This window comes from Micrasema longulum, unplaced genomic scaffold, assembly GCF_059751315.1.
Source record: "Micrasema longulum isolate JH-2025_06_02 unplaced genomic scaffold, ASM5975131v1 h1tg000013l, whole genome shotgun sequence".
NCBI lineage: Eukaryota > Metazoa > Arthropoda > Insecta > Trichoptera > Brachycentridae > Micrasema > Micrasema longulum.
Window position 1 is genome coordinate 533,313 of NW_028277221.1, and position 144,179 is coordinate 677,491.

General features: G+C 31.7%; 3 protein-coding genes and 1 long non-coding RNA gene across 4 annotated transcripts in view; 1 reads left to right on the forward strand and 3 right to left on the reverse strand.

Annotated features, from left to right (window-relative positions):
* Positions 1 to 4,256: 4,256 nt before the first annotated feature.
* Positions 4,257 to 23,118, reverse strand: LOC148285691 (very long chain fatty acid elongase 7-like). Its single transcript, XM_088237511.1, has 6 exons — positions 22,759 to 23,118; positions 13,880 to 14,070; positions 10,776 to 10,913; positions 10,138 to 10,243; positions 6,145 to 6,281; positions 4,257 to 4,770 (listed from the first exon to the last, which is right to left on the reverse strand). Exons 1-6 carry the CDS (start codon positions 22,817 to 22,819, stop codon positions 4,450 to 4,452), a joined length of 954 nt encoding a protein of 317 aa, XP_088093637.1. The 5' UTR covers positions 22,820 to 23,118; the 3' UTR covers positions 4,257 to 4,449.
* A 1,501-nt stretch (positions 23,119 to 24,619) lies between these two features.
* Positions 24,620 to 80,034, reverse strand: LOC148285692 (very long chain fatty acid elongase AAEL008004-like). The gene is made up of 7 exons (XM_088238673.1): positions 79,708 to 80,034; positions 66,748 to 66,815; positions 30,165 to 30,355; positions 29,123 to 29,203; positions 28,288 to 28,450; positions 27,632 to 27,768; positions 24,620 to 25,084 (listed from the first exon to the last, which is right to left on the reverse strand). Exons 2-7 carry the CDS (start codon positions 66,794 to 66,796, stop codon positions 24,740 to 24,742), a joined length of 966 nt encoding a protein of 321 aa, XP_088094799.1. The 5' UTR covers positions 66,797 to 66,815; positions 79,708 to 80,034; the 3' UTR covers positions 24,620 to 24,739.
* Positions 80,035 to 103,072: 23,038 nt separating this feature from the next.
* The window catches only part of LOC148285693 (uncharacterized), a 91,325-nt gene continuing 50,218 nt past the window's right edge, over positions 103,073 to 144,179 (forward strand). Inside the window, exon 1 of the mRNA XM_088238771.1 lies at positions 103,073 to 103,899. The gene's annotated coding sequence lies outside the window, so the exon portion shown is untranslated. The remainder of the gene's footprint in view (positions 103,900 to 144,179) is intronic.
* On the reverse strand, positions 121,158 to 123,473 carry LOC148285694 (uncharacterized). Its single transcript, XR_015824378.1, has 3 exons — positions 123,126 to 123,473; positions 122,635 to 122,725; positions 121,158 to 121,805 (listed from the first exon to the last, which is right to left on the reverse strand). It is a non-coding gene; the product is annotated as an uncharacterized LOC148285694 (long non-coding RNA).

The following is a 144,179-nucleotide window of genomic DNA, read 5'->3' on the forward strand; positions in this document are numbered from 1 at the left end:
CTGTTGCTATGGTTACATAAAAGCATTATGAAGTAAAGTTTTGTAAGTATATTTAATAATATTTAAATGTTAAGAGGAAACTAGGTCCGACTTTTCTCATACAAACGTATTCCAGTATTTTCTCCCTGGATTAGGGCACTAGAGAAATGATTTTTTTACACACTATGATATTTACCATTGGCGTGTCCCCATATTTTCATTTTCATGAAAATAGTTTATCATGGGAACTAGAACCATCCAAAAACCCGTAAAAAAGCGTAGTTTTATCTACTGTAAACAAATATAACTATTTTTGAAAAACGCAAAACATAAAGATGCAGAAAAAAATATTCTGATACTCTCTAAAAAATAGCAAAATCGGTTTAGTTTTGAGATGCAGAAAACGGGACAGTTTTCACTATTCTAACAAAAAAAAGGTCTGACATGCCGTTGTTTTTTTTGTACAGTATCGGGGAGGCATATGTTAGACAGTGACTAAAAACAATGTTCGAATACTTATTTATCGAAAATCTCCGTTCTCATAATTTATGTAGGTAAACCAAAACACAAAAATAATCAGGTATATGTGCGTATCGAATTTAAACTAAATACAATAATCGATTTTAAACATTCGATTATGTTCATTTAATCTATAACTCAAATCTAGCAACAGCAAAGCATTGCCAGTTTTAGCTTGTTTTTTAAAAAACAATGCTTACTTATTAAAAAAAATTAAATGATTGTCAATAGTACCGCAATGCTATATATGTACATATGTACCATTTTACGTTTAAATAAAACTGTTTTTTGAAAAATAGGTGAACTGTTTTTTTCTTCGTTTGTGCTCTTTTAAGTGGGCACAATTAAATTTACTTTATTTAATTTTCGGATGATTTTATAACACTATCCTACAGCCATCTACGTTCATTTATTGACATTATTTATAGAAGTGGTAAAATTGTTTATCTTATATCAAAGCATTTATTTAAACCATCTCTTGCACTGTGAAGTTTAATTTATTGCCGATAGATGTCTCTAATAAATTAAAAAAAGTATTATCTCTATATTCATCAAATGTTTATTCAAATTTATTTTTTTTTAAACTAGATCTCTAGCCAATTTTAGCGGGTTTTTGGTGGTGATAATGTGATCTAAATTTAAAAACATTGCACTTACAAATATAACTATTTGTAAGTGCAATGTTTTTAAATTTAACATTTGAAGATGTTTTTTAAATTGACCTAAATTTAAATTTACTGTCTTATATTTCACTTAAAGATTCTTCTCATCGTTTCTTTGAATCTCTTAAAATAAATATATGTTTATGTTTTTCCTTTTTAAAAAAAAAAAAAAAAAAATGTTATTACTATTTTATTTTATTTTTACATCTGAGTATTTTTTTCATTCTTTATTTCCATTCTTAATTCTTAATTACTCTTACAAGTTTTCTTCATTTTTAATATTATTTCCATTTGTAAATAGTCACTACAAACTACAAACCTTAAAATATTTTTTTTTTTCACTTAAATTTAAATATTTAAACAACTTTCATTTATGTTTTCTTTTTCTTTCTCTTTTTTATACTTTCATAATTAACATTAGATTTAATTGCTTTTTAATATGGAAACTTCACTGGTCCATTAGAATTAAGTCCAATTGTGTAAAATATTAAACTTTGTAACTGTACTGTATGTTTCCTGAATAAAAGAAAATAAAAAAATAAAAAATAACTAATATGACACTTACATTTTTCTAAATAAATAAACAACCTTAAAAACAAACTTATATACAGCTTCCTAGCTGGGTCATGAGTGTCCCTGGCAAGATTTGAATTTCGCGCAACCCAAAACTTATTTTCTAGGAATAGAAACTATAAAAAAAAGGCTGTCGGTCGGCAAAGTGCGCCCCCCGGCAGCCGCCCGCCTAGCCAGCCCCAAGCTACGACCCTGCCAATGTGCAGTACGTTGAAATGTTTCAACATATTTACATTATTAGTGAGTCCGTGCCTGTCGGTGAACCAAGTACACAAAATAAAATATTTGTGTTTGTGTTAGTACGCACATTCAAACATTTTTATTCTAAAAAAATGTTACGCACTCACAAACAAAGACCAGAAATGGATTGTTATCTTATTCGTATACCTACATAATATAAATTATTGATCAAGTTGTTACTTTTTTGTTTTGCTTTTGTTACGTGAGATGTTAAATTTGAGTTAATAAATTGAAAGTTCTAGGACACACTGATCAAGCAAAAAATAATTGCACAAAGCTTTAATAAAAATTATCTTAAGAGTCCTAATCAGAACTAGCTCCCTTGATATATTTGAAAAACTTAATGTTAAATCTATAAAACAACTTTATGTAAAAGCTTTGTTACTATACGCACGTAAACATTATTCTCTACCTTCCGTTATAAATACAAGAGTTACCAGATACTCCATCCAGATGCTGCAATTATTATTTTTTTAAATACAACCTTCGGTTAAAGAGGATTGGCCTACTACTCGGTTAAAGTGTACAATCTACTTCCATTATCCATAAGGACAATTAGTAAGTTCTCACAATATAAAATTGCTATTAAGAAATATATAGTGGAGGTGGGTTGCACACGGATCGATGAGTGGATCAAGCCAAATAGGTAAAAGTGTGTACTGTTTATGAAATTTGTTCTATAGTCTAAATACTCGTATATTGGTTTTGTTTTTTTATGATTATTTTAGTATTTTATTGTTTATTATGTTAATGATAATTAGGTTAGTTGGATTAATTTACGTTTTTTATTGTTATTATTGTGTTAACTCTGTTAAATAGTTAATCTAAGGCATGTTTCACATTTTGTAAAATGTTTCCCTCGGCACGGGACACTTCAGTGAGGGGACATTATTCTGTATGAAAAAAAAATAATATCTACAATTTAAAAGTATAAAAATATAAGTATATGTGTTCTACTATCATGCTTATTTATTTTTGTAAATAAATTATCATTATATGTCACGGGCGTGTTAATAGTTATGTTTGAGGGGAATTTTGAATTTACTGCTGTTAAATAAATTGTTTTAAAACAACGCAAAGCCACAGTAATCCACGAACTGGTAGAGTTGATGTTTTATACAGACGGCTTTTATTAATTATCTGTATGTACACCTCTGCTGGTACAATGTTCATTAGGTACTAAATAGTACTGTTTGTAGACCATGTATTTAAATTTTAACAAAAAGGTTTCAAACTTTTTACCAAGCTCTTTCTTGTACCATTTTTAATATATTTACAAGTTTTAAACAATTATTCTTTTATACTTACGCACCCACACACACGCACCCTCTCCCTCATTTATTTACGCATACACACATTCACATGCACATGAATACAAACGTCACACACATACACTTACGTAAACTCTTTTCTTATATATTATGTGTCATTAGATTTACAGTGGATTTTTTAAATTGGCTTAAGTATTGTTAATATTTTTCTACTTATTTTGTTTATGTAATAGCTGTAAAAATCCCAAATAAAATAAAATAAATAAATAAATAAATATTGGTTCTAGTTTAGTGCACTCACGACTTAATACCGTACATTTATTGATTTTACGAAGGAAAAATAAATATTTTTCTGAGTTCATTCAGGCAAAATAAAATAAAACTTATAAAAAGACAATGGTCTGAAATCGATCACCAAGTTTTCATATTTGAGAATCTCATTTGAAATTATAATCTCAACCACTAGTTCGCAATTACATGGGTAAGAAATATGATAAAAATCATTCTGAAGTAAGACTTGAGATTCTTAAGGGCTTTTATTGGAAATGGCTCGTGCGGTGGCATCAAATAAAATATAATATCTACTTACTTTCATTGACTTATAATTTGCCATAAAAGTTTCATTGTAAGAGTTTTACCTTAAATAGGAGTGTTAACATAAGTAGTGTCTGTTTTTGTTCAAATGAAGAAGACAAATAACCACAAATTAGTCAATAGTGTTTTCTCCTTAATTCTCTCGATTGAACGCGAACAAAGGTGTCGAAAATGCTCAATTTCGTCTACTTGACATTCCATTTTGAAGGCTTGTAATCTAATAAAATAATGTGTGTAACGTAAAAGCAAACAGAATATTTTAAAAAGCAGAAAATTTCCTTTAGAATGACGTATAACTTTTACCATTTTGATTTACTAGTAAATTTATATTATGCTCAAAAACTATTTTCATAATGTTTGCATCATTAAAAAAAATCATTAAAAAAAAATTAAATGACCAAAATAAAACATTAGTTCATTTCGATTTTTATTCTTCTTAAAAATGCATTAAAGTTACAGTTTTCCAATAAGCATTTTTGAGTAAGTACTGGAAATTTCCCAAAAATGTGTTTGTTAACAATTTTCTTATTTAGTATTTTAATAGCGTAATTTGAACATTTTATTAACAACGATGAAACACTTAAAATATACAAGTATATAAAATAACTCGATCACTGCTCCTTAACTTTATCATATTTTTTATGTTCTCTTTCACCGCCGTAAAATTTTGGGTTTTTTGTAGAGCTGCTGGCTTCTTGAAATAATGAGGGGTCAGAACTATTTAATTGCGCCTTCCCGTTACTTCTGCTACTTCCATTCCCGGTAGTTTCCTTCTTTGGTTTCCTCATGTAAGCCTTCCTGTAGAAGTCCCCGAAAAGCAGCAGCATGAAGAGGTTCTGTGGAACCACAACTGCTGCAACCCAGCGAGGATATTCGCAATCAGGTTTCACCACCAACACGGAAAAGTGAGCGACGAGAATGAAGAACTGAATCTAAATGATTAAAAAAGTAGAAAATAATATTAAAAGATAGAAGAGACAATATGCTAACACGAAGATTCTATCAATGTTCCTCAGCGGTGAGGAACGTGTTGTTTCAGGTTCTATACAGCTGTCGTGTAAATACAAGCAACCAATGTTAGGGATATTATCGTGTGCTACAACAATGGTTAGAGAACCCTACAAATTCTTTTCCGGCATAGTAACGCGAGTGGGATGTTTGCTGCTGCTAAACTTCCTTACTGAAATGGACTGCTGCTACACCGTATAGCAGATATCATAAAATAGCTGGAGAAAAACTCAAATACTATTATCAGCCAATTAGTGGAACACTGCTGAAAATCGAGGTTTGGACAGCATTGGAGCAAAACGCTAAAGTGACATAATTTTTAATTAATATTATTCTATTTTACTTTTAAGTTTTAGTATCTTTGAATGGTTTTTGTTTTTTTTAATAAATAAAAATTTCTGTTAAATTTAAATAAAAATATCGTTTTTCTTTATTTTCCCCTTATTACTATAAACTTTGTACTGGTTATTTGGCTGGTTGGCTTTTGCACTACCCGCCTAATCGAGACATAATAAAATACACTCGTGAGCAAAAAAAATGACTTAAGCTACACGCTTGCGTTCAAAAGTGATGAGTGAAAAATCTAAAGTTCATATTCTATTTTTGTTTTTGATATCTTAAAGATAAAAGTATTGGCTTTAAAAAAATGAGCAATATGGTGACAATACCTACACCCATAATCCCACAAAGTGTTGTGATTAGTAAACATCTCTTTTGAGCTTGTTTACAGTAGCGCTCATTAGCAGCTACTAATCCTTAAAAAAGCTTACCTTCCTGACCAAGCCTTATTAGTGTATCGTCAAACATCAACCGGTACCTTTCTCTCTTATCAACAAACAGAAATATTAACTGGAAATGGTTACAAACATTTTAAAGCTAACATCAAAAACTTTCAGATTCTACAAACTAATATATAATATGAGCTTTAGATTTTACCCTAATCACTTTTGAACGCAAGCGGGCGGCTTGAGTCGTCTCAGAAACACAAACACAATTATGACCGATAGCCAAAAAAACTTTCTAATATTTTACATCTATGTTGTTTCCCAGTTTCTCTTAGAAAAACGTATGGAAACTATATAATCACTGAGAAATACAAAAAAAAAATTGCATTTAAAGGTAATAACAGATAGAAATTAATATTATAAATGCTATTTGAAGCGGGTTGTGGTCCGGTAGTAGTGTCACTGACCCGTGGATCTGGGGTCCGAGTTTAGAACCCCACTCTACCACAGATTAAATATTTAACACTTATTGCATATAAACATTATATGAACATTTTTCCTATCGGTCCTTACCATTTGGAGTTGAGTTATGTGTTTCTTCCACCATATGGAATTCTTGTACTTGTCGTTGAGGAGGGTGACAAAATAATACGCATACATTACAACATGAACCATGGAGTTGATGACGCCAAGTAATGTCCCATGACCACCTGTAGAATAATAAAAATATATTAGTTGGGTAGAAACATCATTAAAATTCTTTGATTAACTTTAATACGCTACTTATGAGTAGTTTAGTCACCTTCTGTTTGATGCTCGTATGTGGTTTCTGGACTATTTTTAATTCTATGATTCTATACTTCTATATTCTCTTCTGAAAAATATTTTCTTCTCTGTTTCTACAAATTTAGATCGCAATAACGCCCTAGGGAGGAAATTGAGCCGGTTTCCAAACACTTAAACGTACTTGTGTAGGATTAAGGTTGTTGAGGGTTAAAGCTCCTACCCCAGTTTGAGATTGACAGAAGACACGAGGTCGCTGTCTAATGCGTATTTATTCAACATCATCACAAACATCAACAGATGAAAGAATTGAAGGAATATAGATGTGCAAATGACACACTGATCAAACAAATAACAATTGCAAAAAAGCTTTAATAAAAATTACTTTAAGAGTCCCAATCAGAACTAGCTCCCTCGGTATATTTGGAAATTTTAATGTCAAATCTATAAAACAACTTTATGTAAAAGCTCTCTCACTATACGCACGTAAACATTATTTTCTACCTTCCGTTACAAATACAAGACTTACTAAATATTCATTTATTATTATTTTTATTTGACACTTTACATACATATACAATAAATATACATATAAGGGCGGGTATTGGTTTAGTTTTACTTAGTTTAAATCAACCAACATGAGCTTTAGCATAAGTATGATTTTTTTTAAATGTAATTTTTTTATTTTTTTTGTTTTATTTACTGTATACATAAGAGGTAAAACAGAGTACTTAAAAAATAAAGGATAATTACATGGCAATGAAATACATAACAGTATAAATAGTAAACATAAAAATCCCACTAAGGCATGGCCTGTTCGTGGGTATACAAGAAATGTTTATGAATTGCTTGCTCCTATAATAAATAAACAGGTACATATAATATTTTTGTGTAACATAAGAAAGAGAAAAAAAATATTCTGTAAAAGATTGGAAGGTACTTTTTTATCTTATTTTATTTTGTTTTCGAAAAGGAAATAAAAAATATAAAAAGCATATAAATATTCTTTATTATTAAAGGGCAACAAAATACGAGTATATTATAGAAAAAAAGAGTTAATATCTTTAGTTTGAATCCAGGATTGTGCGTGTTTTTTAAAAGAAGGAACATTTTGAAAATTTGGGATGTTTTTGGAAATTTTTGGGCCTGTAAAATAAGGATACTGAGCGCAAAATATTACATATGTCAAGATTACAATATTTATTATGAAACATTACATTAAAGGAAATTGAAGGGGAAGATGATTTTGAGCTATTTATTTATTTATATACGGCATTTCTGCCATTTACATATATGTGTTAATTAATTACTTGAAATACATATATATATTTTAAAGAAATTGTACAATAACAAAATACATTAATCAATCAAATTATAACTATTCCAACCCAATCTTCTGAAGATGATTTGCTCTTTTTGATAAAAATATGTTGGTCACTTTATTTTTTAAGTTAGGCAGAGATAAACTAAATATATCAAAATGTGATGCATATTCACTCCCGGTATTCTGTAATCTAACAATAGGTGAGTTGAGAATGGAGTTGAGAGTTGAGAATGGAATAAACATTATTTCAATTTAGCAAGAGAAGATTTCGATCTTACCACTTTTTGATTATAGTTATACATTTATTGGCTTTTTTTAAAGTATTATCTCAGGTGTCACTTTGTACAATTATTCAAGTATCTGCATAAAAAACTAATTTACCACGGAAAGTTATATTACAAAGATCAAATATGTATTTTTTAAAATTTTTAAGCATCTTTAAGTCAGTCCAAATAAAACTTACCGAGGAGTTTTATTAATATTTTTTATGCAAATCATTACACATGGAGTTTGAGTTGAACATTAATTTTAAAAAAAGGGTTTAAAAATTACCGTTTTAAAAGTGTATCTACTATTTATAAGAAATAAAATAAAATTGCCGCAGCAACGTCAATATAATATGCATTATTTTTAAAAGTGCATAAAATAAATCGGCATTTACCAAAGAGCCGTCTTCACTAGGATTGCTTGTTCTAAGTTCTAAGGAAACGAGTGGAGGCGTAAAAAAATATAAAAAATAAGTTCTAAGGATACCAGTACCTATAGTGTTAATTTTTCTATTTTGTTCCAGTGTAACTCTATTATATCTTATTTTTTTAGCATCATCATATTAATGCATCGGCCGATTTCGATTTTATTTTTGAAAACTTATTTATTGTCTGTCAATTCTTCGTGAAAGCATATCAAACAATTTTGGAAAACAATAATCCATGCAACTTTGACCGAATGGAATTAAAGGGAGGAATATTTACATGGATAGAATTCCTTTCCCTTGTCATATAAACATATCCCAGTTCAGGAGGGCGACGATGTCTATCTCCAAATCTATTGGGCGAGATAATAATTGCATCCTTATCTTGATGTATCTCAGGCACGTTCTTATTCTAATTCTTAGTGGTGAGGGTTAGTTTTATTTCAGCTCCTGACGTCACTACGACCTGTGAAGATCCATTGTGACGGGTCCCCGTGAATAGTTTTCGGCTTCTATGCCCAGGTCTATAAAGAGCCTAGCTAATGTGTGGAAGGCGAGAGTTTACATTTTACTAAATCTCTCCCTCCAAGCCCAGATCCGTAAAGTATCGGGCTATTATATCGGTAGGGGGCGAGCTCTTTAACATTCTCAGGTTTAACCCGTGGTCCCCCGAGGATGAGGCTCCTTTTATGATGTAAAGCATCACATTCACATATAATGTGTAGTGTATCAGTGTTTTCTTATCTGCACTGCAGAACCGACATCTAGATGTTTCGAAAAGGTTCATTCTAGCAAGGTGTTCGTTCAATCTGCAGTGCCCTATAAAGGCTTTAGTGATAACCCTCACTTGATTTTTGCTGAATTTTATTAGGTCAAAAGCAAAACTTTGCGAATACCCTTTTATCAGTCCCTTCGCATGGTGCTGATCAGATACTTTTTGCCAGAGCATTACACTGCTTCCTGGCCTACGACCTAAGCTCATTACGAGGAGCATATTTAGGCACCCCACAGTAGGGTTAAGGGCCTATTGGGTCTGTCTCAGCTCTCTCTCTCAGCAGCCTTGCCAATTCATCAGTTGCATCGTAACCGTCGATGTTTGAGTGTCCAGGTACCCAAATTAATATCACACTGTTACACTGTGATTTTTTTATTGTTATCTTCAGACGAATAAAAGCCTTTAACTTTACATTATAAGTCGAATATTTTAAACCAAAAATGTTTTATCCTTTTTTGTCTTGTCGGCAAATAGGACATGTGGCAATATTTTTGAATAATTACTGAATTTTCGAGAAAAAATTAAATCTGCATTTATAACTTCAACTTTTAAACACACAAATTTAAAATGTTGGTTCCTCTATTTTTTTTATTGTGCATTTAAAAAGTTACTTTTGGAATTATATAAGTTACTTTTGGAATTATATATATATATATATATATATATATATATATGTATATATAACGTGGTGTAATGGTCGGCGCGTTAGCCTACGATGCAAGAGGTCTTGGCTTTGATTCCTGACATGATTGAAATGGAATATTTATTTAAAAGGGTGTTTTCACACTAGAATATTTCACGATCCCTGGACTGGTGCCAAAAAGGTAAGACTGATCATCTAACCATTATATAATAAAAATTATCAGTATACGCTGCGATTGGTGTACTAATGCAGTGTCCAATGCATCATTAAGTGCGAAAAGGGAATAGTGATGACGATGATATATACCAAACACCGAAGATGTATGGTCATGTAAAGAACAGTCAAGTTACCTGGTAAATATTTGGTTGAACTCCAAGCTAGAACTACCATTCCGGTGTGATGATAGACATGAAGAAATGATATTTGGTTATTTTTCTTTCGGAATACGAAGAACACCTAAACAAAAGAAAACATACATTTATTAAATATGTATTAATTGAACTTGGTTATACACAAAGCAGCCAGCCATACGAAAATGAAACTGAGATAATAGCACTTTTATGAAACGAGTGAATAATCAAATCTGTACAACCAGTTGGAATGTTTTTGACTATGACAAATGATAAACAATGAATACATTAGTTTTTTTAAATATTACAAACAAGAATCTAATTAAGTATTTGACCAGTTAAAATGATTTTTAAAGTACCGTCAGATTTTTCTAGTGCTGTGGGTGTTTTTTTCAAATTGAGAAATACCGTTTTTGCGATCGATACTATTTTCAGAAGGTGATTATAACTATTATTAAAGCGGTCTGGCAGTTTTAAGCAGAAACAAATATAATTGACCTTACTGCACCCGATAACACCAATATAACCATTTTCCAAAATTGTGGACTGGCTGCTATCTGCATAACTACGTTCAATTTATATTCGTCGCTTTTAATTATGCGTTAACTGTGTAATTAATCATATTTTTATACAAGTACCGTGTCTAGTAAATCTGAGATCTTGATCCACATGTACAAATAAACGCATTTCGCTATTTCGATTGCTCGTTCATCGTAAGAGAAATCGATAGGTTCGCATACGAGTCTATATGTCCCAGCCCACGCTAATTGCATTCCCTAGAAGAAAACATACATGTTTTATTTATGTGTGTATTATTTTTTTAATTTAAATCTTAAAGTAGGGCACACATATCATACATATTGTTATGTGTGTTCAAATAATAACATTGCAAATATATTTAATTTATAAATTGTTTATCACATATGTCTTGACCATTATTTTAAATTTTGATATGTTTTTTTCTTCATAAATATTTTTTCCATTTCGTAATACTTTTTAATTGCTTTAAATAAAATTGAATTTTGTGACTTTGCCTTTTTCCTAAATGGAAGTCTAATTTTGTTCTTTTCTCTAGTATTGTGATCGTGTTCATGCTGGTTCCGATCAATTTTTTTCCAAAATTCTGTTTTTTTATTAGAGTTTATAATTTTATGAACAAATATCATTGTCAACAATATTTTGAGTTTGTCCAAATTTTTGTAGACAAGAACTGGATTCAACTCCCTGGGGAGCTGTTTATATCAACATAATAAAGGTTTCAGCTCTTTAACTTGACAAACATCAACAGATGAAAGAATTGAAGGAATATAGATGTTCAAATATAGGCAGAATGGTGAATGTTACACAGTGTGTAAAGTGGCCACTTAAACCAGCCATTGACAGGTCATAAGCCCTGTAGATGCCTGGACTTCTATATTACCTACTCTTAAATCTTCTTCATCTCTGTTGTAATATGTTGAAATATCATTGTATTGTAAAATATTATTTGTTTATATGTTAATAATTTCATTTCATTTACCATCGACTTTACCCTCGTGTATCTGTTTTTTTTCAAAATGATTCTAAAGGCTTTATTTTGTAATACAGTTAGTTTATCTATGTTTTCTTTGTTTGATAAAAATAAAATGCTACTACAGTAGTTAACGTGTGGTTCAATAATTGCTTTGTAAATAGTTTTGCAAGAGTCCTTATCAATAAATCTTCTGATCCTTCCTATTATTTAATCAAATTAAAATGAAGCCCGAAATAATATAAAACGGAAACAAAAAACTAATCACCCAATTTTCCCCGAATGGTAAGAAATGGGTACAGAACGCCATATTTGTGCAGTTTTACACACATAAGGCATTTTTTAAAAATGTATCTCTTTCCATCACGGTGGGCTGATTACTCGGAACCGGCAGATAATATAGGACTTCGTTCTTTTACATTTTTCGATGCACAAGCTATGATTTCAAAGAAACGGTATGTTTAAATTATATCGTATCATTAGTTTGATTACCTTGGTGTTTTAAAAAAAATATTTATTGTCTAACTCAGCCATGGCCAACCCGCGGTCCGTGGTCGTGTGTAACGAATATTTTTTTTAGAACTAGTAAATTATGAGAAAGCATTTGAGATGTTCAGATCTCCATTTGGTTTTGATGTTTCCATTCTTTCAGAAACCTTACAAATGGAATTAATCGACCTAAAATGCAATATTAAACTAAAAAATATGTACCTTACGATTTCCAAAACATAATGTTGTAGTTAATACAGAACAACAACAAAATTTCCAATATTAGATGTTTTGCCCAAAAAAATATTTATTTATTTGGATCTACAAAAAAGAATCTTTTTTAAAAAATGAAACATAAAAAAAAAAAAAAATAGGGCGTCAGTAACAGATGTAAATCTAAAAAAACGGTTAAAGTGTGCAACTTTGACTATTAAAATAGATTTAGAAAAATTAAGTAAACAAGAAGAAATTCAAATCTCGCTCTGAAAGAAATAGTCATTGATAATTGGTTTTATTTCAAAAAAAATTGGCAATATTGTTTGATTTACGCGTCTTATTAATAATTTTTGTAGTTAATTTTTTTTTAATGTTTATCACTATACAAATACATTTTTCTGTTGGTTCAATGTGTTTTTTCTTACACATCTGGTTGTAGTATTGTTTTTTCACAAGTACCCTCATTGTACTTTCAGATTACCTCTGCATTAACTTTTTTTTATAATACGCACTAACAAAAAAATCAATAAGAATGAAATTCGTTAGAATAAAAAAATGAAATTATTTTTATACAATGTCTGTATGTGCGGCCCTCGGGAAAACTTTGGGTCGTCAATGCGGCCAGGCCTGGACTCTAACTCAATATCACGCAGTTTACCCGAAGACGTTGGCAGACATGAAAGAAAGCCATACTTTAACATTTTTATAATTAAAAGAGTTCACTGTCTGAATAAATATTACGCATTTTCCCCCATGACGTGGGTAGAGAAGATAGAACATCATACTCGTACATAAAGCATAAAATATATTTGAAAAAAAAAACTGGAGTAATAAAGAAGGATGGTAAATAACATATTTTTAAATGATATTTTTTGTTCATAAAAATGTAAGCGTGTGGCTCTCTGTCTACTCTTTAAAATAGTCTAGCTCAGTGTTTCCCACGGTGGGGCGTACGCCCCACCTTTAACCTGGAACTTTAAATATGTGATTGCACAGCAGGGTTATATGTTGCGAAACGTAAATATTTTGACATTTAATATTAGGCGTTCACGGATGTTCCATTGCGATTGCGAATATAATAAACATAAATGATTTTTGGAATACTGCTGTACGTGTTATTGGAGTTATTGGACACTCGGATTTTTTAACACAACTCGGATAAACTCTAAATGCGTTATCTTATGGATGAAACATGTGAAAAGGTACATGTCATATTATGTTTCTTCTCACGTTTCCTTTTTTCATGTTTTCAAATGCAATTTGATATTAATTATATGCACTTGTTTACCTAACAGAACTTTCGAATTATAAGAAATTAATAAATTTAAATGGAAATTTTGAAAATGTTAAAATGAATGAATTTTTACTGAGTATTTTTCCACCAATCCTTCCGTAGACTTTAAAGAGTGGAACTGCATACTTTTTTATTTTCTCAATGTACGTAACATGTACCCCGTACCTCTTTACATGCAAAAATGCCACATCTACGTGTCGCAGAATAATTAGAATCAATAAATTGATATTTACCTTGTATACAACATACGTGCAAATGATCACTTGACCAGCGTTATATAATAACATAACAGTTCGAAGCTTGAAAGGTTCTCTGTACAGCATGAGCTTCGGTCCAAGATTGTTCACAAAATACAAATAGGAAGCGAGAATTATAAATACGGGCACTGGCGATCCTATTAAAGGCCACGGTGCTGTTCTCGGATCTGTAAGTAGAAAAAAAATAAAAAATGTATACCAGAGATCTACACTATAGTATTTACAAAACTGAACTGATGTAAGTGACGCCATTTTAGTGCAATATAAGGATTGATTAAAATACTCCACCCTTGACCAATTCCAAAGTGGATGAGAAAAAAATTTGTACTCTATTTACCGAGGTCGTCCTTATGGGCTCAAATGCACTTCTTCCAGCAATGCTCCAACATTTCCTGTATCTTCCTTTCAAAACATTTTTCCGACCCCAGCTGACCACTCATTTACACAGCACATGACTTCATTGTCGCCTAAAAAAGCATATCCATGCAATATGTTCCTTGAATTTCGGGAATAGCTGGTAGTCACTGGGGCAAGATCAGGTGAATATGGAGGGTGTTTAACCAATACAAACCCAGCTCTGTGCATAGCAGCAATTGACGCCTTGTGTACTGGTCCAGCATTTTAGCACTGACCAGTATTTGACAGTAGCCATCGGCCGGTGGCGCCTAAACCATTGCAGGTTTCAACTTGTCACTCGGTATTTTACATGTAGACATATTAGTTTAAATAACGCATACATAACAACTCGACTGATCAACTCAAATCAAATGAGAGGTAGAGCATATCGATCCACCCTCATATCATACTCACGAGCTATTTACAAAATATTATGCACTTGGAACACCAAATATGTAACATGAATAAAAATCAGTCCCATAAACATTATTTATTAATTCATATTTTTTGCTTACAAACAATAATTAATAATAAAAATAATGTGACCTCACTGGGGTTTCCCGTGCCGAGGACACTTAACAATATACTTTTTTTAAATTACATTTGAGAATAAACAAAGAAAACTAACTTAAAAAAACGAAGATAATTAACAAATATTTAGACAGTTTAAAAAACAAGGTATTTATGTACATCTATATTATTTATATTACAAAACACACAATGAAAACAACAAAAACCTAACATAAGCTATACACTTGTGTAGCAGTTGATTCAATATTGGTTTGGGTGAATGAGACAATTCATTTTACTTCTACCTAGCTTCACTATCCATTTTGTATAGCCTTTTTAAACATTTTCTCGCTATTAATTATTTTAATAGATATTGGAAGTAGGTTATAGATTTTAATTGAATAATACTCAAAATCCTATATATGACTATCTGACTGAAGTCTCTATTTTCTTGATTATGCTCTGATGATTGTTCAAAACAGAAAAATAATACAAATTCTCAAGGGAAACATACACTATTCACGATGGAGACATTGGCCCATTTAATATGTATCGTCCAAACCACTTGGCACGGTAAAATTAGCAGACAAAAAAAACTAAATTAATAAGATAGAACATATCGTGGGTATTCTACGAAAAAGCACTCAAAGCAAATCAAAATTTTGCTGTTTTCACTTAATGATGAGGATATACTGTTGAAAAAATACTCTAGAATCTGCAAAAACGTACAAAAAAGTCCTATCTACACTACAAGTCGATATACTTTCTGTAATAAGTCAATACAACGGAAATCCGTTCAGGGGAAAAGCACCAAGGGACAAGGGACGTCGTACTGGTGGGCCATAGATAACAATATTCCGGATGTATTCAGCGCAGCTTATGGAGCAGTACTGACTTGAGAAAAGGTGAGATTGTTGGTCGGCGACACGATATCCTGGAGATGTCTAGGAAGTGACGTGGCAATTATTATTTTCTTTCTTTTCTCTTTTTACTGATTAATTATTATTTTACCTAATGTAATAGGTACTGTACATTAGATAAAATGATAACATAACTTTTTTAATCAAATTAAAAAAAACGTTTCTCACAAAATGACTATAGTAGGTACAATGTGACTTCAATTTGAATTCCTTACTGTGGTATTATGTACAGCGAAAATGCGCAACATGTCAATCAAGTATTATTTTGAAAAAAATGTTTTGAAAGTTCTGTTATTATTTATTAAACCATTGAATAAAATGTAGTAAATAGGTTTAATTTATAATTTTTTCAAGTTGGCTTTGTAATGTTTAATATAAAAAAGAAAGTTATTTCGTTACAAACTTTGAACTTTAATTATCTAAGAAGTAGTAATTTTGACTTAGTGCTTTTTCGCAGAATACCCACGATATAGCCAGTCCACCAATGATATATAATTTTAATCTGGTGACAAAAAATTCACTTTTCCATAAAAGCGAAATTTCCAATTTAGGAAATTTTATCAGCAACAATAAAAATACACTTTTTATCAATTTAAACAAATATTTTGAGTAATTTTAATATAGTGGTAGAACGTATCTATAAATTATAATTCATATTTAAATTATATTTGTTTATAAAATGCGAGCTTAAATATTATTAGATATTTTAAAATACGCAAAATCGTATATCCAGATGTCTTTTGAAGTTACTGTATTTTTTATCATTCGTTTGATTACTTTTCGGTTGGAAATTTCCTCATAAAATGTTGTTTTGCTTTTATTATTTCTAGGGAGCGGACATGAAAAAGGGATCTTAAGAGGAAATTGTTATAATAATTTTCTTCTTGGATTATGGCACTAGAGCAATGATTTCTTTACATACTATAGATTACCATTAGCATGTCATGTTTCGTTTTTTTGACAAATTGTTTATTATGAAAACAAGAACCATTAAAAAATTCTTAAAAGCGCCCTGTTATCTGGTGTCTTCAGACGTATGGTATATAAATACGTAAAAAACACATAAAATCGTATACAAATATGTAAAAAACACATACAATTGTTTACAAATACACGTATACAAATATGTGAAAAAACATAAAATTTCATTCTGATACTCTTCAATTTTGATCAACACAACAAAAACTATGGCTTGCATGCACCAATGTCCCGATTGTGTCGTATTGTAAACTCGAAACAAGATTTGGACTTTTTTGGTGTAAGTCTTTATAGTTTTAAAAATTCACTAAGATAGACCAGATCTTGTCGTGAGGTAGTATTTTTTTTTTGTCCTCGCTTTAATTTTATTAAGTGGTATTTTATTTTATTAGTGCCTGTATCTATTATAAGACATTGTATTTACCATCGTCAGAATAGACTGCATAAGTCCGTCAAATAAATAAATAAATTTAAGATGGCAGAAAATAGAACAACGAAACCTGAATTCGGTCGATTTTATTTAGACATAATCAGTCCAACGTGCATTTATCTTTTTCGCACAGTATCGGAGAGGCATTTGCGAGAGAGTGGCAAAAAAACAATGTTCAATTACTATCTATGAAAATACTCCTCATACGAAAAAAACATATAAAAACGAGCTATACAGGTACAATGAGTTTGCTCAACTATGATTTTTTTTACACCGCGCACACATGAATAACTAACATTATGTTAATTAAAGTCACAAGTTCAACATGTAAATGTTTTTAAACAGAATTTACAATTAACTATGTTTTTCCGTCAATTATAGGCAATAATTCTTTATCAAATTAAGTAATCGTGGTAAACAATGAACTCAAACGCTCTAAATATTTTTCTAACTAGAACGAGGATAGTCTTTATTGTAAAGTAATGTTCCATTATAGGTTACATGTCACATTTGAACCATTTATTTATTAAAGTACATAGAACAATATAATAATTGTATTTATAAGATTAAGATTTCATTAATACATTAACATGTTTTTTCGTTGGTTGTAGGAATGCTAGAACTATGCCAGAATAAATGGAAGTACAGATCTTCTGAGTATCTGCATCGAGAAATCAAACTAAGAACATTTTATATAGAACATTATATAGAGCATAACAAATAAATTATAAAAAAGCATATTATATTTTGGTTAAAAAAGTAATGGTAAGATTACATAGTTGTGTTGTGTTGTGTTGTGTTATGGAGTATTGTGGAGTGGTGTGGTGTGTTTAGGGGTTTTCTGTCGTTTTTATTGATCGTTGATCGTGTTTGCTTAGCTTGCTTTATGCTTGCGTATCTGTGAACAGCGACTCAATACATTAAGGAGACGTTTCTAGTAACATTTTTTTGTTGCGGAGAGTTGTATCGTGACTAGAAATACATTGCGGTAAAATTGTACCGGTAATATTTCAGCAAAATGCGGTATTTAACGGTAATTTTTGGTAAAAAACTAATATTTCGTACTAATTTATATTTTTGAAGACATACCAAATAGAACCTTAGTTTTAGTACATGTTATATGACACTGAAAACGAGGTTTGGATACGTCGAGTGGTTGCCAATATTTATTATAATTATGAGACGTTCAAGGTCATTCGTTTTGTACTTTTTTCACATTTTTTCATAAAAAAAGGTTAGGTTTTTTTATAAAAAAGGATAGTTGGAAACAGGGTCCTTAGTAAGACCTTAAGTGTGTGACATTGGACGACCACCGCTCATGCCGCGATTTTGAAAAAAGACGCTTAAAATGAGTTTTTTGTCTACAATTACGTCCTTGTAAATTTTAAGCAAAAAAGTTCTGAGCAAATAAACTTTACTTTAAAATCGTGAATATTTTTTTTTTCTTCGGACCAATACTTTCTAAGATACACGTTTGAACATCAAATAGATTTGATCAAAATAGCAGAAAAGCGGTATTTGCACTAACTTTTTACTAATTATCCGAAAGTTGACACTAACCTTAACTAGCTTTTTATAATAAAAATATATTTTTGTAGTGAGGCTAATGTGAAATTTTTGAAGTATTTGTAATACCTGTCGCATGCATATTTGTAAATGTCAATACTTGTATTAGAATACGCGACTACGATCCAAAAAGCTCTTTTTAAAAACCACTAGCAGAACTTTTATTTTAGATAGAAAGAATGAAAAAAGTCATAATGACATAAATAACAATATTTTACAGTTTGAGCTTGCTACTCGCATATCGCTATATGTTTTTAGATTATTAGATTAGGATGACATGCAAAGGGGAACAAATCGACACTATTTAAGGCTAATCGATATATCCAGCCCCCATATGGATATGCTAATAATGGTAACAAATATAATGTGATATGTATTTTTTAAGATCTAGACAGTAGTTCAAGGTCACAAACTTAAGATCTTACTTAAAAGTCTCACGATTTCTTAGTAATACTGATCACAATTAGTTTCCATAACAGATTTTCAAATTTCAATTTATTTATTAAATACGTTTACGTACATTACAAAAATATTATTCAAGGCATACATAACACGAAAAAAAATTACGATTCAATTTGAATATGAAACGGAATAATAAAAATACCCATTAATTAGAGTAAAATGAAGCTATTCTCTGTGAAATTTCTTTCAGTAACACGAAAGATGTCGATATCCGAAGAGATACGGTTGAGTAAAGACATTGCTCTCCCTCTGGCTTTACCATTGCCAGGCTGGTTCTGTAAGCTGGAAGATAAAACAGCATAAGCTGCCTATGTCTAAAGTGGTTATTAGGAACATGATTTTGATGTTGATTTTGTCATGATGTTGATCGAGATACGCTGCAGTTACTACCATCACGCCATTAGTAGGTAGGCAGAGAGAATGGACCGCCACACACGTCTATCCTGGCATACAATCCTAGCCTCTTCCACATTCATACATCTTGTCATACATGCCCTTCGGTTCTGTCTGCTTTTGACATGACCAGACTTAAGATTTTGGTTTATCTGATCATGTCGCGTTATCCTTGGTCGTCCTCGTCTAACGTTGCCGTTCATTTTCGCCATATATACTTGTTTTACCATTCTTTTGTCGTCCATTCGTTCTACGTGACCAAACCATCTCAGTTGCAGCTTATTTAACAATATAGGGCCTTATGCGTCATCGGGTGCGGATAAGGGTTTAACGATGACGATGAAGGGCCACTCAGTCGACCAACAGTGCTAAACTTTAAAACCTCAACTTTTTCACATCAAAACAGCTTTTTTATGCATTAGCTATGTTTGTGGTTTCCACTGCATTAATAACATAATTTGAACTTTTTCGAGGGTATCAATTTATGACACAAAATATCATCAAAATCTCGAAATACGACTACAATTGTAAAAGTTTAATAGCTTAGAAAAAAAGAACAAAAAACTAATAAAAAAAAGTACGCAGTTTATAAAAATGACGTCATCATAATGTCAGTAAACAATTTCTAGACTTTAACTAATAACAATGTTTTATGAAAATTACCGTAAAATTGCGGGTATTTTACCACGCTTTTTGGTGAAATTTCGTAATTTTACATCGCTAGTTGTGACGCGTCATAACCTCCCCTCCATCATTTTGGCGCAGACTAAAAATCACTGAATCGGGGCTGCATCGTGGTCAAGATACACCCTTAGGACACACTACACCAGAGCAATATAATTCCGACCATTTAAAATACACAAAAGCTATATGCACAACACGACTTAACTTACTTTTAGTGACTAATGCGCCACTATAACTGAAACGTTGTCCTGCCCGAACGTTGGCTTGCCTGCTGGCTCTGGATAAACTGTTTTAGTAAACCTAGTGGACACATTTGACATTGAGATCGCAGCGCCACCTACTGGGTCCAATTGTGAATTTAAGCCATCCAGGGACCCACTCAAACACACACAAAAAAAACATCAAAATCGGTTCAGACATACACGTGAACATAAGAATGATATATATAACAATATTAATAAAGAAATGAGAACACGCGGTACTTACTTATGCCTTTTTTGAACTTTTTAGGTATTCGTAATGATGGTTAGTTTTTCGTTTTATCTCCTCATGTGATTGTCTAAGAGTCCTCGTCACGCCCAAATCAAAATCGTGCAAAAATCACTGCTCTAGTGCCAAAATCAAGGGAAAAAATACGAGAATACGTGTTTATGAAGAAAAGCCAGACCGCGTTTTACCCTGAGCACTATAAAATTATGACATTTAACTCATGTCCAACGCAAATTAAGTCATTATTTAACCGCTAGCCGGGTTTTGACGCGGGTTCGACATTTAATTCGAAACTAAAAGAAATGAAAAGAAAAATGCCTGATTCTGTGCAAAAACTGTCCGGATTAAAGGAAAAAGACTTTTCATTGATGTGGAATTCTTTTTACAAATGTCAAGCTCTGCTCTTCTCAACAACAGGGGCGCACTTAATTCATGAATGCGATTTTCAAAAATGCTTTAAATGTCAGTTAATGGATATTATTTTAGTATTACCAAAAATCCAGTTAAAATAAATAAATAAATAAAAAGAAATTATAAGGAATTTAAGGAAATTCTCTGATAGGGATAAAAAAAAAGCGAATGTTGTTTGTAAACATTAAAAAATAAACCTTTTTTAAACACAAAAAAACAAGATCCTTCAATTTTTTGTATATGCATTCTCGTCGAATTCAATGGAAAGTCAATGAAAAAAAGATTTATCCTCCTAACTATTTTTTTACAGATTAGATTAAAAATTTTAATATCTACGAACACTCGCAGCGCAAAGATTCACATTTCGTTGAAAACCTCACGTAAATCGGTTAAGCCGTTTAGGAGGAGTTCAGTTACATCTACAGAAGAATTATTTACATATTTCTTTACAGAAGATAACAGTTTCACATAAAACCTGTCTTACCTGTATAGTTTTGTAACTGATTCTAATCTAAAAAGGGTCCGCTCTTTTTTTATAAAAATCTTTAATATTTACCTTTCTGCAAAATTCACTTAATGGGCCAAACCGTTATACTCTCGATAAATTACGGAATATATGACATATAAATAATATTGTAAATAAACAGAAATAGTTAAATTAATTTTGAATTCGGGAATTCTTTTCTGATTAAGAATTTTTTTAAGAAAACACAATTCTCACAATTGTTTAAAAGTTAAGTTCATAAGAATTGATGATGACGATTATAGGTATTACTAGTATGAATGAATTGTAGACAATTTTTTATTTGATTATCATTATTTTATTGTAGCATTTTAATTCTCTTAGCCGCATGTTATAGTGCGTAAGGCGCTATATTGTATAGTGCGTAAGGTGCTATATTGTTCACCAATTCACTTGATAATTTGCCACATAAATTAAAGATTGTAAGTCTTACGCTTTGCGTGCTAGATAAATAAGTTTTTTTTGTTGTCATATATAACCCCACAACAGGCCAAGAGCCCCAATTACAGTGATGAATTACATTACTGAACTTAACAAAATTCACATTTAATTTTTGAGTTCTCACCGGGAATCGAACCCGAAACCTTCCGTACGTGAGTCACCGGTAGGCCCATGTTTTTGTTTTTTACGTTTACGCATTCAAACGTGTTTCAAATAAAGATTTCACGTTTATCTTAACCGAGAATAAGTCCCTGTACCTCTTAACTGGTAGTCAAACGCACTAACGGCTTTTATTAGTAATGGTAAATCTAATAATGTTTCATAAATTTTATTATATTATTTTTTATTTTAACGTATTTTGGCCGAATTCAACACAGAGCTTTCAGTCTCATAGAAGTGATACGTAACTCTTTATGAAAAATATGTTTGTATATTAGGTAGAGCGTAATTGATAAATAAATCATTTAATCAATAAACATTGTTAAACAGTGTAATTCAGGCGTGTCATTAAATCATCTCAATATGTTAATAAATAATCAATCGGAGTTAAAATTATTACACACATAATATCACATAAAACCGGGAAAGATCAAGTGGAGAAAAAAATACGCACATGTGTTTTAATATTAATGAAAAATACGGTTCTACCTACCACTCCATTCTATATTAAGTAAATTGTACAGGTCGTACAGTTTACCTAATATAACGGCCATTTTAGGCTTAGTTAATTTCACTGGTAATGAGCAAAGGCGACCGAACGCTCGGCGGTGTACATAAACTAATCAGAAGAAATATTTATCGATCCCATGCAACGCCCGAGGTACACACCGTTAAAAACATTTGTACTCGATGACCACTGAAAACATAATAAGTAAATACCGATATGAACCGAATTGATTTAGCCATTTCACAATCATTTTCGTATTGAATTTATATCATGAATATTCAGCGAAAGTACGAAGTAGCATAACCTCGGAAGAAGACACAATACACTGTAACGTCGGCATGATATAACATAAATTGATTAAAAGCAAAAGTATTACAAACGTAAAAAATCATTTTGATTATTTAGAGTAATAATTCACTAGAGAAGCCTTTTAGCTCTATTGCATTTAACAAAATCGTTCCAAATTTTTAGTTTGGTTTACGCTAAACTAAATTTCAACAACAAACGTGTAACGGACGATTTTGGTTTGCACTTGCAATTCTCGATCCGAGTACCTACGGCCCGTTGTATTGTCGTAATCTGTAACTTACTGAGCAGTTAATAATCATAGAATGGTTTTTCTTCGTATTTATTTATGCTTTAAGTTAGTTCATAACATCTTAAGAACTATAATATTAAAAATACCCATATGGTTTTATTCCACTTTTATTTATAAATTTTTACCAGTGACCGGATTTCGTCGTAACCGACATCTGAGTACCAGTCTGACGATGTCAAACACGACGAAACCCGGTCACTGGTAAAAATTTATAAATAAAAGTGGAATAAAACTATATAAGTATTTTTATTATTATAATTAAAATGCAGTTCCACCAAGAAATGTCAGTAGAAAAACTCAATATATCTTAAGAACTAATATAAACTTTTAATAAATTTTAATTTTTGACAAAATTTCTCAATAACATTTTTTTTAAAATTAATTTTAAATATTTCGATCTCCTTTATTTCTTCAGGTAACTCATTGTACAGCTTCAATCCCTTGTACAATGAGTTTTGGGGTTCTGTTTATCTCCTCATTGGTAATCTCTTTTTTTATCCCTTGTTTTATATGTATGGCATTGTTGGTTAAATTTTATTATTTTTTTTATTTTATTCATCCCCTTAATTATTTAATGCATAAAAATTGCTGCATTATATTTAATTTGCTGCTTTACTGTGAGCAAGCCAGTCTTTGTGCATTATTTTTACATCAGAATACATATTTCTTTTGAGTATTATCCTCATCGCCTTATTTTGTACAATGTGTATATTTTTAATTTCTCCTTCATTTCATAAAAAAAGAAAAGAAGAACTGTAATTTATGTGTAAACATATGATTGTTTTATATATAAGAACACTACTCTTTACATCATTTAAATTTCGCAATCTTCCCATAAATGAAAATTTAAAAAAAATCATTTTGTTACAAATTGAGAATGTGTTTTGAAATTCAAATATCTATCAAAGTATCCAAATATCTATCGTATAGGTGACTCTATTAGCCATTAGCCAGCGGCGTGTTATTACTCTAAGGTTAATCAAGTATAAAATGTTACAGCAAATCAACATAAAAAAACGGACCATTTTACACAAGAATCTACGACTTAATTACAGGAAAAAACAGTGTTTTCGAATCATGATTTACCAAAAAACTAACGTAAATATTAATAATGGTCTTTAAGAAATAATTTCTAAATGAATTAGTCGTGATTCATGATCGAAGAAATGAAGCCAAAAACACTCGAAAGAAAATTTGTGAACTCGTTGATACCGTTCAGATTAACAATAAAATAAATCAACACCCCAGTTACAAGTAACAATGATTTATTTACAAAAAAAAGCTTGCACAGATATTAACAATAAGTGTTTATTATTTCATAAAAAACCCTCTTAGCCTAAATAATTCAGTTAAACAGTTTAATAAAGACTATTGGTCTTTAGATTTTTCGTATGTGCTACTTCGCGAAGACAGTATTTCTTCTATAAGATAATTACTTTTGTCTTTCGCGAAGTTTCCATTTGAGGTTGGTTGTTGCGTTGTTTCTGTGCCTGTTATTAATTTGTCTGCACTTGGTAGATTGTTACTAGTAGCTATCGAAGCCGCCATTCTCCTCTGGGCCGCTTCCTTCTTGTACGTCTTGATGTAAAAGGAGCCGAAGAGGTAGATGAAGAGGGACGCGTTGACCGTCAGGAGCACGGCGATCACCTTGGGGTAATTGCACGTCCTGGGCAGAAGCTGGACGTTGTGGACGAAAATGATCATAAACTGGACCTGAAATACAGAGATGCGCTCAATTACTGCGTACAGAAAATGTGCGATTTGTAGCATCGCCATCATGAGAGTGGGCCAATCAACACAGTGTTTTCCTTTCTCAGAGTAATAATTCTCTAGAGAAGCCCTTTGGCTCTATTGCATGGAATAAAAGCGTTCCAAATTAAAAATTTGGTTTTTAACAAATAACAACAGGGGTGGAGAATACCCTAAATAAGGTTATATGGAAGTCTAGGCATTTACAGGGCTTATGACCTGTCATTGGCTGGTTTAAGTGGCCACTTTACACACTGTGTAACATTCACCATTTTGCATATGTTTAAACATCCATATTTCCTCAATTCTTCCATTTGTTGAGTTTAGTGAAGTTCAAGAGCTGAAACCTTTATTGTTGTGAAGAGATTTATCTGACTGAATTATTTCACATAACGCCTGAAAACAATTTTTCAATTTTTAAACTTCTTCTTGGACCAGTTGGTTTCATTACAATATTTGAGTTTGTCCAAATGTTTTTTAATAATGGTTTTTAGTTTAATAACAAACGTGTAATAGGTGGTTTTGGTTTGAGCTTGCAATTTTCAACCCTTGGTACTTGCACCTACGGCCCGTTGTAGTTCTGTAATGTGGAGCTAACTTCGTAGTCAATAATTATGGAATGTTTTTTCTCCGTATGGGCGACTCTATTAGGTTATTACTCTAAGGTTCCTTCACGGTAATATGAATACGTTCCATAATATTTAATTTATCTAATAAATTAGTTGATAAAATCGTAAGAATTAGTTTCAATATTTAATTTGTATCACATATACCTAATTATCTATGTGTTTATCAATAACGGATTTTGTATTAGGTTATTACTCTAAGGTTCTTTTACGGTAATATGAATACGTTCCCGTAGTATTTAATTTATCTAATAAATTAGGTAGTTGATAAAATCTTAAGAATTAATTTCAATATTTAATTTGTATCACTTATTTGTATGTGTTTATCAATAAAGGATTTAAAAATATATTTTTAATATTTTCACGCTTTATTTAAATTCTTTCAGAAACTTATAAAATAATAAACCATGTATAATAAGTATTGAAAAATTATTTTTCACCCCATCTTATCGTTTTTTTTTATCTCTGGTTACATAATATATTTGGTGGGCGGACATAAGAGAATAACTTACTGCATTCTTTATTATTTTGTGATTTTTATGCGAAAATGTTCATTGTACATACCCGCATTAATGGTATTAACAGTACACTTCTATGATTATTCAAAACACAAATAAACAACTTTGTGCTTATTAAACTTTGGTTTTAATAAAATAAGTATGCACATTTAAGCCATATTTTCAGTGGCACAAATAGTACAAGACGGTCTCATTTCTAGACTCATTTATATCATTCGTTGAGTAGTACAAATAGTATTAGTCAGTTCTAGAAGTGTAAGTAAACTTATTTCTGTCCCGTCTTTAATGGTTCAAGTGGTATATCTGGAATATTTCTGTTATTTTTAAAAATTACTTGAATGTTGTTTCACAAATGAAATTATCTGTAAATAATAACCCATTTAGCAATATATGAGTTCTGTGGCTAAATAATTGGGTTTATAATAACGTTTTTTGCTTTCCCGAAAAGTTGCACTTTTACAGTTATAATGCTCTCATGTCCGCTCATCAAAGATGTGTACAGCGTTTTTTGTTAATTTGTTTTGTTTTGATTTGACCCATAAATTATTTTAAGAATGAAAATTGTTACATCATAATTTATTTGTTGCTTCGCTCTGATAAGCCGATTTCTTTATGCTTTATTATCAACTACTCGACACTGGCCAGAACACCCAAGTTGAGATGTGAAAAGGCCATGAAAAAACGAAGAAGAAGAAGAATTATGCTTTATTAATTTATATTATATTCATATTCTAATGCAATTAGAGCACGTTTAGTACTGGCGGTTGTGTGGGAGACCTAAAACTGTGCACGTTTTAAAATATTTTCTTTCTACATTTGAGTACCTATAAAATGTATGTATTGGTTTTTTATTCCTATATTTTATATTGACTGATTTCTTTAGGATTAAAATGTTTTTGATTTTCCGTGATTTTCTTTGTGGTTTTCAGTAATTTCATATACAATTTGTGGTAGTTTCTTTCCTTATTCAATGTATTATCTGATTTTCAATTATCTCATATTTACTTTGGGGTTGCTTATTGCCCCGTTGAATTGTTACTTGATTTTCAATCATCTCATTTTTAACATCTCACACACAAAACACTACCTCAATTTTTTTTGTCTATCGTGAAAAATTGCTAAATTTGACAAATAGGAGTCTATCCTTTCATTCTATTTTATCCTTAAAGTGTCTGTGCGCAATTTATCATGTTATGCATATTTTTAAACTCAATTTGAAAAAGCTTTTTGTCCCTCTTGAAAAATCAAAATTTGACAAATGGGACTTCAAAAGGCCCTTTATATACTCGTATTATACTTCGTAATCGTTTCATTTCCGCTTTCCACTCATCTTGCATTTTACTTGTAACATTGTAATCCATATTTACCAATTGTAGTCGAGTGACATATTTCTTCCACCAGAGAAGTTTCTGGTATTGTGGTCCAAGTCCCGCGAGGAGGTAGTAGGTGTACATGATGATGTGGATAAAAGCGTTGATCACTCCTAGAAGGGTTGCGTGTCCACCTAAAATTAATTGATTTATTATGATATGCGTTACAAAAAATTACGTACACATAGATTAAAGCGCTACAAACATAATAAAAATCATTTCAATATCGATTTCACAATCCTCTTGCACTTAAAACACATTAGGGATTAACATAAGCTGAGCTTTGTCAGATGGAGACTATCCTAAACAGAAAACACTTTATTTTATTTTTTATATGTTCTAGTGTTATATAGATTTGCTGGTAATAAATATGTATAGAAAAATAAATAAATATTAAAGTAAGAAATCTTTTCCAGAAAAACATCTATTTATTTTATTTTCTGTTAATACCGTATCAAATTGCATGACTTCATAAAGTCATTGAATTATAATAGCGAATTTAGAAACACGCTTGTAAGCGAAGTAAATATATAAAAAGTAACAAATTGACAAGTTTTAAAACTTTAAGATAAAGTTCATACATAATGGTAAATGTTACAGGATGTAGAAAAGTGCTCGCTTAAACTCGTTACAAAATCATTTGAGAAACGTACCTGGTAAAAACTTAACTCCAATCCATGCGCAGACTGGCATGATGCTATGATGGTATACGTGCAGAAAAGATATTTGATTATTCTTCTTTCTTAATACGAAGAATACAGTGTCCAGGAGCTCCACTATCTTAGCCAAGAAGTACCACCACACGGCTGAAGCCATCTAACAAAACAATAATATTATGATTGGATGGCGGATTCATTGCAACATTGTAAAAATGACGTTATGACGTTGAAACTTGTGAGCTTTCTCTCACTTTATCAAATCAATTGTAATGTTTTAATAAACTTTGTGAAAGCTTTTCACGTCGGTTTTGGTCTAAAAATATTTCAGATAAAAGAAAGGGCTATTTACTAGAGGTAGCGTTGTAATTTCTTCGTTGTTCACTATCAAATTAAGTAAATAAATATTTTTTTAAACATTTATATCGAAGGTTTCAGACAAACATTAAAATTTTATTTAATTTTATAAATTGTTTATCATCACGTCCATTTATTTTTTTTTATAGAAGAAATATATTTTTTACTAAATTTTCCATTACAATTAAACGAATTTTTGTCACTGTTTTAAACCACGTTTTAAATAATACATAATACCTGTCTCTCTACATTTCAGTTTTGGATTTTAATAGTCTTATCAGATAAATTTAACCATGTTAAAACCCGACACAATTAAAGGACATTTATGATGACAGAATGTATGAATGTGGAAGAAACTAGGACTGTATGTCAGGACAAATACATATGCCGTTTAAAGTGTCATTAGCTAATTACCTTAATGATTTTTTTATTTACCAAACACATGTACAAATAAATTAATTTTAAAATATATTACCCTTTTACCGCTCGGGCTATCACTGTAATCCACGGGTTGACACGTGAAGCTGTATTCATACAACCATCCAGCCATAAGACCCTAAATTAACAGAAATAAACGTGTTAGCCATACCTCTTGTTTCGTTAAAAAAACGTACCTATGCAAAAATTAACTGAAAAATAATTACAGATACAGATTATAGATATTAACAATAATTTGAGCCCAATCTTTTAAAGTAGGGTTAAAAAAGCTAATTGGATTTTTTTTCAACGGATATAAGGCTGTTAAGAATATAAAAGTTTTGGCATTTACAGAGCTTATGATATACACATACATATATATTTTATTCAATTAAATCAATCGACAAATTCTTTCTCATGACTATATTTCAATTACACGGATGGTATCAAAAACGGTGTTTTCATGTATTAATTTAGTTAGAAAAATCCATTTCCATCACGGTATTTTTAATTAACTTTGTAACATCAATAATTCTGTATTGATAAGGTAAAAGGAGTTAAGTTAGGTTAATTAGTTAAGGTAGTAGATAAGTAAGATTAAGAGAGATAATACTATAGTATATTCGTTGACTTATCTCCCTTGACCATATCAACACAGAATTTAAAAAATTGTCACAAAAGTCAAAAGATAGTTGAAGAAATGTGAATGTTCAAACATAAGCAAAATGGTGAATATTGCTCAGGGTAGAAGATGCTATAATTTGTCAAACTCACAATGAAAGGGACACTGAAAGCGGTTGAGTTAAATTCAATTAAAATTGCGGTTCGTGAAATTGTTATTTTAAAAAATAAAGTTAATCGGTTTTTGTAATTAAAAAGAAAGAAACCGATAGGAAGACCCTCGGTTTTCAAAATAGTTTTCGGGTATGTGCAGGGAATTCTTTCACCGTTGAAGTCGTGAAACAAAGAAAAAAAGTTTTTTCTCTCTGTTGCGATAAGCCTCAATCTCGATAACTCCCTGCGGAGTAAAATCCAGCCTGGTCTACAAGCATTTGAGCATACCTAGCATATTGTTGAATCACAAAAAAGTTTTAGCTTACCTCGTACATGAGAAATGCGCTGAACACTACTTGTACCGCATTGTAGACGATCATGACACCCTTGAGGTCATACGGCTTCTTGTCCTTCATATATCTCGGCCCCACGGAGACGGAGAAGTACACATAGCTGATGATGACCGTGAACAGGGGACCAGGACCAGACATCATCCACCAGTTCTGGGTGCGAGGATCTAGAAAAAATCAATCGTCCTCATTAATTCCTTTTTCCCATCTGGTAACAACGATACACTAATCGCAGCGAATGGCGTAATTCACGCATCGTCCAAATCCACACGACTTGCTAAAATTAACTATGGAGAAAAGTAAAACTGATATTTAAAAAAAACATGTTTTAATACAGAATGTCACCACATAAATTCAAAAGTTTAAATGAGGTATCCATTCAATGTTAGATCTGGAGCCTTATGCTGGAAAGAAATGACATTTTGTCACCCACTCGACAATAGAAGGTAGTCATGCAGAAAGAGCCAGCCATAGAAAAGTGAAACTGAGATAATAGTACTTTGTGGAGAGAGTGGATATACAAATCTACACAACAGTTAGAATGTTTTTGACTCTTACAAATGATAAACGATGAATAAATAAATTAATTTTTTTAAATAACAACCAAGAACTTAATTATGCAATTGACCAATTTAATGTTTTTTAAGTACCGTAAATTTTTTCTTGTGCTGTGGGTGTTTTTTGCAAATTGAAAAATGCCGCTTTTGTGATCGACACCATTTTCAGAAGGAGATTAATACAGTTTTCTGTACGAAAACGGTATGGCTGTTTTTAACAGAACATAGAATTGACCTTACTGCACCCGATAATATCAATATCTCATTTTTTCAAAATTGTGGACTGGCTGCTTTCTGCATAACTACGTCCAATAGTCGATTGGGCATCTCGATTGATGTGTCATAATGCTATTATTGAAAACCCTCCGACAGTTAAATTACAAAGACGAATGAAAAAGTGGCAACACTCGCAAATACGTATTTATCTATGGCTCTCCTGCCACACGTAAACTTTTATTGTTTCTTGTCGAACTTCTTCCGTTGAACATTTTGTGTATGGAATATTATGAAAAAAATAAAAGAAAATGTTTTACTGAGACACTGCAACATTTATAATTATCATTTGCCTTTGACATAACACACATCTTCATGTTATTAAAAATATTTCCTATTCATTTAATGGATTTTAAAAACATATTGTATAATATTTATTTCAAAAACGTATTTTGACATTGACGAGCGATAAAATAATTGTAAAATCACCTTTCTATTGAAACTTCATTTAATAATGGATTAAAAATAAGTGCAGCTATATTTGTTGCACATTTGTTGAAACGCTATCATCATAACATTGATAAGTGTTGTAAATTTTAAGTTAAATACAACAAAAATACTCACTCGCCTTTCAAACGCGTTTTACAAAAAGGAAGTTTGACAGCGTTTTCGTTGGTTTGGACATGTAGAGCGAATGGACAGCGAAAGAACGACTAAAAGGATCTACGATGCGAATCATTATGGATGCAGAAAACGAGGAAGACCGAGAAAGACATGGCATAATCAAGTCCATCAAATACTTAAAGACCGACATGTCAAGAGTAGGAATAATCGGCGTGCGAGAGAAAAAAAAATACAGAGTGGTATTGCGTTCTATCTTCTTTGTCTATCCCTACGGGGAAATGGCGTGATGATTTGTTTTTGTTGTTGTAAGTTTGACAGCTAAAGTTACGATGTCGTATTCGATTGTCAATGCCGAGTGCTTTGGGGCACTCGAGATAAAGTCGATTGGTTTTCAATCGACTGCATTCGTATGGGTGGTTCAAGAATGCTGTCACTTGTCGAATTTTTCACTTGTTGAATTACGGAAGTCGCATACGATTCTAAAGACGAACGATTCCAGCATAAGGCCCCTGGCTTTTATTGCGAAATGCATATTTGAGGTTATGTGGTCAGCCAGACTTTAAAAATTATTGAAACTGGTCAAACACATAAATAATTATTGTTTGTATTTAAAAAAAACCAATTTATGCATCATTTTTGTGAAAAGACTGAATAATCAAATTTACACAACAGTTTTACTGTTATATTTATTTTCACAAATCATGAATATTGCATACATTCGTTTTTTTATCATACAAACAAAATTTAATTATGTATTTGACCAGTTTCAATAGTTTTTAAGTCTGGCTGACCACACAACCTAAAATGTACATTTTGCCGAAAACAGCCAGCCCTAGTAAATATATTATGTATGTTACGTCAATACGTATTGAACATATTATTTTATATTTATATTAGGTTATAAGTTAAGTAAAATAACTTGAAGACTAATTAAATAACAGTAATTTTGGTGTTTTTTTTAGTCAAGCTGACCACCCAACCTCAAACATGCATTTTGCAGAAAACAGCCAGATGTAATGTTAAATGATACCTCATTCAAACATTTGAATGTATGAGGTGACACCTGTATTAAAACATGTTGTTTTTACTACAGGTACGAGTATTTTAAAATTAATGAATTCATAAAATATAATACTTATGTATTTATCAATTTAAAGAGAACTAGATTTCTGTAGGCATTAATTTTCCCAGCAGCATCTATACCGTAAGATTTTTCTTTGAAATTGAGAAATCCCGTTTTTGTGATTAACACTATTTTAAGAAGGTAGTTTTTTGTATGAAATCGGCCTGGTTGTTTTTAGCAGGACATAGAATTGACCTTACTGCACCCGATAAAATCAATTTATCATTTTTCAAAATTGCGGACTGTATAACTACCCTTAAATTGGGGTAGATTGACATTTAATATTTATGTAAAAATATATTTTAAAATAAATATTTGCTTTCTTGAGATTGATCCGCGAATCCACGACACTACCCACGGGACCACAACCGCTTTTTGATATTGTGATTTCTTTTTTTAACTATTTTTTTTATAAATCTGATATCGCGTCAATTTATTATTTAAAGTCTTATTTGCCAAGATTGATTTAAGTGCAACGTTTACTCTGTTCCCAGCACTCACCCTCCTTTCAATATCTTTCTCAGTCATTCTATTCCTAGTAAACATATTTCCTAGATACACAACTTCCTCTACATGTTTTAGTATAACCCCATTCACAGTGATTTCACATTTAGTCATACTTTCATTTCTTACGAAAACCATCACATTCGATTTATTGACATTCATCATCAAATCTCTTCCCTCGCATACATTGTAGACCTTTGTTAACAAGAATTACAGTTCTCTTTGTTGTTAGCAAAAAGCATGGCATCATCAGCATACGAAAGACGATTGACAGTTAAATCAGCCATTTTTGCTCCCATTCTAAAGCCTTTCAGTTCTTTCATGCAGTTATCGATATACACGTTGAATAGCCATGGTGACATCACACACCCCTGCTTGAATCCTTTATGAATGTCAAACCACGATGTGTATGATCCATTTACCCTTAGACATGCTGTGCTGTCTTTATACAGAGAAGCAATAGATCGTATCAGATTTCCGCTCACTTCATACTCATAACACCTTCCATAATTTTTCTCTGTCAACTCTATCAAACGCTTTTTGCAGGTCGACAAATACGCAGAAATGCTTTTGGTTTTTTCATGAATTTGTTCTGACATGTTTCGTAAAGCAAATATTTGATCCGTACATCCTCTTCCATTCATAAAACCGCTCTGTATATCCCACACTCTGTCCTTAGTAACTTTTCTTACTCTTTCAATCAGTATTCTTCCACACAGTTTGCCAACAGCGCTCATAAGGCTGATTGCTCTATAATTTCCGCATTCCACACTTTAACTTTTTTCCTTGTATATAGTAAAATAAAAATAATGGAAACAATATTATGGAACTTGCAATAATTATCAATCTTCTATTTGTTGTTTTATTGTGCCGTGAAGATTTTTACTACCGTCTGAAATAGGCCTAACTTTTGTTAAAGCAAGATGTCTAGGTACCAGTTCACGCCCTACGAAATATTGCTTTATAAAAACATTATTTTCATCAATTCGTATTAACTTTGTCCGGTAGGTATCACTTGTGTAGAATTCGATTTCATAGTGGACAAGTGCGCTTACCACTAGACTACGTAGCAAATTATAACTATAAGAAGGGTCAAATATATTTTTATCATTACTCTCCAGAATGCGTCGACAAATACTATTTTCGTTTTTATTTAAACTCGACATATCAGATGCTGAAAATAAAAGTATACAAACACGCACATCAAAAGTTCCGTAACTTTACAATATGCCTATTGCAACGTAACGAAGAATTTTTAGGATATTAGTATTGAATATTTTTAATTTCAGTGCCGATAATGTCAAGGTTTAGCTTTTAAATAATTCATTTAAGAATATGCACAAAACTATAAATTTGTATTTAATTTTGATTAACTTATGAATATATTTTTTTGTCAATTAATTTCAATAAATATAATGCCAGTACCTTGAATTTCACATTATTATTCATTATTTGTGTGTTATACTCGTACAGTGAAAATATTTATCTCTGAATAAGTTTGTTCATTTGAACATTATTTTATCCATAAAATTGATACGACTTTTCAGATGGTTTTGCTGTGAGTTGTAAAGCGAAATAAAAATATTCTATCGAGGCGAGGCCCTCGATAGCAGCGACATCTTGGATTATTAAGAAGAGTTTTTACTAAAATAGTTGTTCCCGACTAACAATAGATGGCGGTAAAAAACTCTATAATTAAGAAATTCAGTGTTTAAAAATTATATATATTCTACAAACTAAGCCAAACAAAATTATTTTATTTTTGTGTACCGTATTGTCATTGCTATGATTTTTTTAAGTTTTTTTGAAATCCTCGCTGAAACTTCTAAATTACACTGCCCTTGAAGCGGCTTCACGAGTTTTAGTCGGCGAGTGATCAAAACACACATCTGAATGGTGAAACATAACTGACAAGAAACAAAAAAGCATGGGTATAACTGACGTTTATTGAACAAATCGCTGACTTGCAGGCATTCTCCGACATCGTTTGATATGATCGACATCTTTTGATATTATCGAATTAGTTTGTAGGAACGACAAACCGTTTGCTTTTGTTTCTGAAATTGAACATTTGAAACCCGTACAGTTATGATTTGTACCCCAAACAAGCAAGAAGTCGAAAAACATGGCTACTCCGGAAACCGGATATCTGTTGCCGTTTGCAATCATGATCGCCCATGGTTGCCACAACAACATAACAATGCCATTATTTATTGGCTATTGCACGTGGTCACAAAAATCTGCGACGTTGCGAAGCAGTTCATTTTTACTAAACCATTTTTTTTAATACGTTTTCGAGAAACCTAAAACCAAAAATATACGGAAAAAAAATGGAGTTTTTCATATAATATACCAATCAAAATATTATAAATTAGGACAATAAGTGTACAATAGGATACACAATGTAAGAATATGTATAGATGTAAATAATATTGTATTAGAACTATGAAAATCATTGAACTAAATAAAATAAACATATTTTTTCGTACAACTAAATGCTCTAATTTTTACCACTTGTAAGAAATATTTTTTTTAAATCCCATTTCTAGTAGCAATGAACTTCCTCGTTCGAAATAATCATTATAAGTTTTCCCTTATACGTATTTATTGCTGCAAAGGGAACAACATTTGTATTGTAATTTATATTTGTATAGTATATTATGATGTGTAATATTAAAATAACTTTGTATTTATTTATGCTATTTTTTTTTATTGTAAATTTTGTAAAATATTGTAAAATAGGGACCGAGGTATTATTTATTTTAATAATTTATTAATTCACAAATAATTTTATTTACATTTATTGAGACACAAGTCGTAGAACTAAAGTACTGCCCTGTATTGAGAGAGACTAAACTCGTAAAGAGTAGGGAAAGCGTGTAAAACATAAGAACGCATTTTTTTTTTTAACCAAGTGATTAACAAATATATACCAATGATCCCAGATAATAAACATAATTATTATAATATACACACGTTTTGTATATCCGAATTATGTGTCCAATAATCATGTGTTCATTGTACTATACGACATTTCTTAGGCATCCAGATGTTTACTTACTGAGATGGATGTGTTCTCATCATTACTATGGCTGCATCATCTGCATGGCATGTGATGTTAATGACCTTATCTCCCTTAGTAGATTCACTACTTTTTTTATTCTTAAAAGCGTTTTTTATATATTGTTGTGCTATATTTAGTTATAAAGGTGCTAAACTTGCTACGTTTCTTTGTTGTTCTCAATATGTGTTATTTTTTTAATGTTAATATTATTTGTGTTCTGAGTTGAGTTGTTGTAACTTCTGGTAATGTAATTCAACGTATTATACTTGTAAAATACTTTGTGTTATATGATTTAAGAATAAAAATAAAATAAAATAAAAAATAAAAATATCACCATTTCTGATTTTCTCAACCGCGCGCAAGAAGATTGACGCTAATATTATTTACAATTTTTGAATTGCGTCATCGTGTGACAGGTACTCGTATGTAAAAAATGAATAATGCTCATGTAATAATCCCAGATATAAAAGCAATAATAATCCATTTATCTTAAATATTGGTTCCTTCCACATACCAAAGAAAAAGATTATAATATTTTTATTATAAAGACGCTTTTCTTTGAGAAATGACCCAAGTAATTTAACATTCCATAGATATTTTTTTTACCGTTAACGACGAAAAAATATTTCAGGCATATAATAATAAAAATTATGGATAACTTATATAGCGCCATTTTCGTAATATAATACCTCAAGGGCACTTTACAAAGTGATTATGTAAAGATATATATTTAACAACATTATTTTTGGTGCGTGTACTTGTACAAATCTGGATTTTCTCCCAAGGGGGAGTAGGTATATATTTTTATTTATATCCCTACAGAGATGAGGTAGAATTTTTTTTTTTTCAAATTCAGGATTATGGATATTCGAGCGTTTACAGGGCTTATGACCTGTCATTGGCTGGGTTAAGTGGCCACTTTAAGTACTACAACATTCCCCATTCCGCTTATTAGCGAATATCAGCATGCGTTGTATCCCGGTCCCGCGTTTTCACGTGGTTTACCAGCTTTCTAAAGAAGTGCATTTTATTGACATTTAGTGACTTTTATTAATATTTTTTTTGCTGCTGGTAAACCTCGTGAAAACACGGGACCGGAACACAATGCACGGTTATTATAATCACGTGTTTACACGGCTCCGGGACACAAAGTGTTAACAAAGAAAAAAGAAAAAAAGACACTGAACTTCCTCATTCGAATGGCTATAAGCCCGCTATTTAACCATGTGCAGTTACCCTTTTCTTTTCTTTTTATCACATTGTATATGTACTTATTATTATGGTTAATAAATAAAGTTTTTATTATTATTATCGTGTTGCACAAACTTTGCTTGATAATGGTTTCCAAGGTTGGAAACGTCATTGGCTTGTCCGCATAGGCCAACGACTTCCCAACAAAAAACGGTCTAGAGGCATAAAGTTATACGATCTTGGAGGCCACCTCACAAGTCCTTCTCTCGAGATGACATTGTCACAGAACTTTTATTTTAATAAGTCGGTGGCTTGGCGTGCAGTATGGTATGCTGCGGCACCATCCTGGTGAGAGCAATGCCTTTCGGACCATGTTCACGCTCTTTTAGCAACAAGAATTCGTTGAGCATCGCTTTGTCATGGATTTCATTGACGGCAACATACCGGCCTTCTTCATTTTTGAAGAAGTATGCGCAATAAAGTCTTCCGCCCCAAAAAGTGCATTTTTCGGGATGCATCGGTATCTGATGGATCTTATTTGGATTAGAGTCGCTCCAGGTGCAACAACAAGGAACTTCAGTGCTACGGGAAATTGTAATTGAAGTTTTCTTACACGCGATAAAAATAAGAGCATTTTTTTTTTTTATTTATACACGGCATTTTTGCCATTTACATATATGTGGTATAAGGAGTGCTTAAAAATAAAAATACAAAAAAATCGATTATGAAATATTAATTTACTAGAACTATGCACATTATAAATGTATTTAAAAAAAATTATACCATAACAAAATACATTAATCAATCAAATTATAACTATTCCAACCCAATCTTCTGAAGTTGATTTGCTCTTTTTGATAAAAATATGTTGGTCACTGTATTTTTTAAGTTAGGCAGAGATAAACTAAAGATATCAAAATATGATGCATATTCATTCCCGGTATTCTGTAATCTAAACATAGGTGAGTTATATTGAGCTACCGTTCGAAAATTTTGACAATAAAATATTGTAGATATTCTGCTCAATTGTATGACGAAGTTCCTCGAAACTGTATGAAAAAATCATAAACGTCACAGGTTCAAGTGAACCAAAACCAATCAATTCTCCTTTTCAATGACAGGAAAACTCACCGACTTGAACTCATGACGTCACGGGCGATGTGCACAAAATTCAAATCATAGCCATGATAATACGAAACATAATATATAAAAATAAATGGCCAAGTTTGATAGTCTATTGTAAATAAAAATATATAAAAAAACACAACTTTCTCATTCATTATTGCCACCAAGGGTGAGCGTCATTGCTGAACAAATTTGACGGTAAAACAATGGACCGACTGAACGTTGATTTTAGAAATAAATGTCTATAATTTGTAAATGCTGCTTGGTGTATCATCTTTCCATTATGAAAGAGCAAACAATATTGAATGATAAAACATCTGTCAGCTGCCCAATTGGCCGTCAGCTTTCACAGTGTGGCCACATTGAAAACAAAGCCTCCCGGTTACAAACTGGACTTGTTTTGCGGAAAAGTCACCAATAATACCCTGACCTCCTTCTTCACACACAGACAAGGAGAACAGCTTATCCCGTTTACTGTGAAATTTATTTTGATTTATTGATGTTACTAAATAATTCTCGACTTTTCCTTGTCTATCGGTTACAAAACTTACCCGCCTCTTCGTCAGAATACCAATAACACTAACATGTACAACCTACTATGGACCTTCAAAATAATAGTCTCACAAAAATAGAAAACCATCGGGCTGATATGACCCAAGCTATTAGAAAAGAACACCAACGTGCACTAGTTACATTAAAAAAAATGGCTAATTATACATTTATTAGGTACAGGGATACCATTATAATGAAAAATCGTAAACTGGACTTTATTGAAAAGTTGTTGTTAATGTACCTTAAAAAGACCTTAAAAGATAAAAACATGCACCTTGGTTTTAGCTTCTAAATGCATATGTTTTATCATCACGTTAGTTTTACATTTTTGAGCAACTATTATAGCTATGGTGAAGTTGTATGGTGGGACATGCATGTTAGTGTGGTTAGAATCCTGACATGGAGATTAGTACCTCTCGAACTGGTAGACATAATAGTCGGTCAATGATTATATACAAATATTTTATAACATTTAATTATATATATCTGTTTTTAAACATGGGCAGAATGGTGAGTTACACACCGTATAAGTGGCCACTTAAACCCACCAACGACATGTCATAAGCCCCGTAAATGTCTAATATTTTAATTTATTTCGAGAGAATTTATTAGAGGGAAAACATTTTTGACTCACCCACATGATAAAGGTTTCAGCTCTTTTACTTCACAAAAGTCAACAGATGGAAGAGCTGAGGAAACGTGGATGTTCAAACATGGGCAAAATGGTGAATGTTACACAGTGTGTAAAGTGGCCACTTAAACCAGCCAATGACCGGTCATAAGCCCTGTAAGTGCCTAAACTTCCATATTCCCTTCTCAAAAATGTTTTACCTCTCTGTTGAAATAAATTTTAACATGAATAACTCCCTAGGGATGAAATCTGGCCAGTCTTCAAGCATTTGGACATATTCAAACATTGTTATAAAAATTTTGTGACACCATATAATATCCTCTTAATGACTTGTCTATAAATGAGCCCAAATTACTACAGTATTGCGAAAGAACCTTCCAGGCCAGTCATAATTTTGTCATTGTGACGAATAAAACTGCACCCATTGCGATACATTAGCGAAACCAGTCATCAAATATTACAAATCTTTACAAATTACCAACTGGTTACGGAAATTAATAACAAATCAGTCGAGTCAAGGCAGACTGTATTTTAATTATTGTAATATTATCAATCAACTCGGTCTACTGAAATCAATACAAGTAGACACGACACGACATATGTATGCCCCAGCATTTATTGCAAATATCAAAGCCTTTATAACGAAGGTGAAGAGAGCTATTTTTAAACTACCTTGATATCTATCGGCCAATGTCTTAATTATAATTTGGAATGAAACAAAAAAGATACTAAAACAAATCAACAGTGCAAACATATTTTAATTCATTTATAGATTTCAAGACAAAACGTAGCTCGCTCCAAAATACGATCTTATTGATTTTATTTTAATTTCTAATTACAGCTGTTCTATTCTCTTTGTTGTTGAAATGCTGACCTTTCCTTTGCACGTTGTACAATTAACTAAGTTTTAAAAGCTTTTACATGAAGGTAAATGTGAAAAATATTAACATTTTGAGCACCGGCCGAATACACATAGAATTTACCCTGTGCCCGGTCCATTTTTGTGAAATTTCATGCTTTGTAAAGGGTTTCTTAAAAGTATCATAATTATGAAAATACTATGTTAAATCAATTGAAACATCTCATATTAATTTGAAATAATTAAATAAGTCATTTTTGTATGATAGTTTTGCCAACATCGGCTCTTATGGAGAGCCACATTGCGCATTGCAATGTTCGCATATATACAGGAAGTCTCTCCTTTTTTGTGCTTTGTATCCCGGAGCCGTGTAAACACGTGATTATAATAACCATGCATTGTGTTCCGGTCCCGTGTTTTCACGAGGTTTATTAGCAGCAAAAAAGTACTAATAAAAGTCACTAAATGTTAATAAAATGCACTTCTTTAGACAGCTGGTAAACCACGTGAAAACGCGGGACCGGGATACAACGCATACATATTTAAATAATCACGTATTTACACGGTTCCGGGATACAAAGTGTTAATATCTCATAATTTTAAAGGGGGATTTGTCAAAATTAGTATTTTCAACAACAGATTTTTGTTCAACCATGAAGTTTCCATGTAAAGGTTCCATTAGAAAAAAAAACATTACTTGAACATTTTAATGGTCAATTAATTAAAAAGTGGTTAATGTTTTCTTCCGGTCTCAACGATTACGAAACAATCCGCCATGAATCGTAAAGTTGCCCAGAGAACTGTAGAACGAATAATGGTCAATATCTTGATTAAACGCCAAAGACGCAATAAGTAAATCTGGGGGCAAAAAAATGGGCGTTGTGTGGTTGAATAAAAAATAGAGGTGATCAGCATGTAGAATTATAGATGGACCAATAAATTCATAAAATGCCGCCTACGTTATATGCGAACAGGTATAAAATAATAACTTTAAACGAATGGATTCATAATGTGAAGTATATAAAAATATCGTATCCAACCATCAAGTGTAAAAAATATAACAAAATGAAAAGTTTGAAAATGAAAAGTGCTAGAAGCTTTGAAAAGGGGCGGCAGATTTTAATAAATATAAGCATATTACTAGAATTAAGAAACTTGATAGAAATGGTAAAAACGACCGGAAATATATAAAAGTGATTATTCTATCTATGTTCTGTTTCCTATGAAACAAATACATAATATATTTTGTGAAACATTGACAACCTTTCTATAATCCAATCTGTTTAAAAAAAAGCTCTAGGGAAAATAGATTCACCTGGAAAAAATGGCCGTAGTTTAATGTTTCAGTGCAAAGACGCCATTACTAAGATTGTTTATTTCGCATACCTACCAATATGCTAGTTTACGACACTATGAATGAACTATGCCATATACTATTTTTCTTAATTAGTCAATCTGCTACATACGCATTTATCAGTAACCTCTTGTATCAACACGTGAGTTACAATAATTTACAATACAAAATATGCCGCGGTCGACAGGAAATGAACGAAATTTCCTGTTTATGTACACACATTCCAGAGTATTTGATATATTTCATTGAGACTTTATGATTATCAAATTAAAATTGGATTAACGTTCAATGATTCGTGGTAGTTTCTAAGATTTCAATGAGGAATAACCTTCTAAAGTTGAACAGCATGGATGACCTTGTTGCGGGTCATTTAGTTGCGTGTAATTAATTGAAAACCTAAAACAGAATAATATATTGATACTTAAAATTGAGAGCAGTCAAAACAGACAAGATCTTTGCTTCCGAAACAAATATCCACTTTAAGTTTCCGTTACAATTTGAATATTTAATAATCGAAAGGGCCTCGGTGTTGACAATATTCTAGGAACTGTGATTATTATGCATCATTATGTTAGCCTCAGAAATTTTATAGCACTTCTACCTTTTTATTCGCTGTTGTGTGACCTCGATTGTGATTTATTAACGTAAGATTTTTGACATTATTCGATATCCAAGTTTTATTTTTCCAAGAGTATTTTTCCATTTTTATATTTTATACATAAACTTGTTAGATTCAATGCAAATGGTTGATCAAAACATAACATTCTATATCAATTTTCAAGCTTCCTCCCCCCCTTAGCCATTACATTTCCCTACCCTTACTGTTTCATGCCACAAAAGCTTACATTAATTTATGATGAACCTTTTTACAAACATCCGTATCAGAGTAAAATTTATTTATCGTATGAATACAGAAAATTAAATGACAGTTTCAAAATACGAGTCTCGTATTTCGTGTTTTACGACTATATTTTTTTGCAACTCATCAAAATTTTGTTGTAAATAGTTCACTACTTATAACGCATGTTGTGGAATTTGGAAGTATTGAAATTTCTATAATATAACACTCAAACCTATTAATACTAATGTGTAAAATTGTTTTGAAGATTCAAAATACAAATTATTGTTCAATTTCAGTTGTCGCTACTTAATCCTTGAACAAATAATATTTTGTCTTTATATGAATACCACCAAAAAAACTACCAAAGTTCGGTATAAATTTCATAATGCGTAATCTGCCGGTCAAAAAATAATTTTAGTTAAGTTACATAAAACTTTAAGTATGTTTTTTAAATAAGAATTACAAGAGAAAATTGATGTTCTTATTTTTTTTAACTTTCGTTTTTTTTAAGGCGCGATTTTGAATAAACAGTCTTTTAAAATTATGGGAAAATGGTATGATATCCTTACTTTTTATCAGACTACAAAATCAAGGGTTTGCGAATGGCCTCTCTTTATCACGACTTTATAGTTTACAAACGTTAATTCAATTCGTTCCTGTTGGTTCTTCGCGTTGCAACTTGTCTTTGCAAGGATCATTCCACAATACAGAATTTTAAAGGCAATCTTATTTAACAAATTACAACAGGGATGGGAATACCTTAGAAAAGGGAATATGGAAATCTAGGCATCTACAGGGCTTATGACCTGTCATTGGCTGGTATAAGTTGCCACTTTATACACTGTGTAACATTCACCATTTGCCTATGTTTGAACATCCACATTTCTTCATTTCTTTCATTTGTTGATTTTAGTGAAGTTAAAGAGCTAAAACCTTTATTGTTACGAAGAGATTCATCTGACTGAAAAATTTCACATTCTAGGCAACGCCTAAAAACAATTTTCCAATTTTTAAACTTCTTTTTGGACCAGTTGGTTTTTATGACAATATTTGAGTTTGTCCTGATGTTTGTAGACAAAAGACTGGATTTCACCCCCTCGGGAGTCGTTAAGATTAACAAATTACCACAGTGATGGAGAATACCTTAGAAAAGAGAATATGGAAGTCTAGGCATCTACAATCTACAGGGCTTATGACCTGTCATTGGCTGGTTTCAATGGCCAATTTACACACTGTGTAACATTCACCATTTTGCCTATGTTTGAACATCCATATTTTTTCATTTCTTCCATTTGTTGATTTTAGTGACTTATTCATTAGAAACTTATTTATATAATATGTTTTTTTACATGAAACAATGGCTCGCTTTATTTACTGACATAACGCATTACGTATACTCGTGAATAACTCTGCCGGACATTTTTATTGAAAAAAAATATATAATAAAAAATATAATAATAATGCTCCCATTTGTTCAAACAAAACAATATTTCTTCAGCATCTTAAACTATTGCATTAGGAGCACTTACAATCATAAATTACATAATTAATTAATTACTATCGCGACACGTAAGCTCCATTGTTTCTCATAATAATCGTGGTTTTTATAGATCTGAATCTCAAATATTCATCTAGTATTCAAGGAATGTAAAGCTTGAATGAAACTGTATGCATAGAGTATGTGAGTTAGGTTTGTTCATAATTTATGTTAGTTATTTTTTATACCGTAAATAAGAAAATTTTGTTTTGCTTTGGTTCTCAAAATGTATAAATGTTTTTTTTTATTGCTTGGCATTTTTTAATATATTTTTTGCTTTTATAGTGCAATAGTTTTACGAAAAAATACTACTACCTTGTTAAGGGATTCTAGTTTCTACCAAATAAATAAATCAGTACATCTACATATTTATAAAACATTGTGTAAGATAATAATGATTACATTGTGGACATGTTTATTTATTTTTCTTTATTTTACTAAGCTAAGTCACAAATTGATGAATATTTTAAATGCCGAAAAGTTTGTTGAAAATTTCATGTAATTTTGTCCTTGTCCTTGTTTATTTTTATAAAATATTTTTTGTTTTGATGTTTAAAGAGTTTTTTTCATGTCTATAGGATTATTTGTAAGTATAAAAACCTTGGCAATTGAATAACTGAAAAATATACAATAGACCATTGAAAAATGATAATACTTTATAAATTTTAAATATATAAATTACAGTGGTACTCGTATTAATGATAATTTTGTGTAAGTCCTTCTTCAAACACAAGAGCTTGTTTCTTTTTTGCAAACAAACCATCACGCCGTTTCCCCGTAAGGGTAGGCAGAGAGGATAGAACGCCACAACACTCTATCTTTGCATACAGATCTCGCTTCCTCTACATTCATACTTCTCTCATGCACGCGCGCCGATTATTCCGACTTTTGACATGTCCATCTTTAAGTATTTGTTGGATTTGGTCATGCCATGTCTTTCTCGGTCTTCCTCTATTTCTGCATCCATCAACATTCGCATTGTAAATATTCTTAGCCGTTCTCCCGCTGTCCATTCGTTCTACATGTCCAAACCAGCGCAGAGCTCCTTTCTTGATTTTGTCAATAATGCTTGTCTCAGCCTTACATAATGTACGGATCTCAACATTTGTGCATCTATCGTACATAGTTTTACCACACATTTGCCTGAGAGATCGCATTTCGACAGCATTCAGCCTACTTTCATCCCTGTTTTTCCAAGTCCATACTTCGCTCCCATACATCAGGGACGGGACCAGGACTCCGTTGTGAACTGCCAATTTTGCCTCTTGTGACCAGCATTTATTTGCCAAGGTTGATTTTTTTTATATTTAAATCTTAAAGTAGGGCACACATATCATACATATTGTTATGTGTGTTCTAATAATAACATTGCAAATATATTTAATTTATAAATTGTTTATCACATAGGTCTTGACCATTATTTTAAATTTTGATATGTTTTTATTGATTTTAAACTTGTATTGAAACTTTAACAAATGTTACTTAATTGAACTAATTGTGTGTATATATTATGTATCCATAACGTCATTTAAAGTAGTAACAGTCTATGGTACTAGCTGCATATATCTTATTTTTAATCTAATATAAATTTTAAGTAATTTGAAAACCTCTGACGTAGAATTTTCCATCAATAATTCTCACACGCTGTATTCAGAGCAATATGTTGCAGAAACGAGTACCAACTTATATAATATACCTACCTTCGGAACATGAGAATTGTCGTTCTACGAGAATATTATTTTATCTTTGAATCTAAGTACATAACTTAACCTTTTGCCAAATGACAGGTTTCTTATAATTTTCACTCGAGAAAAAAAACAAACAATTAGGTTAATTAAGTTAGGAGTTCCCAGCAGAATGCTTACACGAGGTTTTCCTGTAATTTGAATGATTTAATACCAAAAATACGTACGACATTTTCTCAGAGAAATTTCTCCAATATTAAGTTCTCCAAAACGAAAGCTATTTTCAGGAAAAGTGTACAAGTTTTGATTTTGTCTAAGGAAGACAGTCCATTGCAGGAGACTGCTGATAGATGTTGTACAGATTTATATAAACTATTCAGCCTGTTGTCTAGATATTTGTTAAATATATGTTTATGCAATAATTTTAATTTTTCATTATGCTGTATCGCAACTGAACACATGGCTCTTGGCCTCATAGAGTTAGGGAGCGTTATTATTATTTTTTTTGTTATATATATATTTGTGTGAATAAATAAAATTATAAATATATAAAATAAAAAAATATGCGGGTACTATTCATTTCTACACAAAACTTCCAGTGATTTAATAAATATTTTTTTTTTAACATACCGCAACCAATTCAATAATAAAATGGGTATATCATGTCCTCGGTTCCCACCACGAGTCTTTTCGTTTGATTTATTTCTCTCGATTGGTCACATTTGAAAAGGTAGTATTTCTCATACTATTTTTCTCTTTGTTATTTAAATATATGACGTATTCTTTTATTTACGTATTACTGGTATATTTCCATTAAAAGTATTGTCATTCTTAAAAAATATATATGATCAACTCCACATACCCATATTATTATTGGAAAGATTTTAGAAAAGCAACTTTTAAATAGGTGCGAAGGTTTTCACGGTCGCTGTTATCAATATGTTTCATTTTTGGGTGATACCGTGTGTGTTGGATTTGTTCCGACGTTTCGGCTACCATTGCAGGAGCCATTCTCAGGATAAACTGAGTGTTTTTGTAAAAAAAAGTGTGTGTTTAAGTACTAGTAATTTGTACCGTGTCACAGTCGGCAGTAAGCACATTTTTTTTTTTTTGATTAAATTAAATTAACTTAACTTAAATTAAATTAATTAAATTAACTCAACATGGTTCCCAGAACTACATACTAAAAAAATAAATAGAAATGTGCCTACCGCCGACTGCGACACGGTACAATAACTAGTACTTAAACACACATTCACACAGTTAACCCTGAAAATGGCTCCTGCAATGGTAGCCGAAACGTCGGAACAAATCCAACACACACGGTATTACCCAAATAAGAAACATTTTAGCAACTTTTAGGTTTTTTAAAATGGAATTTATTAACCATACTTTGATTTCGTCATTTTTTTATAGACGAGGACTGGATTAAAACAGAAATGGATAACATTTTAGAGACGGGATATCGAAGTCTAGGCATTTATAGGGTTTATTGTCATTGGCTGATTTAAGTGGCCACTTTACACACTGTGTAACATTCACCAATCTGCGTGTGATTAAACATCGATATATCTTTAATTCCTCTATCTGTTGAAGGTTGGTTAATGGATTGGTTGATAGGTCTTGACTAAGATGATGCCAGGTTTTGAATAGGTTGATGCTTGGTTATCTTCTTGAATAGGGTGGTGCTAGGAATAGATTGAATGTACTAACAATGATTTTCTTTTGGGCTTAATAGGGTTGAATTATTTGTCCGGTGGAGGGGTGGTATTAGTTCTGGTTCTCCTGATCGCACTGGTTTCTTCCGGTTTACTAACAAGCTAATGAACTAACATGCCCTATCACCGTCGGAATTGCGAAAATTGGATTGAGGATGACTGACTAATTGACTATATATACTTAGGTTGCTCTGTCGGCGATAGAAGCATTGAAAGCAGTAAATGTAAATTCTAAAAAAACACAAATCTATTGTAAAATAAGAATTTAAAAAAAAAATTATAGTAATAATTTATGGTTCGTGAAAGCAAAAAAAAAATGTTTTTACGATGTGCAGATCTGAAAAGAGGCCTCGAGACCTTCAAAACGGATCCGGGTAAAAGGATGGGGGAGGGGGCTTTTTTCGTGAGATATCGTTTAATTAGATGTATTATATTTTCTTATCTTACTTTGTACACTTTGTGGAAATCTGTCATTGGTTCTGAGGTTATACAATATATATGTTTGTTTACTATAAATATGTATGTAGAACTGTTGGTTTCCTAAATAAAATTATGCAATTTGTCTTGTTTTTCGATGTATATGCAAAAATACCGATTGGTTCAGCGCGGGCATTAAAAGTTAGAAATTCCCGTTTGTTTTTGATCATGTAGCATACCGATTGTCTTAAACTCGTATTTTGATATTACTAACATAACCGCAATATTACATACACAATTCAAAGGTTGTATTACCGCCCATTTATCCAAACGTGTAAAAGCAAAATACAGGTGCTTTTTTCTATATTTCAATATGAACTTCTTAATATTATAAACATATCCACTGTTCGAAAAACTACAATCTATAATTGCGTGCACGTTTTAAATACATGCATAATATGTACTGTCTGCATATTTATTAAGACAATATAAATAATTATGCTTAATGATTGACATGGTGGATTTTGATCCAGTTCAGTGAAAAAATATAATATCAAGGCTGCTATACCTAATTCGGTACAATAATTAAAAATAGTGTTTTATGTTTCCTTATTAAATATTTATATCAAGCAAATTGATATTTAAAAAATGTTTCATATTTGGAAGATATTTGGAGCTGTTTATATTAACATATTACAACAGAGATGTAGAAAATAATTGTTAACTTTATATTAATGTTATTGTTTATTTTGCATAAAAATTTCTGCCTTAAAACAGGTTGTACCTAGTTAGGCAGACTAGACATGATCCAGAGAAATCTATTACCCAAGTGTGTATATAGTAGATAAGGTAATTTTTGTTAATAAATCATTATTATTATTATTATTACGTATAAAAGTTACAGAATTGGCATGGGTCGAGAGCTATCTGACAAACATAATGCAAAGAACAGGATCTTAAGTCACCAATCATCCCCCACATTTGGAGGACCTAAAAACAGCGTTTTTGAACCTATCTTATTCCTACAGTATATAATGACCTAATCCTTAAGAAAAAAAAAAGAAATTTATTAAATTTTGTTAGTTTTATATCCCATCAGACAGATTATACTACTTGTTGCATTATATTAACGGATATATCTACACAGATACTGAACCAGGTTGTGGTCCCATGGTAGTATTGTGGACTCACGGATCAAAGGTCCCAGTTTCAAATCCCACGTTACCACAACTTGATTCCCATTTTTCCAGAAAAAGTTATTTACGTACTTTAGGAAACGGTCTGAAAATTTTCATATTTGGAGAGGGCAACATCGGGCGAGAAGGCGGCAGCGCGAGGGGCATGAGCATGAGCAGCGCATGGAGCATAGTGTGGCGGGGCTATTATAGTACGTACTATGTAAATGTGACTCGTTCAGCAAATTAACAAATATTCTGAAATCTAGAAACATTTCAATACACCTGAAGAAAAAAGTTTCCGACGCATGCGTATTCCTCGTGCTCACCTATTGGTCTAAACATCACCCATTGATAAAATAATTTTACGCGGGCTTAAGGTGACGCAAAGAGCAATGGAAACAAGAATGTTTAACATTTCGCTCAGAGATCACAAAGCACGGCTAAAGTGGAATAGGGCGGGTCTTGTTTCTCGGATGTCGGATGGTAGGTGAACGAAAAAAGTGATAAGTGGCCGAGAATGGGACGCAAAAGCGTAAGGAGACCCCAGACCATCTAGACGATGATATTAGGAGGGTTGCAGGTCCTAGGTGGCAAAGGGTGGCCGCTGAGAGGAAATTCATTATAGAGGTTCGTCTTATTGATAGAAATGCTCGAGAAAAAACTTACGAAACAGCGGAACCGGCATTGTTCACAGTCAAAAATTCAAATATTCTGACATTAAACAAAGAAAAAACGAAATTCATCAATTTTGCTGTAGAAAAAATGTACAATCTAAGCATGATAGATTAATCATACCTAATTGTAATATAATTACTCAGTGTAGTGACAAATACACATGTAAGTTTATAAACGATGTGAAAAAATATGAGAAACTTAGGAATAGAAATTTAACCGAATGAATTACAAGTCAGGCCTAAATAGTTCCAAGTTATCGACTGGCAATATCGACTGGCAAATAGTATCATATTGCTAAACTTTCAAGAAAACGTCAAGAAAACTCGGAACGTACCATGGACAAACGCAGCTAGGTACACAAGTACATAAAAATGTGTTATCAAAAAATCCACTGTCTAAAGATACATTTTTTTTTTAATGTCACTAAACAAATTAAAAAAAAATTATTTACCCAAATATTTGATTTTGAGGGCCATTTTCAACGAGTTGTTAATAACTCACTATTAGAAAATGGAATCAAGTTGGGGTAGAGTGGGATTCGAACCACAAACCGTCCGTGAGTCCGAGACACTATTCACAGGACCACAACCAGATGATATTCACCACTCTGCTTATGTTTTGAACTAAGATATTGCTTTTATTCTTCCACTTATCTATTTTAGTTGTGCTCATATCCTTTTTTTAAATCACTACCTCTGTTGAAATATCTTTTAAGCTCGATAAACTCCGTAGATGGTTTAAATCCAGTACATACTTTCATACAAATATATAAAAATATTTCCTTTTTACTTGATTTCTCTAGTTATTTACATTCAGTTCAGTGACACAAATCTGCGTTTATCTTAGTAAATAATACAATATGTTCTGTTAGCAAAACAATAAAAAATATCAAATGAAGTCAATTTAAGCATAATACGATTATGTTAAATTAAATTATAGGCAAAGCATTATGAGGACAATATGGAATTAAATTTCTGTTTTGAGTTGAGACGAATAAATATCAAGTTCAACAAAACATCACGGCGGCCTCCGTGGTGTAGTGGTCAAGACGCTTGATTCACGCACGGAAGGTTCCGGGTTCGATTCCCGGTGAGAAAACAAAAATTGAAATGTGATTTTTCTCAAGCCTGGGTGCTCTGTGATGTAATTCACCACTGTAATTAGGCCCCCTGGCCTGTTGTGGTGCAAAAAAAATGTAAAAAAAAAAAAAAACATTTAAATAAATATAATAAAGGTAAAATTATTCACATATTAATACAGATCAAACAAACAAACATAAATATTTGATCCGCGTGAAATAAACGCAGAAAAATTGAACGAAATGCCGATTAAACAAGATTTGAACCAGATAAAATAATCATTTTTAAAGATATTGGTTTATTTACTCCTCTGTAATCTTTACTTTTTGCAGATTCGCAACTTTCTCGTGGACTAGACAATATAATCACGTCTCAATCACTTATCGATTAAATAAAGTATGAAATGCGTATGTGTTTGGATATTTTTATTGTAACCTTGGACTCGCCAAGGCTCGCATTAACCGGTCAAGCTAGATAAGTTTGGTAAAATCATTATCAGGTTAACCAAAAACCAGCGGAAAAGAAAATGAGTTATGTACCGTAATTGTCAGTAAGGTTAACATAAACTGGTCTTAATGTGTATGTTGCAAGCGTAAGGCAGATGCCCTTCGAAACTTTCTTACCCGCTATTACTGCACCGTAACGCAGTGGTAAATGTATTGAGCAATACTGAGCTTATGAATTTTAAAAAAGCAATTTATTATACATACATATTTAACTACTCCCAGTCAGCAGAAATAATCATTAACATACTTTTTTTATTAAACCGTACATAAATTATTTTGCTTATTTAACTTCTTACACAAAAACAAATAATTGTACATTGGCGGACTTATTGCCAAATAATGGCTATTAATTTAACCAACCAATAAAATAAAAGGTATTGTTTATATAATTTTAGTTTCAAAACATATTCGAGAAAAAACATCATTAAAAAAAAACGAAATTGGTACTATACGTAGATGCAAAAATAGAAATAGCAATATTTGTATATATAATGATTAATATCAATACTAGTCTTAAATAGGGGAAAGGAATAAAGAGACAGGAAAAGAGGAGAGATTAAGTAAGACGAAGGAGATGTTTCTTAAAGCAAGGTTTAAATAGAGATACTGTAGAAACATCTTAGATAGAGTACAGGAGATGATTCCACATTCAAGCCGCATGGACAATGGACACTATGCGAGTTAGTGAAGAAAGAGGAATTGTGGGTGGGAATTAAGACAGTTTACTGTTTGCTTATTTATTTCACATATTCCAATGTGATGTTTTATTAGTCTCTCAAAAAGACAAAATTAAATTTATATTATATTTTAAGACAAATATATCGCGGAGTAATTACTACAATCAAGTACTTCGAAATCAGCATTTGTGCATTACCCACTAAAAAAACATGTTTTTATTCTCCTCCATAAATGCTACAAATACGTGCTTTTAGTGGGTAACTCGAAGATGCTATTTTTGAAGTTACCTAGTCTATAATATTAATGATTGCGCATGTCCTTAAACTCGCGCACAGAAATTTAAGCATCTCTATCATGGTATTCAACGCTAAATCAGGTTCATGTTCCTATGTTTAAATTTGGCGAATTACTATACTAGTAAATTAATCACCATAAGCTAAAACTGTAAGCCCCGTAAGCTAAAACTGTAATAACAGATATTTAAATAAATGTTCAAAAAAAAAGTGGGACTAAAATCGAATATTTTGAAAGATTTTTTGACCCTTTTTACTTATCCACCCTATGTTGCTATAATCCCTTTTAATAAAATTCTCCGTTCATTCAATTCATCCATATTTGTATTATAATTACAATATATACCCCACATTTTTTAAAAAATGGTTTATGAGAGAAAATCTATTGTTATTGCCAAAATATATATAAAGGTATCTTAATTATTTTTAAGACAAAATATTTTTTAATTTTGTAGTAAAATTTAATGTAACCCCAAAATTCATTTCAAAGATTTTTCGAATACAAATACGTTTAGAAAGTAAGTGTCCTAGATTTTTATATTTTTTTAGAAAAAGCGTAAGTATTTAAAAAAAAACTACCGGATATTTATAATACACTATTTAACTATTTTTCCACATAATCGCCATCCAGGTCAATGCATGTGGTGAGCCTTGGCAGAAGCTTCTTTATGCCAGCTTCTTTATGCCAATACAGAGGGTGGTTCAAAACATCCTAACAAAATGAGTCCAAGAGCGCCTTGGTGGCTAAGGCTGTGTGAGGATGAATGTTGTCATGTAAAAAGCACCTCCTGTCGTCAGCACTCCTCTCCTTTTGTTTTGAATGCTCTTTTTGAGTTTTTTAAGGATTCACAATATCTTCTCCTGAGGCAGAAATTCGACCAAATTGATGCCTTTTCGGTCATGAAACACTGATTTTTGCCCGAAATCGCTGTTTATAATTTTTTGACAGATGAGATATTGTTGTGACGCCACTGGGACGACTGTCTTTTTGACTCTGGTGTGTAATGAGCTACCCACGTTTAATCTCCGGTCACAATAGGGCTTAGAAAATCGTCACCTTTCGATTCAAGTTGCTCAAGAATCTCACGGGCGCTATTGACCCGATTTGTCTTGTGCTGCTCTGTCAGATATTTTGGGATTCTACTTGCGCACAGTTTCCGGTATCCCAGCGTTTTTGTGAGTGTCTCTTATAAGAGAGTTCTGGAGAGTTGTGAAAACATCGCAGAAACTTCATCCACTGGCCATCGGCGGCCTTCACAAACAGTTTCCTCAATTTTTGCACCAACTCATCTTTCAAAGTGAGTTAACGCACTATCGTGTTCCTACGATGCTTGCTCTGTCAGGAGATCCCTCTCTACCCCACTCAGTGTTGTCAATCCTCAAAAAACAAAATAACCTCAGCCCGTTACTGTCACAGTTCACAGTACACTTACTTTCTAAACATGCCTCGTATAATTGGTAATAATACGTGATATTTATTATTCGCTCTCAAATTTTTTATCACTAAGAGATATTCAAAGATCACATTAAATTTAATTATTTTTTCATCATCAAAGCTCCCTTTCCTTATCTAATGGTGAATAGGGCATTGCATTGGTAAACCAATCGCAGAGTATCTTGGTCATATTTTTATTACATTACATGGAGGCAATATGACTATTCTTTCGCTTCAGGTTCCAGTCCAGGTGTCTGAAATCAGACCCGAGACAAAACATTTTGGCATTGCTGAAACATGAGTAATTCAGTTGTTTCCTAAATATTATAATATCGCCGTAAGTGTATGTGACACTAAACAAAATCACAGTGTTTTCGGAAAGACCAAAAATCAAACTTTTAGCTTTTTTGAATTTTTATTATTTGTTAATAAGATAAGTATTTTTTTGTTTGGTATACCATTTTGTGAAAAGGACTTAAATTATATTGTTGTGGTATTCGTTACAATCAATATAGTGTAAAGTTTCCGCAAACCAAGTTTTGAAAAAAAATTATCGAAAATATACGTACAAATGGCATTTTTCAATTAACAATTATAAAAGCGCCATCTAGGAATAATTAGTTTCATATTTTCGTTTAGAATTACCTTAATATATTGTATTTGTAAATTTTGCGTGGTTTCTGGTTTCGGTGGCATTATTTTGAGTGGCAGATTCTTCTTCATTACTTTTGGATTGCTCCGAACAGCGAAAAATCTATTGTGAGGTCCAAAAGGACAATATTTTAAGGTGCCCATGATCCTAAGTAACCGAGGCCTGAAGGTCCGATCATCTGAGTCCTGCAGGGGCGATAAAACGAGGCCCTATGAACCGATTACACGAAGGCCCGAAGGACCGAATTTGCCAGCATGTTACAGTCGAAGATAACTCGGTTAACTTGGTATTATAATCGGGGCCCTGAGTATATAAAATTTGGAGACACTGCGATAAATAAATCAATTTTAGACAAAGTTTTTTTTTGGCAATGTACCTACTCGTTTTATGAAAATTATTTATATGTGTCGATTAAACTGGATAATTTATTAAAGTGTGCTCTAATTGATAGCGACTCTTGATAAAATTTAAAATTCAGAAAAGACTGATAAGGAAATATGTCTTATATTTTCTGAAATGGAATGCCTACTGATGTCTTTCAATAGTCCGGCTTCTCTTGAATGAGTTTTCTCTTCATCAAGCAAATTCGAAGAAGTTCCTGTAAAGATCCACAGCCAAAATTTCTCCCTTTCCCAACACTTCTTAAATATAGAAAGCCAGGAAATAAAATCCACTTGTGAAATATAAACCTTGTACATTATAAGCAAGGTCAATTAAAAAAACATATCAAAAAAAAGAAACGACCACGTGACCTCAAGCTAGGTAGGCGAATGTGTCAACCACTACACTAAGAGGCAGATTAAGAGGCAGAATTTTCAACTGAGAGCAGCCGTCGACTCTAAAACATTATAATTATATTACTCACACAAAACTGTATTTTTAATTCGGCCGGTTACCGACGAAATTATCACAAGACATGTACCACTGTAAATCAGTAATATAAATTATTTAAAACCTCATATTTTCCTAAGTCAAAAATTCTTTAAGCTCATTTCGAGTTCCCTAATTTTTAATTAATCCTTCTTAAAGTTATATCTGCTTAAAAGAAGCATTATCGATCAGCAACTATGATAATTTTAAGCAATCGAAATTAATGAACAGTCACTTAAACATAATTATATTTATTTATTTAAACACTTTATATACATACACTGTTTACACACATATACATACAGGTGGGAATATTGCCTTAAGGCAATTTCGTCCTACCTAACCAAACCCTTCAATTTGAGAAAATCATTGGTATATGAACTTGTTAGTTTATTAACATTTCATAATAGAACAAAATATTGATAAACAAATGTATTTTGAAGGAAGGAAAAATTGACTAAATATCTACACTTTACTATGAAGAGAAGGGGGGGGGGGTAAGAAGGTGGTTTGTATGTAAATGTAAGTAACAGGTACCAATATCTAAATGAACATTTAATTCGGTTTATCCATTATAATTAAAATAATAATTATAAGTCGTTAAAAACGGAATTGTTTTTTTTTATATTATAATTCTATTTCGCTTTATTTAAATTCTGAAAATTATTTTTGTTTTAAGAATAAAAACAATTTTTTATCTATTAACATTCGTAAGTGCGTACTTGTACTTGATTTTATCTGACCTTCCCATATCCAGTTCAGTATTTCCATACTCACCTCTCTGACTGTAAATATATTTTAAGATGTTTGAGCTTTACTATTAACATTTTTTAGTATCAAAACAGACCAGGCCGCCCAATTTACATACAGCGGTTAAAGAAACTAAAATAGTGGATATAAGACGAATGTATTACGTACAGGCTTTGAAATTTATACACACGCGAAAAAAACTGATTTATAACTAATCGAAATAGAACCAGTCGGAGGCTTAGCCTTAAAATCAAAATTCCCCTCTGTAAAACAACAGACAGAGACATGTACGCTCATTCGCTCCCAGACTGTACAATTATACAATGTATTCAATAATAACTAGAGAGATATGAAAAGTTTTACCAATCACACCTTTAAAAAATGGATCACAGAAAGAGATGTACTTGATTTATTTAGCTAAATTGTTAGCAAACATCTTCCTTTTTGTTGTTTTGTATTTTATACTAAAATATTTCAATTGTGTATTTTTTATTTTTATATTGAACTAGCTGACCCGACAGACGTTGTCCTGCCCGAGCGTTGATGTGCCTTGGAAAAATACTTTTAATTGATAAGTAGGTACCTGGGTACTTGTTTGTGATTAAATTCCAAAACTAAAAATTGTTAATATTGAATTTAAGTAGGTACTTGTTTATGGTTGGATTCCAAAACATGAAATAAATATTTTTTCAAATATGGCATTCTTTTTGCAAACGTCAAACTCTGGTCTTCTCACCAACAGGGGGGTGTACTTATGTAGGAATACGATTTTTTTTAATGTATTGAATTTAATTTTATTTAAGTATTACTAAAAATCCAGTAAAAAGAAATAAATGGGTAGAAATTATAAGGAATTTAAGGAAAAAATCTGATCGAGATCCACAAAAAACGAATGCTGTTTGTAAACATTAGAAAACAAACTTTTTTTACAAAAAAACAACGTCTTTCCATTTTTTTTGTAAATGCTTTCTCCTCTAATGCAACCCTGGTAGATAGATGAAAAAACCTTTATGCTCCTTACTTCTTTTTTACATATTAGATTGAAGATTTTAATATTTACGCACACAGCGCAAAGATCTACATTTTCTGAAAACCGCCCGTAAATCGGTTAAACTGTTTAGGGGGAGTTCGGTGACATCACACTTACAGAGGAATTATATATACAAAGATAAGCTGTTTAAAAAATATTTGAATATTAGAAGCATTTTTTTAAATTCAAATAACATGAATGAGTTACGTTCTCCAAATTAATATGGATTTAATGATTGGTTATTTATGGTGGTTATTCCAAACGGTAATTTTGGGAATTTAACGATGCCTAAAAAATAGCAACGGTATCTAGATAAAATACCGAATTTCCATTTTCCTGGTTAAGTCATTTTAATATCTGCATAAATACGAGTTTACCGAGTTCGTCGACCTTATGGTATAAGATAAATCGTTGACGGTAAATGATGGGTTCCCTGTGAACTTCACGGTATTACGTCACAGAACCGACTAACATAGATGATTAATTATTTTAGTATTTTTATTAGAAACACTAATGCCTCATGACATAGATATTATGGACGGGTATACATTGGATCATTGTATAACAGAATAAACAGTTAGTTGCACGTGCTAAAATTTAATGCTTTTGCGTTGAGTTTCTTTTTGGCTCTTTTCCTTCTAACTGTTCAATGAAAATACGTACCCCCATAGAATTAAGAATAGTCCAGAAACCGCATACGGGCATCAAAAAGAAGGCGACTAAACTACTCATAAATGAGCAGTTTTACGTTTTTACCCATTAGTTTCTTTGTAGACGTCGCTCTGTACGCAACTCTTGATTTGAATTCAAATATGCCGTGTTGTGTCATTTTAAAGTGTAGAAATACTGCTAGGATCTTAAAGAAACAGGATGCAATCACACTTCATGTGTAATTAGCAAATAAATGTGTAAGTAGCAAATACATTTCTTAAAAATTGAATTACTTTTCCATCTGTCAGATTATCGAAGAAAACAAAATGAACATTTCGTTAGCGTTGCCAGAGTAGAATTTTTTTACCTTACTTTGCTCATCTAATGAGAGAAGTAATGAAAATTGGACCTCGAACTAAACAACTCTGTAACGGACATTTGGCTGACATTATCTTTAAAACATCAAATATTATTTAACATGACATAAAAATATCCGTTTTATGTAAAATAAAATTTGTTTTATATTTTAAGTTCAAAGTTCATTAATTCAATTACTCTTATTAAATGACTCTTTATTTTAGAGAAATTTTAGAGAAATTAACAAATTGCTTTTTTTTTAACCTTACGTTTGTGTTATGATTATATTTTTTTCCATCGTGCAACATAACGCGGTGACATCACGAATGCGCGCGGCGAAAGTAGAGCATAGTGGGGGCATTTTTTGACACAGTCAGATGTATTCAAATATGATTCTACGCTCCTTCTGGACTATTCTTAATTCTATGCGTACCCCTTTTTAATAAGAGCTCGTCCAGGATTCTGTTTTTTTTTTCACACTCAGGACTGTTTTCTCTATCCACCTGAGTCAAGAATATAATAATTGTTAACATGTCTTCTAAGCTATTTTTATGATTATTAGATTCATTTTGCTGCACCCTTGCGTTCTCTGGACATCTCATTCATAATTTCGTCGGTGATTTTTTTATTTATTTATTTTTTAAGTTAGCTTATTTTACATAGTGTATATGTATCATCTTAAAGTAAACATAACATTTATTTTTTAATTCATTCAAACTCTTTTCATCTTTTACACATTCAGGCGTCTCTTAATACATTTTCAAACCTTTAAACATAATACAATTGAACGTAGTTATGCAGAAAGCAAGCCACAGTGAAGTCAAACTGAGATAATAGCACTTTTGTGAAAACAGTGAATAATCAAATCTATACAACAGTTAGAATGTTTTTGACTTTGACAGATGTTAAACAATTGAAATATATATTTTTTTATATTTCGAACAAGTATCGTATTAAATATTTGACCAGTTTTCGTAGTAGTTTTAAAATGCCGTAAAAGTTTTCTAGAGCTGTGGGTGTTTTCTGCAAATTGAAAAGTGCTGTTTTTAAATTAGGCACTATCTTTAGAAAGTGATTATTCCAGTTTTATCGGTGAAAGCAGCCTGGCTGTTTTCAGCAGAACAATGAATTGACTTTACTACACCCGATAAAACCAAAATCTTATTTTTTCAAAATTGTTGACTGGCTAACTACGTTCAATTGAATAAGCTCTGATTAAATTGACTTAAAATATTTCTTTCATCTTTCTTTTCAGTCAAAACTACTGTTTTAAGTCTTAATTTGGTTTTATTTTTAAAGTTTTTATGGAAAATCTTTTTGTTTCATAAATTTACTTCACTAATCTTTTAGTTTCATAATGTATTATTTGAAGGCACAACTCCTGTCGTTCAATAAATTAGTTGAATACATTTGTGAAGTATACGTTTCCGTTATGAGAACTGAAGACCAGTATTTGTGACCATCGAGCTACGAATGTAGGAGCTGTGAAGTATTCAAAGGATGAAACTAGATTTTTTTATATTAAATTGCTTCATACGATCCTATTTGAAAACAATTTGAACTTTCTCTTTTTTCTTTAATTTATCATCACCACTTAAACGATTATTAACAAATAAAAACATTTTTTTCAGATAAAACATTATTTTATGTAAATAATAAAATTTACATCATTTATCTCCCTTTACACTTAATTAAACGATATAGAAATAGTTTCCTAACAAAAAAACATCCTTTACAAAGAAAACATTTGTAGCTGGGACGATATATGTATGTTTATGAAAAAAAATCTAAAGTAAGGGATGCTGGGTCGGGTTTTCAAAAACTTGTTACACGACGTCTCAACCAAGTTCATATAAAAAACTTTTTTTGCATAATTAAGATGTACAATGGTAGGAATGTGAATCCTTACATGCGTACGGAGACTGTAAACTCTTTCGAGTCAGCAGTAATTACTATGTTTTTGTCTGCTCACCTTCAGCTGTGAGAATGATAGAGAAAAAACGCAATCAAACTTGAAAGAGTTTATAAGTTACTCCCATAATAGCTTCACTTCACATTCAATATCTGACCTTAATAAAAATTCAATGGTTTCATCATTCATTTTGTCAATGGCAAATTATTACAATCCAAAAACTGGGAGTGATTTATCTGTTTTACACTCTCAACAATGGGGAAGTAAAGTTGGAGCCCATGGGTATATTGCTGGCTTGATTTGTCAAAGAATGTTCAAAGACAATTACTGTGAGACCTGCAAACAGTATCAAATAACAAATCGAACCAACAATCCACCATCAGTACGTAACTTTAAAGGAAAGGAATAAATTTAAAACCAGCTTCTAAGAACTTTCTGTATGTACACATTTTTACAATATGTATAGAAACCATTAACGCATATTTAAACAATCCCGACAATTTGGTTGATGTAAGATTTCACAAAAACTTTCAGTGCACTATAGAAGAAAACTTGTTATGTAAAAGACTGGTCAAGTCCAGACCATGAAACAGTTTGTTTTTTGCACCAGTACGGGCAAATAACATTTATTATTTCTTTTATTATATTAATTATAGACTTATTTACTGCCAATATTAATTTTTATTTATAAAACACTCATAAAAAAAAATAAAGTTTGAGTAAAGACGTTATTTTTGTGATAATACTGTTGATTCTTCCTTATTTGTCATTTTTTTTTTTGCGTGGAAAAGTATTTTAACGTTGTTAATTTTTTACTGTGACATTCAAAAATCTCACATGTTATCCCATACAAAGGGAACTAAAAAATAAAACGAAAAGCACTTTCTCATAAAACTAATATAATATATACACCGCAAGACAAAAAAAATTACGAGTTTACCTGCTACCGCGCCCCTTGACTTTACTGAACCCTTTTTCTAAGAAATCCTTTATCGATACCTCTTTCTTTTGTTTAATAAATTAAGGACACTATGTGTCACCTTTCTACAATATTTACATTTTAAAATGTCTCAACAGTCTTGTTTTACCCGCGTTTGAGTGAACATAACACAACAATCATGGAAAGTGCAAAGCAAATGTCGATTGCGATAAAATCCAAAATAATCACATTGTCGCAAGAAAACATATCTAATTGTGAAGTATCTCGTCGAGTTGGGTATTCAGAAGGTGCAGTGAGGTTTTTATTTAAAAAAATCCAAGAAACTGGATCCATAGAACGGAAAAAAGGAAGCGGACGGGGGCGCGTGACATCTGCCCGAGATGATCGCTTAATAAAAAAAATTGTTATGCGCGATCGATTTTTAACGGCACCTGAAATACACGCAGAGGTGCAGTCTACCAGCACATCAACATTTTCAGTAAAAACAGTGTCCAGGCGGCTGTTGGAGCATGGTTTCCAAGCACGGAGTCCCGCAAAGAAACCATTACTCACGGACAAAATGAAGAAGGCTAGACTGGATTGGGCGAAAGAGCACCAGAATTGGACCTTGGAGGATTGGCAAAATGTTGTTTTTTCTGATGAATCAAAATTCAACCTTTTTGGTCCAGACGGCAGAAAGATAGTTCGACGAAAACGTGGGGAAAGATATCATCCGTCGTGCGTCACTCGAACCGTTAAACATTCACCCTACGTGATGATTTGGGGGTGCATGACAGCATACGGTTTAGGACCTCTAAATTTTGTACAGGGTACGATGAATGCCATTCAGTACAAAAAAGTGTTAAAAAAACATATTATTCCAACAATCGAGGACATTACGCAGTATACCGCGGACCCAATTTTTCAGGACGATTCTGCGCCGTGCCATAGAGCCCGCACTGTGAGTACAAATATATATATTTTTAAATGCATTTTGTGACCACATTATAAATAATTTATTGTTTTTTTATAGATCAATGAATTCAAGGAGAAAATTGGCTTAAAATCGTTGACGTGGCCCGGGAATAGCCCTGATTTGAACCCGATAGAAAATTTATGGGCGATTATGAAAAAAAAAGTCGGGAAAAAAAAATCAAAAAACATTGAGGAATTAAAAAAAAACTTAATTCAAGTTTGGGAAGAAGAAATAACATCAGAAATTTTAGATTCGCTTTACGCTTCTCTAAATAATAGAATTTTACATTTTATAAAAAATAAAGGTGAATTCACTAAGTACTAAATATTTTTAAATGTTATAAATATGTTTAAATGTAAAATACTTTAATTTAAAATAAAGCGATAAGAACCTACTTCTTAAATATGAATTAAAAAATAACATGTCTTTTATTATTCCATCACAAACACTCGACCATAAATGAACCGTTATGGGTCTCTAAGGTTCGGGTAATCTGATACCTGATATATAATGGCAATTTCTAAGTACAATTCATGAGTAAGATTTTTTATTTAAACCTTGAAATAACGAGTAGTCATCACATATGTCAAACAATATAAAAAAAACTAATTTAATATCAAGAATAATTCATTATATGTCAATTTTAGTTTTTTTTGAGAACTCGTAAATTTATTTGTCTTGCGGTGTACCTATGTAATATATTGTGTGGCTATAAAGAAAAATGTACTATTGTTTAATCTATTAACCTACTTCCATGTATCTTTCTTTTACAAACATAATACGCTTATTTGGAATTAAATAATACATAATCAAAGTGTCCTATTTTAAAGTCAAAACAAAAATAACATGATAAAACAGTTAACCTAGAAAATGTAAAACTTTATTTGTGGTTTCAAATATTTTTTTTATTTTTTTTGCCAACGGATTGATGCTTAGTAGCCACCCAAGTACGAAATTACAGAACAGGTTACTATAATGTTTTTCCCTGCCATTTACCATGCTTTGATTTTAGGAGAATGCAGAATGTTGGCTTTGAGCTAACCCATATCCTCACGAGTCACGGTGGGTTCGTAAGCTACCTGCATCGCTCAAGCTCTCCGAGATCTACAGCTGCCTATATGGTGAAAACACCTCGAGATATTCCTCCATTGCATTGCCGTTGCTGCTGGAGGCGCGATGCAGGAGTCTGGATGAAGACATGCGACATCAGATCGGTTATACTTTATAAAGAACTCACAATACAATAAACCAAAGTAGGCAACAAAATGCCGAACACTCTTCAAGTGGAACAGAAGGCCTGTCGATGACGGTCAACAGGCTTCTCCTGAAGAGTTTAAAGCGGTTTCCTCTTTACTAGAGCGAATGCTGAGAAGTTCCTGATTAGCCCACTATAGAATATTCCTCCTAATCCTCACACTTATACATAAAATAAAAGCTTATTAAAAGCAACAACAAAAAAAACACTTGATGAAATATAAATTTTGTACATAGTAAACAAATAAGTAAATAATTATGAAACTCCCAAAAAAGCATAAGTATGCGAGCATGCTTATGCTTTTTTGACATTGTATTCAATATTATGTAAAAAAAAAAATTATTGGCATTTAGGTTAAAATTTATTTGTAAATATTGTTTTTTTTTGTAATGACATTTGTTTTCTCAAAATAAATAAAAATATTATATTTGATAACATATTTTCTTTCTTAACCATTTTTCACACTTTAACGAATACGTTTTAATTAAAAGATAAGTCGATGGAATCCGTGCATTAAACATCATTTTAACAAATTGAAGTTGGCCTAATTGATAATGAATCCAGTTCTGGTCCCGCCCGGTCCGAGGTTTGATCCTTAACTTGATTCATATTTCTTAATAATAGGTAATTTACAACCCGTTGGAAATGGCCCTCAAAATTGTAATATTTAGGTAAATCATAAGAAATATTTATTTTTTTATTATAAAAAAAAATAAAATAATAATAATAAACATGGAAGTGCCAATTGCAGGGTACAAACATTTATATTCATTTATTTATTTATATATTTAATGCAAAAAAAAAAAAATAATAATATACATACTTAATAACAGGGAATCTATATAAAACCAATTAATGTAAAATGAAAACGGAGTGTTCTCTGTTTATGATAGTCTCCATCTAACATGGCACAGCCTGTTTTAAGATAGAGATTTTTTATCTTTAGAGCGTAAGTAGTCCTATACTAATAAAACAATAACATAAAAAAGAAAAACTAAAACTACTTAATTATAAATGCCTAGCTTATCAAATGTAAGAAATTAAAAATCATTAAAATACAAATATAAAGTGTGCATATATATATTTTTTTTTTGTACATAATGTTATTTGTACATTGGCGGGCTTATTGCCAAATGGCAATTTCGTCCAACCAACCAATAAAATAAAAGTTTTATCTTTATAATTCAAGTTACAGAACATATTCAATAGAAAAAATTTTAAAAAAAGATTAAAAAGATGAAAGTATATAAAAATAGAAATAAACGTATTTGTTTATAAATTACCTTAAATCAAAACTATTACTCAATGGGAAAAAGGAAGAAAGAGGAAAGGGGAAAAAGGAAAGGAGGAGAGATTAAGGAAGAGAAAGGAGATGTTTCTTCAGTCGTGATTTAAACGGAGATAATGTAGTAACATCTTTGATGGTGGATGGGAGATGATTCCACAGCCGAGCCGCATGGACACTATATGAGTTAGAGAAGAAAGAGGAATTGTGTATGGGTATTAAGAGAGTGCCTTGAGAATGAGAACGAAGAGGTAAACCATGAACTGATAAGCGTTGAAATTTTTCAAGCAGGTATATAGGAGCGTTAGGACTATGAAGTACATGGAACAGAAGTGAGAGGGAGCGATAGTCTCTCCGCTGTCTAATTTTGAGCCATTTCAATTGCCTACGATAATCAGTAATATAAAGATAATATATGTACCAAGAATACATGTTACTTAAACATAAATAATATAGTATAATATATAATAAAACAAATAGAAAGCAATGAAATAGATATGTCTTGACTTTTATATTCTCTTCTCTAAAATGTTCTCCATCTCTTTTGTAATATATTAATCTTTATGTATATTAATTTAGTGTTTTTCATAAATGATCTTTTGAGAAAAATCTACTTTCACGGATTTCAACAAGTTTATATGTACATATAGTCTACATAGGTAGGAACAATAAAACAATGTATGTACATATTTAAAGTTTATTAAAATATTTCAAAACTTTTGCCTTTTGTGTGCGTAACAAAAAGCTTTTATATAGCTACATACATCATTCAAATGTGCGTGCTTACACCAGCAAAACATGTGTGTTTACTCGGCTCACTGACAGGCACTAACACATTAGCACATGCTTATTAAAGATTCGAACCTACGGTAGGTTGTTCGGAAAAGTAAAATATATTAAGGTTAAAAAGAATATGGATACAATTTGTTACAATAGAGTTATAATCCGAACCATATTTTGTCTTTATGTTCTTTGTATAATTAAATATTTACAAAAACGACTCCGTTTAACGCGGTACTTCTGGATATTTTTTATCCTTAGTCTTTTGAATTAAATATGATTTTTCATGATTACTTCAAAGTACATTTTCCTGCTCCTTAGATGTAACTTATAAACAACGTGGCCTAATGATATGTAATCAAATATTTTTAAAATAGCTTTTTGGAATTCAATTCATTAACTGCTTATTTAACACTTTGTTTAAATGCTTTAATTTCTAATGCACGGTTTTAAACCAAAAACTGTTTTCTACTAGACCTCCCATATATATATAAATATTTATTTATTTAAATATTGCCACATGAATATTTGATAATGTATCGATTTAGGAAAGAATTTTAGGTTTTGTTATTCTTTTATTTTAATTATTACTATTACTACTACTACAATCACGCAATTTCCCATAAGGTAGGCAAAGAGGATGGACCGCCGCACACGTCTGTCCTGGCATTCGTTCGTAGCTTCTTTTGCATCCATACATCTTGTCATACGTGCCCTTCGGTTCTGTCCACTTTTGACATAACCAGACTTAAGATTTTGGTTTATCTGATCATGCCACGTCTTTTTTGGTCGTCTTCGTCGTTACCGTTCATTCCCCCATATGTATATGTTTTACTATTCTTTCGTCATCCATTCGTTCTACATGACCAAACCATCTCAGAGACCCTTGCCTAATCTTTCATAATCAGATTTGTCCTTTCGTCTTATTTCGTCATTTGTAACCCTGCTCTACATTAATTTCCCACGCAAAAGATCGCATTTCGACCGGTTTAACTCTGCTTTCTTACTTCCTCTGCCAGTTCCATGTTTCACTTTCATACATAAGTGTTGGAACTAAAACTACGTTGCGCACTGCCAGTTTGGTTTCGATCGACATATTTTAATGAGCAATTAGTGTGCTCAGTGCACCGTTTATTTTGCTGTCCGCGTTCACTCTCCTTTCAACATATTGAAATAATAATTATTTTATTACAATTTAAATAATATTCGAAATACTAAATACAAAACCAAACAGGGATTAATTTACTTTTCGATAAAATATTTAAAAACTTAATCAAACTTACCGCTAGCAGCGTCCATGAAGCTTGTATATGATTCTACAATTTTTGACATGATTCGCGTTTATGGCAATCTGAAAAAAGGGAAAAGAAAATAATTAGGTGAATAATATGTGAAAATATGTGAGTATGCAGGTATATTAACAATTATATTTCTTACGTACTCAGGTATTGGTTGTGAATTGGATCATTGAATTAAGAATTTATTTTTTAGGAAATTATTTCATTTTTAAATTAAATAAAAATAATCGAAGATGATTTTAAATTTTTTTGTTTTTGTTTTTTTGGCAAAAATTACTATCGTGATTTTGATAACAAGATTGTTTTATATTGATGCTATGTTTTAAACAGTTTATTATTGCAAGGTTGAAAGTTATCTTCGGTTAAATAGATTTTCTTCATAGCCCGTTATTCGAATTTAAAAACAACATTTTGCATTCATTTTTATTTATTACATTTTTTACATTTTTACCTATCCGCAGCATGTGGTGCATAAGGCATTGCATACGTACAGCTTATATTGATCATCTGTTACTTAGATTGATCAGATTTGCGTTTCAGGTGCCACACCGACAATAAAATACTGTAGTGTAAATCCTCCGTTTAAATCCATATTTCATGTCAACCCTCAAAATGATTGAACCCGGGACCACAAGCATTGTAGGCGAATGCGCCAACCACAACACTACGAGATGGACTTATCCCCACTCGATTTCATTTTTCAGGAATCTGGTTGTTTTTTACACACATTACTGCAATTCTATTAGCTGGACAAGGAGAACCTATTGACTATTCTGACATTAATTAAATACGATCGTAACTTATACTTCCTCGTGCAAGCAGATATTCTAAAGTTATGGTGTATATTATGATTGTTTAAATTATCGATAAATACTACACATTTTCCTTGAAAAACTAACAGCAAATGATAAATCAAATTAAAATAATTCATTTACGAGTGCTATTTGTATGTCCCTGATACATTATTATGTATAATAAATTGGATTTCACTTCCATATTGATAAACCTATCAATGGCTCTTCGACTTAATAGAAATGCGTTCCAATTTTGATAAAATCACCAGAAGTTTCAATCCAGTCTCTGTCTACAAAGAATTAAACCAACCTTATCACAGATAAAGCCAACTTGTCTAAAAAAACTATTCGTAAATTAAGTAACATTTCTTAGGCATCCAGATGTTTACTTACTGCGTTCTTATCATCACTATGGCTGCATCATCTGCATCGCATGTGATGTTAATGACCTTATCTCCCCTAGTGGATTTACTTTTTTGTTTATTCTTAAAAGCGTTTTTTTAAATATATTTATTCTGTTTGTGTAAGAAAAAAATTTTGGCTTACATATTGTTGGCTATATTTAGTTATAAAGGTGCTAAACTTGCTTTGTTTCTTTGTTGTTCTCAATATGTATTATTTTTTTAGTTTTAATATTATTTATGTCCGAATTGAGTTTTTGTAACCCCTGGGAATGTAATTTAACGGATTATACTTGTAAAATAATTTTTGTTTTATATGATTTATAAATTTAAAAAAAGATATTTTTTAAAAAAGTCTTAGAGCTTTTAGACGTTTCCTAGTAGGTGAATAAATGTATCAATTTATTACGAGAAAATTTAAATATTGCATTGTAGAACCATCTTTAAAACAAATATTTGACGGCATTGAAAGCAAAGCTCGCAACCTCCCTTTTTTGATCGTGTCCAATCAATTTAATCCCAGTCAGTTAAGAATTCACTTCCCTCTTTTCTCAATCCAATAAAGTGAATTTTATGTACTTCTGGATTACCTTCTTTCAGCGCAAAGATGCTAAGGCTAACATGTTACAGAGAGATTTTTGGGGCAGCTTTTGTCGTTCGGCAACGAGAAACTTTTCCGTTTATGTGGTCACAGCCAAGGAGACTTATGTCCTCAGATGCGGTGTGCGATATGTGATAAACAAGCTGTTATTGGAAAGTATTATACCTTAAAAATGTAAAACCATGGCTCAAGGGTTTGACATTTTGTCCCAATATGTATTTTGTAATGTTATTCTGGTAAAAATAAATTATTATGAATTTGAATTGAATTGGAATATTATCAATAATAATTTAGCGTAAATGTAATATTTCTTTACAATCAAAACGGGAAAAAATAAAAAATAAACCTCAAAGGCCTTTATTGTATCCCTCACTGCAGTATAGACACAAAATACGCAACTGCCTTAGAATAAAATTCGTACCTACATTAATGTGTATTGATTTTAGTTATTTTACATCACGAAAATAAGCTGATTAAATCATAGAAGAAACGTGGATGTAAAATATTGTACGAATCACATGAGCAAATGCTAAGAAGTTCCTGGGCCGCGATTATAAATCTTCATCGTTATATACTGAGACGGTAAAAACTAATATCTATATTTATGTACGAAAGTGTGTATATTCGTATGAAAATTCAAAGTATCTTCGTCGGTAACCGGTAATTAAACATATTTCGAAATAAAAATTGTAAACATATTCTCTCGTATTTTCTATGCAGAAAACTTAATTTTACTTTGTAGATAAAATTGAAGATGATTTAACCTTCCCATCATAATCGAGGCCCTGGTTGGCCCACTCTTGAATATCCTTCCTGATTATTGTTTTTTTAATATTGTACAAATGATTTAGTAGGCAGAATGGTGATTGTCACAATATATGAAGTGATTTACCACTTTAATCAGCCGAAGACCGGTCAAAAGTCATGTAAATACCTGAGGTTTCATATTCTCTTCTTGGAAAGGTTATCTATTTTGATGAAAATTTAAAATATAGTAGAACTCCGTTTATCCGAACTCCAGTCATCCAGATTGCCAAATATCCAGATCGTTTTCAGGAAATAAAGAAGAAGTTTTTAATTTTAATTAAATTGTTCAGCTACTTTTCTGGGCATGCTTAAGTAAGTTTTTAATGCGATTTCAATGCTCTGTATTACTTCAAAAGAAATAAAATCCGGAATTCTTCAACCCGGATAATTGGAGTTTTACCGTACATATTTTTTATTTGTTGCAACGGAGAGGGAAAATATTTTGAGAAGGGAATATGGAAGTCTACGCATTTACAGGGCTTATGACATGTCATTGCTGGTTTAAGTGGCCACTTTACTCACCGTGTACCATTCATCTATCTGCGTATGTTATATTGTTATAAATATATATGGATAATTTATATAGCGCCATTTTTGTAAAAATCACCTCAAGAGCGCTGTACAATAAATAAATATCCCAGCACGTCTTACAGCTACACAGCGCATGGACAGTTGGGATTTTAGTTCTTCGTCTCAAATTATGATATATAACAATTATGAATTATAGGACTTAGATTACAGCACGTCTTGCAGCTACAGAGCTTATGGACAGTAAAAAATCTATCCCCTATTTACATTTTTATTTTTTATTTTATTTGACAATGAAGATAAAAGTTTAAGTGATATTTTCAAAAAACGAAATTAAAAACAAATTTATGAAAATAGAAGTTAGATTACAAGTCTTGAAGCTACTAAGCGCTTAAACGGTTGGAATTCTAGACCCCATTTTACTAAATTTAGATATATGATAGTTGATAAAATTTACCTATTGAAGCTAGATTACTAATCGTCTTGCATCTACAAAGTGCATGGACGAATGAAATTCTAGCAATTTAAAATTACCTATAAATTTACAAAAATAAACATTAAGCATAGTAGTAACATCCCTATTTCCTCAACTCTTCCATGTGTTGACTTTTGTGAAGTAAAATAGCTGAAACCTTTATTGACGTGGGTGAGATTCATCTGGCTGAATCATTTCACCTACTAGGCAACGCTGTAAACACTTTCAAATTTCAAACTTCCCATACCGATCAGTTTAATCAATTAAGTTTTGTTAACATATTACAACAGAGATGAAGAACATTTAAGAAAAGGCAATATAGAAGTCTAGGCATCAATAGGGCTTGTGACCTGTATATGGCTGGTTTAAGTGGCCACTTTACACACTGTGTAACATTCACCATTCTGCCCATATTTGAACATCTATATTCCTTCAATTCTTTAATCTGTTGATGTTTGTGAAGTTAAAGAGCTGAAACCTTTATTTATGCGGGTGAGGTTTATCTAATTTAATTATTTCACCTACATATTAGGCAACGAAGAAGTATAGAAATCGAAAAAATAACATTTTCAGGCGTTGCCTAGTATGTAGGTGAAATAATTCAATTAGATGAATCTCACCCGCATAAATAAATGTTTCAGCTCTTTAACTCCACAAACATCAACAGATTAAAGAATTGAAGGAATATAGATGTTCAAATATGGGCAGAATGATGAATGTTACACAGTGTGTAAAGTGGTGACTTAAACCAGCCATTGACAGGTCATAAGCCCTGTAGATGCCTAGACTTCTATATTACCTTCTCTTTAATGTTCTTCATCTCCGTTGTAATATGTTAATATAAACAGCTCCCCAGGGAGTTGTATCTAGTCCTTGTCTACAAAAATTTGGACAAACTCAAAATATTGTTAATTATGTTTTGATTATGTGCAAATGTTAGAAATCCAGCCTATCTGCAAACATTTGAAGATAATTAAAATATCGTCGTTTATATTAATTTTAATGAAATATGATACTAAATTCAGTAGCATTTAAATAAATGGTAGTGTTAGTTTTGGATTCTATGGATGTGCTTGTATAGGGTGACCATGTGTGTGTGCGTGTTCATTTGGAGGTTTCCACAGTTAAGCTTTCTCTATGGGAATTATTGTGAAGAATCAGAAATGACATTAATCCGAATTCCAGCATAAACATGAGTGTGATATGTAAAGCAGTTCATTGTTCAAGGCTTGAGAAAGTGTTCTAGCAGGCCCGGCTGTTACGCCTGGCTCTGCGCCCAACTGAAATAATCATCTTCATCTGTCTTCTGCTACTGGGTCGATCAGAAAAAATAGCTCGGATATTATGACATTGTCCTTATGTATGATTTCTTAATAAATAATTTGAATATGAAGAGAAACATATGGCGTTCACATGATCTAAACTTTTGTTTAATACAATTCGACAAAGGCTGTACTTTTCAGAGTACTTGAACAAGAAAAGATAAAGTAAAGATTAAGATAGATGTCTATTAAATGCTGGAAAAAGAGCTATAATTTTATTTATTTAATTCACATAAACGCCCGGAGGGCTTTTACAAGTATGGTACATAGATAAAAAATACAAAGTAAGAAATAAAATATAGCGTTTAGTACATATTCCTACATACAGCCAGTAAGAAAACATAATTTTAAAACACAGACATAAATATATAAAGATGACATGATACACATAAATATTATAGAACATTTAAATAAATCAATATACCCAGTAAGAAAAACCCTAATGAAAAAAAAAATCCTGAGTGTTGCTTTAAATACACATTTGTAAGTGGGTAAAAAAGAAAAATACTAATGTACCATTAAAAAGTATATAAAACAGTATGCGCTATTTACGTTAAGCGGGTTCTTTTTTTTCATTTTTTTTTTAACAATTCCAAAAGGTTTGAAAACTTATGAATAACGTTCTATCTCAAAACATAATTTATAGACATTCATTCTTTATATCCTATACTCTTCATATACTCGTATATGATATATATAAATATAACGCAAGAACAGAGACCATCTTCAATAGGTAATATTGATGTCTAAACATTTAAAGAGCTGCATTTTTCACCATCCGGCCTATGTTTGAAAACCTTGATTTCTTATATTATATGTAGGTATTAATAATACAAAAGAAATAAATAAAAATTGGATCTGAAACTGGTTGATATAATTTAGAATCCAGTGGTTTAAACCAGTGTTTTAAAACCAGTGAGTCTCGACTGGGGGATGTTCTTTTATTTTACAATGTATAATAATTCAATCAAATAATTTAAATAATGGTGAAATATATTTAAAACGTGCCTTAAATTGTCTTCATGTGTCGGCCTCGGGAGGAAATAGTCAGCGCGTTTGCCAATCATCTCGGGTTCGATTCCTGACATGGTTTATATGAAATATTTATTCAAAAGAGTGTTTTCACACCAGAATATTACACGGTCCCTAGACTGCGCCTCCGTGGTGCAGTGGTCAAGACGCTTGACTCACGCACGGAAGGTTCCGGGTTCGATTCCCGGTGAGAACACAAAAATTAAAATGTGATTTTTCTCAAGCCTGGGTGCTCTGAGATGTAATTCACCACTGTAATTAGGCCTCCTGGCCTGTTGTGGTGCAAAAAAAAATCTCGAAGATGTTGTGAAATCTCGAAGACTGGTACCTGAAGCGTAAGACTGATCATCTTACCTTCATGTAACAAAAAATATCAAGATACGCTGCGATTGGTGTCACACTGCTAATGTAGTGCCCTATGCACCATTGGGTGCGGAACGGGAATGATGATGATGATCATTTAAAAAGGTGACTGAAATTGTCGTCAAAACAAACAAATCACCCAGAAGGCAGTTAAATTGAAAAAACGAACTTTACTGTGTAAAATCAACAACTGATATAACGTTGTTGCGCCGGCTACAACCGCACTACAGTGGTGCCGCGCGATAAAAAAAATGTAGTGTCGCGCACTGTAGCGCAGCTGTAGTGCAATTTATTTCATCCAAAATGGTGAAAATAATATTTCGTGTTGCCGCAACACGCCGCGCACTGCTGCTCTAGTAAGGTTTGACCATTAAGTAAACTTTCGTTTTTAAAAGTATTTTTAATTCTTTATAGAGATTACGCAATTTTGTGAGTTTCGATATCATTAAAAAATTATTTTTTTTAAAATCCACGATCAAAAGGTAGATCGTTAAATAAATAATCTGTTTTTTTTATGATACTTAACGGTGCAAAGACGGTAAGCAAAAAAATATATGTAGACATACAAGTAATAAGAAAACAAACTAGGCGGTTTTTTTATTTCAGAAATTATGTGATTAAAATATTAAATAGCACCCGGGCTGAAATAATTAATGCCTGCCTAATATTGGTTGGTTTTTGATTGTCGACAAATTAAAAATTAAAATCAAATTAATTTTTTTTTTTTTTTTTTTTTTTCTATTGAATATATTCTGTAACTTGAATTACAAAAATAAAACTTTTATTTTATCGATTGGTTGGAAGGAATCGCCATTAGGCAATAAGCCCGCCAATGTACAAATAACATTATGTGCAAAAAGTTGAATAAATAAAAAAAAAATAGTTTGCGGACAACGAAGTTTAAGGGTGCTGCTATACCGTGTACACACATTATCAAACAAGAGGCATTTAATATAAGTATGACCATGCTGTGTTTATTCTAAGTAGCTTTACATTTGTATGGAGAACAACATATTGTTGACCATAAAACGAAACATCGTATCTAATTTGATAAATAAATAAAAAAAATTAAAGTAATATTTTTTAAAATATTTTGAAATGTAATTATTTCTTAAGAGTATTTTGTGCCTTTCAGATGCGCATTTTGTTTCTCTGGGTCAATCTACCGTGTGATTATTATATTATCATAAAACCTCGAAAAACTCTTTTTTATGTATGTATGCATGTATTATGTACTCGTGTTATGTAGGTCAATAAGGGTATATGTTACCATCGCAAAATAAGCTATTAAGAGCGTACAGCTATTAATTTAATTCGTATGAGAAGTTTGAAAAAAAAAAAAAAGTATTTATTGATTCGGCGTTTATTTCGTAGAACTCCATATTTATACAAATCCATATAAAAATCACACACTGATTTGAGTCTACTGAACACATTATTTTTACTTGTTAGGGCATTTTCAAACGAATGTGAAGATTAAATAGATTGAAGGTCCTTATACAACTATAAATTATAATTCTAGGTACTTAAGTATCTATTTATTCAAATTAATCTTATTAAGTATGGCATGTACAATAACGATAAGCGACGTCGGATAAATTTTCTACAGAGGTTTAAAATATGCGTGTTTTGGATTACCCGAAAACGAGACGTTTCGCGTCCTGTAGGATAAACGGCACGTATGACGTTTTGGTGCTAAACTTGTAAGCAATGTTTATTAAAAGCTTAGTCGGTGGTCATCATAACTTTCCAATCGGTGGCTGCCTATGGCATAATTGGCTGGGGAGGTTGCTCGACAATTGTCATGAACTCCCCTAATCAAGACGCAAAAACTAATTATTAGAGTTATGCTTCGGTGTCCTCCGACTTACCCATCTGAACCATTATTTCTATTATTGAAGGTACTTGATATTCGTCAAATTTATATCAAGAAAGTAATGACAATTTTCTGGGCAGGCGACTACGGAAGGAGGTCCCAACAGAATGCCCGTACGCGGTTTTCGCGTAACCTAAACTACTTAATACCGAGAACACGTATGATGTTTGCTCGAAGACACTTTTCATATATAGCTCCAAGAGTGTTCAACGTCATGGATGAACTTATTAAGTTCTCCAAAACAACGTCTATATTTAATATGAAGATCCATAATTGTATTTTATCGAGGAGTAGAGACCACTGTATAAGATTGCTTCGGGAATAAATACATATAATATCGATGCTGTCTTCATTATTATCCATATACGTATTTATGTATATCATCTTTGAATAAACTTAATAGTGATGCATAATTATTTGTAAATACATATTTTAACTTTATTATTATGTTTATTAAATTACACATTCTACCATATATGTAGATGTGTTAACATTATTACTTTATTGTATTATTTAGTATTTATTTTTACCATCAATTAATTACCGAATTTAATTAAAAAATTACTACAAATTATTAATAACATATTGCCATGTATTATTATATAATTTTTCTGCATTGCATTTTTCGATATGTATACATTTTGATTTTTTATATTTTTCCATTATTATTTTGTATATTGTTTTGATTATTTTGTATATTGTTTAATATGTTAATAAATGTTTTTGATTTTTATATATAAGAGTCCCGACTTTACACGGAATTTTCTCACAAGTTGGGACATAAAAAATTATAATTGTGCTCTCTGATAAAATTGTGTATTTTGTGCATTAAATAAAAATAAATAATGACGCGTGACGTCAAAATGACGTGAGGCCAACCACGAGCCGTTTTGTATGCGCACATTTGTAAACTCTAAAATTATGAATAAAAACTTTTTTTTAATAAATTGATGGGTATATTATAAAATCGTAGAAATACACTCTAAATACACATTATATTTTTAACGTTATTCCTGCCTTGTTAAAAATACCCTATTTAAGATTTTCAATGCTTATAATCAAACGTCGATTCCTCGAATTAAGTTGTTTCTTAAATATATGCTTATTTTTACAGCTACATATTTCAAACAAATCATCACACTCATTATTGATGGGGGTAAGCAGAGAGGATGAGTGAGGGGAGGAGAGGACGCCCAGTCTGAAAAAAAACTTGTCCGAAAGAAAACGAGTCTGTCTGTGCATATATGACTTGCTTCGCCTACATGTTTTTTATTTTTTATTTATTTATTAATCATATAACACAAAGTATTTTACAAGTATAATACGTTGAATTACATTCCCAGGAGTTACAACAACTCAATTCGGGACATAAATAATATTAACATTTAGAAAATAACACATATTGAGAACTTTATTTGAGTAATTATTTCTTGAATTTCTCAATAATGCTTGTCTCAGTCTGGGATAATGCACGGATCTCGACATTTGTTCACCTTTCATAAATAGTTTTACCAAACATTTGCCTGAGAGATCGCATCTTGACAGCATTTAGTCTACGTTTATCTTAGTTTTTGCAACTCCACGCTTCGCTCATGGGAGCGTGTATGTATAGTGAGCACCAGGAATCCATTGTTAACTGCTAATTTTAATAAAATAACTACCATACATTTGGTTAATAAATTATGAATTTGTATTTCATTTATTGAAAAGAGAAATAGTGATTAAAAAAATAGTTAATTGCATTGAAATATTCATTGTGTTATGGTAAGCACGTTATTTATTTGTACGCAATTTGAAATCAGAAAAAGAACAGTGTTTACCTTTCTGACATTATCGAGACAAGAGTAAGTTAGTACAATTAAGGGAGTTATAATACAAGGACGACAGGTAGTTTTTTTGCAACGTAGCCTTCATATTTTGTTGTAGTGTGAAATGCGAGTATCATTTAGGAATTAAATAAAAAAAACGAGATCGAATTAATATAAGTAAATCACTAAATCGAAGAACTATGGAGGTTTAATCATTGTCAGATTGATGTATTTCACGCAATGTAAAAAGACAATTTTTAATTGATCTGCTAAAACCTCCGAGTTCGCTTTTCAAAGAGATTCTAACTGGTATGGTTTCTGAGATTTGGATTCTATAAGTTACAAACATTTTAAATTTGAAGATACGTGGTTTCAATTTGGGAATGGCGATATACGGGTATACTTTCTTTCTTTTAGATTTGATTAAAATATTATGGTTAACCGTAAAACACAATTATCTTTTAGTACGTAATGAAAAACTTTCTCGGGCAGCCGAAAGCGCACATTAGAACCTTTCGTAAGTTTTGAGAAATTTTTAGAGTCTATACACGATTGTTAGGGTTTAAATTAAATAAAAACGTCATGACGTCAACTGCTTGAGAAAATTAAAATTGGTATCCCTCAACGTACAACTCGGCTGCAAAAATTATTTCATGTTGATGTTTCAAGCACGAATAATAAGAATGCATCTTTGCCCAGAATGGTAAATAATTATAACAAGTTTTTTGCTGAAATAGATATATGTTTTCTTACTTTAAACAAATTTAAAGAAAATGCTAGAACCCTAATTAAAAATAATAATTATAATTTAATCTAACTGTACCTACCTAATATTTCGTTTTTTGTACACTTTAATTTTGTAATTATTTTCTCGTGTTTGAAAGAAGAAAGGAGGGAGGACTGATAGCTCGTATTATTCCGTATGGATCCGCCGGCGAAAGGATTTTTAAGTCCGAGTAAACAAAAAACTTTCTCATTAATTTTTTTTAGTATAATTGTAATATTTTAATTTTTTTACGTGTGGAACGATGCGGATTGGCTATTTCAATGTACGTTTTTTTTCTTCTTTTTTTTTGACATTGTATTTAGTAATGTATAGAAAACTATAATTGTCCTAAAATTTTGGTTTATTTGGAATTTTTTTTTTGTTGTAATGGCTGTTGTTTTCTTTTAATAAATAAAATAAATAAAAATCAGTTTCGCAATTTAATTAGACTAAGATTTAAAAAAGTGTTATTTTAGTAATTATAAAGATAAGAATATGTAATGTATGTATGTATACAAACGTTTACGCCGTTTAATATATCGCTAACCCAAAGCAACAGTGAAATATCTCTGAGGTGGTATTTTCAACGCTATAGTGCGCGTAAAGAACTATTTTTTAGCGCGTATTTACGTACTAAATACACGCAAAGAGAGCGTTCTAGAAGCGCGCTATAGCGTTCAGAATACCAGCCCTGAAGAACATATTCTGAGATAATCGTACTTTGAGGTCTACAAAGGGTCTGACTGAATTGAAAGTAGAATATGAATACTCTATTTTCACGTGGGATAACTATCTAACTTTAACATTTTATGATTTAAAAACATTAATTTATTTAATGTGTACATCATAATCGGAAATTTTGAATTTATCTCACTGTTGATTTAAGCCAGCAATATCTTAATGAAATAAGTTGATTATATTTTTTTTAAACTTTGAATATACTTTGTTATTTATTTAAACTATTTAATTCATTATAATGGATGGTTAAATATCATTATTTTCAAAAATATTCAAAATAATTTATTTTACTAATTTATTATCAAGAATAAAAAGTAACCTATTTTCAACCTTGTCTTCTTTGTCCTGCAAGACTGGTTTGATTTGGCATTTATGGGTACTTTTTGCGCTAGTAAATAATTACTTTCAAATACAAAAAACAATTTTGTGCAAGCAAAAAAAATAAACCTGCCAAAAATATTTGAATAATTATATGCATTTTAATACGTCATTACACATGCATTTGATATTTAATTTGGATGCAAAGCTGTAATTATTAAAATCCATTGATGTAGATTCGGTTTAACTTCTCCGAGATAAAATGGTATTGTTGGAATAATTATAAACACTAAATGCTTTTTTTCTTTTATAATTTATTATATAAATAAAACACGAGTGATACTTTAATCCACAAATTTGGAATATCCAGTGACCGGTTTCATCGCTTTCGCGACATCTTCGAGACTGGTATCTTTATTAAAAAGTTAAATGTATTTATACAGAACAGAGGTGAGGATACATAATTCAAAGTTATATGTTATATAAATTAAATAAAGTTATTTTTATCTTAAGGATCATTATCGACAAATTTTCTATGGGTTAACTAATCTTAACTTCTTTTATAAGTTTAACAATGCCATTAAAAAAGGAATGGCCCACGTTTAGACGCTGAAATCTTTGTGGGCATTTTTTCCAATTTATGAAATAGCTTAATTTTAAGATGTATTTTTCTAAAGTGTATTTTTGTAATTACAATTTTATGTATGAAGACTTAAAAAAAAAATTTAAAAAAAAATTCTCTAAAAAATACTTCTTTTATTTTTTTTATTTCCTCGACCTTAATAACTCACATTTCAAGATATCAAATGATTCTGAAAACTGTTCTAAACAACTACAATTAAATGTAAAATTATTTTTTTAAATATGCATCATGTTATTTAAGGATCTTGTTATATTATTTAAAATTGTATGTCTATAAATTAATAACATATTCTACAATTAATATACTATTCTTCACATATAAATACTTACTTAAATCAATGTAATTATTCATAGAATTAACATCAAATTAACATAAACATCGTTTTCTATACCTAGTACAAATTCCTAAGTGACATAGATATCATTAAATTTATAGTAACATCCAAAAGGTAAAATAATAATAAAAATCTTTACCAGCTATTTGAAAAAACACAATTGACTTGATTTTTGAATCCGTGCACTTTAATAAATACAATTTGTTTCACAAAGCTTGCAAAATGTACTTGAAATTTTCGCAAACTCTCTTGAATATTGTTTTAATAATTGTAATTTATTTCACTTGAATCTCATTACACTTCCTTTTGTGGAGCGGGTTTGACCACCGCCGACTAGGTCTGTATGCAGACTGAACATTGAAAAACATAATTTCAACCTCCAACTTCCAGCCAGCATCACCACCGCCACCGCTTGTCAATGATAGATGACAACACATTCTACCACTTTGCTGATGCTGAAACGAATGCCAATATGAAATACATTTAACTTATTGAGAATTAAGGGGAAATATGTCATAAATGTACCTACATACATTTTTGTTAATATTAACCCTTCACTGCCTAATAATACATAATTTAAAAATCTATCTGTGTATGTTTTTTTTATGTAGATATTAATAAAAATACAGAAAATAAAATTTTGTTAAATTTTTATATCTTAAATATGTTGACAATGTGCTACATCGAGCAAACAAAGTTAAAAAATACAATAATAAAAGGAAAACAAGAAAAAATGTTTTTTATGAACATCTTTTAATTTTATGATAAAAGTTGTGGAAATAAAAAATCATTTAAAAAAATACAAAGAAATCACATTTTTATATTACATTTCGTTTTTCCAAAGACATAATTTTTTATAATTTCTTATTTAAAGTTATGTATGAAAACAAATTTCTAAAATATCCATATTGATTTTGAAAATACAATTTATTTTTTTTATTCGATTTTATATATTTTTATCGGTATTCGTATGTGATATTTCCCGATTATTATGGTGTGTGCATGAGTGTCCTACACCAATATATAAAAAATGACAATATTTATGTACATACTGTTTGTTTACCCAATAAAATAAATTAATAAATCATTATGCTCCAATAAGATATAAGTCTAGTCTGTTTTGAAAGTACCTTAATCAGGTAAATCAAGTAGGTATCTTCTATTCTTATTTATTCTAATAAAATAAAATAAGAAACAAAATACATCTACTGATAGCATAAAAACTGTACACTTGCCAAATGACAATAAATGAAAATATAATTAATATTAAACTTATTCTAAATATATGTAGTTATATCGCCGTGGTGCGGGCCAATTTTCGAATTGTAGCGCGTAGTATAAAAATGTGTACCTGGTACTGTATGAATACAGACTGGTTTCTCACGGTTGTTAATTATTTTTATTTGGACAATTATTTTATGTACCGTTGACCATAACATATTATACACGAAGATAACCTCATCAGTAAAATTATACCGTCAACGATCGAATCAGTCTACAAGACAAAATATCTCGGGGTTTACATGGATAGATATTTGAATTTCAAAACACATTCTCAATATGTAAAAAAAAAAATATTTTAATATTCATATATGGAAAGATTGCGAAATGTAATAGATGTAAAGAGAAGTGTTCTTAAATATAAAACAATCATATGTCCACACATAAATTACTGTTCTTCTATTTTTTTTTTGTAATGAAGAAGAAATAAAAAATATACAAATTATTCGAAATCAGGCGATGAGGATTATGCTCAAAAGAAATATCTATTCTAACGAAGAAAGAATGCACAAAGAAATTAGCTTGCTCACAGTAAAGCAGCAAATTAAATATAATGTAGTAATTTTTATACATAAAATAATTAAAGGGATGAATAAAATAAAAACAATTGTAAAATTTAATTAACAATGTCATACATATGAAAGAAGGGATAGAAAAGGTTAGATTACCAATGTGGAGAAAATCAGAATCTCAAAACTCATTTTACAAGGGATTGAAGCTGTACAATGAGTTACCTGAAGGAAATTAGGAGATAGAAAAGATCGAAATATTTCAAATTAATTTGAAAAAATATGTTATTGAGAAATTTTGATAAAAAAATTGTAATGTTATTGAAAGTTTATATCAATTCTTAAGATGTTATGAACCTACTTAATTAAGCATAAATAAATTAGTATAAAAAAATTGCCCCTTCATTTGAATTAATAAAAAAAAAAATGACTTGGCAGTTTGATGGTGAAATTGAATTATATATATTGATTTCAGCTTTTCTGGGTGCTTTAAAATTATGTTATTTAAATCAACTTTCACTTGGTGTTCGTTATTTAAATAAAGCTTTTGGTTAACCACAATTAAAATGTTACTATCTGAATATTTTAATTTTTCCTTCCTCCTTCTTTCTTAATAATCTGGTTGGTGGTGCCATGTTCCCCGAGACATGGGTAACTTTGCACTTTTATATTTGTATACTTTCTATAAATTATTTACCGTGAATTTCGATTTTTTAGCTGATTAGATATATATTCTGTCCTGTTTTTAATAGTTTTAGAAACGCACTTTCTGAAACAAAAAGAGTTTATTTTCTTACGTGCGAAGTGACTGAGTTACTTTAGTTCAAAATAATCGATGCCATATTTACACATTTTACGTTATAAACTAGGTATAATTGTATATATATATATATATATATATATATGCATATAAAGTGTTTAAATAAATAAAAACAGTAGTATTTTACCATATTTGTTTTAGTAATTGGATACAAAAATATTGAACCACTGACTTTAAGTTTTTTGGCGAAAACGCACGTTTGGCGAAAAGCCTAATTATTTAGAATTCATGATTTTTACCTGAGAGTGAATATCCAATCAAAAACACTCGATCAGGGTCCGTCGAAATGTCGAAAACTGTATTCTCCATCCGCCTGGACACAGACGGGTGATTTAACACTGCAATATTTCGTTGTTTCTAGAAAATAATACATTAAGTATCTAAAAAATGTTATTGTGTTTTTTTATTGTTGATAATATTTTATTTCAAAACAATTAATCGAGAAGTATTAAGTATATGGTGTGTGTGATGAAGTAAATTGATATAAATGATGAATTAATTTAAAAATTAAAAATGTTATTTCAGAATAAAAAAACAACCACAGATGCTTCGATATTAGAGTCTTAATGAAATCCGTGACTTGGATCTAAAAAAGCCAACGTCCGATTTTATATTTTTCTTGCCAACATATTATAGAGGGTCGATGTCAATTAAAAGACGTTTATTTATTTATATATAACTCTTCTATGTACACATACCACCCACATACATAATACATTTGGTTATAATTTTTATTGATAATTGTTATCATTATATTTGAACATTGTCTTTCCGTCAATTACACGATGGACTGATTTTGGAAGAAGAAATAGACAAAATCGACGTTTCGCTTCCCCTTTTCTACACGTCCGAACTGAACCAATGTTGATGTTTTTTTAGCAAGAGTATCATAGTGAAATTTTCTGTCTGCACATTTCCCGTTTTTAAAAAATATTTATCATGCATGTATACCGTACGTCCGAAGACAGTAAGTAAAACTAAAATCGGGTTGTGGTCCCGTGGCTAGTGTCTCAGACTCACGCCTCAAAGGTCCATGGTTCGCATCCCACTCTACCCCAACTTGATTCCCATTTTCAAATAGTGAGTTATTTACAACTCGTTGAAAATGGCCCTGAAAATTAAATATTTGGGTAAATGATAAGAATGCAAATATTCATATTTAACATATTAAAATACAATAAAATCACTTTATTTTTATGAACCAATTACATTTTTTATAATTTGACAACCAACTAGTTTCGGCAATGCTATGCCTTCTTTAGGGTTAAATACAAACTAACATAACGTATATAAAATTTTCACAGTGAAGGTAGAGGGGGCGTAGCTACGGGGGTAGATAAGAGAGGGGGTTTGTGTGGAGTTAGGGAGAGGGAACATATTTAAAATGGGACTATTACTAAGATTTATTTGATTATTAATAATATTAAAAATTTTATTTACAGCCTTTCTAATCTCCAATATTTCAAAATAATCAAGTGCATATACTTTATTGTTTTTATGTAGAATTTCAAAATAAAGTGATTTGATCATCAAACAAAGTGATTTTATTTTATTTTAATATATTAAATAATAATGTTCCACAAAGTAAGTGCTTCAAACATCAAAAATAGCAAATATTTATTTTATGTAAAAAAAATGTTTTTTGGAGTTTTAGGGTGGAGTAGAAAATAAAAAAGACACGCTTTTGATACAGTGAGTCTAAAAATAATTTCTCTAGTACTATAATCTAGGGAGAAAGTACGGGACCGCGCTTGTACGAAAAAAAGTAAAACAGCGTTACTTCATAAAACGCCACAATATGACTTTAAAAATTAATCTCCTGTGTATTACAATTAACGACGTTGGCTCTTTTAGATCGAAGCCACAGAAATATTCTACGAGTGATGTGCTTCTTCATAGGAATAAATGACATGTCTGTATTCTAAGCTGAATCCAATATAATCCGGAATGTATTACTTGTTTTAGTTACAATATCATACCTGCGCACAAGGAAGCTGGTCATTCTGATTATTTACATATTATATTGAAAAACAAGCATCATTAATAACCATTTAATGACGATACATAATCGACATTTTATATATTATTATACACAAAGGTACAAAGATATTATTACAATTGTTTAACCTCTTGAATCACGGACACAGATAAAACCGTACAATTCGAAGTGAATAATATACTTTTAGGTTATAATCAATATATTAGAACAGAGATGGAGAGCATTTGCGAAAAGGAAATACTAAAGTCTAGGCATTCACAGGACTTATGACTTGTCATTGGCTGGTTAAAGTGGGCAATTTACAAATTATGTAGCATTCATCATTATACCTTTGTTTGAACGTCGGTATTTTTTCAATTCGTTCACGTGTCTATTTTTGTGAAGTTAAAAAGCTAAAAACTGTATTGGTTGGGGTGTGATTAATCCGAGTGAATTTTTTCACCCATACTTCACTTAAAAATATTGTTCTTTTTTTCTGCTTTTTAGATAGCTTCTTGGTTTTTGTTGCTTGTTGGTTGTTCTAGAGTGGGCTAATCAGGAACTTCTCAGCATTTGCTCATGTGGAGAGGAAACCACTTAAAACTCTTCAGGAGAAGCCAGCCTGTTGGCAGTAGTCAACAGGCCTTCCGTTGCACTAGAGGAGAGTTCAGCATTTTGTTCCCTACTTTGGTTGTTGTTCTCGGGTATCAAGAGGTTTAATAGACGACACGCAATAATACAAACTGACGTTTGTTTTAAGATTATTCTACAAATCGATATATTATAAGGTGATTGTGCTTCATACATACGCATTGTCTCATTATATCATAAATATTTGTATGTTCACACTCATTTTGTACTATAACCGAATTATAACACGCTGGAAAAGGTGGAAAAACAATGTAAATTTGTCCAAATTTTTTTAACAGGATTCAACCTCCTAGGGAGCTGTTGACATTGAAAGCATCCACCATATACCCGAATCCGTTTTAAAAATTAAATATCTTTCTTTGGATTTACTCATACAAGCAAGCAATTATTTTTTTTTCATTACGAATTGATTATATTTCATCCTTTACTAACCAAATTCAGTAAGGAAAAGCGCGAACAAATGTTTACATTCACAACTTTCAATATCCCTTTCACTGTCGCTCTAAAACCACACGTCATCGTCTACAAGGTAGAGACAAAGGAAGTGTAAATGAAATAAATAAATAAATCATTTACCCATTTCAAACTCCTTTATGTCGACAGTGATAGGAAACGTTAGTTACTTCTCTCTGGAGCAACAGAACGCCCCTAGGTGACAATCAAGGCTAGTCACCGGCGGCACATCCACGTTACAAATCAATGTTTGCCACCACTTATACCTACTCAAACTGCAATTATTGAAGAATTTTACCTCATCAAACGAAAGCAATAAAGGAGACGTATATTCCGTGCTCAGGGAAGACCTCAGCAAAAGATGTCCACCGACAGGGGCACCCGCAATCAAAAACCTCAGTCTTCAGACACGTTCAGTGACTCCTGTTTGGTAAAGGATTAATTACCCCCACCTTACCTTAGATCGGGATAAAGACGGCACAGACATGAGTTCCGCACCTCGACCAGCATGGGTCCATTCCTCCCGGATATGTGCAATCTACCGGTGGAGTAGGCCCGGGGGTTATCTCGGTCGAGATCGAGGGGCCCCCAACAGGTCCCACAAATGCAGAAAATGCCCTCAAGTTGCTTCTATTCGCCACTAGATCGGTACACCAAACAGGTCTCGGCACATTGCTCAGACTACAAACCATCATGTCCCTCTTCGTGTCCAGGAGTGGGCAGTCCCACAGAATATGGGACGCCATCCCAAAAAAGTTTAGGGATCTGTTAACAGTAACATATTACAACAGAGTTGAAAAACATTTTAGAGTAGGGAATATAGAACTCTGGACGCAATCAATTGTCGGCGATCAGTAGGGCCGACGTGACCCTACGACCCACGGGGCTTATGACAGTATGTGAAGTGGTCACTTCAACCAGCCAATGACATGTCATACGCCCTGTAGATGCCTAGACTTCTATATTCCCTTTTCTAAAATGTTCTTCACCTCTGTTGCAATATTTTGATGTTAACTGCTTCCTAGGGGGTTGAATCCAGTCCTTGTTTACAAAAATTTCGACTAACTCAAAACACTGTTAGAAAAAAATTTAATCAATTTAAATTAAATATAAATAAAAAAATATATATGAACTATAGAATTAAGAATAGCCCAAAAGGAGCATAGAATTATATTTGAAATTTGAATACATCGAACTGTGTCCAAAAAAAACCCACTTTCGCCGCGCGCAAGCGTGAAGTCGTTGCGTAATGTTGCCAGATGGCGAAAAATATAATCATAACTCAAATGTAAGGAAATGATATTTTTAAAAAAGAAGCAATATGTTAATTTCTGTAATATGTTATTGTTCTTGCAGAAACATTGATTAACACAACAGAGTAGTTACCTACCGATGTAGAGGGTCATTCAATAAGAGTATATTAAATCATGAACTTTGAAATAAAAAAATAAAACCAATTTTATTTTACAAAAAAAATATATTTTTATGTCATGTTAAATAATATTTGATGTTTTAAAGATAATGTCGGTCAAATGTCAACCACGGCGTTGTTAATTCTGAGATCAAATTTTAATTACTTCTCTCATTAGATGTGCAAAGTAGTGTAAAAAATTTGACTACCCTGGCAACACTAACAAAATGTCAATTTGGTTTCCCCTGACAATCTGAATGCATTTGCTACTTCCACGTGCATTTGCTACTTACACGTGGAATGTGATCCCATTCTGTTTCTTTAAGGTCCCAGCAGTATTTCTACTCTTAAAAACGACACAATATGGCATAGTTGAATTTGAATCGGGCGTTGCGTGCTGAGAAACTAATTGGTCAAAACGTAAAACTACTCCTTTAAGAGTAGTTTAGTCGCCTTCTGTTTGATGCGCGAATGCGGTTTCTGGACTATTATTAATTCTATGATATGAACATAGGAACATAGATGACCATGATATCCTTGCTCAGATAAACCTTAATGTACCTCGCCGTAACTTGCGTACCAATCCTGTCTTTGCTGTGGGAAATTATAAAACTAGCATCGGATTCTTTTCCCCTCTGCCAAGGACCTCAGAACAGTGAACGAAATCTTACTAAACGGTACTGTCGATGGATTCCTATAGCAAGGGCAGGCATTTAAGAAGCAAGCGGTGTTGTCTTTCCTGACTCGCGATGTCACACTTGCCGTTTCCGCCTAGATTATGCTATATACATACCTTTTGTTAATTATACACTTTGTTAATTTAAGTAGATTTTAAGAATGTTAAGATTAAGTATTACTTATTTTTGTCAAATCTACTCGTATTATTATTATTTTTTTTTTTTTAAATAGGAAAAAAAATAATAAAAGTAAAGCCGTCAATTGTAGTAGATAATGAAAATTTAATTAAGTTAGTGAAATTAAATATTTGGGTGTAATGATGGATTCTTACATGTCATCAAAGTAAAGAAAAAGAAAAGATGGCAAAGAAAAATTTTACAAAAAAAATAAAAAAAATTTGAAAAGGATTCAAGCAAAATTATTTCAACACGATTATTGAACCACATATTAACTACTATAGGAACGCATTATTTCTACCCTATCAAGAAAATTTCAACAAACTAACCATGTTACTACAAAACAAAGCCTTGAGAATTAGTTTTTTTAAAAACCACTGATGCACAAGTGATTTGATGTTAAATGAATTAAAATTACCGACATAATCATCATCAGCCGTCTCTTGTCCAACATAGGCCTCCCCCTTTAGTCTCCCTATCTTGAGCTAACCGCATCCAACCACTTCCTGCCACTCGTCTTATGTCATCAGACCATCTTGTATAATGCCTTATTTATCGGCTATATATTTCTAAACTACTGACATATAAGCATATAATATTATACAAGACGATTATATGTGTGTGTAATATTATTACTTTAAAAAAACACAGAATTTTGGAAAAAAAAATATCACAGACAAAAAGCACCGAATTGATCAAGGCAGTAAAAAATATTATGAAATGGAAAAAAAACATGTACATTGTTATTATTAGAGCACACAAAAAAATAATAATATATATAAATAATATTGATGCGTGCCCTACTTTAAGATCCAAAATAAATAAAAAAACTTTTTAAAATTTAATGTATACTCGTACGCATATTTATTAGATTTGGGAATATTGTAAAAATCGCTTTTTATATAATTGTACAATCATTTTTACAATATGATATGTTGGGTGGGGTGATGCATATGCCAATATATTAAACCCTCTTTAAATAGTACAAATATTAATTATTAAAGTAATTTTAAAGAAACCCTCAACATTTGGTATGGAAATTCTACATAAATTATTCAGAGTTCGCTCAGTAGACACTATTTATAAAATCAATTCCGTTTTACAAATTTACAAAGAAGAAAAAATTAAAGAATTTGATATGAATAAATGAATAAATCATCCAGATACCAAAATATTATTAAAATCCCTAAATTCTGCACAAGTCATGGTCAAAAAAGCTTTGTCTTCAAAGGTGTCTAAAATTACAATAATGTCCTCAATGAACTAAAAACTATTAAAACTAATATATCAATAAATAACTTCACTGAAGATTTTAAGGGGTTCAAACTGTTAGTTGAGTCGCAGTGAGTCACATCTTGTTGGAGGGTGTCATTCCTAAAAAATGCTGCAAACGCTCAGTTGCATTCCACCGGCAACAGTACTGACTAGTCCTACTCGTTAGCGTCCACGTCGCGAACCCTGGGCAATGGGATCACACTCATAACGGTGTGATCACAGCCAGATAACGAGAGGATGAGAGGCGAGTTTCTGGCGCCTCCAAACCAGAACCAACCAGCTAAGGGAAGGTAACCCCGACAGAAAAGTCCACCAGAGAAGGCAACGGGAAGTAAAAGAGTAGCGCAGGACTGAGATGCTTGATGACCTGACAAGGCACCGCAAGAAGAAGATTTAAAAAATAAATTTGAACGCGTATAAAAAAAAAAACGGCATTCTATTTTAATTAGTATTACTGTATTATTATTTTCTGTTTTTCTTTTTATATTGTATAAGCTTTTTTCTCATGTACTTGTGTGTTTGAAATTATATAAATTCTTATAAAAACTCAGCGTAAGTTACTCTCCAAGCACAAGAGCTAATCTCTTTTTTTAAAGAGTTTTAGTTATAATATAAGGTAGATTCGTATTAGAATATAAAAAAATATGTATAATTTATGTAAATGTATTGATTAATAAAAAATATAAAAAAGTGTAATGGTAGGGTTAATATTCATAACAAAACATCATAAAAAAAAATTAAAACATCAAATTATTATGAAATCACCGAGGAGCGAACTTGAATTAACGTAGCCAGAAACTATATAGTGCGATGGGCAATATACTGTAGGAGCTTATTTTGTAGACAAGAATATGAAAAAAAAACAGTAACCATTTTAAAGGTTCGTTTAATTTTCTAGTCTAACTCTTGGTTATGCAGAAAGCAACCAGTCCACAATTTCGGAAAAATTATATATTGGTGTTATCGGGAGCAATAAGGTCAATTCTATGTTCTGCCTAAAACAGCCAGGCTGCTTTCGTACAAAAAACTGTAATAATCACCGTCAGAAAATAGTGTCGATCACAAAAACGACATTTCTCAATTTGCAGAAAACACCCAAAGCACTAAAAAATCTTACGCTATGATGCTGATGAGAAAATTAATGCCTCCAGAAATCTAGTTCTCTGAAACAAATGAAAGTAGAAACGTACATTATTTTTAAAATATCTTTAATAAAAAAACATGTTTTAATACAAAATGTCACATCATATATTCATAGTTTGAATAAGGTATTATTCTGTATGTTTAAAGCATTAACTTTGTGGTCAAACATTTTAACTAATTAACAAATTACAACAGGGGTGGAAAACACCTTAAAGGAGGGAATATGGAAGTCTAGGCATTTACAGGGCTTTTGATCTGTACCGAATTAGCTGGTTTAAGTGGCCACATTACACACTGTGTACCATTCACCATTTTGCCCATGTTTTAAAATCCATATTTCTTCAATTCGTCCATTTGTTGATTTTAGTGAAGATAAAGAGCTGAAACCTTTATTCTTGTGAAGAGATTCATCTGAACTGAAATTGGAAAATTGTTTTCAGGCGTTGCGTAGTATGAGAAATAAAAATTAAATTATCATTTGTCAAAGCACAAAACATTCCAACTGTTGTGTAGATTTAATAATTCTCTCTTTTCACAAAAATGCTATTATCTCAGTTTTACCTACGACTGGCTGCTTTTTGCATAACTACGTTCAATTGTGGTTTAACCCAACAGAACCTGTTTGAAGACAGACACGAAAACGTGTGATTAAAAACTTGTTCGCCATTAAACAAAACTTTTTCATCTTTGCTTGTCTAAAGATACATTTCAAAAAAACAGTAACATGGGATATTTTTTGAATAAACTAACGGCTTTTTTCTTACATTCAAATTATTTTTAAAACATAGATTAAATTATCATCATCAATAAACTGTTTTCCGGGCAGAATCATTTGTGCATTTATTGATCTGATGATTAAGGGCCGTTTACATGTGAACGGCACGATAGATATGACAACATATGACAGATTTAGAAGTTGTTTTGGACTATAAACTGACAAACAACGAGCATATAGATAAAACAGTAAATAAATCACTGGAATTACTTGGCTTCATTAACAGAATATCCTCTGATTTTATTAATGTCCGTACCATCAAAACTCTTTATTGCTTAATTGTTCGCCCTCTTCTAGAATATGCCTCCGTGGTCCGGTCTCCATCCTGTGTGAATCGTATAAATCACATTAAATCAGTCCAACATCGCTTGCTTCAAAAAGTAGCGTGGATGCTTGGACTAGAGAGAGGTAATTATTCTTATGCTGATATAGTCACTGTTAAATATTTCTAGTTTACAAAAACGTACAACGAATATTGATTCTATACATATTATCGGCTTACTTAATGGTATAATTTTACTTGTCTCATTTCTGGGACAAGTAAAATTCCATATTCCGACTCGTAGGTTGAGAAACAATGAAGTACTGTTCATCAGCAGCATAGAACAAACAATGGCCTTAATTCTCCAGTGACTCGTCCTTGTATTGTTAACTCAAGACAAGATCTGGACTTTTTTGGTTTAAGTTTACAGCGATTTAAACAAACTCTAAATAAATAGTCTAGATCTTGTCTCTTATGTTTGTTAATGCTTCTTTTCTTTTTAAGTATTCTTTTATTGTAATATTTAAACCCTATAAATTGTATAAATTGGCAATGTACGTTAATAAATAAATAACCCAGCTCCATGAACAGCCCTGACCGCGCAGGGCCGCATCGGCCGCAGTTCACACGTGAGCGCTGCGAAAGTGAATACACGACGGCGTTTATTACGAGAGATTTCACGAAAAATATTATTAGTTTTATACCAAGAAATATTGAAATAGTTCAAGGACGAACTAAATATATTTTTTAAAATTCCTACTGCCATTTTCGGTAAAATTTTTCTTTTAGGAACGATACCTTGGCCATGCGCTATATCCGGATCATTGTTCCGTGGAGAAAGCCAGTAGCTCAATCACAAATGACTATCGACGTGCTAATAAGCGACGTGATAACAATTTCTCACCATGGTTGTTTGTCGTATTCTCGATCACTATGAAACATCCGTGAAAGTTATCGATCGGGATTATTATATTTTTAATATTGTCACACTTCAACCCGATGGTTGGCAACACCTAATATTAAATATCAAAATATTTACGTTTCGCGGCGTATAATTCTGCCGTTCAATCGCATATTTAAATTTCACCGGTGTAAATATGGAAAATATTCAAAAACTGTTAGTAAAGTCAAATAATTTCGTTTTATTTGTTTGTCTACAATTTATCATGCTATTTATTGCATTTAGCCGGCGGTCGGCAAGCCAAATTACAAGAAAAGCAGTCGCCATAGTAATTGTTTGTAATTTAATTTTCACTTTTTTGTTTGAGATGCTCCTTGATATTTTGCAAATACAATATATTGTATTATTTTTCATAATGAACGTCGATTTTTCGGCAATGAACTGTATTTATTTATGAGGAAAACAAAAAAAATAAACCTACACGACAGTTGACTTAAAGATTATACACGCATTGACTTATGATCGCGATAACTTAAGCATGATCATTATTAATTTGGTAATGTATTCAAAATAAAACAAGTTTATTGGATTATAATTCTACTTTATTTTTAAAAATATACAAAGGGTATTTTGTGACGCGTTTCGTCTTGTTAGGACATTTTCAAACAAACTAACTTAAATATTTACAAAGTCTCCTTATATACGAAAAATAATTGCTATTTTATGTTTGCGGATTTCTATACAAGCCAAAATAAGTAGAGTAATTAAAATTCAATTAGGGTATACTGAGTATATTAAATGAATATTTTGGTTATATTGGGGAAAAACCTTCCATTATTTAAACACATTTGTAGGGTATGACTTAGAATCAATATAATAATTATAAAAATATTGATTTAATTTTTACAGGTTTATTTTGAAAATTATGGTTGAAACTCTACATTGGTGTTCCTTCAATGTTTAATGTCAGCTAAGGTAAAAATACATTCAGATTTTATAATATTATTTCATTTTAATTCAATTGATTGGGAACATGACAAGTTTTTATATATTTAGTAGTACGAGTATAAAAAACTTTTTATTATATACTAGAAGTATAATCCAATAAACTTGTTTTATTTTGGATACATTACCAAATTGAAAATGGAATTATACCAATTGTCTGCATACACAATAAATAATGAGCATTATTGTTCATTGTGATCGCTCAAATGCTTAGCATGTATTTAAGCACGTGGATAATCATTTTTTATTGCGCCGCTGCCCGTCTATCTCGGTGGCGATGTCTCGGGACAAAGTTTTGTCCTACAAATTGCTGTTTACACGTGGAAAATGGTCGAATCCAGGGAGAAAACAAGATTGTATTGTCTGCGTGTAATTAATCCTTTACTAAACAGGAGTCGTGGACGTGTCTGGGACCTGAGGTTTTTGATTGCGGGTGCCCCTGTCAGTGGCCATCTTTTGCTGAGGACTTTCCTGAGGTAAAATTATTCAATAATTACAGTTTGAGTAGGTATGATTGGTGGCAAAAGTTGGTTTGCAACCAGTAGTCTTTAGGTAAGTCTGCTGCTTTTGGGTGAGCTGCCGATGACTGGCCTTGACTGTCATCTGGGGGCGTTCTGGTGCTCCAGAGAGTAGTAACTAACGTTTCCTATCACTGTTGACATAAAGGGGTTTGAAATGGGTGAAGGATTTATTTATTTATTTTATTTATACTTTCCTTTGTCTCTACCTTGTAAAGGATGAGGGGTGGTTTTAGAGCGACAGTGAAAGGGACATAGAAAGTTGTAAATGTAATTATTTGTTCGCACTTTTCCTTACTGAATTTAAAATTGAATTGAAATATAATCAATTCGTAATGAAAAAATATAAATCGCTTCCTTGTATGAGTGAATCCGAAGAAAGACATTTAGTCTTTAAAATAGATTCGGGTATCTGGTGGATGCTTTCAATGTCTACGTGTAAACTGCCTTTTATGTGTATATTTTTGCACTTATTAGGTTCAATAAATCATGCATAGTCTGTCTGAGCTGAGTTGTATTCTGCATTGTTCAAAGTTGAAAGTGTACTATTTTATGTTTATTTTTTAGTGGCAATAAAAATATATTTATTTATTCAGTATAATTTTTAAATAAATATCTAACGATGACAAAGTTCACATAAAAATTACAGCTTTTTCCTGTTGAATAACTGCAATAGAAAGAACCGAAGTAATTTATAAAAAAATAAGATTTAAACATGACAGTTTTCTTGCAATTCGGCAAATAATACTGCGTTTTACCTAAAAAGGACGAAAATTGCGGTAACTAAGGAGATCAAATTTAAATACCAAAAACATTTCGTATTTTTTAACTGCATAGTCTATACGGCAAAAATTCTGATTTTCTGATACAAATTGCAACAGGGATGGAGAACACCTTAAATAAGGGAATATGGAAGTCTAGGCATTTACAGGGCTTATGACCGTTAATATTAACAGCTTCCTAGGGAGTTGAATCCAGTCCTTGTCTACAAAAACTTGGACACACTCAAAATATTGTTAATAAATCAGAGATTGAAATTATACAATAAACTACCAGACAAAACTAAACAAAAGACTCGGACAAACTTTTCAAGAGGCGTAAAAAATATTATTATCAACAACAGAGCGTGAATAAAAAAATACATATTACTTTAGTAAAATCATTGTAATAATCCGTAAGTGTTAATTTTTTTTTTAATTGTTGAATTGTCGGTATTAGCGAAAAGAACATTATAAAGGTAGTAATAAAATTTTTTATTAGGAATTCAAGTATTATTAATCACAGCGTTTTTATCCATTTGATTTATCAACGCAATATTTTTCATGTTTTATTTATAATGCGCAATTATTCAGGTATGCGATTAATTTGATGTTTAAAAAAATCGAGTTTTTTATAACTGTTTGTTTAATAAATATAAATATTCTGGTTTATCGGGAAAAAATATCAGGTAGGGTACATTTGAAGAACGACATATATTTATAAAACATTTAATTCATTTTGATTTTGAATGTATCATGGTAAAGTGGTTGTGAACTAGAATACTTATGGGCTGCGAGGTCTTTAAAACATATTGCTTATTGTTTAAGGATGATCGAAGGACCATAGGATGTTAAACCAAAAACTTATATTTTTTAAATTGAAAAGGTATTAAAAAAACTGTTTGTCCATCACTCCTCGCAGATGCCTTCCCAAATACTGTGCAAAAAAGACAACTGCACGTCGGACTGATTATGCCAAGTTAAAATCGACAAAATCGAGATCTCACATTCCCGTTTCCATGTCGGCTAATTCAGCTTTATTCAAAAACTATTATCATATTTTTGTATACCTCACTTCCAAAGACGACAGATAAAAAGGACGCTTTTAAGGGTTTTTAAATGGTCCTAAAAATAGTATTTCTGTGGCATATTTTATGTTTTTTTCTCATACTAAGTAAAAAAGTAAGGTAAGTCGTTATATACAAACACTTAATAGCATTTAGTAAAAAAAAGTATGAAAAAAATTTTTTTTTTCAAAAAACCTGATTATTTATCCAATAGGTAGTTAACTACAAAACACAACAGATAATTCGTAGTGTGCGTGAGAAAGACGAAATACAAATTAGTAGCGATAAATAAACTAAATTGATGTAAAAAAAATATTTGAAGCCCTAACTTTATGGGTATTCATTATATAATTAAAATTAAAATGCTTCGTTTTTAACGACTACAATTTTTTTTATTTATTTATTAAAAACACACAAAAATTAAAATACAAATTATCAAACCCTACTGAACTGCATAAAATGCATTTCGTTAGCAGGTGCTTATAGTTGAGTTCAAATATATATACATAATCTTATCTTATAAATTCTATAACTACAAAAACTCTAATTACTATGGGAAAAAAATATAATATTTATTCCCATGTGCATCGAAAATATGTTACACGAAGAAAAATATTTTTTTTAATATTTAATGTGCGCATAATATACATTTTTGTTATTAATGTTCTTTTCCCGTATCGATTACCAACCAGTTTCCTAATCAATAATAATTGTTCTTAATTTGCAAACCGTCTGATAGAAAATACGCGTTATAATCATTTTAATAAAGACAGGTTTAATGGTTCTACATGTTGAAAATTGAGCATTAAATTTAGACAATTTGGAAATTAAAAAAGCGATAATTTTTAATTTGGTTTAAATCAAATGAACAATATTTTCTATGGTCCACAATTTTAGGACAAGTACAAATTATCGAATGTCAACCCCCTGATCCTTTACTCCTTACCCCCACAAACACAAAATACTACTTGACATAAATACTTGATTTATTACCTTCATAAGCATTAGACTAATGACACTGTGAAAATTATAAAATGGAATTAACATTCAATTCTCAATTATACCTCGATAAAGGTGCACGTATATCTCCGAAACCGGTCGGTAATGAAATGAATGGTTACTGGTTTAAAAAAAAGGAATGACTAACCTAAGAATCAAATGATATGCTTTTGTACTTATTAAGTTGTGACATAAAATATCGAAAAAAAAATTAAACCACTCTCATGTAAAGTTGTCGTTGTTCTACGATCACGAGTTTAGCTGTGAAAAGTTTATACATTATTATAAAGTTAACATGTCGTCACGGTACTTAGTAAATTAAATTATAATTACATCACATTTCTGCTCGAAGTACTTATTTCCAGTTAAGTCAATTTTGTGGTTAGGTCGTAATTATTCGACAATCGAAATATAATTTTTCATTCTCTGGCTGTGGTTACAGTTATAACTACCAAAATAATTATTTTCAACGAACAAATTCGACCTCCCTTAAGAATTCCTCAGACTTTGCAAAAACAATGCTTTAATAACTGTGATCGATTGCGAAGTCGTCAGCCTAATTCGTGTGTATTGCTATTTGGCAATAAATCTGCCAATTGTAATTTTGTAATATCTTCTTCTTCTTTTCCACACCCGCTCCTAAGTGGAGCGTGTGGACATCACCAGTTGGCTCCGGCCAGCACTCTCGCCTCCTCCCACGTCAATCCAGCACCCCTCAGTTCCGCCGAATAAAGTCGAAAGATCGTCATCGACGGCCTTCCGGGACGGCGCGAGCCCGCAGGTTTAAAGAAGAGGCAACGTGCGTTTAAGCTCTCCTGAAGCATGCGCAGCACGTGTTCAAGCTAAGTCTACGGCCGCATCCTCAAGACGCTCGTTATAGGAGGCTGCTGCGTCCGTTCTCAGACTTCAATGTTAGTAATAAAATCGAACCACCTTATACCTAATATTCTCCTCAAGAACTTGCTCTCAAAACTCAGAAGTTTGGTGTTCTGAGCTTTGGTAAGGTGCCAAGATTCGCACCCATATAGGAGTACTGGCATTATACAAGAGGTGAATAATCTGCATTTTGTTTTGACCGAGTAGACTAAAGTTCCAGACAACACGCATCATGTTAAAAGTTGCTCCAGCAATTCCTAGGCGGGTTGAGATCTCTTTGTACATACTTCCATCCTCAGTTATGTGAACTCCTAAATATTTTAAAGCTGTCAACTTTCTCGATCCTCTGTCTATTATTATAGAGAGGCTGATCAGTATTTTCAGGATCAGGAGTCAAGACAGGATTCGTTGCACATGATCTGAGTCTTTTTCGTATTAATTTTAAGACCCAGACGAGTTGAGTGCCCCTGCAGTTTGTCAACAATTTCCTGAAAATCACCAACAGACTTTTCAAAAAGAATTGCATCGTCGGCATGCTCCAAGTCGCATAACTTCTATTATATGTAATATGGCAAATAATTTATTGACATTATAGGAACAAGAGCATAGGTAACTCCCTGAAGAGAATCTTATCTTTTGTTTTTTTCCTTCAATCCGTCAGCGCTTAAAATCTTCTCGGGTTATACTTGATCACTAGAATACCCAGTTTTTATAAAGTCATGGTAAATTTAACAACAAATAATTTATCGGCCTCGTGGTGTAATAGTCTGCGCGTTAGCCTGCCATGCAAGACGTCTCGGGTTCGATTCCCGACATGGTTGATATGAAATATTTAGTTAAAAGGGTGTTTTCACACTTGAATACTTCATAGTCCCTGGACTGTTACCAGAAGCATAAGACTGATCATCTTACCTTCATGTAACAAATCGCTTAAGCTTAAATCAACCAACAAGATATGTAAATGATTATACTTTTGTATTCTCTTCTTAAAAAAGTTTTCCATGTCTGATAAAATTTCTGTACATCTTGAAAAATCCGTAAGGGGATTCGTTCCAAAACTACTCTACGAAGATTTGAAAATACTATTGTTCTACGACTAATGCTCATTTTCAGAAATGTGCAATTATTTTTGCATGAAATTTTTGTGGCACTTATAATGACGTGTGATTGACACGTGACGGAGCTTAATTGGAAACGATGAGAAAGATAGCTTCCAGACTAGGTCAGTAAACCACAACATAGTATTTTGCTCTCGTATGTTGAGCTGCACGCCTGTTCATAAAAAGAATTACTTCATCTTATTTTCATAGTAGCCTCAACACTACCTACATATACTCGTATCTACGAAATATTAATAGCCCTGACATTTCTTGCAATTTTTACATCAATTATAATATTATTATATTATCATTTACCTTTCAATGCTGCTCTTACTTATAATTAAACGTTATTAATAAAAGCTAATTAATCTAACATATTTTGATTCGGTATGCCCGAATTTTTGTAAATAAGCACTTGATCAACCCACTGCAAAGTTTTTTCCTTATTCCCTTTTTAAAGAAGTTTTCAAACCTGGCCAGTACTACTTTTAAATTTACAATATAAATAATGAAGCCAAATTACATTTGTATTTAAAACTCATGTAATAGTTAGTAAAGGAACGAATATTTTCCATAGGGTGCACGGGTCTAGGGCTTCCGGCCTGATGGGGGACTCAAAATTCTAAAAGGGCCCCTTTCTAAAAGGTCCATCAGAGGATTGAGCAAATCCGTGCTAAGTTGCTTCATAAATGCTCTTTTGTTTAATGTTTTTTTACAGTTTTTGATCATATTGTTGGCATAAATTACAACAGAGTTGACAAAGCCATGTTCAAGATGCCGTAGAATACAGCAATTGGAGTCTATTAGTTTTGCGGCTGCACGACATCGAGGAACACACTTGATCAAATAAATCGACGCCTTCGTTTGTTTGATTGCGCTGATTCTTCAGCAGGTATTCAGTCGGCTTCAGCGAAGGGATGATATTTTTCTTGTGCAGGAAACTCGTATTCAGTAACATAATATATATTTATATGTTGTGTGTTGTGTATAACCTGTACCTTCCATCGTAGATTTCTGTCAATAATCATTCCCGGATATTTAATGTAGTCGACTTGTTTCAAAAGCAGGCACAAACAATCAGATTTTATTTTTAAAAATTTGATTTAGATTAAGATGACCTTCATTCAGGTGATGACTATTTTTATTATTATTATTGTCACATTATTTTCAATTGTTATTTTAGATTAGTGCCAAGGAAAATTTATAATTTAAATAATCATTGTCATTTAAAATTGCGATAGAAACCCGACTCTTTAAGTATGTATTTCCTTTATTATTACTGCACGACCCCAAAATTATAAAAAAACATTATTTTTTCAATTAGTTTTAAATAAAAGTGAAAAGATTCAGAATCCAAATCGACTAATGATGCGTAAAATCTGTTTTTACGGCAGTCGCTTCGCCGAATTTATTACCTACCGAATCATGCCAAAAAAAAAGGAAATGTGTACCTACATATTTCAGAAGTAAATAAATAAATAAATATATTTAACCTGAAACAAAAGTCTAATAAACCGGATAATTCAGTCATACAGTTAAATTAATTAATATATTTCAATATCCACACCAGCGAACATTAAATTTTATATTTATCATTTAATTTAACCATATATTTATTTTTATTTTTAATATCTCTTTGATTGAAAAGACTTTGATTTAATATGAGCATGGACTTAGTAATAGCTTCCACAAGGTCCTTGAGAAATATAAAATGGCTCTATGGGAACCGAATGTTCCTAAAGATTTATTTCCGGCTAGCTTTGTTTAATTTTGTAAAGAATGTAGAAATAAGAGGACGGACGCAGCAAACTCCGATGACAACTATCATCAAGCGAATAGATTTTAAGAGTTTTTATAAATATTTCAGTAAATACACATTTAAAAAAAAACGTCATATAAAATGGCAATTAATTATTGAAATGTAACCCTAAAATATTTTATTTTGTGGATTTATGTCTTGAAATTGAGTCTTATTTCAGCTCTCCTGATCATTTTTGAAAATTACAGATGGTCCATTTTGCCACCTGACAACCAAAATGCAGCATGACTTTTTTCCAAATTTATTTTTGACAAGGTTCCTAAAATTATTATTGTGAAGAATTTTTCTTCGTCGGAAATTTTCAGGCTCAATTTTCAAAACAAGTAATCATTCTATTTTTTCTGTAAAATTAAAAAATTTGCCGTTTTTTAATAAACGAATATTGCGCAGAGCTTTAGCATACACCAAGCTTTATGCATCAAGTATCTGCAGAGCCATCTGTTGAAAAAACATGGAAGATTTTCAAGCGGCGCCTTTAGAAAGTTTTGTAGTCAGTTTAGTAAAGCACTGATAATCAATGTTTACTAAGTTTAAAGTTATACAAATGCCCAATTCTAACAAATAATTCGATATATATGTTCTAATATGTTTAACACACATGTATTTTATAAAGATCAGTACTTTCTTGGATACTATTTTTTGTAAATTGTGAATTTATTATTTTTAGAGTCCGTTCGTTTGGTTTATAAATTATTAAATAACCATTGTTTCTTTTTATTTCTTCGTTGCTTCGAGTATTGTTTTATCTGTAAAAGAGCAATGAAGAATTACTCTTCTGATTATTGTTTTAAATTGCAAGAGCTAGATTAATTTAAGAGCTTGATTAGTTCATAGCTTTAAAACAGAGTGCGCCACTTGTGGTGATATCGAACTATAGAAAGAGAAACACAATGTATATATGTCTCACTGGAACGATGTATAAATGCAGAATGAAATCTTTCCTACGCAACAACTTTGCGAGTGTGTTCAAATATTACAAACCGTAATATATTTAACTGTACAAACCACCATAATTCTTTATACGGAGATGTAAAGTTGAAATTAATTTCTTGTTTACGATAAATCATTAATTTATTTATTTATTTTATTTAAATCTTAAAGTAGGGCACACATATCATACATATTGTTATGTGTGTTCTAATAATAACATTGCAAATATATTTAATTTATAAATTGTTTATCACATATGTCTTGACCATTAATTTAGTTTTTCTTTAATATTTACATTTAATTATAAGTTTCGACTGTTTTCTGATAAGTTCATTGTTTTATTAAAATGGTAAACTGAGTTTTTAAAATTACCAAACATGTTTTTTTCTACGGAATATTTATAAGATAACATTATAGCAATTAATTAAGGGTGTATCCAATACTGTTACGGATATATGGGCGATATTTTATATATACAGGGTGTTCTTTAAGCCCTGTCACATCCGAAACCACGATGATTAGTATGGGCAAGAAGACATATTAGCATATTTAAGAAGTAAGCAACCATTTGTTTTTTTTAATATTTTATTTTTTTAAATTTTATTTGTTCTAAAAAAATATTCTTAGGTGCTAATATGTCTTCTTACTCATACTGATCATCGTGGTTTCGGGTGTGACAGAGTTTAATGAACAACCTGTATATGTGTATAATATATATCTTTATTCAAATAGAAATACTTGAGTTCTTATTATTATACCTTCTAACTCAAATATTAAAATTTTTGGACCATTTCCTAAAATTCGTAAATAACTTGTGCTGGAAAAAGGGAAATCGAGTTGTGGTAGAGCGGGATTTGAACCTCGGACCTTCGGCCCGTGAGTCTACAATACTACCACGGGACCACAACCCGGTTTATATCGGGATCAAGTTCATCTAAAATATAAATCAATGTAAAACAATAATAATCAAATATATTAAGCTGTAAACACACGTCTCATAACAACAAAGACAAGAAGCGGATAGATCCATCGATACCCACACTACTTACACACGTGTCTATCTACTATCTACCAGATAGCAAGCAACTGTGAACCAAATATTGTTTACAGTAATGTTCTAGGAAAAGGACAATGGACCATGTATACCTAAAACTCGGACCCTTTGATTATCGATCACCGCTTTTGTCATCTTGTTAACCATAAGGAATGCTATATTTGTTTAGTTTTTTATCGTTTACTTGTGTTTTTGTATGTTCACTACGCTTGCTAAACAAGTTCTTTGCTCGATGTGTTATTATTGTGTTTTTTTTCTTAACTTTTTAAAATAATTTTTATGTTGCTGAAATAAGTTTTGTAGCTGCAGGGCTTTTTGTGATGCTAGCTTTCATATTATATTGAAATCAAACTTTAACTATAAGCAGGGTCTAGATTTTTAACCCCCCATGCGCTCTGTAGTTGCAGGACACGTAATCTAGATTGTATTTGTAAACGATTATTTACAAATTAAAAACACATCTTACTCATTTTTTGTGCTGTGTAAATGGGGGCTAGATTTCTAAATGTACCTGCAGTATGTAACTGGAAGACGTGTTGTAATCTAGCTCTAATATAATTTTAAAAGTTTAATCTTAATGGAAATGAGGAGCTACAATTCCAATCACCAAGGCGCTCTGTAGCTGCAAGGCGTGTTGGGATGCTTATCATACAGCGCCCTTGAGGTGATTTTCACAAAAATGGCGCTATATAAATTATCCTAAATAAATAAAGATGCAACGTGCTTTAACACGCGTCAAATGCCGAGTGCAATAGTGAAAAGGGGATAGGTTAACACATTTTTACTTTAAAGGACTATGCTAAAAAGTATTTATAATGCAATTGGCGAAACCAGATAAGAAAGAGTAGGTATTCTTAATTTTTTAAAGGATAATTTTGCACCGTTCTTTTATTTTTTGTGGATTTAAAGTGTTAAATTATTTTTGAAAGAATAATTTACAATTGAAGGCATGATTGTTCATAGATCTTAAAATCACAGTTCACATACATAATTTACAATGAAATAATCGGCAAAAACATTACGCAATACGCACGTACAACATTACTTCACACCGTTTTCTTACAAGGGGTGAATTTCTGTGGTGCGGTAGGGGTTATGTGCGAGCTCCAAAGTAAGAAGTATCCGACTTACGTGCTTATATTTTTGTCTTCTTTATCCCGCAGTATTTTTTACCCACAACAGACTCGAGCACTTGGAAGGAATATGTCAAAGGACGGCCCGCCGTTTCGAATGTAGAAATTAGAAATAATCTCCCGTGTCTCGCTCCGGGAAAGTAGTTGTGTGTTCAGTGCGTACCTGCCGCCGGATATTGTGTTCCCCCTATGTGTGCAGTGAGTCTCACAGTGCGCGTCCCGAAATTTACAATTCGGTGTTTGGTGTTTGTAAATGTAAACCGGTCCCGAATAATCCTTATCCGAGGTGCCGCGGAACGAAACAAGAGAAACGAATACCCACTGGACGATGCGACCGTTGTTTATCGTGACGCGATATATATAATTATTAATTGTGGTAAAATTATTTATAAAACCTAAACAAGCATTAAATACATAAAGTCATTTAGCTGCACGAGCTCCTTATTACTGGCGGTGTTCATACGTTCGCAGTTATTTATTTTACAATTCACACATTTACTTGAAATATTTAATAATTACTGTGATGTGATTGAACCGGTAATCCTGCGTTGTTTTCGTTGTAAAATTACAAAATACTTTGTTTAACGGGAGATTGTACGTCAAAATGGTGTGATGGTGGCGTAAAACTGGCTTAATTAACCACATCATCCCTCTTTTCGAGGTGAAGTATATTATTATGTTGGATAGTTACAACTGCATACAGTGACTTTGCTACTCCATTGTCCATAACCCAGCACAATGCAACTTCGTATGATCGATGTAAGTAGCAAAATATTTAACAATAATAAAATATTTGTCATAAAATTGTATCAATATTAATTCATATTATAATTGTTAGATTAATGAGAACATTTGAATAAAACATTTTTTAAGTTCGTATGTATTTACCTATATTATTAAGTATATCGTTGACAGAATTTTTAAATCTGTAAAAGACGTACTAAACACGTACTAAACATTTTGCGTAGCGTTATGTATAAACACATGCCGTAATTAAATTTTTATAACGTCGGATCGTAAATATTGTATTTTATTTTATTATTTGGAAGTTCAACAAGGATACATAAAATACATACAATTTATAAGTAAGCATTGGTATAAATATAATATATCCTCAACTATCGAACTCCGCCATCTGTCTGTCTTAAATTATATAAAATAATTGTGTAGCCATAGAATTAAGAATAGTCCAGAAACCGCATACGCATATCAAACAGAAAGCGACTCAACTACTCATAAATGAGTAGGTTTACGTTTTGACTCATTAGTTTATTTGTAGACGTCGCTCAGTACGCAACTCCTGATTCAAATTTAACCATGCCGTGTTGTGTCCTTTTAAAGTGTAGAAATACTGCTAGAATCTTAAAGAAACAGGATGTAATCACATTTCATGTGTAATTATCAAATGAATGTGTTTGTCACAAATGCCACTTAAAAATTGAATTATTTTTCCATCTGTCAGATTGTCGATGAAACAAAAAGGAAATTTCTTTAGTGTTGCTAGAGTAGTAAAAAAAATTACCCTACTTTGCTTATATAATAAGATAAATAATGAAAATTGAACCTCGGATTAAACAACGCCGTGGTGGACATTTAGCTGACATTATCTTTAAAACATACAATATTATTTAACACGATATAAAAATATCCGTTTTTTGTCAAATAAAATTTGTTTTATATTTTAAGTTCAAAGTTCATCAATTCAATTACTCCTATTAAATGACCCTTTACTTATCTACTCTGTTGTGTCAATTTCCGGTGCACAATAAAATTGTAGAAATATTAACAAATTGTTTTTTTTTACCTTACATTTATGTTATGGTTATATTCTTCGCGATCTGGCAATATTACTCGGTGACTTCAAGTATGCGCGCGGCGAAAGTCTGTCTAAGTGGGAAAATTATTGGACACAGTCCGATCTATTCAAATATGATTCTACGCTCCTTCTGGACTATTCTTAATTATATGTGTGTAGCTTAATTAAATCAATTTGAGTAATATTAAAGATCGAGTTTAAGAGAAGACTAATTGTTTTTAAAGAAAAGAAAAGAGAAAATAAGTACAAGAAGGAATAAAAAAAAAACACAAAATTAACCATCATTCACAAAAAAGCAAAGTATATTAATTCATTGTTTTTAACTGAATTTTAACCACGTTTTTCCACCAACATATTTTTTATGTCCTTTTATCATTTTCCGAGTAAATGTCTATCGAAATCCGTAATCTGTCTATAAAATAAGGAAGATATAACATTTTGATTCCGATTGGGTCCACGTAAATATAAAATCAACCCCTAATCAGCGCCGATCGTGCATAGGGAACTACTTTGGTAATGTAAATGCTGATTATCTGTTACAGTACAGACCGTGCGTAAATAAAATATTGCATTGAACGTAATACTTTGTTGCTTCCAAATATTGCAGTGTAAACCCACCTTATCAACAAATATTTTTTCCCGACCTTCCCAGGGCCCCGATTACAATGAGAAGTTAACAAAGTTATCTTCGACTGTCTATAAAGTAACACGTTTAGGGAAAAAAAATACAAGTTCTATTTTTCACACAGAAAACTTAATTTTACTTGGTAGATAAAATTGAAGATAACTGTTAACTTCGACTGTCTATAATGAAAACCCAATATTTGTGTACGAAAATGTATATATTTGCATGAGCATTTAAAGTATCTTCGTCGGTAACCTATAATTTAACATGTTTAGATTAAAAAATTGTATGCATATTCTGCGTTTCATACAGAAACTTAATTTTATTTTGTAGATAAAATTGAAGATAAATGTTAACTTACGATTGTAATCGTGGCCCAGGAATCGAACTCAGGGCTTCGAGCATGATAGGCCAATACGTCGCTTCAGTTTGTTTTTGTCCAACAGACCAAATCACAAATCTACCGAAATAGAGCTTTAAAGTTTTTTTTACGAAATTGGCATAAATAATGACCACAGCTTAAGAAGAAATTCGTTAAAAAACACCTTTAAATTTTTTAAATTTATATATATTAAATTTTATAAATTAAGTCTTTCTCAGAACTCCTGTACAATTAACTCAATTTCGTTAAAAATGATAAGTATGTCCAACAAAAACGAACTAAAGCGACGAATACGCCACTAGGTGTACTTTTCTCCATTCGTTTTTTACCTGAGGGTTAGCTATGAAGTTAAAAACACTCGGCCAGGATTCTGTTTCTATTTCACAAACTTTTTTTCTTTATACGCCACGACAGAGATCTAAAATATTAATTTCTCTAAAGTTACATTGTAACGTAAGACGTATGTAAATATTTTGATCTAAATAGGTGATGAATGATCTAATCTCTATCATTCTGAATAATTAAGTTCTGTGGTTTTATTTATGTTATTTTTTTAAATTTAACCATATAAACCAACGATTTAGACAATATAAAAAATAATTAATTAATCAAAACAACAGTTTGGATAACAAATGAAAAGAAAAGAAAAACTGACAAAACAAAGAGGTAAAACAAGAAGGGAGGAAAAGGAACATGAAAATGGAAAGGTATGTAGAAGATGAATGAAGAAATGTGAGGGTAAAAAATTGCATTTTTGTATCGAAAATACTTAAAATAATGATGCAAAACAAAACGTCTATTCTCTGTTATTCTGATAAGGAAGAACAACGGTTTTTTTTATTTTTATTATGTATGTATGGAAAAATAAACATTTTTTTTTTTTAATTATTGAAATAAATATTAACAACAAGATTTTAAATTCTGATTAAAAAGATCATGACAGAAAACTTTTCCTCGTTCATTAAGAAAAACGCAACCATCACTATCGGATTCTAAATTGGCAATGCAGGCAATAAAACTCTCCATAGTACGATTATGCTGAACTCTAAGGGTAGACACTATGAATTATGTGTATAACAAAAAGTGTATCCACTAATTTAATAACTCCACAAAACTATAATATATGTCAAATAATGTTATTTTTAACATTCAAATTAAAGAGTGCCAATGAACTGGGTGGTGCCGTTGAATTGTATACATTTCCGTATATGGAGTACTCAATAAAACTAGACTATTGGAATTCTTGTGTTTCGCTAATAATTCGCTTTCATAAACTACAAAATGATCTTAACTCATTATCATCTTGGTGTCATGAAAACGACTTATTTTTTTTATATAAATAAATGTGCACTAACTAGCCTGCTTGAGTTTAATTCTATAATATGGTCTCCTAAATATAATATTCATATAACGCGGATTGAATCGGTGCAACGTGAATTTTTGAAATCATTAATATTTAGAATTGGAACTATTTTGATCGTCTAGAGTACTTTCATATCTTCAGTTTAGAATTCAGAAGGATTTTGGCTGGTTTAATATTCTTGCACAAATTTATATTTAACTGTATGGATGCCCATGATATTCTTGCTCAGATTAACCTTAATGTACCTAACCGTAACTTGCGTACCAATGCTGTCTTTGCTGTGGGAAATTGTAAAACCACCATCGTATTCTTTTCACTTCTGCCAAGGATCCTCAGAACAATGAACAAAATCTCATTAAACGGTACTGTTGATGTGTTCCAACAGCAAAAAGCAAGCGGTGTTGTCACTCCTGACTCGCGATGATACACTTGCCATGTCCGCCTAGATTATGCCATAATTATACCTCTGTAAATTCAAATTGACTTTAAGATTGTTAAGATTAAGTTTTATTGAATAATATATATTCAATAATGCCAATCTGTTAGGGCTTTCATAAGCTTGTTGATTGGCTTAAAAAATATATATGAGGGATGATAGAATGTTTCCGGTTATTAGTTTTAATGTTCTGAATATATTAATTTTCAGACAGGCTGTTGATCTGGAGGAGGCACGATAAGCAAGTAGACTAATAATTCATCGCTCATAATTTCAAATAGAAGAAATTGTATTCTGCTTGTTAAGGATTTTTTTTCTGAACACTTTCAATTTGATTGATATTGAATTTAAATGACAGTGCAACATTCGAGGGTATGATTTGAAACAGATTTTGTCCTATTCTAAAAATTACCAAATACATTTAATTTAAAAAAATATTTTTTTGATAAAATAATTTTAGAAGTAATACGGAGTAGCATATGAAAAAAATACAACGGAGAGAAAACGAGGTGAAGTGACACTCAGAAACGCCTCATGCTTGTTTTAAAATTATTTGCTTGCTCTAGTTTACTAGAATGTCTATGTAAAATAGGTGAATAAATTGAATCGTTAATACATGGAATACAAACAACACAAAATATGGAATACGAAGTAAGTTAATTAAACAATGTTTTGAGTGTGTCAATTTTTTTGCAGACAGGTTGAATTTCCTTCCTGGGGAGTTATTTAGATCTAAATTTGTTACAACAGAGAGGGAAAGAAAGGGGATGACGTATTCGTCCATAATGTATTTATTGAAGACGCGGGTACATCTTCTTCTCTTAGTACCCTATCAGGTATCCCCAACGTTGGCAATCACTCTGGCAAAAGTCTCTCTGTCCCGTGCTGCCCGGAAAATCTGCTCAACAGTCCTGAAGCCAGTCTTGTCTCGTATATTTCGCAGCCAGGAAATCTGTCTTCTTCCAGTCTCTCTGTGACCCTCAATCTTGCCTTTCAAAATGAAATGAAACAGGTGGTACTTTTCTCCAGATACGAAATTTTACGCACTTTATGGTAGTAAAGAGTTCTCTGTTAGTTCTAGCTCGACTTCAGACTTCTGAGTTCGTTATCAGGTCTGTCCAAGATATCTTAAACATTCTGCGATGCAACTACATCTCAAAAGCCTCCAGCCTGTTCATAGTATTAACCATCAGAGTCCAAGTCTCACAGCCATACAACAATACAGACCACACATAACATTTTACCAATCTTTGCCTTATTTTCAAGTTGAGATTAGCATTGCAGAAGAGGGATTTCATTTTATTAAAAGCAGCTTGCTGTCTCAATTCTGCATTTAATTTCTGTATCTGGGTAGAGAGTCTCTGTTAGAATGCTGCCGAGGTATGTAAATTTGTCCACCTTTTCAATGTCACTACCCTATAATTTGGTACATAAATACCGTAATCACCCAACGTGCGATCTCTCAGGCGAATGTGTAAGAAAACTATACATGAATGGTGCTAATGTCGGGATCCGTGCAGTGCGAGCATTTTCTATAAAACCACAAAAGGGGTGCTACGCTAGTTTAGACATGGATTGCGAAAGAACGGTTAAAAAGATTTACGATTATAATATTGGTGGATGCAGAAAACGAAGAAGTTTTAGAAATCCAACAAGTACTAGATTGACATCTTATCCTTCGAAATGCGGGTCAGTGCTATACAAGCTCCTGACGTCCCTGCGACCTGTGAAGATCTATTGTAACGGGTCCTCGTGAATCAGTTCTTGCCTTTCAAGCCCATGTCTTTAAAAAGCATGGTTACTATGTGGAGGGCGAGGGTTATAATTTTGCTAAATCTCTCCCTCCAAGCCCCAGATCCATAAAATATTGGACTATTAGATAGGGGGCGAGCTCTTTAACATCCTCAGGTGTAACCAGTGGTCCCCCGAGAATGCGGATTGTTTTAAGCATTACATTCACATATAATGTGCATAGATGTTTCCTCATCTGCACTGCAGAACCTACATCTTTAAGTTTCAGAAAGGTTCATTCTAGCAAGGTGTTTGGTGATAACCCTTACTTGATTTCGTCTGAGTTTTATTAGGTCGAAAACAAACACTTGCCACTACCGCTTTATAAGTTCCATTCCTTTGCGTGGTGCTGTCCAGGTACTTTTTGCCAGAGCATTAAACTCTGCTTCCGAGTCCATGACTTAAGTTCGTTACGAGAAGCGCATTTGGGCAATCCAGAAAAGGACTTAGAGCCTATTGGAGCTGTCTCAGCTCCTAACCATGCCAATTCATCAGCTGCCTCGTTACCGTCACAATTAATTGTCTGTAGGTTTTTAAGGTTAATTTAGTATTGATCTCAACCGAGTTCAGTACTTTTAGAGCAGCCTGACTGTCTGAGAAAATATATAATTTATTTTTTTTGTATTGTCTTTTTTAAATTTTAATTCAATTATATTTTCTTGTGCAAAGGCATAGATGGCAAAGAGTTTTGTTTGGAAAACAGTGGGATAGAACCCTAGGCTAATGGATAACCTTTTAGCGGGTCTAACTCCGTCTATCCCCGCCCCCTCTTGTTCTTATTTCTTGGATTCATCTGTATACCGCACAATGTCTCCTACCTGTATGCTGTCGGGTAGGAGGCTGTAAGGCAGCCATTGTTCCCTATTAGTGCTTCTGGAAGTTGAATTATATAGTAATTTCATCCGATGGCTATATTCGAAATGTCGATGAGATATTGCAGTAAATTCCTCATAGTTTTAGACTAACAGTTGGGATTACACGCCTCCATGAATATAGAGAGGATTTAGGCATAATATTGCTTCCATTGCCGTCGTTAGAGAAGAACATATTGCTCCAGTGGCAATGCTGCAGACCATTCTTTGAAGACTGGATAACGCACCACTACATACATTTTATTGGGTTTGAAGATGGACTTATCAAGAGTCATAATAATCGACGTGCGTGGATGAGAAGATGTATGAACGTATGTAGAGTAAACGAGATATGTATGCAAAAACACAGTTAGGTGGCGTCCGATACTCTACGCCTATCTCTTCGTGGAAATGGCGTAATGTGTTTTTCTTAAACCATATAACCGTATCGCAGTTTATTTTAACTGATTTTATTAAGTTAAGCAAACAGGGACGATTTGCCCAAAGATATTGTCCGAAACAAATAATGACTCCTGCGGCAACTATAGACAAGTACCGACTAAATGCTCCTTTCAAATTGCGAATTCAAACATGTTCTGTCCGATCGATTGATTACTTCCGATCCAACGGAATTCTATAGATGACAAATCTCGGATGATAGACATTTGGTACTCGTACGTGTACAAATGTAGGTATACTTCGGTTTTCTGGATCGTCAGCGGATCGCGGAACCGAAGGCCGTGAACAAACAAACTAATAAAACAAAAGACGCCTTGAATGCTTAACAACTGAAAATAAAGATGACCAGTGCCTCGATTATGAACGCTATCTTCATCTGAACATATCGAGACGGTATACTGAACTTCTGTACTATCTGTATCTACCTCGGTATGTTCTACCTACTTGTCATATCGACATCATATGATCGAAACGAACCAATGAATGACCGCAAAAATAGTCCGCGTTCCTTACTTCATTAACATTTAAAATAGTTATAATTTATATTTTAAATAGACTTCTGTGATAGAAAGTACCCACTTCAAAGCGATTATAAACTTCAATAAATCGCAATTCAAGCAAAAAAAGCTCGCTTTGATGATTTGATTTTTAAAAGACTTGACACTTGCCAAGACGATATGCTTAACGATCGTCTGTATTTATCTATCGAGCGACTACAAAGCCGGCTCCTTTAACGTCTCGATACGTACACTCCAGAAGATAGTAAAACAGACGGAAACAATATAATAACTCAATTTATTCTTTACATTGGTAACATTTTACTGTTAGATGCTCTTATATGTTAATAGGGCAGCATCTAGCTAGTCTAGCCACTGCATCTAGCCACTCGTTTCCGAAACTGACAGTTATGTCAGAATTTAATTCGACTTCAAATTGCACTTATTTCTCTCTCATATTTTTAACAGGCCTTAAAGACAAAAAGACACCGTTTATGCATAGATAAACGTATCGAGGGGTTCTAGACCCGTCGGTATAAACCGATGTACTTACATCAAAACTTGATGGTGGGGGGATCGGTAGTATTTCTTTATAGTCGGTCGGGAGAATCGTATCTTTAACTATGACGTCATACTGAAGCTATGTCATTTTAGAGCGTAGATATGTGTACCGTGACGTATGCTTCCCCTTGTTTCATATCGATGTACGGGCGGTAGGATATCTTTGTAATCGCTAGAGCGAATTTATCTTTAACAATACCGTACTGTAATATAGATTGGGCTAATGCAAAGTAAATTGATTTTAATTTTTCGATGGTTAATATATTCCTCAATCTAATAAATACATACGAAAGTTTTCTCATTCTATTTACAATATTATTTATTTGATAATTCCATTTTACATTTTTATCAATTATAATGCCTTAATATTTTATGCTAGTTTTTTCAAGGATTTGAAGACAATTATCATTATTTTTATTTTTTTAAAAAAAAAGAAATATTTGCGTTCTTATGATTTACCCAAATATTTAATTTTGAGGGCCATTTTCAACGAGTTGTAAATAACTCACTATTAGAAAATGGAATCGAGTTGGGGTAGAGTGGGATTCGAACCATGGACCTTTGGTCCGTGAGTCCGAGACACTAGCCACAGGACCACAACCCGATTGAATTATGAAACTGATATCCTTCATTGTATTTTGTGGTGTGGATACAAATATTTACAGGACGTATAACTTGTTCTTTCAATGAAAAGGTGATGTAATATGTTTTTTGAGTATTCAGAGACAAAATATTGTCATCAAACCATTCTTTTAATTTATTGATATCTGTATTTGATTTTTAATTTACTTCGTCCCATGAAGATCTCCTTATAATGAGTACGGTATCATTAGCATGTGAAATTATATCACCATATCTGTGATCACCATTCATATTCTGTAAATTAAAAATATTATTTACGTAAGTATATCTTTATATATATAATTCGTCTGTACGTGTGATGTCACTGAACTTCTCCAAAACGGCTTAACGGATTTACGTGCAGTTTTCAGCAAAATGTAGATCTTTGCGCTGTGCGTGTTCGTAGATATTAAAATTTTAAATCAAATGCGTGAAAAAAAAGTAAGAAGCATAAATCTTTTTTTTATCGACCTACCAGGGTTGCATTCGACGAGAATGCGTAAACAAAATAAATTGAAGGATGTTGTTTTGTTGTATTTTAGAAAAGTTTGTTTTTGAATGTTTACAAACAACATTTGCTTTTTGTGGATCCCGATCAGATTCTTCCCTTACATTCCTTATAATTTCTTCCCATTTATTTATTTTTTCTGTATTTTTGGTAATACTAAAATAAGATAATCGCATTTATAAATAAAGTGCTCCCCTGTTGTGAGAAGAGCCGAGTTTAACATTTGCTAAAAAATTCAATATTTGAATATTAATAATTTTTAGTTTTGGAATTCAACCATAAACAAGTACCTACTTATCAATGAAAAGTCTTTTTCCAAGCTAATAGCAGGAAAGGCAACGTTCGGGCAGGACAACGTCTGTCGGGTCCGCTAGTAATAAATAAAATAGGCCCAATTACTGTTCCTTGTTTTTTTTCAATCAAAAGTAAAAGGAACAAATTTGTCAACGGAATTACTTTAGTGATTTTTTTAGTTCCTTATCAGTTTTTCTTAACACATTTTATGCCAGGAGATGCGAAGTTGGGCTAGAAGCAATTTATCTCCTCTAGTCTCGAATCGTGATAAGCTTTTGTTCGCAAAACTTCTCTCCGATTGCTATTTCACATCCGCTGCTCTCCCACTAATATCTCTCTTCGTACCTGCAATATATATATATATAATAATTATGTAGCACTTTGACTAGCGAGTATTTTTAACTATATTTTCGCTTTGAATTTTCCATTCGAATACTTTATTTTGCGGCAGTACAATTGATGAATTATTCACTTCTGGAAAAGCTCTGACCCGTAAATCTAAAATTTTCATAATATGTTGGCACGCTCAGATTAAAAATATCGTCACTCTGAATAATTTAAAGTCCAACGTTGCAATTGTTTTATATCATAGGTACTCTAAATATCCCAAAAATAAAATATTTCAGTTCAGTGCCAAATATCGACGTTTATTATTTATTGATTTATTTATACTTTTATATTGTTTGTATTCTTTTTTTTATACAGAATAATGTTCCTTCTCCGGGGTGTCCCGTGCCGAGGGAAACATTTTACAAAATGTGAAACATGCCTTAGATTAGCTATTTAACAGAGTTTACATAATAATAACAATAAAAAAACGTAAATTAATCCAATTGACCTCATTATTATTAACATAATAAACAAAGAAAAACTAAAATAATCATAAAAAACATAATTAATTTTACCTATTTGGCTTGATCCACTCATCGATCCGTGTGCAACCCACCTCCACTATCCATTTCTTAATAGCAATTTTATATTATGAGAACTTACTAATTGTCCTTATGGATAATGGAAGTAGATTGTACACTTTAACCGAGTAGTCCTCTTTGACCGAAGGTTGTATTTTTTTTTTTGCAGCATCAGGGTGGAGTATCTAGTAACTCTTGTATTTGTAACGGAAGGTAGAGAATAATGTTTACGTGCGTATAGTAACAAAGCTTTTACATAAAGTTGTTTTATAGATTTTACATTAAGATTTTCAAATAACTAATACAATATGTTATCTTAGCAAAACAGTAAAAATAAGTAAAATATGATGTGATACAAGTACCTACGTAAAATTAAATTATACGCAAACATATTAGACACTGTTTATCTTCACTAGGTAATGTAAATACCAGCACTGTGCCACGATTATGAACGCTATCTTCATATGTACATATCGAGACGGTATACTTAACTTTTGTACTATCTCTATCTACCTCGGTTTGTTCTACCGACTCGTCATAATATCGAATCCAACCAATGAATGAACTATAAAATTTAGTCCGCGTTTCTTGAATTTTAAATAGTTATCTTTACGTTTGTATAGTTGAATGAGCTTCTGTGATAAAAAGTGCCCACTTCAAAGAGAATATAACCTCCAATAAATCCCAATTCAAGCAAAAAATGCTCGCTTAAACATGATTTTAATATGACTATTGTCAATTATTTTACTCACATCACTCTCCACACGGGCTGTGAGAATAGTTTTTTTAATGTGTTTTTTAAATCCGTATATGTTTTGTATATCTTTAAAACCATTAGAAAGTGAAAAAAAAAAAAAAATTCAAAAAAAAATTATCAAAAATTTTTCCTTCTCTGTTGAAATAAATTTAAGTAATGAATTAATTCAATCGCGTTTATTAGACATAAATAAATAAACAAATTATGTTTATCGAGCAGTTTTATGGATAAGCAGCACGTCTCTAATTCATTGATGATTAAATTATAATACCTGTTTAATCATTGTTAGGATCTTTTCCATCAGAGTGATTTCAATGTCGTTATATAAAACTAAAGATGCCACATGTATGGAAGGAATACAGATTATAGATTTTGGAATAGGTCTATTAAGCTTGGGTTTCCTAGGAAAACGGTGCCGATATCTTAACGGCCGTACGAACGGTGATGCGGTGAACGGCCGCCGAAACGGTGACTAGAGAGTGGTTTCCTAGGAAAACGTTGTCATATCTGGCGGCCACGGCAGCTTATCTGTCAAAAATATGCCCTAGAATGCGATCTGTCATATTTGTCGTTATTTATGAATAGTTTGTCACAGTTTTATTTAATTTCAAACATTTTCGAAGGCATGCGACCTTCTCGTGCACGAAAATTGTATTAAAAAAAGAGTCAACTCTTTTTAAGATTTTTAAGACAGTGAATTCAAGGAGAAATACTGTTTTTCGAAGGAAAATATGAGGCGCATAATTACTCTAGTAAAACTCGATTTGGAAGGACACAAACGAGATGAGAAAATACCAGTAGAACTCCAGGGCCTATTTGCTATTCGGTACTGGGATAGTAAAGAGGTATGTAATGAATAATAATTTTGGCAATATGTAAGTATCGTTTCTGTCAATTCATTTGACAATTTTAAATACGTAAATGTTTAATGCCTATAGATATTAACTTTTGATAAATCTTCCAGATTCAAGACGACTCTGCTGATATACACGAATTTAGTCACCAAACTATTTCAACATCAACATCAATTGGCATGAAAAACACCGGACTATATTATAATGAAGCCAGTGTCCAGAACAAATGTAGTTATATCCGGCTTATTTTGTATGAGAGGATTTCTAAAAGTTATAGGTGCAATAGATTTTTTTTTTAAATTTATTAATACCTAACAAATTTAAATACAATATTAAATACATTTTTTTACATTTTTCAATTACATATATTTACATTAACGTTTCCCATTATGTAAAAGAAATAAACTATTCTTGTGTACATAATGGGGAGTGACGTCTTATAATAGATTATTTTAGAATAACATAAATAAATTACAAAAAAGATATTAACGATGTTTTCAATCAGTGTTACATAAAGAAGAATTATAGATGTAATTTTTTACTTCTTTCTTAAATATATTGTATTCCTGACTGTACTTCTTATTATCTTTGTTCATTTCATTAAAGAAAAATATTCCTCTGTAAGTATAATGATGTTGTGCAGTAGTTGTTTTTAATTAATTTAATCCATCACAATAGATCTTCACAGGTTGCAGTGACGTCAGGGGTTTGTATACAAGGCCTACTTCACAATATCTTTGATATCCGATAATAATGCTATTAACAAAAAAGGCATTTGAATTGTTTCAAACAGATAAAATATTACTCCCTAGTTTACCTCACCCTTTAGATAATAGTCGAACTTTATTTTTCAAATTTGATCCTGTACTTACATTTAATTAAGTGTGTTTGCAATAATTGGATCAATTCAAAATAATCCTCATTTAAATGATTTCAGTATAATATTAGACGCTCAATTTCAACATTCGAAATTCATTAATGATCTTGAAAAAAAAACCTTGATCAAATTTGGGCACATGATATCATACAAAGTCCTATATCCAAGCAACATTCTAAAACAAAATGTATCCCTAGAGTTAAAAGTTATTAATGAGAAAACAATTGGTGGGTTTAAAGTGTGTAGCGCCTAAAAATCCAGAACTGTTTGTAGAACCCGAGAGTACTCTAGATTTTAAAAGTATATTTTGTAGATGGTGGAAGATTGTAAATGGGTAAAGTGTATTTGAATTTCAGAGATTCAACAATCTTCACAAGGAACCCATTAGAGAAGATAGTGTAGATCATAAAAATTTTCTAAGAAACATGTCCCTTTGGTTAAAAACTTGGAGACTCTCAATACCTGAGAGTTAGTCTCTAGGTGTACAAAAATTTAAATCCCCCATTACTACATTGGATGCGTTTTCAATGTTAATCCTATATATATTTTCCATGCATAAAGTAGAATATTTACTCTTGAGTAAATTTCAAAACGATAACTTAGAAGCGAGGTTCGGCTGTTATCGTCAAACGAGTGGAGCTTATTATTGTATTATTTATTTGCAAGTCTTAGAGAGTGAGAGAAAGCTTTGATTTAAATGTGCTGTAATATTGCTGGAGTGGAGTGAGGTTTTGGTAGGTATGTGAATATGAGAGTTAGTGTATATGAGTGTGAGGGTGGGTTTGTGGAAAGGGTGAGTGTGTGTATGATACAAGTGGATAGAAACATCTTAAATTTATAATGTAAAAACAAATATATGATTTATAGTTTATATAATATATGTTTAGTCTCTCTGATTTGATGTTATATGTTAAACTTTTAAATAGTATTCCTTGAGTATGTTGGATTTATAAATAAATATTTGCAATTTGTAAAATATCATAATTACTTATAATCACATCTATATAATAACTAATTTTAGTTTATTTAATCCTGTAATTATTTTTATTAATATCATACTAAATGGGATATGATAAGGTTTGCTGACGATATTGCTATGGTTGCTGAAAGTGAAGAAGAACTGCAAGAGCCCTTACAACTATGGAAAGCATTCTTCAAAATAACTACAGTATGAAGATAAATAAAGACAAAACAAAGCTACTGACTGTAGGCAGAATGCAACACCAGATGAGAGTAGTGATGTCGGGAATACCACTAAAGAACACCAAGGAGTTTCTCTACCTCGGGAGCAAAATAACGTGGGACTGTTGGTCTAAGAGCGAGGTCGACAGCCGTATACATCAAGCTAGACTTGCATTTAATAAAAGGTCCAAAATAAAAGAATCAAATAATATAGACCTAAAACTAAGAATACTCCTAATCAAGACCTATTTATGGAGTATCTTGATGTATGGCTGCGAGACATGGTGCCTATCCGAAAGAGATAAACGGAGACTAGAGGCTTTTGAGATGTGGTCCTATAGAAGACTACTAGGTATTTCCTGGAGAGACCACATTACAAATGAGGAGGTTCTCCAAAGAATTCTCTCTTCAAAGGCGGCCTCCGTGGTGTAGTTGTCAAGACGCTTGACTCACGCACGGAAGGTTCCGGGTTCGATTCCCGGTGAGAACACAAAAAATTAAAATGTGATTTTTCTCAAGCCTGGGTGCTCTGTGATGTAATTAACCACTGTAATTAGGCCTCCTGGCCTGTTGTGGTGCAAAAAAAAAAAAAAAATGAATCGAAGGTGGAAGGCACCTGCTCAGGACCTTGTCCGAAAGGCGAGCGAGATGGATCGGTCATGTAATACGTCAAGAAGGCCTGCATGTGCAATGGAGGGGATGACCGAGGGAACAAATTCTAGGGGATGCCCATGCCGAGAGTACCTGGAGGACCTATTAGAGGACGTGCGCTGCTCATCATATGTTGACTTTAAATGAGCCGCACAAGACAGGGAGGAATGGAGGAGAAGAATGAAAGGAATTGCTGCCAGCCAATCCCAGGATTGAGACCAGAGAAGAAGAAGATCATACTCAAATAATTTTAAAAAATACATTACATAATAATTTATAAAATAAAAGGTGTATATTTTTGATTAAATAAAAATAATATATGCAATAACTACATTTTTATTTGTAACTGATCTTGGTGCGTTCTATTCCTTCACAGGGCCAATTTCTAGTGTTTTGGTGAACAAATCATGATATCCTGTAAACAGAAATAAGAGAAAGAAATATTTTTTTCTTTTATTTAGGAAACATTAAGTACTATTACATAGTTTTATAGTATGCAAAATTTTATGTAAATTATGTTTTTAATACCTCTTATGAATGAACACATTATTGTTATTCCATTTTGTATTATAATTTTATATGTATTCTTCTCCTTTTTGTAAATCATGAGAAATGGAGTTTATACTCACATAATATATTCTCTATTGCATAATATTTATGTAAATTTAAGATCATAATGAAAAATTCTCAAACGATAACGATACTAAAACGATTTCTTGTTTAGCATTAGGTCTTATACCCATATATATGTAACTCATATAATATTTGTACTTTTATACAAATATAAACCAAACTTTTCTTTTTTAAATATCTCTTTGTAAAACAAATGAACCAGAATTCACTTTACTTCATGTTTTCTTTAATATTCATTTATGAACTTGTAAATATTATAGTAACAATTTATACTGGAACATCAGAACTTAATATTGCTTACTATATATAAACTCTACAGATTTCTTCTGAAAAATTACAATTATTATACACTTACTTCTTACAGACACCATAATATATACTTATAACTTTCATATGTAATAATATACATAACTACAAACTGTAAGTTCGAAACCAAAATGTCTTCAGCGTTTAACTAATAATTTATGTACCTCACAACACAGTATTGTATAACTTTTAATTCTTTAGGAATATCATCTGCTCCATATCATACAAGTATATGTCCAACCTCTTTGAATCATAATTAAATTCATTTTATTAGTCTGTCAAAATATAATATAGTATTTTACATAGTAACAACAAACATAAAGAATACATTTGTCATTACAAAGCAGACATTGTTATTAATTCATTATTACTCTATTATAGCTATGTAAGTACTCACCTAGAATTTGCATTCATAACTTACAAACCACGATACATTACTTATATTGACAGGCTGGAGAAAGTACAACATATTTTTTAAAACATTTGAATTTCTGATGCTTTCTTACATTTCGTGAGATTACTTAGCATTAGGTCTTATACGCATACATTATATGTAACTCATATAATATTTGTACTTTTATACAAATATGAACCAAACTTTTCTTCTTTAAATATCTCTTTGTAAAACAAAAGAACCAGAATTCACTTTACTTTACGTTTTCTTTAATATACATATATAAACTTGTAATAATTGTAGTAACAATTTATACTGTAACATCAGAACTTAATATTGCTTACTATATATAAACTGTACAGATTTCTTCTGAAAAATTTCAATTATTATACACTTACTTCTTACAGACACCATAATAGATACTTATAACTTTCATATGTAATAATATACATAACTACAAACTGTAAGTTCGAAACCAAAATGTCTTCAGCGTTTAACTAATAATTTATGTACCCCACAACACAGTATTGTATAACTTTTAACTCTTTAGGAATATCATCTGCTCCCTATCATACAAGTATATGTCCAACCTCTTTGAATCATAATTAAATTCATTTTATTAGTCTGTCAAAATATAATATAGTATTTTACATAGTAACAACAAACATAAAGAATACATTTGTCATTACAAAGCAGACATTGTAATCAATTCATTATTACTCTATTATAGCTATGTAAGTACTCACCTAGAATTTGCATCCATAATTTGGAATCCACAATACATTACTTATATTGACAGGCTGGAGAAAGTACAAAATATTTTTTAAATATATTTGAATTTCTGATGCTCTTTTACATTTCACTTGAAAGACTTTTATTCTTTCTTTTTTCACTGCTGGTTTTATATTTTTAAACTTATTTGAATTACTTTTAGAATAGCATTTAAAAATAATATATTGCTTTTTTTACCATAATATGTTATTATTTTTTTAAGATGTTTTTTTAAATTAACTTAAATTTATTGTCTTTTTTTCTTTAAATATCTCTTTGTAAAAAGAGATATTTAAAGAAGAAAAGTTTAGTTCATATTTGTATAAAGCACTAATATTTTATGAGTTATATGTATATATATGAGTATAAGACCTAATGCTAAACACGAAATCATTTTAGTATAGCATACTTGAGGATTTTTCATTATAATCCTAAATTTACATAAATATTATGTAATGGAAAATATATTATGTGAGTATAAACTACATTTCTCATGATCTAAAAAACGGAGAAGAATACATATAAAATTATAATACAAAATGGAATTACAATAATGTGTACATTCATAAGAGGTATTTAAAACATAATTTGCATCCAGGTAAAAATAGTTTGCTCATATTTATTAGTACATTTTTGTTTATGATCAGTATTATTCTAGGAAGTGTTCATTTCAGGGGAGTGTCTGCCTTCCTGGAGGTGGATCTGGTGAGTCCGAAGTAAGTACTGCTGTGGGTGAAGGTAGATTTCAGAAAGTCTTGTCTCCCGTCTGTTCTACATTGTATGGCGTTCTGGAATGGTCTTCTGTGGCAGTCAGTAAATATAAATACGTGGCTCGTGTTGAGAAGTTCTTTGTGGATTTGGAGGTTTTCTTTGGACTGTGGTGGATGCCTGGTGTTTGTCTGATGTCTGCGAGTCTGAGTCGTAGGTCGTTGACGAATGTCCCCTTGTCCTTGCATGTTGAGGCAGTGAAGAAATCGCTCGGGAGCCTAGTAATTTCTGCTGGCAAACATTTGAGTTCGACTCGCACAGCAAATCTAGTAGTACTATCGGGAGAGTATCTACCCTCTCACTACTCGTATCTTGATCTGCACTTGGGTGAAAATAATTTTGTAGTATGTACTTATTCTGAAAATAAAATTCACAATGAATATACAGGAAAGTTATTGCAACCTACCTTATGTATCTAAATAAGAACTTATTACTGGTGTTTATGGAGTTACTATAAAACTAGTTTGAACTTGTCTCAAATATAAATGGGAGCTCATTTACATACCATATTATTTAATTGAATTCGGTGATAAGAATCCTGGAACAAATGTATTAATAAGTCCCAAGTATGTCTACATTTAATCGTTTTTGTGTGCCATAAGTTTACTCATTAAAAACAATGTTTTGAGTATGTCCAAATGTTTGCAGACAGGCTGGATTTCCTCCCTAGGGAGTTATCTAGATCTAAATTTGTTGCAACAGAGAGGGAAAACATTTTCGAGAAGGGAATATGGAAGTCTAGGCACTTACAGGGCTTATGCTCTGTCATAGGCTGGTTTAAGTAGGCATTTTACACATTGTAACATTCTCCATTCTGCCTATGTTTTAACATCACATTTCCTCAACTCTTCCATCTGTTTTCTTTTGTGAAGTAAAAGAGCTGAAACTTTTATCATTTCGGTGAGATTTATTCGCCTAAACCAATTCACCTACGACGCAAATTCAGTATTCCCTTCTCAAAAATGTTTTCCCTCTCAGTTGTAACAAAAATTGTTTATATTGGTGACTACTCTTTGGTGTTTGTAGCTTTCTAGAATAAATAAATGTAATAATTAATGCAGAAAAAATATTATAGTAATGTTTATACAAGAATTACATTGGTATACTTATTTGTATCCATCGACAAATTTGTTGTATTCATTTCATGTTCAAAGGGCATATTTTATTTAAAATTCATCAAACTAACTCTGTTAAGATTATGTTCCAGGCATTTTTCTTGGCTCTTTAATATTCATGGAGAACTCCTTATTTTAAATCACACCCATGTGACTTTTAATCTGAAATGTTGTGTGTTATTTCATAAAATGTCAACTTCAAAATAGGTTAGGATTTGGTAAGGTAACCTAATAAAAAGTTTGATAATGTCCTTACAAGACAAAATGCGTCACATTTTACACCTTTGTAAATAAAAAAAATAAAAGGATAATTGAATCCAATACAAGCATTTTACTTTGGATACCTTACGAAATTTTAATATAGAATTCAACCAATTATCTGCAGACACAATAAATAGGTTAGGATTCCTTGGAATCTATTACGTATAAACAATGTTATAATAAATGTTTTGAATTAGAAAAATAACATTATGATAGATGCTTAGCTTTTTTCTTGTAGTTTATAAACATTTGCTCTGTTATTTTTATATGATTCTATTGTTATTTACATTTTAGTACATACCTGATATTTCAAGCGTTGTCCCGATATTTCTTCACGAACTTTGTTTCAACTCGACTTTTTAATAGTCTTTGCCCTTCCATTACATAAATCGTCATGATTTTTACAAAATTAATCAATATTTCGACATTTTCAACATTCCGCACCACGTTTGCACTCATTTTGACAGCCAAACGGTCACCGCTTCGCGACAAAAACCGTTCGAAAACAGTTCGCACCGCTGTGACGGCCGTCCTGCAAATGGCGGCACCGTTGCTTCGACGTTACGTTCACGGTCAACGCTCTCTAGGAAACCAGCGCCATTGATTTACATAGTCAACGTTTTAATGACGTCATCCGCCGTCCCGTGACGGCCGCTTTGTGACGGTACCGCTGTCTTAGGAAACCATAGCTTTAGACAGCTGCAGGCGACAGGGCAGGTGAAAACGACTTATAAAATATAAATGAAGTGCTTAATATTCCCTTGACGTCGGATTAATCCATACACAGGACAAGTATGTACCGACACCTCACTTCCTGCAAACATTCTTATGCAAAGCGCGGAGTGTCACAACTCACAACACGACTAGACAGAAAACAAACATTTATACATTATAATGTGCATATACATTATATACATTATATGTGTGGCAAAATTGGCAGTTCACAACGGAGTCCTGGTCCCGTCCCTGATGCATGGGAGCGAAGTATGGACTTGGAAAAACAGGGATGAAAGTAGGCTGAATGCTGTCGAAATGCGATCTCTCAGACAAATGTGTGGTAAAACTATGTACGATAGATGCACAAATGTTGAGATCCGTACATTATGCAAGGCTGAGACAAGCATTATCGATAAAATCAAGAAAGGAGCTCTGCGCTGGTTTGGACATGTAGAACGAATGGACAGCGAGAGAACGGCTAAGAATATTTACAATGCGAATGTTGATGGATGCAGAAATAGAGGAAGACCGAGAAAGACATGGCATGACCAAATCCAACAAATACTTAAAGGTGGACATGTCAAAAGTCGGAATAATCGGCGCGCGTGCATGAGAAGATGTATGAATGTAGAGGAAGCGAGATCTGTATGCAAAGATAGAGTGTTGTGGCGTTCTATCCTCTCTGCCTACCCTTACGGGGAAACGGCGTTATGGTTTGTTTGTTTGTTTGTATACGTTATAATGACAAAAACACTGTAGTTACAATATTTGAGTTTGTCCAAATGTTCATAGACAAAAGACTGGATTTCACCCCCTCGGGAGTCATTAAGATTAACCAATTACAAAAGGGATGGAGAATACCTTAAATAAGGGAATATGGACGTCAAGGCATTTACAGGGCTTATGACCTGTCATTGGCTGGTTTAAGTGGCCACTTTACACACTGTGTAACATTCACCATTTTGCCTATGTCGGAACATCCATATTTCTTCAACTCTTCCATCTGTTGATTTTAGTGAAGTAAAAGAGCTGAAACCTTTATTGTTGTTTAGCTGAAATCTCTGCACAACAATAAAGGTTTCAGCTCTTTAACTTCACTAGAATCAACAGATGGAAGAATTGAAGAAATATGGATGTTCAAACACTGTAGTTAGTTTTATTCCACTATTATTTATAATAAAACGCGCCTCAGATAAAATAGTCATAACTAAATATGCATAATAAATCAAGAAGGAAACTCTCATATCGTGGGTATACTGGCAAAAAACGTTAACGCGAAAATATGCGGATTTGACTTAATGATGCAGTTTTGTAAATTTTTTAACGCTCTATAAACTGGAAAAATACATTTAGCTGTATTAAATTTCTTATATCTGTAATTTTAAAAATAAATTTATGGTTAAGTCGTATACCCGGTATTTTATTCAGGCTAAAAGCTTTAAATAACTTAATTTTTACTTAACTTAAAATTAAGATACGGAAAAATTAAAAACGTGTTCTTAAATGAGCACTTAACATCTTACTATATTTTTAAATAAGATATAAAAGAGTAAAATTGGAACAAAACTTTAATGATTTATTTCTCGGAACGGGGATTTGGGAGTTAAAGCTTTTTGCCAGTATACCAACGATATCATGCTAAAAAAAACGGCATTCTCAAACAGTGTCATATTTTAACATTATTCTTTTAAAAACGAGATTTCTTCAAAAAAATATAGCGTTTCTGTCTTACGCTTCAGGTACCAGTCCAAGGACAATGAAATCAGTGTAAATCCACCTATAAAACTAAATATTTCATGCCGACCTTTCCAGGAAACAAACCCGGAACCTTGAGGACGGTAGACGAATGCGCCGCAAGCCAGACTTTTCTCCACTAGATTTCCTTTTTCAGGATTTTTCGAAAACTCATCCTAAATTCTGGTTCTATTTCACAAACAGAACTATATTCTTAAGAAGACAGGTGGTGTCAGAGAAATTTGATGGATGAATAGGTATTTGAACATAGTTTTTCTATCACTATCTCGCAGACGCCTCCCCGATATTCAAATGCACGTCATTTACATCGGCTGGTTTAAGTGGCCACTTTACACACGATGTAACTCTCCATTTTGCCTATGTTTAAACAAAAAACGCCTAGACTTACAATCCACACACAAACCCACTCTCCTCTCTATTTCTGTAGCCACGCCCACTCTACCCTCACTGTGAACATTTTATGTATGTCATGTTACTTTGCAATTAACCCTGAAGAAGGCATAGTGTTGCCGAAACTAGTTGGTTGTCAAATTATAAAAATATAAGTTGTACATAAAAACAAAGTGATTTTATTTTAATATATTAAATTACAATTTTCCACAAAGTAAGTGCTTCAAACATCAAAAATATTCCATATTCCCTTTTAAAAAATGTTTGTCATCTCTGTTGTAACAGATTTATAATTTTTTTTTATTTATCTGTAATGTGTATTAATAATTATGCATCCAAAATATACTTTCAGTACAATGTCACGGAGATTGGAGACGTTATTGTGTATAGAGTGTTATTTAAGTCTTATTTTCTTATGCAAATGTTTCTAGTTTCCGAAGTGATATTGGAAGTGCGATTTCGTAAAACAAACCGGCATTTTTAATGTATTATCTCGAAAGTGTATTATGGCCGATTGAATACATAAATCCTCTCCAACGCTCCCTTGAAGAAATAGATTATTCATAGATATGCTTTTGAGGGGGGACGGTAATGCAAAGCATTTTAGAATGAGGAAGTTAAGTAGTTTTTTATTTATTTTTTATTTGTTAATAGACTATTAAACTAAGATTTTCAATTGTTAACTAAATAAAATAACAATTGAAAATAATGTTACAAAAAAAATAGTAAAAATAGGGTCATCACCTGAATCCCATCTTAATCTAAATTGGATTTCTAAACATAAAATCTGATTGTTCGTGCCTGCTTTTGAAACCAGTTGAAAAACACATTAACTTGACTACATTAAATATCAGGGCCTCAATTATAAACGCTTTTTTCATCTGAACATTTCGAGACGTTATACCTCACTTCTGTACTATCTATATCTACCTCGGTATGTTCTACCTACATGTCATCTCGAAATCATATGATAAAATCAACTAATTAATGACCCCAAAGATTTAGTCCGCGTTCCATACTTCATTAACATTTAAAATCTTAGAGTATATACATATATATACTCTTAAGTTTAAAATAGTTCTCATTTATATTTTAAATAGGCTTCTGTGCTAAAAAGTGCCCACTTCAAAGCGATTATGAAATCCAATAAATCCCAATTCAAGCAAAAAATGCTCGCTTGAATATGATTTTAATATGACTATTGACAATTATCAAGACGGTATGCTTAGAGTTCGTCTGTATTTATCTACTGAGCGATTACAAGGCCGCTCTCGATACGTATACTTAGAAAGATAGTAAAACAGATGGAAAAAATATGATAACTAAATTTTTTTTTGCAGTGGTAACATTTTACGGCTAGATGCTTTTGTATATTGATAGGGCAGCATCTAGCCAGTCTAGCCACTGCATCTAGCCGCTCGTTTTTATAACTGACGGTTTCATCGAATTTCATTCGACTTCAAAATTTACTTATTTCTCTTTCGTATTTTTAATAGGCTTTTAAGGAAAAATGTGCCAACCTCAGAAGCACTAAAATTTAAATAAATCGTAATTAAGGAAAAATTGCTCGATGGAACACAATTTTTGTCACTTAATGCGTAGATAAACGTATCGAGAGGTTCTAGACCCGTCGATACAAACTGATGTACTTACATCAAAACTTGGTAAAGGTATGACGTCTTTATCTTCTCATCATAATCGAGGCCCTGGGATTGGCAATATAGAACTCGTAAGTTTGAAGCTTTTTAAGGTAAAATGGTCTGGATGCAGGTCCATAAAGATAAATATGGCACGCTTCTTACAAAACGTCGTTTGACGAAGAACTAGTTTCGGCATCACATGCAACCATGCTTTCTTCAGGATTAATCACTAACAACATTAAATTTATAAAATCGTACTTACATTTTAACAAACTATATTAGTCCCTAAAAAGGCGGCGTTCGGCAACCCGAAATTAGTTAGTTATTTAAAAAAAATAAAGTAGAGCATCAAAGACAAATAAATTTTTATTTTAATCTCTTAATTCTAGACAAAATAAATGATAAAAGGTGTCGCGAACTGCACAGTATTTCAATTTATAATGATCCACAAAGTTGATGCTTAAAACATCAAAAATATTATAGAGATGGAGTCACAGAATATCCTAACCATAATGATTGATCGTTTGTCTTATATAAAGAATTATTCTAGGTTAGAATTGTTCTATCCTCACTATAAAACAAAGTTTTGATAATTTTGTCGCATTTTATTATAATATACCATATTTTTATAGTTGAAGTAATCGGAGGCACCAGTCTTAACATAACTTTTATGTTACACTTTTTTGGAGATATACAGGACTTATGTTCTCTAATTATTTAAATTGCAAATTTAACTTTTTTTTTCGAAGTAATCCATACATATAACTTTAGGGTATATAAATCAATTTTTAAAGTATTTTTTTACGATAAACAAAAAAAATGAGAATAGTTTTTTGCTTCTCCTGAAAAAACAGCAAAGCGCGCATAGGATTTTATACCTCTGATGTACAAATATTTTCGTAAAATGGAATATTTTATTTTACGAACAAAACTATCTCCATTAATTTCTAAATAACACGAAAGGTAGATAAGATCGGTACCCAACAAATTATTTGTGTAAGTATTAGAAAGTGTGGACTATTCAATTCTGTCTCGATTCGGGTCACACTCCACGGAATACTTTTATTCCTGTACGTGTTCGGCCATTATTAAAAACGAATTAACCGAAAAACTTTGCTACCCTTACCACAACACAATACATAACTTTTAGATCCTGTTGATAAAACCAAACCCTTTTGTATATAGAATTTATATATTTTTATTTTCCGTTGGCTTCATCTTAACCTTTCCCTTACTGTCCTAAAAACACCCGCGCGTTACGGCGCTGTGTAGTCACTACACATTAAATAAGAGATTTAAAAAGGGAAAATGTAATAATTATGTTTAGGAAATGGTTTTAACTAACCATAATTTAATTCAAAGACGATACTACGAGTATTTCAAACCTAACTGCTAAAAACATGAAAAAACCATTGGGTATCGCTAACGCCTCGGGCGAAACGTGCACCCGCGCCAACTTCCCGAGAGCTACTAAGTAGCTAGTACTGGATTACGTAACTGGACATGTAACGCCAGGTGTTATTGGTATGCTGTGAGCATAGAATTAAGAATAGTCCAGAAACCGCATACGCACATGAAACAGAAGGCGACTCAACTACTCATAAATGAGTAGGTTTACGTTTTGACTCATTAGTTTCTTTGTAGACGTCGCTCAGTACGCAACTCCTGATTCGAATTTAACCATGCTGTGTTGTGTCCTTTTAAAGTGTAGAAATACTGCTAGGATCTTAAAGAAACAAGATGCAATCACATTTCATATATAATTATCAAATGAATGTGTTTGTCACAAATGCATTACTTAAAAATTGAATTATTTTTCCATCTGTCAGATTGTCGAAGAAACAAAAAGGAAATTTCGTTAGTGTTGCTAGAGTAGTAAAAATTTTTACCCTTCTTTGCTTATATAATAAGATAAATAATGAAAATTGAACCTCGGATTAAACAACGCCGTGGTGCACATTTGGCTGACATTAGCTTTAAAACATACAATATTATTTAACACGATATAAAAATATCCGTTTTATGTCAAATAAAATTTGTTTTATATTTTAAGTTTAAAGTTCATCAATTCAATTACTCCTATTAAATAACCCTTTACTTATCTACTCTGTTGTGTCAATCAATGTTTCCGGTGCACAATAAAATTGTAGAAATATTAACAAATTGTTTTTTTTACCCTACATTTGTGTTATGGTTATATTCTTCGCGATCTGGCAATATTACTCGGTGACTTCAAGTATGCGCGCGGCGAAAGTCTGTCTAAGTGGGAAAATTATTGGACACAGTCTGATGTATTCAAATATGATTCTACGCTCCTTCTTGACTATTCTTAATTCTATGACTGTGAGTATACTTTTGATGATATTTGTAATTCATCCTCGATTTCCGATAAAATGCTTTTTTTGTGCCCAATAAGTACTTATTATTTAATAACAAATTACTTCAGTTGATACGTAAATGTGTAATGGAGGAATACTGAAAAGCTAAACCCAATATTTATTATATTTACAAAGATATTGTAGTTATTAGACGCAATGTGTACTAGCTAGACATCACCGGGGAGGGAGGGTTAAACTTCCTATTAATAATGTACAAACAAGTAACGCGATTTCTGAAAGATTTACAGTGCGTATTTATTCGTAAATATAACGCAGAAAAACATTGAAAGAATCCCAATTAAAAAAATATTTCCGGCTGCCTACAGCAAAATTGATGACTTCCGTGTGATCGTGAATGTCAATCTACGTACGAACAGATAACCAAATCATACAATCCGAATTCCATTACAAACGAGAACCGAAATTTTCGTAAAAAAAATTGACGGCAATATGTTACTGACAATGACAACTTCAAATTTCATTCAAATAGTATCGAGAATTGCATTTGATGATATAAATCAATAATCCATATGTCCTATGTAAGTTCAACACCGCGGACGTGCCAAAAAAATCAAAACACGTTTTTGTGGCGTTTTCAATTAAATATGACAAGCCGCATTGATTAGTATATTTGAACTTGAAAATTGACCAGTAGACGGCTTGCATTCGATTAAATTCAGGACCGCGATGAAATCCTCCCTACTAAAGGCGCAAAGCAATACCGCCGCGTATTCCTCTAAAACTCATTCAGCCGGTAAGACATACGTGTATTATTTATTGTTTTAGCGTTTACTTTGTGGAAAAATATTTTAAATTTATAGTAGTACTAATCTGTCATATATTTTAGTTTAGTTTATATTTACACCTGATGATAAGTAATTCAGAATACCTGAAACTAGGAGTGTTATTATATTAAACTCTTATGTGGTAAAAATTACAAAGTGTTTTAGTTTAAATAAATAGACAAATACACAAAAGAGGCGCACTAAACAAAATATCTGAGTTTTAGTATAGACAAACGGAATCAGCCAATAGAAAGAACCCTTAAAATTCATGAATGTACAAATGCAAGAAACAGCGATTGTGACTGCCAAACTATAGAAAAGATAGATAATACAAAATATTTAGGTACGCACTTTGATAGTTACTATAGGTGGAACATACACGTAGAGAAGACAGCAACCAAACTAAGAAAAATGATACATTTCTTTAAAAACATTAGAAACATCCTAAGAAAAACTACTTTAATTAATGTATACTATGCTCTAGCACAATAAATTATAAGTTACGGAAGAATAGAATAGGGAGGAACAAGTAAAATTACATTAGAGCCATTAATGAAAGCACAAAAAGCCTTACTGAGAGTAGCCTTACCAATACTCTACAGACAGAATTTTTACAGAATTTCCAATGCTAGACGTAAGACAATTTTAAGACATTTCCATCAAAATCCTGACAGACATAATGACGGACAACAAATTTACGACACTAGGCAAAAGCAAAAAACAATACTTCTGCTCCCAAAGAAACAAACAAATTACGGACAAAGGCATTATAGTTTTCTGGCCCCTAAGATATACAACTTTTTAAGCAAGGACATATTGGTGAACAAAATGAAAAACAATATTTTCAAAGCTCGAATCCATAAATGGATTGCTACAAAGACTAGACAGGAAACTGAGGAATATGTTTCATAAATCAGAATATAATTTTAGTTTCTTGAAAGTCCTTTCTCGTTTTATTGATGTAGGTGTGTTTTAGAATCTTTTTTTATATTTCTTTTGAATTTTTACACAACAATCGATGTGAAAGTATGTACAATTATGTATAAAATAAATAATGCACTGACACTCCGGAAAATTCCTGTGGGCCAGTGGAGTGGCTACATCCATAAATAAAAATAAAATTATATCGAATGTACCTTGTGTATAAACATTTTTTTTGTAAACTATGTACTTGTATTTTATATTGGATTAAATAAATAAATGAACATTACTCGATTTGCGAAAATGCAATACAGCGAATAATCCATATATGTAACTGCCACAATAACCTTCATACAGACGCATACGACAGTAAAATTATTTTTTGTCCCTCCTGAATATTTTGACAAATGGTTCATCCGCAGTATCGACCTTACATAGATCCATATATGTGCCGATGATCGCACGGCTGGAATATAGAATTCTTCGCAATTATATGCAACGACCTAAATATTGCAAACTAAAATGCAAATAAAGCTTTCTATGCACTTTGATTCTATTTATCAAACAGATACTGGGATTTATTTACCCGTATTGAACTGCCCGGTGATACATCGAACGATATCCAGACACTCTGACCCAATTTCAGCTGTTCTTCAAATACCGGGTATCTGAATGAATTTTCTCAGATCTATCGGCACGGGGGGGGGACACATTGTGTACATCGAATAAATGTATTACCGTATTACAACAGAAATGGAGAAAATTTCAGATAGTCAAGACATTTACGGGGCTTATGACCTGTCATCGGTTGGTTTATTCCCAGATATTTTATGTAATCAACTGGTTTAAAAACTGGCACGAACAATCAGATCTTATTTCCAGATTAAGATGGGATTTAGGTCATGATCTGTTACCTTTAATAAACGTAATATATTTGACAACAATATTTTGAGTTTATCCAAATTTTTGTAGACAAGGACTGGATTCAACTCCCTGGGGAGCTATTTATATTAACATATTACAACAGAGATGAAGAACATTGAGAAAAGGTATTATATAAGTCTGGGCATCTACAGGGCTTATGACCTGTCAATGGCTGGTTTAAGTGGCCACTTTACACACTGTAAATTCATCGTTTTGTTTTTTTAATTTAGGTAATATCATTATAAGTATAATATAAATCTCCACTAACAAGCCACGAAAACTGGCTTGGTGGGATTTTAGTTGCGTAAAATTAAGTGTATAATCCACACTAATATTATAAATGCAAAAGTGTATTTGTTTGTATTTCCTGCACGTCTCAACGGAGCGACCGATTGACATAAACTTATGCATATGAATAGTCAAAAAGGTGAGAAGTAAAACAGGATACTTATTTTTCACTCCGAATTAAAAAAATCACATAGAGAAAAATATAAAATACGTAAAAAATGAACAGCATTATGAGTAAGAGTAGCCGGTAAGGTGAGATGGGATATAAAAAAAACCATTTGAAATGAATTTTTTAAATTTCTACAATTCACTTGCTTTATCAATTGGTTACTTTGGTTTGCTTTTCGGTTTAGTTTTGTGATAGAGGACCGGCAATCGATACAAACTACTTTCTATCTCGAAAAAAGTTATTACTTCAACGGGATAATTCTAATAAACGACAAAACTAATTGATTAACTTACTAATTTCTCCCTATTACCACGCGAGCGAAGCCGAGGTTCAAAGCTATTGTATCATAATGTTGATAAATAAATAAAAGACATATATATTCTCCCAATATTTTATATTTAAAGTAAGTTTTGTATTGATATAAGTTATCCTGACTCTCGTCCGCATCCCTTACAAATGTGTCTATCCCTATAAGTAATCTTCTATGGCTTAAACGCCTTACACGAATGAGAAGTTGACAGTACCGGCGCGGATATACTGCTCTCCTTTGGGAAGGTATCCCCCAACTTGTTGGTTTGCCTGAGAGTAGAGACTTGATAGCCCCTGCCAGCCTCGCTGTCACTTGCCATCTATCTATTGAAGGGGATCCGAACTACGGCACCTTAAATCCCGCCCGCAAACAGAATGCTGATTTTTTTTAAATTAAGAAATAAAAACAAAAAAAAGTTTATGAATTCTACAAATATAATTTAGAGTTTATTTATTTACACATTTTGTTATTTTTGCATATTTTTGTCGGAAACATAGCCCAGCGTACAAGGGTGCATACTATACCGTGGTTCAAGCCAGGCAATTACATTTCCAGAAAGAAAATGACAAATAAGTGTCTTATGATATTGTTAATTTATTTAAAACCGAGCGTTGAAACAAAAGATGTATTCAGATCTACCAAAAAATGTCTCGGACGACCTTTTATGTTTGTTTATTGTGTTTAAAATGACCACTTAAATTAGCCAATGACAGGTCGTAAGCCCTGTAGATGCCTAGACTTCTATATTATCATTTCTTAATTTTTTTTTCATCTCTGTTGTAATATGTTAAAAAAATATTTACTCTGGAGAAGGTATGTTGACGATATATTCTGTACATTGACATGTTCAGGTCGTCAATTAAATGCATTTGACTCAATTTATTTACATTTCAACTAGTTTCATCAGAAAATACCATTCACTTTAGAAATTGAATCTAATTTGTAACTTAACTTTTTAGATTTAACTTTCAGTAATACAAAATTGAATTTAAAATATTTAGAAAACTGACACATACAGATAGTCATTCACAAATCTTCTAATCATCCATTATCATTTAAACATTCTACTTTTCACTCTATGTTTCATCGTTTTGTTTCAATATCATTAAAAATAACAATTCTTACTTCTTTAAAAAACATTGCTTCAGTTATCAATATTATGTATCTTTTTTGGGTGATACCGTGTATGTTGGATTTGATCCGACGTTTCGGCTACCATTGCAGGAGCCATCTTCAGGGAAAACTGTGAAGATGGCTCCTGCAATGGTAGCCGAAACGTCGGATCAAATCCAACATACACGGTATCACCTAAAAAAGATACATAATATTGATAACAGTGACCGTGAAAACCTTCGCACCTATTTATTGCTTCAGTTGCTTATGAATCAGATTTAATTGATAATATTTTTAACCAAAAACTCAAAATAAACTTAAAAAGAGAGTTTACCAGTGTGAAAATGTGTGTTTGTCTGTTATGATGGCTTTAATAACCAAAGAAAATAGTTGAAAACAAACAATGAAGTAATAAAGAAAAACAATAACACGAAATTATTTATTTGATTAATACTCGTTTTTACCTCACATTGATAAAACTACGCAGCGTATGTTATAATTTAGTAATTTATCAAAAGATTTTTCCTACATATATGTATGTATTATTTTTGTGAGTGTAAGCGACACCTCTGATCGCGACCCCCAGTTTGAGAAACGATAATCTGCCGACATGCGCGGCGAATGTCGTAATTTCGCCTAAACATGCCACATGCCCGGCACCCTCACTCGCTTGTACCGAGTACCCGAGTGAGCGCCAATGAACACGTATAAGATATACGTACTAGCATCACAGAATTTATAATATCACCTTCTTGAGTTTCAATACATCTTGTATTTTAAGTAAACATGCTTGCTTTCGGTTAAGGATAAATATTCCCATAAAATCTAAAACATAATATACAGGTTCCTGGAACTAAACCCGCCATAGCAAATGAGCACATAGAGGAGGTCATTTGCCAATTATTGGATCTTACTTTCCCTAGCTAAAGTTTTATAGTTTAGAAGATATGTCAATTTTTATACTTTTTTAGGTTTTTTCATTATTTTAGTATTTTTTTATTATTTGTTGGTAGTCATAAACATTTGTGATTAAAATGCGTCAAAACCTACCTCAAACTAGGGTGAAAAGATAACATATTACGCTTTAAAAAATAAATACTTAAAAAAAAACTTTTATAACCAGGGCGAATCGTCCGTATAAGCGATTATGCGCAGCTTCCCATTATATTTGACTTTATTTTTTATTTGAATGATTTAATTGGGACACTCGAATGGTAATATAGAAAATATATAAACAACATAATATGAGGAATATAATATAAATACATGTATATAAATGCGTTTTCTTTTATTAACTGTTTCAGACCTTAATTAATGAGGAAGTTCAGTGGTTTTTAAAATGTTTACTTGTTAATAGACTTTTAAACTAAGGCAAAAATAATTATTAAACTTTTATATATAGTATTATCAGCACTACCATTTTTTTAAGGTTTGTTTTTTTCTGAAATAACTCCGTGTGTGGCGTCAGAGGTTCTCTTCCGCTTATGCTCAGTCAGTTCTGCCGATTGGTCTGTTTACGGTAAGCAAACCGGATATCTTCCACAGGTCTCGTATCGTTTGTTGATTTATATAAACCAGTGGCGTTCAAAGTAGTTCGTTTTTATTACATTTTTTTTTTCGTACATTATCAAGAAACTTTGCCGTACAATGAGGAACTTAAGCCCTACGGGAAATCTGATACAAAAAATATTAACTTGCGTGGGGTAAAAAATAGAGCATTAAATTGTAACGCAAAGATTCTTGAAAATGTACGAAAAAAATAATAAAAAATATTTTAATAAAAACGCACTACTTTGAATGACGTCACTGGTTCATATTAATCAACCTATGATCTGAGAGCTATGGAAGATTTCCGGTCTGCTTGTCGTTTCTGGACCAATGGGATGAACTGAAAGGGAATAACCGGAAATGAACCTCTGACGTTACACGCGGAGTTATTTCAGAAATACAAACTTTAAATAAACGTAGCGCTGAAAATACAATATATAAAAATGTTTAAAAAAAAAATTTAAAACACCACTGAACTTCCTCATTTAATGCTGCTACCGCGAACAAGAAAACATTTTTTGTATCCAATTTTCCGTAGGCTAAAGTTCTTCATTCCCGTGGACATACAAAATATTTTGTAGTCTGAACTTACTAAAGGAATTATTTGAAAATGTTTGCTGTATTATAACTTTTTTTATACTTCATAAAATATTTCACTTTCATTTTTAATGAACGATGGGTCTTAAATTGATAATTCATCGAAAAAGCTCATGTAACGTTTGTTATCAAATTAGTTTAATTTTAGTTAATTATATTGAAAACTTTGCTTAAATGAAATTTGGAAGGCGGACTAGAATTCGTTTCAAAACAAACCTACCTGCCTGAAGTCAGCTGTCAAACTAAAATAAAACGTTTGTTATTTATATTTTTTTACAATTTTGTAAAAATATCCAAATCTAATAACGTTTGTTCTTAAATATATATATATATATTTTAAACAATTTTGTTAAAATATTGAGAAATCAGTAAAATAACGAAAAACGAGCGTATGGACACTGGGCGCACTTACCCTTGTTTGACTGTAAGTGTATAATATAATTTTAACAAAAAGGTTTCAAACTTTTTGCCAAGCTCTTTCTTGTACCATTTTTAATATAATTACAAGTTTTAAACAATTATTTTTTATACTTACGCACCCACACACACGCACCCTCTCCCTCATTCATTCCCACACGCACATGTACCCTCTCCCTCATTCATTCACGCGTACACACATTCACCTACACGTGAATACAAACGTCACACACATACAATTACGTCAACTCTTTTCTTATATATTATGCGTCATTAGGTTAACAGTGGATTTTTTTAATTGACTCTAGTATTGTTAATGTTTTTCGACTTATTTTGTTTATGTAATAGCTGTAAAAATCCCAAATAAAATAAAATAAATAAACTTCTTTTAGTATTACTGACTACAATAAATATGAAAATAGATTTATATTCAAAATGAAGCACTTTTGAAATTTCATTTGGTATTCTTTTGAAATAAGGCTCAATTTCATATAAAATATTGAAATTTATTTTCTAGTGTTTTGTTAGCAAAACTAGCACTAATGAAGCATTTTGCGACCTACAGAAATGCCACCTATTAATTGATGAAGTAATGCTCTTGTGTCTTGATTAGATGGCGTTTTTAAAAAATATTCTTTTAAAATTTAGGGAGAATAGTTACACTAACCCTATATCTACACTTACCCTGATTCACCTTACTAACTTTTCTGTATAATGTCGACTACTAACATGAGCTAAAAACTAACGGTGATTAAAAATTAACTCACCTCTGTTTTAATTTCCGCAGGTACGGGAGAAAATAAATCTGAAATATCGTGTATATTTGAATGAAGATTAATAAATACATCTTTATTATGCACAAGCTATATCTACCCATTGAAAACAGCTTCAATGATAAAATATGCATATTTATATGATTAAAAAATTGCAAATTTTTGCTCCGCTAAAGATATTTCTTTTAGCAATAAGTCCGTCTAAGTCCTTATATTTTTGTATTTAGTTTAAAATAAATAAACATGCTTTTAAGCATACCCGTGCACGAGCTATGGCTGTACAGGATTTTTATCACAACGACATAATAGTTTTCTTTTATGTAAGTAAATCAGAACATAAGAAAGTTTTCAAAAAAATATTAAAAAGCACTGCATTTAACCCTCGTGGGATTAGTAACTACCAATAATTGGTTATTACCAGTATATTATATCCTTCGTCTCTCTCCTGAAAACTCTTCCCACCACCCCAATCCCCAATCATTTGAATAAATCCGTAGCATGTGACAACAAAATAGATTATTTTAATTAAATTACAAATTTAAAAGAATCACTATGTAAGCGCCCTTGAGGTATTTTATTACGAAAATGGTGCTATATAAGTTATCCATAATAATAATAATCCGGCATTGTCTTTTTTTATGTAGCCAAAACGAGCTTGAATACAATTGTCGATTGCATAACATGTCGTGCCTTCGATTAGCGAAGAGCAAAAAGTTCGTTCGTAAAACATTTTTCTTTTAATCAGCTAATAAATTGAAACAAAATATCACGATGCTATCGAAAGACATTTTTAAATCGGTAATAAATAAATTAACTCGTATGTTGCCGACACGCGCGCGCTCCCGCAGGGGGGTGACGGGCGGCCACTCGGCGAATGGAAAACCGCCAATCCGACTGCTGATCCAGTTCCTGGCACCTAGTTATAAATCCGGAACCTGAACGGCACATCGCTAGCGACAGCGGGACCCTACAGGATTACAATCTATTGCAAAGAAAAACAAAAAGCAAATAGTAAAAGTTATTAATAAATCAAGCCATCAAACCATTATTTCATTTAGTGTCCCTCAAGGGAGCATACTTGAACCTATATTGTTACTTATCTATAAAATTGATATTTTCAATTTATCAGTAAAAGGCTAGATAATTAGTTTTATTGACGATACTGTGCTTCTGTCTCAAGGAAGCTCGTAAAATATTGAATTTTAAAAAGACGAAAATGACTTTAACATGGTAAAAAAAATATTAGATTCAAATTATCTTACACGAAATCATTCGCACACAAAATATATAACATTTAAAATCCATGATAAAACTATGTGTAATTCAAACCTCTCCTCGAATATTCACAGCTGTAATTTAAATAATCAGATCCAGAATCGTTAAGACATAGTAGATTCAATAAAATATTTAGGTGTTTTTTATAAATAATTTTTTTTAATGGATTAATCAAATCGAACATATTCAAAATAAACTTAAATACTGGTTTACTTTTTTAAAACAATACGAAATATTATCAGCTTAAAAGAACTCCTAAAAATATATTACGCAGTATGTCAATCAGTTTTGGAATATGGTATAATTGGATGGGGATGTGCAAATGACACATTGCACAAAAGCTGAAATAAAAATTATCCTGAAAGTCCCTATCAAAAAAAGCTCCCTCGACATATACTAAAAACTTAATGTTATGAATATTAAACCGAAGCAAAAGTTTTACTTATGCATGCATACAAAAACTATTCAATACCTCCCATGACACCGAACACAATTGCTTGAGTTACTAGACATTCCACCCTGATGCTGCAAAAGCAATCGAAAATAAACACAACTTTCGGTAAAAAAGGAATGGTCAGCTTCCACATTAAAGTGTACAACCTACTTCCATTGTCCATAAGGACAATTAGTAAATACGATCATTATGAAATCGTAATTAATAAATGGATAACGAAGGTGGGATGCGCACCGATTGATGAGTGGATCTGGCAAATAGGCAGAAAGGTGTTTTTATTTGTAGTGTTTTTGTTTATTTGGTATGTATTTGAAATTATGATGAATTATGTTTAATAATGTATGTTTCAAAATTATATAAAATGTCTCCCTCGGCACGATCACCCGAGTGACGAAACCCTAACATCAATGTAAAAAAAGTCATACATAAATTGTAAAAGAACAAATAAATAAAAATAACTGTCTCCACTTCCGGTGACATAACCCGATGACTGCAATGATTACGTAATTATTTTTTTAAATAAAAATAAATCGTGATGCCGATGATAATGTAAATAAATCAGTTTAAGAGAAAATTTTCAAATAAAATGTACAATAGTACTTACTGCATTTAACCCCCATGGGATTTGTAGATAATAATTTCACGTTAAGTAGTAGTATTATTTTATCGAAATTTCTCGTTCGAAAATTTTCCCTACCATCCGGCACAACCCCTTTAATAACTGCCCCCACTTCTGACGACATTACCTGATCGATTCGTTTTTTAATTTAAGATTATTTTTTGATGTAAATAAATCAATTCAACAGAAAAGATTCAGTAAAAATATATTGTGAAATTTGCGTCTTCTTTGGTCAACTTTAAGAAACGCTTGAAAAATTATTATTACATTTAGGCCCTTACTTATTAGCCATGCTTATACCGAGGATTAACTATACCCAGTGTAACTGTTTATACCCGGTATAAGAAAAGGGTATCTTATAAAATATTTACGACCTAGTATAATTATACTAAGCTTATTCCATCGTTATTTTTTGACCACGTCACATTTCTGCGTACATTTATGAACAAGCTGCGTGCGCATGTGCAGTTATAAAAACTAAATCGTTATTCAAATTCAAACAAAACAAAATACATAAATGTCAAGCGTCAAACGTTAATCAAATCGTCGAAGTCAATTAAAAACGATAAAGATATGTATTTATTAATGTTTTATTTTATAATTATGGTGTTTAAGACTTGGAATTTCTTCTAAAAGAACAAACTCTAAATAAAAAATAATTTTCTGGGCATCATGGACTTTTGGAAGAGAATATTCAATGTATATAATTGAAGAAAGACGATTAAAAATATTATAATCGCAAATTGACATTAGTCATAATTTTTAAAAATTATATACCAAATGAAACGAAATGAAATCTTCCATTGATGGTAGGGACGTATATACAGGTTGTTCTTTAAACCCTGTCACATCCGAAACCACGATGATTAGTATGAGCAAGAAGACATATTGGCACAATAATTTTTTTTAGAACAAATAAAAAAAATAATAATTAATATCAAAAAAAGCAAATGGTTGCTTACTTCTGCAAGGGAGAAACGAGGAGGGGGAGGGGGGAATCTTGATACTGCGCCGCGCTCCTCTCACATCTCCCCTGCAGAAGTAAGCAACCATTTGTTTTTTTAATTTTTTTTTTTTTTTAATCTTTGTTCTAAATATTTTTTGACCATTGTGGTTTTGGATGTGACAGGGCTTAAAGAACATCCTGTATGTTCACTTAATAAATTTTAATAAATCTTTTATGTATAATTACTGTAAAATATAACAAGGATCATTTTAAAAACAAATGCTAAAATAAATTTACCTCAATGTAATGTAAATTTGATGATCATTTCCACACTTATAAACGATATTTCACTTTGAAACCTATAAAAAGACAGCATGTTTTTTAAATTGTTCAAATCCGAGATAAATGCAATTCATTTTACTACTGACAAATGTGACAGGTGACACTCAAAATATTGTTGATAAAATAATAATTTTGTGATCTCACCGGAAATCGAAACACGATTCACGCATAACAGTTACATTCCATGCGTGAATCGAGCATCTAAGCCACCACACTATAGAAGCTGCCATTATAAATTTAATTTTTGTCTTTGGTGTACTTGCGCAACTCCGTGCAAGAGAAAATATTAAAAAGCATTCCACTTAAGCCCCGTAGGATTTATAGATATCAATTTCTTTTAATTACCAATATTACTTTATTAAAGCCTTCATATCTCCTGACAACGCTCCATACCACCCAGCACAACTCCTACCACCCCTCCCTCCTCCGTATGAACCCCCCCTTCTGGTGACATTTCCTGATACTGCATCCCTCTACTACTTATTAATCCCTTGCCAGTTCCTGTCGACAACAGTCGATAGGAGGTTCTGTTTCCTGTAACGAGTGGTGTTAAATTACTTTACAGTTGATATAAAGCGGTGCAATTTGATCACCGGTTCCTGGAATTAAGTATACGCATTTATTTAATATTTTTACCGCGCGTTTATATCATTAGACTTTTTAACTCAACTTCGCTGAGTATCCGCTGAACTGTTCACCTCGTGATATTTACTATTCACTTTTACAGACATTTTATACAAAGTACTTATTTTATTGGATTTTTTGCAATATCAAACGCCATATTTAAAAAAAAACGTGTTTATCCAATACCCGACTAAGATGTGTTGTAATTTACTAATAATAAAACATTTGATTGAAATTTGTTTTGTTTATATTATAAACGGTTCCCGGTAAATTTTATCGAAAAATATGTTTTACACTGCAATTTTATTTCACTTTCATTTGCCGCCCGGCTTTGCCGGGATCGAGTTAAAATCAATTCTCATTGGTTCTAAAACAGTGTTGTTCTGTAATTTTAATTTTGTATGCCTTACTTAGTAATTTTGTTTTTGTTTTGAAGTTTAACATCGCTACAATTTATCGTTAGTGTATTTTATTTCATACCAAAAAAGGCCGAGTAAAATTCAGCTTCAAAATAGCATGGTTGATGTTGAAAATTTTTATAAGAGTTAGCAGCCAATAGAGATTCATGAAGGCTCTTTGTGGATACCATTTTTTTTTTCTCATGAAAACAAAACACAATATAAAATTCATACAACGTTTCAATATGTCGGTAGAAATATGTAAATTAAATGTGTCTCAATTACATAATGAAGATAACTTTTATTATAACATAATAAAATTCATGCTAAGTACTTGTTTTAGTGTATCAGTGTTATTATTGTACATGTTAGGGTGGGTAAGGGTGTGTATATGTGTATGGGTGTGTGAGTACAGTATGTATGTGACGATGTGTAGTGAATATACTCGTAAGTGGACTTATTGAACAATTATAATAAAAAATATCTGTTTTTTTTTCAAACCTTAATGAGGAAAACTATCAACCACCTTATCGATCGATATAAAATTGTTGAGAAAATTGTTAAGAACGCTCCGGCCTAAAATCTAAATTTAAAAATATGTATAAAAAAACATGCTCCTATGGAGCGTGCATGAAATGATGATGGAAACTTCATCTTTCGCAGCTTTCAGAACATTTATTATACCAAATGAATCCATTACTTTTATTTCAGTAAAGCAATTCTTGTATCTGTTAATCTGTTTCTTACGAATACGTGTAATATGCTTGGGAAATTAATACTGGCCATATTCGACAAGATTTCACAAGAAGTGCAATTGAAGTGTATGAGATTCTTCTAGAAGCATTTCGTCAGAATTATCTGATTTATAAGATGAATCACTTCACCATTACTGTTCGAGTACAAAGTCACACATTTGTTCCGCTCATTTTTAAAACAAAATATTTTTGATGAAAATTATTTCGAATTTTTATTTAGACTCGTTCATTTGAGTCATAATATTGTTTATTTATTTTTTTAAACTCTATGTGTTGAGGGGAAATCCCTAGTCTCCACATTTAACAATCGCTTGGTTAAGAAAAATTTCACTGATATAAATACCAGTGATGTCAAGACAATGGAAATAACACAAACTTTAGTCTATCACTGAATTTAAAAAAAATAAACACCTTCATAATTCAACTACAAATTTCTTGGAGTAAGAACTAAAAATAATGTTATGTCAAATTTCTAATTAAACGTATTCCGTATTATCGTATAGAATAAAATAGTTAAAATTGCCAGAGGTTTCAAAGTTATAGAGAGAAATACGAACGATATATTAGCTAATCAGAGTCACCTTACGATTCAAATATTATTTTACCCCATTTTATGGTAACTATTAGCTTCAAGGTTGGCGAAAGGGGGGGAAAAAGCATAGACAACAATACGGGTCGTTTGAATTGCTATAAATAGCATTACCGACATTAAAATAAATGCATGGTTTATGGTGTACTGTTAGGTGGATTTGTATGACCGAATTCATTACCAACAGAACAAAATGGCTTTTTTTTAAAATCCAATCTACAGACTTAAGTGAGCCCTAATAGATTGGCATTAATGAATAATACTTAATCCAAACAGTCTTCTACTTAAAAAAATCTACTTAAATTTACAAAATGTATAATTAACAAAAGGTACAAATATGGCATAATCTAGGCGGAAATGGCAAGTGTGACATCGCGAGTCAGGAGAGACAACACCGCTTGCTTCTTAAATGCCTACCCTTGCTGTAGGAACACATCGACAGTACCGTTTAGTGAGATTTCGTTCACTGTTCTGAGGATCCTTGGCAGAGGGGAAAAGAATCCGATGTTAGTTTCATAATTTCCCACAGCAAAGACAGGATTGGTACGCAAGTTACGGCGAGGTACATTAAGGCTTTTCTGAGATATCGAATATTGCGAACGCAAATTATGAATGTATTATTGATTAT

Coding starts and splice junctions, on each gene's coding strand:
- LOC148285691 (XM_088237511.1), bottom strand. CDS start 22,819: ATGGCCGTTATATTAGGTAAACTGTACGACCTGTACAATTTACTTAAT. Junction 10,914..13,879: donor GCACGTATGTTGTATACAAG/GTAAATATCAAT, acceptor GTTTTCTTCTAG/GGAATGCAATTAGCGTGGGC. Junction 6,282..10,137: donor TTCAACCAAATATTTACCAG/GTAACTTGACTG, acceptor ATTATTCTACAG/GTGGTCATGGGACATTACTT.
- LOC148285692 (XM_088238673.1), bottom strand. CDS start 66,796: ATGTCAAAAATTGTAGAATCATATACAAGCTTCATGGACGCTGCTAGC. Junction 27,769..28,287: donor TGGAGTTAAGTTTTTACCAG/GTACGTTTCTCA, acceptor AATTAATTTTAG/GTGGACACGCAACCCTTCTA. Junction 25,085..27,631: donor ATGTCACTCGACTACAATTG/GTAAATATGGAT, acceptor TCTGTATTTCAG/GTCCAGTTTATGATCATTTT.